At 46.2% G+C, this 144,179-nt stretch overlaps 4 protein-coding genes across 5 annotated transcripts; all 4 read right to left on the bottom strand.

The window, feature by feature from the left end:
- Positions 1-15,175: 15,175 nt before the first annotated feature.
- On the bottom strand, positions 15,176-17,838 carry LOC143962102 (E3 ubiquitin/ISG15 ligase TRIM25-like). Its single transcript, XM_077471428.1, has one exon. The coding sequence runs from the start codon at positions 17,791-17,793 to the stop codon at positions 16,225-16,227; it is 1,569 nt and encodes a 522-aa protein (XP_077327554.1). The 5' UTR covers positions 17,794-17,838; the 3' UTR covers positions 15,176-16,224.
- A 38,330-nt stretch (positions 17,839-56,168) lies between these two features.
- Positions 56,169-60,371, bottom strand: LOC143962101 (E3 ubiquitin/ISG15 ligase TRIM25-like). The gene has a single exon (XM_077471427.1). It carries the CDS (start codon positions 60,320-60,322, stop codon positions 58,745-58,747), a length of 1,578 nt encoding a protein of 525 aa, XP_077327553.1. The 5' UTR covers positions 60,323-60,371; the 3' UTR covers positions 56,169-58,744.
- Positions 60,372-75,437: 15,066 nt separating this feature from the next.
- Positions 75,438-77,219, bottom strand: LOC143962536 (E3 ubiquitin/ISG15 ligase TRIM25-like; the record flags this gene model as incomplete). The annotated part of the gene is made up of 1 exon (XM_077471808.1): positions 75,438-77,219. A coding segment is annotated over one exon (1,665 nt), but the record flags the coding sequence as incomplete, so codon positions are not given.
- Positions 77,220-94,573: 17,354 nt separating this feature from the next.
- Positions 94,574-118,744, bottom strand: LOC143964335 (thialysine N-epsilon-acetyltransferase-like). Of its 2 annotated transcripts, XM_077474029.1 has the most exons (6): positions 118,462-118,744; positions 100,295-100,346; positions 99,766-99,852; positions 97,085-97,186; positions 96,438-96,478; positions 94,574-94,993 (listed from the first exon to the last, which is right to left on the bottom strand). In XM_077474029.1, exons 1-6 carry the CDS (start codon positions 118,534-118,536, stop codon positions 94,793-94,795), a joined length of 558 nt encoding a protein of 185 aa, XP_077330155.1. In that variant the 5' UTR covers positions 118,537-118,744; the 3' UTR covers positions 94,574-94,792. The 2 variants fall into 2 exon arrangements, with proteins under 2 accessions (XP_077330155.1, XP_077330156.1); XM_077474030.1 differs by lacking the exon at positions 99,766-99,852.
- Between the last annotated feature and the right edge of the window lie 25,435 nt (positions 118,745-144,179).

The raw sequence follows: 144,179 nt of genomic DNA, 5'->3' as shown, positions 1-144,179 counted from the left end.
TTTTTTTTTTTTTTGGGGGGGGGGGGGTTTCTGACACATAATGCTCATATATCTTGGGGGGGGGGGCAGTTTGGTATGTTGGCTCTGGATGACCTTTCATTGCTCTGCAATGAACACACAATGGAGGAATAATGGGAACCGTCCCGGGGCATTCCACCTGTCACTGCCCATCCCCCTCTATTCCAGGACTGATTATAATCAGAAAAGCATTCCACACCTAGAGGAGTATAAATAAAAGACGTGGCGTATGAGGGGTCGTCCCACCATTCTGTGGGAATCGGGGCCAAACGGAATGTTATTAGGCCATTTGCTGTTCAGGTCGAATGTTATTTAGTCGCAAAAATAGAGTGGTTTTAGGAAATACTGCATTATGGCCACTAGATGGAACTGATGATTAACAAGTCCGGGGAAAATCTGATTGCCTCTCGGGGGATCAGGAAGGAGTTTTTTCCCTGCTTTAGCAAATCGGATAATGCTCTGCTGGGGTTTATCGCGTTCCTCTGGATCAACTGTGGGTATAGAATCAGGGATATGGGATTGTATGATATTATTGTTTTTTGTTTTTTTTTTGTGGTTGAACTGGATGGACTTGTGTCTTTTTTCAACCTGACCAACTATGTAACCCCCTGTCCATAGGGATGGATGGACCCTCGGATCAGGTCCGCCTGCAAAACTTATTTACAAAGCTCATCGGCTCCATCTAATGGCCATAATGTGGTATTTTTCTGATCCATTATATTCTCTATGAATGAATAACAGTCGACCAGGATGGAAAATACCTTAATGACATTCATGTTTGTCCCCATTTGGACAGAATGAATGTGATTTCATAGGATGGGTAGCTCTGCATTCATCAGCATTTATTATTATAAAAATTAGGAGGACGGAGTAAGGGACACACACACTGGCGTGGGATTTCGCCCCCCCCAAATGTTGCGCCCGGGGCCGCAGCCCCCTCTCACCCCCCACGCTGATTGGCTGCCTGACCCTGGGCACTGGGCTCCTCCCACACTGCAAGGGATAAATGCATGCAAAGTCTGGGGTGGTGCAGAGGAGGATGTATTATTTACCTGGCACCCCCTTCCAGGAGACTCCCACACTTCCTCTTATTAATAATAATAATAATAATAATAATATTAGTAATAATAATATAATAAAATAATAATAGTAGTAGTAATAATAAAAATAATAATATTACTAATAATAATAATAAGAATGAGAAGAAGAAGCAGAAAAAGAAGAAGAAGAATAGTATTATAATAATAGTAACAGTAATAAAAATAATAGTACTACTACTCCTAATAATAATAATATAGTAATAATAGTAATAATAATAATAATAATAATAATAAAATATAAAAATAATAATAATAATAATATTAATATAAATAATATATATATATATATATATATATATATATATATATATATATATATATATATATATATATATATATTACTAATAATAATGATAATAATAATAATAATAATAATAATAGTAATATTAGTAATAATAACAATAATAATAATAATAATAATAATAATAATAATAATATAATAATAATAATAATAGCATAGTGGATGTAATCCTGATGATCAGTGAAATACCATATATTGCACATAGTTGTTGCTCCGCCCACTTCCATGTATTTCTATGTCTTGTATTGAACTGCATGAAGTTATCATTTTAGTTGACAGTATGATGACATCTAGTGGCGGATTTGGGACACTGCAGCTTACTTTTTTTTTCAAATTCTTTTTATTGGGTTTTAAGTGTAGATACAAAACAGAGCTGGCTGTCGGTCATACCCAGGCCAGGCCGGTGTTCTGGCATATTCAGTCCGGCCATCATATAGAGTCCGCCCCGTACTGCGCATGCGCAGGACTTGCGCAGTACGGAGCAGAAGAAGCTTCGGAAAATCTCCGAAGATGAACGGCACCTGCGCCGTGAGTGGAGGTGGGCTCGCTTCGTTCGCCACGCTTTGGGCTCGGCCTCGCTGCGTTGGGCTCTTTTATATTCCAACTCTATGTCCACTTGGATGGTGGGGACAGAACCTAGACTCACGGTGCAGGCGCCGTTCATCTTCGGCTATTTTCGGAATCTGTGTGTGCTGTGTACTGCGCATGCGCAGTACATAGCGGACACTATCTGATGGGGGACTGTATATGATAGGACACCGGTCCACATACATCTCAATAAAACAGTCTAAAATAAAATCTTATTGGCACTAAAACAAGACTCCGCGCTCCATTATCTTCTGAGATTGTTGGAGTATTGTAGGGATCAGCTACTCACTGGTAGTATTCAGACACATAAAGTAGGTTTAGCTCCAGTTAAGGTAGACTGAAGGGTGTCACCATATGTATTACCTAAAGGGGGTCTTACCCAGGGGTCAAGTCCTGGGGAAAAAAGTGTGGGAACTCCCACCCAAGATCCACTCCACCACCAAAAAAAAATGATACGCTCATATGCACAAACGCTTCAAAAGTGGTATTTTTCATCCAATTTTCATATTGTGTGTATGAAGCTTAATGGTTAGTACATAAAAAACAAAACAATCCTCAATAAACATAAATACGGTAATTCTCTGAATAATCAGCACTCATTCAATTGTGCTTCCATGCAAATGTGAACATCATGTTCTGATCTTTATTGGGGATGTTATTTTGTATATAGAGTGTTTATGTGGTGAGTTTACACTTTTCATTGAACAGAGTTTGGATAGCACAGGGTTAAATGGAAAGGTCATAAATGAAGTGCACATTATCTGGACAGAATGCTTGGGGAGATAGTGATGTGTTCCTGCTTAGGAGATGTATGTTAGCTTGGGGGGGGGGGGTTGCAAACTCTGCAGGGGCTCCAACACACACTCGCTGCTATTCCAACCCTTCACATATTTCCACATAAACTTTCCTCCTGGCATTAAACTTTGCCAGGTATTGTGCTCAGCTTACCACCCCAAACTGATGTTCCTCCCTCAGCTCACCTCTCTCCCTGCATGTCCTGTGAGCAGAATAGCTGTGCTCCTCCTCTGGGTTCTCTCATCATATGGCACTGAAGATAGAGGAGGGGGGGATTCAGCGGGACACACAGAGCAAGTATGCAGAAGACTGGGGGAGGGGGAGCACATCACGACAGGTCTGACTAAATACAATCTCTTAGCAGCAGGGACCTGATCTACCCATCAGCTAGCTGTGATTGACAGGTGGATCGAAGCAGAAGCTGCCATGGGGCCCCGTACTGGCAATGCCTGAATAGTCAGGTGTACGGCACTTACCATTGCGAGCTGTGTCGGTGGCTGCTGGTGTAACACCTACCACACAGCTCACATACTTCAGAGTCTTGCAGGACACGGCTGCTAACGGGAACCGAGTTCCTGTTGTGGAAAAAGTACAAGAACTCCGTTCCCATGAGTTCCCACAGGACTTGAGCCCTGGTCTTACCATATGTATTACCTGAAGGGGGTCTTACCATATGTATTACCTGAAGGAGGTCTTACCATATGTATTACCTGAAGGGGGTCTTACCATATGTATTACCTGAAGGGGGTCTTACCATATGTATTACCTGAAGGAGGTCTTACCACATGTATTACCTGAAGGAGGTCTTACCACATGTATTACCTGAAGGGGGTCTTACCATATCTATTACCTGAAGGAGGTCTTACCACATGTATTACCTGAAGGGGGTCTTACCATATGTACTACCTGAAGGAGGTCTTACCATATGTATTACCTGAAGGAGGTCTTACCATATGTACTACCTGAAGGGGGTCTTACCATATGTACTACCTGAAGGGGGTCTTACCATATGTATTACCTGAAGGAGGTCTTACCATAAGTATTACCTGAAGGGGGTCTTACCATAAGTATTACCTGAAGGGGGTCTTACCATATGTATTACCTGAAGGAGGTCTTACCACATGTACTACCTGAAGGAGGTCTTACCACGTGTATTACCTGAAGGGGGTCTTACCACATGTATTACCTGAAGGGGGTCTTACCACATGTATTGCCTGAAGGGGGTCTTACCACATGTATTACCTGAAGGAGGTCTTACCATATGTATTACCTGAAGGGGGTCTTACCATGTGTATTACCTGAAGGAGGTCTTACCATGTGTATTACCTAAAGGGGGTCTTACCACATGTATTACCTGAAGGGGGTCTTACCATGTGTATTACCTGAAGGGGGTCTTACCACATGTATTACCTGAAGGGGGTCTTACCATGTGTCTGAAGGAGGTCTTACCATGTGTATTACCTAAAGGGGGTCTTACCATAAGAATTACCTGAAGGAGGTCTTACCATGTGTATTACCTGAAGGAGGTCTTACCACATGTATTACCTGAAGGGGGTCCTATCATATGTATTACCTAAAAGAGGTCTTACCATATGTATTACCTAAAAGAGGTCTTACCGTATGTATTACCTAAAGGGGGTCTTACCATGCCTATTACCTGACCCAATGTACTGATAAAAAAAAAAATCTAAATTTTCAGGCATTTTTTTTTTTTTTTTAGCTCTATCTATCTAAAAAAATAAATGATAAAAACATAATTTGGGTAGAGTGTTATCAGTACATCAGGTAATACACATGGTAAGACCCCCTCCATGTAATACATATGATAAGACCCCCTCCAGTCTACCTTTACTGGAGCTAAACCTACTTTATGGTCCCCAGTCGTAAAGATATAGTCTGTCCCAGTCTACCTGTTACTGAGCTGCTATCGATACCTAACGTCTTGGAATATCCCATACCCCATTGTCCCCCCCTGTTTCCAAGGTTCTATCAGAAAATAAACTTAAGAAAAAAAAAAAAAAACCCTAGACCGGTTTTTCTCAACTAGGGTTCCTCCAGAGGTTACTTCATTATTGGGAAATTTGTGCCTCTTGGATAAGTTCCCACTGATACCATTGATCTTTTTAACTATCTGTAAGGAGGTAATTCTTCCCAATGACCACAAGTGTAAGGACCATTCTTCCCACTGACCATCACACTAATGTATCATGAGTTGTAGATTTCTAATTTTTAGCAGGGGTTCCCCGAGACTGAAGAACTTTTTCAAGGGAAAAATGGGCACACCTCACCACATGTGGGCACACCCCACCACATGACATATGGGCACACCACACCACACCACATTACATTATGGGCGCACCTCACCACATGTGGGCACACCACACCACATGACATATGGGCACACCACACCAAATTACGTTATGAGCACACCACACTGCATATGGGCACACCACACTATATTACATTATGGGCGCACCACATGACATATGGACACACCACACCGCATGACATATGGGCACACCACACTGCATATGGGCACACCACACTATATTACATTATGGGCGCACCACATGACATATGGACACACCACACCGCATGACATATGGGCACACCACACTGCATATGGGCACACCACACCATATTACATTATGGGCACACCACACCAGATGACATATGGGCACACCTCACCACATGTGGGCACACCACACCATATCAAATTACATTATGGGCACACCACACTGCATATGGGCACACCACACCACATGACATATGGGCACACCACACCGCATGACATATGGGCACACCACACTGCATATGGGCCCACCACACCACATTATGGGCACACCACACTGCATATGGGCACAACACACCATATTACATTATGGGCACACCACACCACATGAAAAATGGGCACACCTCACCACATGTGGGCACACCACACCACATGACATATGGGCACACCACACTACATTACATTATGGGCACACCACATGAAAATGGGCACACCTCACCCCATGTGGGCACACCACACCACATGACATATGGGCACACCACACCAAATTACATTATGGGCACACCACACCAAATTACATTATGGGAACACCACACTGCATGTGGGCACACCTCAGCACATTACATGGCGGGCACACCACACCACATATGGGCACGCCACACCACATTACATTATGGGCACACCACATTACATATGGGCGCACCTCACTACATGTGGGCACACCTCACAACATGTGGGTAAACCACACCACATGACATATGTGCACAGCACACCACACAACATGACATATGGGCACACCGCACAACATATGGGCACACCACACCACATTATGGGCACACAACATGAAAAATGGGCACACCTGACCATATGTGGGCACACCACATGACATATGGGCACAACATACCAAATTACATTATGGGCACACCACACTGCATGTGGGCACACCTTAACACATTACATGGCGGGCACACCACACCACGGACACACTACACTGCATGTGGGCACACCACACCACATATGGGCACACCTCACCACATTACATTATGGGCTCACCACACCACATGACATGGAAGGAGCAGCCGTCTGCCCCATAGTACAATTATTTCAATACCCCCCCCTCAGGTCAGTATCTGTACAATCCTCCATTACTGACCTCATCTCAGCAGCATGGGAGACTTCCTTCCTTCCTTCCCTCTTCCCTCCCGGGCTCCTGCTGGGAGGATGACATCAGAGCCCCACCCCCAGACAGATGTCTACATCTCCGCCCCCCAGGATCTGTGTGTGCGGATCCTGTGATAGGAGGCAGAGCACTGACACCTGATACCAGGAAACTGAAAATGTGTGTGGGGGGCTTGGGGTATCATTGGGGTATCATTGAGGCATCATTGGGGTATCATTGATGTATCATTGAGGCATCATTGGGGTATTATTGAGGCATCGTTGGGGTATCATTGATGTATCATTGGGGTATCATTGAGGTATCATTGAGGTATCGTTGGGGTATCATTGATGTATCATTGGGGTATCATTGTGGCATCATTGAGGTACCATTGGGGTATCATTGAGGCATAATTGAGGTACCATTGGGGTATCATTGTGGCATCATTGAGGTACCATTGGGGTATCATTGTGGCATCATTGAGGTACCATTGGGGTATCATTGAGGCATCATTGAGGTACCATTGGGGTATCATTGGGGTATCATTGGGGTATCATTGGGGTATCATTGAGGCATCATTGAGGTATCATTGGGGTATCATTGGGGCATCATTTATGTATCATTGGGGTATCATTGAGGTATCATTGAGGCATCATTGAGGTATCATTGGGGTATCATTGAGGTATCATTGAGGCATCATTGAGGTATCATTGGGGTATCATTGAGGTATCATTGGGGCATCATTTATGTATCATTGGGGTATCATTGAGGTATCATTGGGGTATCATTGATGCATCATTGAGGTATCATTGGTAGCAGATGCACTTTTTTTTTACACTGCAAACATAGCAAAACCTGCCGTGATTTGGCGCACATTTTACAGACGTGTAAGAGGGGGATCTTTAGTGATTAATACCACTAGCGTACGTCTGCTAAAGGGCAACATGTTTCTACTTGCGTTGGGAAAGCGCATGGATTTGTGAGTATTCCTGACACCCCAATATAAACCCCATCCATATAAAACCCCCATATAAACCTCCCCATATAAACCCCGCCCATATAAACCCCGCCCATATAAACCTCCTCATATAAACCCCACCCATATAAACCTCCCAATATAACCCCCCCATATAAACCTCCCCATATAAACCCCACCCATATAATTTATTTGTGCTGGGGGTGGAGGGGGGTAGAGATTTGTGCTGGGAGGAGGTATTTCAGCAGAGCGTGGTGTTGTACTGGGAGGAGGGGCATTTTTGCTTAGGGGGTAATCATGCAGGTTAGTGCTCATTGTTTTTTTTGGGGGGGAGTGGTTTCTGACACATAATGCTCATATATCTTGGGGGGGGGGGGTCAGTTTGGTATGTTGGCTCTGGATGACCTTTCATTGCTCTGCAATGAACACACAATGGAGGAATAATGGGAACCGTTCCGGGGCATTCCACCTGTCACTGCCCACCCCCCTCTATTCCAGGACTGATTATAATCAGAAAAGCAGACCACACCTAGAGGAGTATAAATAAAAGACGTGGCGTATGAGGGGTCGTGCCTCCATTCTGTGGGAATCGGGGCCAAACGGAATGTTATTAGGCCATTTGCTGTCCAGGTCGAATGTTATTTATTCGCAAAAAAAAAAAGAGTGGTTATGGGAAATACTTCATTATGGCCACTAGATGGAGCTGATGATTAACAAGTCCGGGGAAAATCTGATTGCCTCTCGGGGGATCAGGAAGGAGTTTTTTCCCCTGCTTTAGCAAATCGGATCATGCTCTGCTGGGGTTTATCACCTTCCTCTGGATCAACTGTGGGTATAGAATCAGGGATATGGGATTGTATGATATTATTGTTTTTTTTTTGTTTTGTTTTTTTTGTTTTTTGTGGTTGAACTGGATGGACTTGTGTCTTTTTTAACCTGACTAATTATGTAACTATGTAACCCCCTGTCCATAGGGATGAATGGACCCTCTGATCAGGTCCGCCTGCAAAACGTATTTACAAAGCTCATCGGCTCCATCTAATGGCCACAATGTGGTATTTTTCTGATCCATTATATTCTCTATGAATGAATAACAGTCGACCAGGATGGAAAACACCTTAATGACATTCATGTTTGTCCCCATTTGGACAGAATGAATGTGATTTCATAGGATGGGTAGCTCTGCATTCATCAGCATTTATTATTATAAAAACTCATTGACACACATCACATCACCATTATAGTGTACAGCACCGTGTACCAGATTATCCATGGTACAGACAGCAGATTCCGTCTGATTGGCTGCCTGACCCTGGGCACTGGGCTCCTCCCACACTGCAAGGGATAAATGCATGCAAAGTCTGGGGTGGTGCAGAGGAGGATGTATTATTTACCTGACACCCCCTTCCAGGAGACTCCCACACTTCCTCTTATTAATAATAATAATAATAATATTAGTAATAATAATATAATAAAATAATAATAGTAGTAGTAATAATAAAAATAATAATATAACTAATAATAATAATAAGAAGAAGAAAAATGAGAAGAAGAAGCAGAAAAAAGAAGAAGAAGAATAGTATTATAATAGTAATAGTAATAAAAATAATAGTACTACTACTCCTAATAATAATACTATAGTAATTATAGTAATAATAATAATAGTAATATTAATATAATAACAATAATAATAATAATAATAATAATAATATAAATAATATTAGTAATAATAATAAAATATAAAAATAATAGTGGTAGTAGTAGTAATAAAAATAATAATAATAATAGTATTATATTAATAGTAGTAATAATAATAATTATAATAATAATAGTAATATGTATAATAATAATAATAATAATAATAATAATATAAATAATAATATATAGTAATAATAATAATATAATAATAATAATAATAATAATAATAATATTAGTAATAATAATAAAATATAAAAATAATAGTGGTAGTAGTAGTAATAAAAATAATAAAAATAATAATAATAATAATAATAATAGTATTATATTAATAGTAATAATAATCATAATAATTATTATAACAATAATAGTAATATTATTAATAATAATAATAATAATAATAATAAAATTAATAATAATAATAATAATAATAATAATAATATATAGTAATAATAATAATAATATTAGTAATAATAATAAAATATAAAAATAATAGTGGTAGTAGTAGTAATAAAAATAATAAAAATAATAATAATAACAATAATATTATATTAATAGTAGTAAAAATAATAATATTAATAATAATAACAATATAATAATAATAATAATAATAATAATAATAATAGCATAGTGGATGTAATCCTGATGATCAGTGAAATATCATATATTGCACATAGTTGTTGCTCCGCCCACTTCCATGTATTTCTATGTCTTGTATTGAAGTGCATCAAGTTATCATTTTAGTTAACAGTATGGTGACATCTAGTGGTGGATTTGGGACGCAACAGCTTACTTTTTTTTCTTTTTTTTTTTCAAATTCTTTTTATTGGGTTTTAAAGCGGTATAAACCCGCAAATTTTTTATTTTATTTTTTTAACACCTGCAAAGCAAAAGGCATAATGAGCTAGTATGCACCGCATACTAGCTCATTATGAAATACTAACCTTAGAACGAGGCCCCGACATCTGGCCCAATCCACGCCGAGGGAGCTGACATGCTCCCTCTGCGTTTCTTCCGGGTATCGCGGCTCCGGCGCTGTGAGTGGCCGGAGCCGCTATATCGTCACTCCCGCGCATGCGCGCGGGAGATTTCATTCCGGCCGGTCGGCCACTGCCGGATTTTCAGGCCGAGAATCCCCTTGTGCGCATGCGCCGCTGCAGTCAGCGGCACATACCGAAGGGAATATCTCCTAAACCGTACAGGTTTAGGAGATATTTTTTTTACCTACAGGTAAGCCTTATTATAGGCTTTCCTGTAGGTAAAAGTTAAAAAATTGAGTATACAACCACTTTAAGTGTAAATACAAAACAGAGATGGCTGTCGGTCATACCCAGGCCAGGCCGGTGTTCTGGTATATTCAGTCCAGCCATCATATAGAGTCCGCCCCGTACTGCGCATGCGCAGCACTTGCGCAGTACGGAGCAGAAGAAGCTTCGGAAAATCTCCGAAGATGAACGGCGCCTGCGCCGTGAGTGGAGGTGGTAGCCCCACCATCCAACTCTATGTCCACTTGGATGGTGGGGGCAGAACCTGGACTCACGGCGCAGGCGCCGTTCATCCTCGGCTATTTTCGGAATCTGTGTGTGCTGTGTACTGCGCATGCGCAGTACACAGCGGACACTATTCGATGGGGGACTGTATATAATAGGACACCGGTCCACATACATCTCAATAAAACAGCCTAATATAAAATCTTAACAGTAGTGCCGCTATTGGCACTAAAACAAGACTCCGCGCTCCATTATCTTCTGAGATTGTTGGAATATTGTAGGGATCAGCTACTCACTGGTAGTATTCAGACACATAAAGTAGGTTTAACTCCAGTTAAGGTAGACTGAAGGGTATCTTACCATATGTATTACCTAAAGGGGGTCTTACCCAGGGGTCAAGTCCTGGGGAAAAAAGTGTGGGAACTCCCACCCAAGATCCACTCCACCACCAAAAAAAACGATACGCTCATATGCACAAACGCTTCAAAAGTGGTATTTTTCATCCAATTTTCATATTGTGTGTATGAAGCTTAATGGTTAGTACATTAAAAACAAAACAATCCTCAATAAATACGGTAATTCTCTGAATAATCAGCATTCAGTCAATTGTGCTTCCATGCAAATGTGAAAATCATGTTCTGATCTTTATTGGGGATGTTATTTTGTATATAGAGTGTTTATGTGGTGAGTTTACACTTTTCATTGAACAGAGTTTGGATAACACAGGGTTAAACGGAAAGGTCATAAATGAAGTGCACATTATCTGGACAGAATGCTTGGGGAGATAGTGATGTGTTCCTGCTTAGGAGATGTATGTTAGCTTGGGGGGGGGGGGGGGTGCAAACTCTGCAGGGCTCCAACACACACTCGCTGCTGTTCCAACCCTTCACATATTTCCACATAAACTTTCCTCCTGGCATTAAACTTTGCCAGGTATTGTGCTCAGCTTACCACCCCAAACTGATGTTCCTCCCTCAGCTCACCTCTCTCCCTGCATGTCCTGTGAGCAGAATAGCTGTGCTCCTCCTCTGGGTTCTCTCATCATATGGCACTGAAGATAGAGGAGGGGGGGGATTCAGCGGGACACACAGAGCAAGTATGCAGAAGACTGGGGGAGGGGGAGCACATCACGACAGGTCTGACTAAATACAATCTCTTAGCAGCAGGGACCTGATCTACCCATCAGCTAGCTGTGATTGACAGGTGGATCGAAGCAGAAGCTGCCATGGGGCCCCGTACTGGCAATGCCTGAATAGTCAGGTGTACGGCACTTACCATTGCGAGCTGTGTCGGTGGCTGCTGGTGTAACACCTACCACACAGCTCACATACTTCAGAGTCTTGCAGGACACGGCTGCTAACGGGAACCAAGTTCCTGTTGTGGAAAAAGTACAAGAACTCCGTTCCCATGAGTTCCCACAGGACTTGAGCCCTGGTCTTACCATATGTATTACCTGAAGGGGGTCTTACCATATGTATTACCTGAAGGAGGTCTTACCATATGTATTACCTGAAGGGGGTCTTACCATATGTATTACCTGAAGGGGGTCTTACTTATATCTCCATACTTGGGAGTTGTAGAATGTGTTTTGTGGTGTAATTGTAAGTACATCTATGCTGCGTGTTCAAAATATCTTATTAATTGACTTTGTACGCTTTGTGTAAAATAAATGTAATTTTCTTTCTGCATTTTCCAAAAACATGTGGCAAAAAATGAAATTTTAAAAAGACTCACCATGCCTCTTTCCAAAATGTGTTGCTTTGTGGATGTTTCTCCTGTCCTGGCACTTCAGTAACTCAGAAAAGAGGATAGATAGCCGAAAAATGAGACACAACATTTATGGTCCTTGAAAGCCAGAAAGTGCTCATTGGATTTTGGGCCCCTCTATGTGTCTAAGCTGCGAAAAAGTCTCACACATATGATATCTCCATACTCAGAAGGGGTGGCAAAGTGTGTTTATGTTGTAATACTAAGTATACCTGTGCTGTGTGCTAGAAATAACCTTTTTAAAATGACAACTTTGTGAAAAAATGCTAATTGTATTTCATTTCTTAATTTTCCAAAAAATTGTGAGAGAAAGTACACATCATGCCTCTTACTAAATACCTTGGACTGTCTACTTTGCAAAAAAATTGTCATTTGGTGGATATTTGTACTGTGCTGAGGTTTTAGGGCCTCAGGAAATTAGATTGGCCGTCAGTACATCAGGACTGAACAATTTAAAAATATGAGGGTTCTTTAAAAAGTTTCCGCATTTTTTTTATACGTTTCGCAGACATCTTCACCACAGAGTGACAACTCTTAGCCCCTGTACACACGGTCGGAGATTTCGACAACCAAATCCATCGGATTTTGTCCGTCGGATTTTGCCCGTCGGATCTTGTCCGAAACTGTTGCATACACACGGTCGGACTAAGTTGTCGAAAAATGCGATCTTTCAGAACGTGATGACGTAATTTTGTTACGATGGGACTACATTCAGGCTAGTAGCCAATAGCTTTGATGTAGGAATTTGATCTGAGCATGCGTGGCACTTGGTCCGATCAAAATTCTCTACACATGATCGGAGTATGTCCGATCAAACCAGTTGGTCGGAAAATATTTCCAACAAGTTGGAAAATTGGGTCCGATGGATATTCTGACGGAATCAGTCCGATACATACCACACACAGTCGGATTATCCGACAACACGGTCCGATGGGACACATTCCAACAGATTCTCCGACCGTGTGTACAAGTGCTTTAGACCCCTTTCATGTGATCGGTCAGCCTGTCCGTTTTTCAGGTGGATCTTAGCGGACCACTCATTGACTTCCATAGGCAGGCGGTTGTCAGTGGATATGTGTCCGCTGACACCCGCCTGCCATACAATATGACAAGATCCGCTGAAACTAGACGGATTGGATCAGATGGGATCGGATGAAAATGGTCATGCTCTCTGTTTTAATCCGATCTCCCCATAGAGAACAGGGGGGCCCGTTCTTGCACAGTGAGCAGAAACAGACCTGTCATCTGCCTGCTCAGCAGGGATCCATGGAGCAATCTCCCGCTGAGCTAGCAGAGTCTTTCCAGTGTATCCTCCTCGTGTGAAAGGGGCCTTATACCTAACTGCAAGGTCAGCCAGCTTGCCAGACAGACCAATCACATGACACTCTCAGACATGACCAATGACTACTCCACCCCCCCCCCCCCCTCAGAATTTCTGTTGGATAGCAACATGGTCTAATGTCATATTTCTGGAGTTTCTCTGCCAATGTTACTGCGTTTATGGGTAACAGTGTTTTGGTATTATCCAGAGTTTGAATTGCATCTGTCATGAATCTGTTACATATCTGTTTCCTATTCCCAAAGATCACCCAGGCTGATCCTTGCAATTCCATGGTTCTAAAAGAGTTTCTTTCTGGTTGATACAACCAAGCATTTGCTTTCCTGGTGGCGGTCTGGGATGTTGTTTCTCAGCTCTTGGCTCCGGACCGTCTATTGCTATAACGCAAACTTGAAAGGGACCATGGCTGACAGGATGATTGATGACGGCGGGTGACAAAGATCAAAGGATCAACAGGCACCTAAGGATTGACATGGACAATGCTGCCCCTAGAGGCCAAAGTACAGCAGGACAGACAGTGATATAATCTGTTGAGAAGGACTGCCCCATAAATACTGTGATTTGTCAAAAGTCTAGATGGGATGGCACTGGGGTTGGGTTTGGATGGTGTATGTTTGAAGTATAAAAGGACTGAACAAGTCCAAGAGCTCTCTGTATCTTGAGCCACATGGCTCTCCACCATTTTGAGCCTGACGATACAAAGCCTCGGAGAGAGCTTTTCGATAAGTATCTTTGATATTCTGAAGTAGAAAAGATGTAGCTGGATAGCCGCACTCCGAATTATTCAACTTTATTTCAAAAATGTAATTAAAATCATAGCATCTAGGCTGGTAAACAGACTAACTGCACAGCCGCTGACATGTTTCACACCGAACACGGTGCTTAGTCATAGCTATCTTTGATATTCTGATATGATGCTTTTTGTTGGCATATGTTTGTAATATCTATTTAGTATTTTGTGTCAGCATTTCCTATTTTCTTGGGAAATAAATAAGACCTTGTTATTAAGCCGTGTGCTTTGTTTCATAGCTAACCTTGTATTATTTTTTTATATCAATAGTAACATGTGGTCAGAGTTTTAATAGACTAGCTAACTATAGGAATAGACATATTAATACATAGGTAAAATAATATTTATTATACCAATTACTTCAGTTTCCAACAAAAATATAAAAGTGCAGAAACTTTTTAAAGACCCCTCGTATATATCCCATAGTTTGTATACTCTATAAGTTTCACACAGACTAAATAATGTACCATAATATGGCCTTTTTTTTTATCAAAGAAATGTAGCAGAATACTTTTTGACCTAAATTTACGATGAAAGATTATTGATTTGCTAAACTTTATAACAGAAACAAAAAAAAAAAATCTGATTTAAATATCACCAATAGCTCTATCTGTTTTTTTTTTAAATTACACACACACACACATATATATATATATATATATATATATATATATATATACATATATATATATATATATAAAATAAATTTGGGTACAGTGTGTAAAAAAATTTCCTGGGCAGGAAGGGGGTGAAACATTTTGGTCTTGAAGTGGTTAAATGATGCAGTGGCATGCTGAAAACAAAAGAAACCTCCAAGAACAGACCAGTAGTGCCCTATAAGATTGGGCAGACTCATTCCTGATCATGTTTTCTGGCAGAGATTTCCCAGAATTCTGTCCTGTATGCAGGAGACATGCATTTCCAGGACTGTGAAAACGACCGACATTGATAGAAAGCGAGGAATAAAATAACCGTCACCGATTAGCACCCCTGTGATAGCTTTTGGCAGGTGACAGGTCCTCTTTATGGTCTATTACACCCTCCAATGTCTCTCCTGACCTCCAGAGGGCAGAGGAGAAGCTCTGAAACTGGAAGTGATGAAATCATTATCACTTCTGGATTAAGTCATCCCAGAGGAGATCGCAGAACTGTTGTTCCTCCATCTCCTCAGCATGATTACGTCTTGGACACTTACCACAATCCCGGGCTCCCGGGAGAACTGGGAGAGCCTGGAAAACCCTGCAGGCAGTGACGGGAGGAAGGATAGTCTGTTGCAAAAGTGAATGGACATTGTAAAGCCACCCAGATTACTTTTACAAAACAGCCGATCACCGGTTTCTGTGGCCACAACCTTAGTATAACCTCTTGTTTACAGGTCGTATATATACAGATGATGGTCAGCAAGGGGTAAAAGGACAACTGTCATGAGAGAATTATGGGGCTGCCTTTGCTATACTCTTCCTTTGAGAATGCTAGTTCCCTGGCTGTCATGTCTATGCTTTGGATTTGATAGTGCCCCAGTGTTTGAGCTGGAACAAGTACAAAGCCGGGTAACTAGCATTTTCATAAGGAGGCCCGCAATGACAGCCCTCATACTTTTCCCAGGAGTCACCACTTCTTCCAAGCATTGTCTGAACAAAGAAACCAATCCTACTGACTGTCCCTGCGATGTTACCAGACTCTGGGTGGAGTTCTCACATCTCCCGATTCCTCCCACTTATCTTTATACGTCCTCTCCATACATATATCCCAGCATGGAGGGGCTCAGTGAAGGTGGTGGTGAAGGTGTGGAGGTGTCGGATCGGGTCACACAGATCATAAAAGGAGATCCGCCCGGCCTCATAATCCAGATCTATCCTGACTCTGTTACTGGAGAGATTGGTGGGTAAGAGGATCTCTTTACTGTCATGTATCACACAATACTGATTACCTTCCCTGTCCAATACCCAGGACTTGTTATTATCTCCAATCCTGGACTCTTCTCCTCTCCTATCTATACTGGGGTAACACATTCCGACTCTCAAGCTCTTTGAACCCCTGACATCCACTTCCCAGTAATGTCTCCCCGAGGAGAAACTCCGACTGCTCATCACCTGAGGATCATCCTGAAATCTCTCTGGTGTTTGTGGGTGATTCTGTTTTCTATGTGACCTGGATACAGTTTTCCTGTCATCTGATATCTGTAGATATTTATGAGCTGTGTTTCCATCCAGTAATATGTCTGCAGCTCCCTGTATATAGGAGTATACATTTACCTTTGTTATTATATCAGATAAACCTGTGTGTAAGACCCCCGCCACATCCAGACCCCCTCCATCATGGAGGAGCTCCTCATGTCTCTCTCTGTCCTCATTATCTCCATCCTCAGTATCACACAAGTCACCTGTGTCTGATTCCTGTAAGACAGTCAGTGGATCCGTCACGTTACACAGCTCCTCAATGTGACGCAACTTCCTGGACAGCTCCTCCTTCTTTATTTCCAGATCCCGGATGGAGATGGAGATCCGCTCTGCCCTCCCAGAGATGTCCCTCAGGGCTCTCTTCTCCAGGTCTTCCAGACGTCTCCTGAGATCTCTAAACAGGGCAGTGACTCTCTCGGTGTCACCAGCGGCTTCTTCTTCTACTTTCCTCTGGTGTTCCTGCAGACTCTGGACTCTTTCCTCCATCTCCACTTTCTTTGTCAGAAGTTTCTGCAGAACATTCCTCAGCGTCTCCTTCTTCTTCTCAGAAGCCTTATCCAGCATCTCCATTTGGTGTCCTTGATGTTCTCCAGTCACACAAAACTTACAGACACAGGTCTCATCCTCAGTGCAGTAATACTCCAGGACCTTCTTATGGACGGAGCATTTCCGGCTCTCCATGGACAAGGTGGGGTCACATAAGACGTGTTCTGGGGACTTTTTGTGGACTCTCAGGTGTTTATCACACAAAGAAACCTCACAGAGCAGACAGGATCTAACAGCAGGTACAGGAGAGTCCACACAGTAAGTACAGAAGACCCCGGACTCCTCTTGATCTGGCTGAGGAGACAGGAAAGTCTCTGCTATGTTACGTAGTTTCATGTTCTTCTGCAGTGCAGGCCGATCCGGAAACTCCTCTCTACATTCAGGACAGGAATATCCTCCAGACCCCTCCTGTGTATCCAGCACACCATCAATACAGACCCGGCAGAAGTTGTGACCACATATCAGCATTACAGGATCCGTATAAATGTTCAGACAGACGGAACATTCCAACTCAGCTCTCAGATCACCAGACGCCATCGCTGACAGCAGAAGAGAAACGAAACTGAAAGTCTCTAGACTCGGTTACAACTCGTCTGCACAGGGCGAGGCTGAGCTCAGCTCTCAGGTTACTTATTCAGAATCTTTTCGATGTCAGAATAGGACACACACCCTTGATTGTTTATGAATAAACTCATAATTAATTTTAAAGACAAAAATACTTTTTAATGTTTTCTTTCTTAGCTTGGATTGTCGATAAACTACATGAATAAAATAAATGCTTAAGAAACAATATAATTTTTATTATTATTCAGGATTAATAGAGCTCCAACAAGGTGTGCCGTGATTTAAACTACAAAGGGAGACGATACAATAACAAAATAATGGAAGACAAGATAAATAGGAGGACCTGCTCACAGGGGCTTTCCATAGAGGAAGGACAAGAAGTACGGAAGGTAATACCTGTGTGTCAAGGATCATGGATGGAGGTCTCATGGGGTATATGGTTGGGGGAGGGTGGAAGATGCACAATGTATGGCAGTCTGTTGCATTTATCCAAAATCATCCAGCGCACTGACAAATTATTGTACAAACCCCAAAAGTTTCACACCCCCCCCCCTCTTTCCTGGCCTGCCAGTCTGCATGCTCGAATAAGGGTCTGGTATGGTTTTGGGCGGGACACCACAGCATTTTTTACATTTTGGTGTGGGGTTCCCTTCAAAATCCATACCTGACACAAAAGGGCTTGGTATGGATTGGGGGTTCTCCTGCCATGCTCTCAGTGAATAGTGCCGTGTGCAGGCCAAATGTGTACATTGGAAATGAGGTGCACTCTGGAGGTCAGTGGGTCAGGTAAGTTTTTGTGGCTTTTCCCCACCCTTACATAGAAGCATGACAGTGATTGACGGTGTGACGGGAATCACTATGGGTGAGGGGCTGGTGGAACCCAGAATCCCTTGGAGAGGTCGGGGAACCCTTGCTTCAGCTCCCCATGCACCTCCTATGTCTAAGTCACCCTGTGTCTATTAGGGGCACAGGATGACCAAGAAAATAAAGGACATTAAAGTGGTTGTAAACCCTTACAAACCACTTTGACCTACAGGTAAGCCTAGATTAAGGCTTACCTGTAGGTCCAAGCAATATCTCCTAAACCTATATGGTTTAGGAGATATTTGCCCGAAAACGGGCACCACTGTCTACGGTGCATGCGCCGTAGACAGCGACGCGCAGGCACACTGAGCGCGGCATTCTCAACGACGGAGCTGCCGCGCGTGTCGGCTCTCGTGCGCATGCGCGGGAGTGACATCATCGCGGCTTCGCCGAATGACAGCGACGGAGCTGCAAGACCCCACCAACAAGATGGATGCGGCGGACTACAGGGGACAGCGGTGACTTCGCTGGCTCCTGTGTCAGGTAAGTGACACATAATGGACTACTATGCGATGCATAGTAGTCCATTATGCTTTGCCTTTGCAGGGAATGAAAGAGGAAGTAAACTCATCAGGGTTTACTTCCTCTTTAAGGATGTGGCTTGGATTACTTAAAATGGAACAGTAATATTTAGCCACAATATCTCCCAGGAAATATGCAAATACTATTCCTGGTTTGTTTGATTCTGAACTATACATGTTAATTGAAAGAGCTGATCACCTTGGCCTCTGGAGCCGGACAGTCTGCTACTTCTGGGAGCTCCTGCTATTGTGTAAAGGTATCCTGGGTTTTGATATTTATGATAATGTGTGTTGTGTTTTCTGAGCTAATAGACAGTAAGTCTGCCCCGAAAAGGTCAGGCCTCTGAGTCACCTGGGCTGGTTAAATGATTACTTAAAGGGGTTGTAAACCCACTTTGAGGGAAAAAAAACGAACTCCAGCAAGACAAGGGCGTAATACTTACTTGAAATCGAAGCCCTCGCTGCAGTGCCCGTACACAGCACCGGCCGGCGACATCACTCCCGGGGGTTACTTCCATGTATCGCGGCTCTGGCGCTGTAATTGGCCAGAGACACTATGACAGCACTCCCGCACATGTGCGCGGTAACGGCATGTGCCGATGGCATAGGCACATGCAAATACAGGGGATATCTCCTAAACCATGCAGGTTTAGGAGATAGACTGGGTAGCTACAGGTAAGCCTTATTATAGGCTTACCTGTAGCACCAGGTGGTCTATAAGGGTTTACAACCACTTTAATTAGCTTGTGTTAATTTATGTTTTTGGTTACAGTTGTATTGTTAGGATAATATGATTAGAAGGTGGGAATGTTCTTCTCAAATGTATAAAAGCCTGTATTTCTTGTCCAATAAAGGATTTCACGTTTCAGTTTTGTAACTGAGTTAGTCTTGCCTGCTTCTTACAATTTATGGGCTGTGATATCTGATATCTGAATGTCCAGATTGTGTCCAGAGTGGAGTGCGATGGGGATCCGTTACGGATGGCACGGCACAGATTACAGGAACGGCCATAACAGAGACAATCCGCACAAACAGAAAACAATCTCATCACCTCCATCAGTATAAATGTGTATCTAATCCCTAGAACAAAAATGTAATATGGCGCAGCTTACCAATCCTTAAATACAGTGGTTACATTTGTTTTCTTTATTCATGCTTTCTTCCTTTATTCTTACCAGTTGGTCCTGCCAGTGACACACTTCCTATCTTAGGGTGGCAACGCTTACTCACTGTTCTATATCTATGGAGCATGTTTTATATCTAAGTACAAGGCCGGTTCCCACCATTTCATCCTCTTTCAGTTAGTAAAGTTGTTCATTCAATAGAAACATTTCCCATGTTTACCAATTGGCAAAACCACTTCCAGTAATATTTTATGAATATTTCAGGTCACACTCTATTTATAAATTATTGGCTGTGACAATGCCTCAGTATTCATATAAGAATGATGAATGATACCCATAATGATTGCAATATGTGTGTAATAGTTACTTTGTTACCTTTCACCAGGAGAATGTAACATTCCCTGACATTCAGTTCTAAGAGAAAAATAGCTCTAAGGCCGCGTACACACGCGGGGACTGTTCGCCCAAATTTGTCCGTCAAACAGTTTCGGCAAACAGTCCGCTCAAAATTAGCATGGACGGACATGGCCACACACGACGGACGAACAGTTTGCTGAAACCGTGCGCGATGACGTGAACGGCACGTACGACGGGACGAAAAATACGACGTCCTATACACTGCATTATAACTTTCGGCATGTAAATCCTTTCTGAGCATGCGCGGAACTTAGTTTGACGAACAAGCCTACACACGAGGGGACTGTTCGCTGAAACTTTGTTTCAGCGGACAGTTTTTCGGAATTTCCGAAAAACTTTGTTCAGCAGACTGTTCGCTGAAACTGTCCGCTGAAAGCCCACACACGAGCGGACTGTTTGCCGAAACACTGTTCAGCGGACAAAGTTGGGCGAACAGTCCCCGCGTGTGTACGCGGCCTAAGAACATTCCACCATGAGAGTTACCGTTCACCAATAGAGAGAACAGCCTGACACTATAGGATAAGAACATTCAACCAGCAGGGGAAATAATATGAGGGAGACGTCTGCACTGTGTACAGTAGGGATGAACACCCAAACTGACAAAAAGTTTGCGTGAACACCGTTAAAGTCTATGGGACCCGAACGTGAAAAATCAAAAGTGCTAATTTTAAAGGCTAATATGCAAGTTATTGTCATAAAACGTTTTTTTCTGGACTCGGGTCCTGCCCCAGGGCACATGTATCAAAGCAAAACAACATTTTAAAAAGGAAGTTATTCAGGAGCAGTGATTTTAATAATGCTTAAAGTGAAACACTAAAAGTGAAATATTCCTTGAAATTTTGTACCTGGGGGGTGTCTATAGTATGCCTGTAAAATGGCGCATGTTTCCCGTGTTTAGAACAGTCCGACAGCAAAATTACATTTCTAAAGGAACAAAAGTCATTTAAAACTGCTTTCAGCTGGAATGTAATGTCTGGTCCTGGCACTATAGCTGAAAATCATTGAGACAAACGGCATAACGCCCCCCCCCCCCCCCTCCAGCCCATTACCAGGCCTGGTATGGATATTAAGGGGAACCCCACACTCAAATAAAAAAAAAAGGCGTGGAGCCCCTAGGCCCTACTGTACATACTCTGAACAGCAGTATATAGACGGTCCCTGGGTTACAAACAAGAAAGGGACTGTGTAGGTTTGTTCTTAAGTTGAATCTGTTTGTAATTTGGAATAGGTACTTTTTTTAAGTGTAGCTCCAGCCAAAAAATCTATTTTTAAGCTTTTTGGATAACATAGGGAAGGGTTATCACCCCTGTAACATTTGTTTTTCTCTCTGTGCCCCCCTGTTCAGAAGGTTTCACCTTTCTGTCCCAATGACAATTGGATTTTGAAAATTTTGCGTTATTAGGTAAACAAGGATTGGTGATAAAGCATCAGTGGAGACACCTTTTAGTGTCTCCACAGTGTTGTGGCACCAACACCACTAAAGGCCCAATGTTTCTGCCCCTGTTTAACATGGGCAGAAACATTGGTGCCTTTAACTGTGGTGGTGGTGCCACAACACTGTTACTCTTTGCTCACGGTTACGCTTGGTGGCTGTTCGGCCCTGCTGTGAAATATTATATCAAGAATTGTAATTACATGCCCCTGTTAAACTGGTGCACAAAAAATGGGCCTTTGGTGGTGGTGGTGCCACAACACTGTAAGCCCTCACAGTTACTGTTGGTGGGTGCTGGAACGGGCCCTGGTGTGAAATATTAGATCAAAACCCAGCTCCTGGGAGAACCACCAACAACCAACCAGGTGGAAGTGCCATAGCCTAGACGGGCCCCCCAATTTCTAACAATATCATTAATCACTCACCCCCCAAAGACAGAAGTTCAAAAATGCTAATTTTTTTTTAGAAAATTTGTAACTGTCCCACAATACACCATAAACCCTGAATACTGGGCGGGAGGGAGGGAAAGTCTTCTTATCGCCGGAACTTTCCAGAATGAATACCCAGCAACCCTTCCGATGAACCACCATTGCAGCTCCACCCTGCGCATCTGACCATCAGCCTCCAATCAGGTAAGAACGCCCCTCACACACTAACCTACAGAGCTTTAAACCTGTTTCTCCTTTAGTCATGGCGACACTTCATCTATTTCCTCGTCTCCGGATCGCACTTTCTTCACACAGCAGATGGAGGTTCATTGGGCCTAACAACCATTCACACAAGATTCTCCATAGACTGTACAGAGGTCTCCCTCATATTTTCTCCCCTGCTGGCTGAATGTTCTTAGGCTTAGACATTAGGCTGTTTTCTCTATTATCTCTCATGGTTGAATGTTCTTTTCTCTTAGAACCCAATGTGCCCCGCAAAGGGCAACAAGGAAAACGATCACACACATATTACAAACATTACGGACAGGGCAGGACTTAGGGGTGGTGGGGGCCCCTGGGCTTAAGTCACTTTTGGGCCCTACCTTCTATACATTACCGTATTTATCGCGTATAACACGCGCCGGAGTATAACACGCACCCCAAGTGTAGGAGGGAATTTTAAGGAAAAAAACTTTTAGGAGGGAAGTTTAAGGAAAAAAACTTACATGTAAATGCCCATCAATGCAGCTTTATCAGTGTCCATCTGCAGCCTTGCCCATCCATCTGCAGCCTTATCCAGTGTCATTGCAGCCTTTTCAGTGTAGCCTTGTTCAAGCAGCCTTGTCATTGCAGTCTTGAAGTTTAAAAATGGCACTGCCGAGATATAGAGTCCTGTGTATCTTGGCGGCTCTTGGGTCCTCTCTGCGGCTCTTGGGTCCTCTCTGCGGCTCTCAGGTCCTCTTGGTGGCTCTCGGGTTCTCTCGGCGGCTCTCGGGTCCTCTCTGCGGCTCTCGGGTTCTCTCTGCGGCTCTCGGGTCCTCTCGGTGGCTCTCGGGTTCTCTCGGCGGCTCTCGGGTCCTCTCCGCGGCTCTCGGGTTCTCTTGGCGGCTCTCGGGTCCTCTCGGTGGCTCTCAGGTTCTCTCGGCGGCTCTCAGGTCCTCTCGTGGCTCTCGGGTTCTCTCGGCGCCTCTCGGGTCCTCTCTGCGGCTCTCGGGTTCTCTCGGCGGCTCTCGTGTCCTCTCGGTGGCTCTCGGGTTCTCTCGGCGGCTCTCGGGTCCTCTCTGCGGCTCTCGGGTCCTCTCTGCGGCTCTCGGGTTCTCTCGGCGGCTCTCGGGTCCTCTCTGCGGCTCTCGGGTTCTCTCGGCGGCTCTCGGGTCCTCTCTGTGGCTCTCGGGTTCTCTCTGCGGCTCTCGGGTCCTCTCGCAGTACTGAGCGGAGCCGAGATTAGCCGAGTGTACTTGGCTCAGCTCACAGTCACGCCCAGTCCCTGTGTTATGTCCATCATAGGGCGGGACTGGGCGTGACTGCGAGCCGAGCTGAGTACACTCCGATATGTATCTCGACGGTGCCCATGGGCTTGAGCCCAGTCAAGCCCAATGGTAAGTCTGGCCCTGATTATGGATATTATTCGTTATGCTTACATGAATATTGAGATATTTACAAAGTCTATTTTATTTTATAAATAGGCCCCTCACTGTTTTTGTAAAGGCCGATTGTCCCTGTACACCTCTCTATCCCATCATCTGATTTTACAATAATTTTGAATTTTACATGTAGCAGAATCTCTGACCTCTTCCAGTCTAATGGGAACCTTCAAGGCCAAAGACAGCTGACATCCTTCAATATGTGGTGGGTTGTGAGGCACAGTGGGTGCAAAGGTGGTAAAGGTCACTGGGCGCCAAACACTTCTTGGATGCAAAGAGGTTTTATTTCTTTAACAGTCCTTTTTATATTTTGCAAGGGAAAGAGGGTTAGGACCAGGACACCCTTAAGTAGTTGCGATTTCAAATGGCAGACACTGAGACTTCAATAGGATAACAGCCGTACAGGAAAAGGCCCCCAGCAAGGCGCCACTTCTGCACGTGCAGGATTTCTCATATGCTAACTCAAAGTAACAGTTCTCTCAGCTGTACTACAACTTCTCCTTGTAGTTCTTCAGCCCCTTGAGCTCCTGGTCTCTCACTGGACCCTCTGATTCACTAATCCCGTGAGCTCCTCAAGGCTTTTGCGGTGGTATCTCCCTCAAGCGTCACCTACGCTTAACTGCTGGGTCCTTAGCTTGGTCATTCAGAAACCTTCAAGCAGGGCTGCAGATATATATTTTTTTCCTGTGGGGGTTCAGCCTTGAGTACCCAGTTACCTACACAGTGAAGGGTTAGTGGGAAATAAAGAAAGATGGAACTTCCATAGTGAAGTAGGTTTATGATTCCATTAAAAACAGGTAAAAAGAGTTCAGAAACATCGCAAAAGGTTTTCCTTAGCAACTAACACTTGCACGTGTTTTGAAAAACGCCGTCAGCGTTCTGGGCTGCATTACAAACGATGGAAGCCATGTGTCACGTTCAATCCACCCAACATGTTTCATCAGCACGCTCTGACGTCATCAGGGGTCACATCTTTCTTTATTTCCCACTAAAAATTGGTTTCCTGCCGAGGGTATGGTATACATCTATCTGGAGCGCACCCACTGAAACATCCAAAGCCTGATGCCGATTGAATCCCATTTTTGACAACCAGTGGCGAGGCCACTAGGAATTCCGGTTGGGATTGTCGTTTGAGCCTATATGACTACCTGTAATGGGCAGTGATGTAAGTAACTGAGTTAAAATAAACAGAGTTACGTAATGCAGTTACTTTAGAGGGTAACAAGTAATCTAACTGATTACTCTTCCCCTCATGGTAACTCAGTTCCCATTACTTGGGCAGAGTTACCTCAATTACATCCACCGCCCAGGAGGCCCCGCCCTGGCCGCGCTGCCTGGCCGTTCGTTCCGCCACGGGGGAGGGGGGCTTTCGCCCAATGAACTGAGAAGAGGCTGAGACTAAGAGAGACTGTCTGGACCGCCCCATCCCGCTCCGCCTATCCAGAGAGAGAATGTAGGGAGGCGGGGCTGACACTGAAAAATGAAGTCAGCTGACCAGCTGACACCAATCGAGTGAAGGGGAGGGTCTCTCTCTCTCCCCATGAGGAAAGGCATCCCTGGAGGCATTCAAGTAAGCGACTGATGATTCGAATTGCAGTGCAATTGATCCATACCAAGTTCTCCACCACCTCTGCTTCTTACTGATCCCATCCCTACCCACCCACCATCACTTCTACAACAGAGGTAATGGGGGGGGGTGGGGTAGGGATGAGATCAGTGGTGTTGGAGAATGGGATCAGTCAGAGGCAGAGGTGGTAGTGGTGGGAGAGGATGGCACCACCACCGCAGCCACCCCCCCCCCAAGTACCACGCTGCCTGCCACCCCCCAGCACACCACTGCTGCCACCCCCTCAAGTACCACTGCTGCCACCCCCTCAAGAACCACCGCTGCCACCCCCTCAAGTACCACCACTGCCACCCCCTCAAGTACCACCACTGCCACCCCCTCGAGTACCACCACTGCCACCCCCTCGAGTACCACCGCTGCCACCCCCCTCAACATTTGGGTTCAAATAAATACCAAATGTTCTAAAATACTGTATATAGTGTTTTTATTCTTCAATCAGTTAATATAAACATCTTTGATATTAAAGATGTTATAGAATCTAATTGCATTATACAATATAAAAAATAAATAAAAAAAAGTCACAGTTACTTTGCTGAGTAACTAATTACTTTCCCAATGTAGTAATTGAGTTACTAACACAATTACTTTTTGGGAGAAGTAATTTGTAACTTAACTAATTACTTTTTTTAAAGTAAGATGACCAACACTGATAATGGGTGCCATGGGATTTCGTTGAGTAGGATGTGTGGCAGGTGTTGATGGTGGTGGAATTTTTAATTTAAGACCCAGAATACATCATAGATTATTTAATATCAAATTAACTTTATTGCATCACAGTTTTTGCACTTGGATACTATTTTGTTGCATTTTGTGCATAACTTGGGACATTATATACATAAGTTTATATTTTTCATTTTTTTTTTTTTTGTATTTAGAGATTGTTCTACTGCTTTTCAAGCATTTTGTGCACTTTACATCACAATATTCACAGAGAGCGCGGTTTAAAATAATTTTAATTTTTTACTTTTTTATTACTTTAAAGTGCCGGCCCACCTGGTGGTAGAAGAGGAAAGTACAACCAGGCTAAACTTAGGGAGAAGTCAATGGATCCCTAGCAATTAACTATAGTATTCACTGCTGACAAGGAATTGGGTGAGGAGCTCCCTGACCAAACCCCCGGGGGTGCTACATACATTTAATAAAATTATACATTTTTGTTCCAAGGTAAAACAAAAAAAAAAATAGAAGAATGATGCAGCAAAAAAAAAAAAGTGCTCCAATAGAACTCCCAATGAGACCATTTTTAGGACTAATTTTAAAGCTCATTTTAAGACCAGACAGGTCTGGAGATTTTGGTTGAGGTTTGGTGGGTCTCCATTCTGGGTGGTGAAGTCACAGATTTATTTTTTTATTTTTTCTTCTGTATTATATAAAGTTTTGCTCTTTTCTTCTCCCCCTGCTGGTCTCCCCCTCCCATTTTGCACCTCCAGTGGATGAACCAGTTTACTATTTTTAACAATCGCATTCCATTCCTTTTCAAAGTATGAAACACTCCTCAAACCGCAGATTTACTGGGTTATGGTTCATAGAATAATTTGTATCAATTATTTAATATTTTTTAATTCACGTATTATAGTTCTCTGTGACACAATTGTCATTTACTGTATAATAAAACAAGAAACTTTACTGTATTTTGTTATTCCTTCAAGGAAAAAAAAAAAAGTTCTTATATTTACAGGAGGTCATCTGTGTAAAAATTGGTCACTAGGGATGGGGGCTTCAGGGTCACTACAGTGCAGAGTTCACACAGAACCCCGCCTGTTTCCAGATTGTATTCCAATCAAACTGTTTGCCCACCTGAACCTCCTCCCGGAAGTAGCAGCAAGTCATTCATTTATTGGGAAGACCCCATGCCAAACCACCTTGTCCCAATGCTGATGAGGACAAAGGACTCTTCCCCTTAACCTTTTCCTGGTGGTTGTGAGAATCCGCAGATAGGGGCTTACAGGAATCTGAAAATAGTAAATAAAGACACACACATTGACAAGCTCATTCAAAAAACAAGTTCCGCAATGTGAATCCATCATCAATCTCCAGCAATGCAGCTCCATATCAGTCATGACGACCGATCCACCAACACGTCCGATCCCATCATTCGTTCACCGAGAATGAAAGGGATGCGGTCGGTGGGTTTTCTCTGTCACCACAGATGTCTCGAAACCATATAAATTGTTCCCACCTATATCTCCCTATCTTATTATTAAGAACAAATGAGGGGGCGACACTAATCTGGAGAAAATGTGGCCAGGTTGGCCATTTATAGTATAAACAAGTAGACAAATATAACATATAACACAATAGTCATAATCCAGTAACCGTAACATAAAGGCACCAAAGAACCAACATCAGGTCGCGTATCTGCGTTACTACTTAACAACACCAGTTCGGGACCAACACACTTCTCCACAGATACCTCCTTGTTATCACTTCCCAGTTAATCCAACATTAACTGGGATCCAACAGAGGACACCTTACCTTAGATGGGTCACACTATGAACTATTCCGAAAATGTTAAGAGCTCCAAAGACCCCAACCACCAAGGCCGCATGTGCAGCAGTAAAAACCAATCCATGAGGATGGGGATATTCCAAGGGATATCCGCGTACTTGGATTTACTCTCTGCCTACCAACCAGCTGCCCCACCTATTCTCTACAAACCATCCAATAACCGTAGGTGACCACTCACCTAACTATATTTAAATTTAACCCTGTGCCCTTTGCCTATTTTTTTTTTTGCCTCGGGCCTATCTGTATATCAAAGTTCTCTATCTACCCTGTGACATCTCTAAAAAAAAACTCCTCATTGGGGCTTCACGCCAAAAATATGTAAATTCAAGGGGACATGAAGGTATCACCTTCCCCCAGTATTTTCGATTTCTTTACCTACTTTCTGTTCAGTAGCAAACTGTATGTTCTCATTTATATCATTTTATTTTATTCTTCATCTGTATTGTGGTGTGGAGTTTGATTGATGTGCGGTGTCACCAGGAAGGACAGCCAAATAGCGGGCAGGACCAATGCCAAAGAGGTGTCAGTCCTCAGACAGATGATAAGAGGAAAAAGAGAGAGTAGCAGTCAGCAGGCTGGTGGCAGAGGCATAACTAAAACCTTTAGGGCCAGAAGAAACCGTGAAGGGCCCCCTGAGCCCCCTCCTTCCATCTGAGACCCAGGTTTCCAGTTCTTTGGAGGGAACCCATGGACATCCTCCCAGAATCAGTCTCCCGCATGCCTCCTGGGGCGCACATTGCAGCGCACTCTGTGACTTCTCTGTCCTTTCACCAGGGTCGCCATCAGGGGGGTACAGGCAGTACTCCGGTAAGGGGCCCGAGTGTCCTAAGGGGCCTGCTAGCCATGCACGCTCCCCGTTCAAAACATGACATTAGTCTGTCATGCACTGGCCGGGCCCGGGTGGCCGCCCGATATTGAGAAGGAGAGAGAAGCCTCCCCTGCCCACCCCATCACACGCTATAAAAGGAGAACGGAGCTTACTAGTGTGAGCCCACCGCCGACTTTCACGAGCAGACCCGGGCACGTCGTCAGGCAGGCTTCGACTTCGGTACTACAGTGTGCGAGGGCAGTTGGAGGGCCCCATGGAGGAAGAGGTCAGGGAGGAGGAGCCTGCAGCCCGGAGAGCCTGGTGGAGATGGGACACAGGGTCAGCTATCCCTCCTGGTACTGCTGGACAGGTGAGAGATGGGAGGACTGGTGCGTCCCAAGGTGTGTGTGACACTGCCCCCCCACCTGTCCTGCCCGCCACCTGTGACACTGCCCCACCTGTCCTGCTGTCCCCTACCTGTGACACTGCCCCCCACCTGTGACACTGCCCCCCACCTGTGACACTGCCCCCACCTGTCCTGCTGTCTCCCACCTGTGATACTGCCTCCCACCTGTGCTGCTGTTCCTTTACCTGTCTTGCTGTCCCCTACCTGTGACATTGCCCCCACCTATGACACTGCCCCCCACCTGTTCTGCTGTCCCTCACCTGTGACACTGCCCCCCACCTGTGTCACTGCCCTCACCTGTCCTGCTGTCCCCTACCTGTGACACTGCCTCCCACCTGTGCTGCTGCCCCTTACCTGTGACACTGCCCCCCACCTGTGACACTGCCCCCCACCTGTCCTTCTGTCCCCTACCTGTGACACTGCCCCCCCACCTGTCCTGCTGCCCCTTTACCTGTCCTGCTGTCCCCTACCTGTGACACTGCCTCCCACCTGTTCTGCTGTCCCTTTACCTGTCCTGCTGTCCCCTACCTGTGAAACTGCCCCACCTGTCCTGCTGCCCCTTTATCTGTCCTGCTTTCCCCTACCTGTGACACTGCCCCCCACCTGTCCTGCTGCCCCCTACATGTGACATTGCCCCCCACCTGTGACACTGCCCCCATCTGTCCTGCTGTCCCCTACCTGTGACATTGCCCCTCACCTGTGCTGCTGCCCCTTTACCTGTGCTGCTGTCCCCTACCTCTGACACTGCCCCCCACCTGTGACACTGCCCCCCCACCTGTGACACTGCCCCCACCTGTCCTGCTGCCCCCACACCTGTGACGCTGCCCCACTTCCATGACACTTCCCCTCCTGTCCTACTGCCCCCCACCTGTCCTGCTGACCTCCTCCCATGACACCTCCCCCTCCAGTTCCACTGTCCCCCACCTGTCCTGCTGCACTCCTTTCATCTGGCTGCCCCCCTTTTGTCATACTGCCCCCCTCCTGTGACATTTCCCCCTCCTGTCTCTCTGCCCCCCTCCTAACACACTGCCCCCCACCTGTCCCATTGCTCCCCTCCTGTCCCACTTCCCCCCTCCTGTGGTAGGAGGAGATGGGACTGGAGGAGGAATGGGATGGAGGAGATGGGACTGAAGTAGGAGTACATGGGATGGTGGAGATGGGACTGGAGGAGGAGGATGAGGATATGGGATGGAGAAGATGGGATTGCAGACAAAGGAGGATGACATGGAATGGCCAGTGGGAAAATTCAGTGGTACAGCCAGGGGGCAGACCCTGGGGAATGTTGGTGGTCAGGCCGGGAGGGGGGGCCCAGGCCTAAAGCTGTGTAAGGGGCTCAAAAATGTCTGATGGCTGCCCTGCCTTTCACAGTAAAGGTCCAATCACAGTGGCCCTTTACCATGCCTGTCAGTGTAGACTCTGGGCTGTATGAGAGAGAAGCTGTCAGCTCAGAGCCCTTTGGCCAGCAACCCCGCTGGGGCCCCTCATGACAGTTGCAGAACACAAAGGCCCGGTCGCAAGTGTGACCTTTGTGACCCTGGTAGTTCTGCCACTTGCAGGTGGTCAGATGATGAAAACTCATTTGTAAGAGTGATAACTAGTAAGCTGGCCATACATGGATGGAACCGGACAAATTTAGATGTATGTGTCAGGAAAGGCTGGTTGGGGACAGTGGTCCGTCACCTGTCTGTGCGCGCCTGCGGGTGCCTGGTGCACGCGATCGTGGTTGCGCGTGATCGCTGTGGTGCTGGTGCGCACGTTCGCGTGCGCACGCGCACGGTTACCGGCGCCAGGCAGGCTATTTAAACTCAGTTCTCCCTTCAGATCTTGCTGCTTGATCTACAGCGTTCCTGATACTATTACCTGAATCTGATCTGTTTGTGTATTGACCCGGCCTGACCTGTGACCTTCCCTGCCTTCTGCCTGCCTCTGACCTCCGGCTTGTCTACGACTCTGCACCTGTCTCATCCTCTGGTCCATCCGTGCTCATCCGTTACCGACCCGGCCTGTTGCACGTTCCTGCCTCTGCCTGCTGCATCTGTTCCTGTACTGACTGTCTGGTTTGACCCGGCTTGCCTGACTCTTCTGCCTGCCTGCCCCTGAGTGATCCACCTGTTCCTGTTGGTCTCCTGCTGTCTACTGGTTCCTGTCCGCTGCCACTGGGGCCTGCTTGTCCAGCTACAGTTCCTGAAGTCAGCCTGATCCATCCTCATTATATATATATATATTATATATAATGTGTGGGGATTATAAGTCATTTTTTTAGCAAAAAATAGATTTTTAAAAGTGTTAGAAAAGGGCGGGTCTTCCAGAGAGTAGTATCAGTTGCTGTAACACGGGATCTCTGTGTGAGTGCTCTTCCCCGGCAGCCACTGATTACCATTTGCGCTTACACGTGGGTGAGGAGTGTTTTGTTTTGCAGCGGCTTTTCTCCTGCCTGGGTGAAAGTGTTTAGAAGAGCCTCAGTGTGCCTTATAGTGTGCGCTACAGCACCATGTAACAGAGACTCAACAGTACAGCCAGCATCCTCCTTCTGCCTGTCCGCGTTGTGACTGTGACTCTCAAAGACTGCTCTCCGACGCGTTTCGTCACTCATCAGCAACGTTCATTAACCACTTCCAGTCCAAGGACGCCATATAACTGTACCGCTCTCCAGCCCTTCATAAACATGTGATCTCTTGCTACAGCTAATTATTTGCATAGTCCAGGTAGCAGGCAGAGGTGTGGTCTGTTCATGCAGCAGGCAGAGGCATGATGGCAGTAAGTTAGCAGCAGGCTGTGGGCCGCAATCAGGTAAGACCTGTGCACAGGGACACGTGGGTAGAGGCTTTGCCCACCCAAATCTCTATGGAGCCTCCAGACACCAGACGCTAATCCGGAAATGATGAAACCCAGAGAAAAAACAAAAAATTGTTTTCTCCATCCTGAAAAACAATTCTGTAGCCCATCACATATGTGAGACCCCTGTGTACTACAGTAGCAGTGCAGCAGATCAGTCCAAGCGGTATGTAAAAGCATAGTCCATAAAACAGGCCAGGGTCAGTTCACGTGCAAGCAGTCCAAGCGGTAGGCAAAAAGCATAGTCCATAAAACAGGCCAGGGTCAGTTCACGTGCAAGCAGTCCAAGCGGTAGGCAGAAGCATCGTCAAAAAACAGGCCAGGGTCAGTTCACGTGGAAGCAGTCCAAGCGGTAGGCAGAGGCATAGTCAAAACAACAGGCCAGGGTCAGTTCACGTGGAAGCAGTCCAAGCGGTAGACAGAGGCATAGTCAAAAAACAGGCCAGGGTCATTTCAAATGGAAGGCAATGGTGTGTTTATTTGAGGAAGCATGGAAAATGGTCAGCACAGACGATGAAAATGAGGAAATGGTTATAAATATGGGCTAATATTTTAGGGATGTGTGATACAGTCAGAAGCATTTACCAATGCAAAGGCCAGGTTGGGAGGGACACTGGAGACAATGGTAACTGGTATCTCTTCGAAATCCCCTTTTGCTGTACACGCAACATTTTGTTTGCCGTCTTTGGCCTGCTTCAGATGTTGGAATGTTGTACGAGAAATAGCGCTTATGAAGTCGGCTAACAGCATCAGAGCGAAGGTCTTCTGGGGGGAGGGGGGTCTTTGTTGATAGATGAGGGACGTGACAACTTCTTTGATTAATTTTAGGAAGGGGACGGGGCTTTCCGTTGATTTGGTGTAGACTATGTAGGAATTATAAATGGCCAAATGGATGAGATAAATTGCTACCTTCTTGTACAAGAAACGAGTAAGTTGGTTTTTGTGATTGCAATCTCTACATGGGGGGGAGGGGGGGGGTTCAATGATCAAATGATTCAGCCCTATTTGTCAATAAGGAGGTCTCAAAGTCGTCTTCTTTGAACCTCAATTGTAGTGTCATCATGGATGGTGGACATCATGTGCACGTTCCTGTTATCCTTCCACCTCAAGGCCAACACTTTGTTGCATCTCATTGTTGCTCTTTCCCCCCTCCGCAGCTTTTTGTTCACTATGGATTGTGGGAAGCCCTTCCTATTCTTTCTGGAGGTTCCGCAGGCCAGGGTTTTTGCGATGTATAAGTGTTTGAAAAGGGTGGTGTAGAAGTTGTCAAGGTATATGTGATATCCTTTGTTAGGAAGTAGGTCCCATACAATTTTTCCAGTTTTGCCCATGTAGGTCGGGCACTCAGGGGGGTGGAGCTGGGAATTTCTTCCTTTGTATATGCGGAACACATACAGATATCCCATGACTCTCTCACAAAGCTTGTAAAATTTGACTCTATATTGTTTTATTCCTAGCCGGCCTGAAAAGGGTACCAGGGACTCATCTACACATATATGCTGATCGGGGACATAGAGTTCTGCAAATCATTGGGAAAAAGAAATTTACGACTGGGCGAATTTTATAAAATGTATCATAATTTGGATGATTGCGGGGAGGGCACTAGGCGCCGCATGATATGAAGGAATCACATAATCATCTCGTATCGGGACCTGGACATTACGGCAGAATACATGGGCGTGTGGTAGATGGGGTTGGTGGACCAATAGGCATGTCCTTTATTTTTTTTTTTTGTAAGCCCCATGTTTATGGTGAGGCCCATAAACAATTTAAACTCCTCCAAATTCAAATCTCTCCACTCAAACAGACGGGCATATGATGATTGGGGGGATGTTGGCAATATACTGCAGGGCATATAAATTGGTCATGTCCACAATAGACTTGTGCAAAAGGAAAAAATGAGTTTCGTTTTGTTTCGTTTTAATTCGTTAATTCATTAATTTCGTTTAGTTATATTTGTTAACTTCCTTAAATAAGTTTTCGGATTTCGTTTAATTTTCTACCGAATTCGAAAAATCCGCCACATTCGAAAATATTTCAACCAAATTCGAAAATATTTCTACCGGATTCGAAATGATTTCAACATGATTCGACATTATTTCAACCACATTCGAAAATATTTTGTGACCCGACTTTAGGGCCATGTATCTCGGGGTCACTTGGTGCTAGAAACTCCAAATTTGGATATGTTGTAGTGCTAGTACTATTGTGTTTGTATACCAAATTTGGGGTTTCTAGCTATTAGTGACCCCGAGATATGTGGCCCCAAAATCGGGTCGCAAAATGTTATTCTCTGCTCTAATAACTAATAACATTTTGCGACCCGATTTTGGGGCCACATATCTCGGGGTCACTTATATTTGGTATGCAAACACAATAATACTAGCACTACAACATATCCAAATTTGGAGTTTCTAGCTCCATGTGACCCCGAGATACATGGCCCTAAAGTCGGGTCACAAAATATTTTCGAATGTGGTTGAAATAATGTCGAATCATGTTGAAATAATTTCTAATGCATTCGAAATTATTTCGAATCATGTCGAATTAATTCGTTATATTTCTTTCGTATTCGTTGTAATTTGTTATTATTTTATTCGGACATTCGGATGCATCCGAATGTCCGAAAGATGCAAAATTTGGCCGAATTTGGATTCGTTACGAAACGAATTGCACAAGCCTAGTCCACAATGAATTGCAGCAAAGTGTCGGGCAAAAACAGATAAAAGCAATCAATCTCTATGGAATTTTGGGTGTTGGCCTGCAGACCCGGCTGTGCTACTAGACAATAATAAATGTAAGGTCAGTCAGTGCAAAACAAGGCCTTATGTTTAAAATGTAAATAACACAGCTGCTGAACACTAAAGGCAAATATAACAAAAACCTCAAATAGACATAATAAACAAAGTAGTGCAGCGCTAAAAATACCCTCTAATCGTTATACATAAAGTCTCTCGAAAAAAATGAGAAGTATCATTGAAAAAGTTATTAAGGAAACTCTGATAGTAGTGGTCAACAGTGATAAATTCCTCTATGTTGATGAAGATGCATGCAGATATACTTAGCCGTCAACAGACTCGGTGCTCCCACCACCAGACAGCCAAACCGCTCACCTTAAAGTATAGACCTCTGACTGAACAGATAGGTCAAACAAACATTCGCCACTTCCAATGGTCACACACCAAGGTTCAGGTAGGCCAGATAGATGAAACTCGGCTTCTTGGATACTATGGCGCTGTCGTCAATGATAACTCGGATTCCCCAAATAAGGTATCATAAAATGAAAAAAAAAATATATATATAGTGCAGACCGTATAGATACAGTGGTGTGAAAAAGTGTTTGCCCCCTTCCTCATTTCCTGTTCCTTTGCATGTTCGTCACACTTAAGTGTTTCGGAACATCAAACCAATTTAAACAATAGTCAAGGACAACACAAGTAAACACAAAATGCAATTTGTAAATGAAGGTGTTTATTATTAAAGGTGAAAAAAAATCCAAACCATCATGGCCCTGTGTGAAAAAGTGATTGCCCCCCTTGTTAAAACATACTATAACTGTGGTTGTCCACACCTGAGTTCAATTTCTCTAGCCACACCCAGGCCTGATTATTGCCACACCTGTTCACAATCAAAGCATCACTTAAATAGGAGCTGCTTGACACAGTAAGGTCCACCAGAAGATCCTTAAAAGCTACACATCATGCCGAGACCCAAAGAAATTCAGGAACAATTGAGAAAGAAAGTAATTGAGATCTATCAGTCTGGAAAGGGTTATAAAGCCATTTCCAAATCTTTGGGAATCCAGCGAACCACAGTGAGAGCCATTATCCACAAATGGCGAAGACATGGAACAGTGGTGAACCTTCCCAGGAGTGGCCGGCCGCCCAAAATTACCCCAAGAGCGCAGCGACGACTCATCCAAGAGGTCACAAAAGACCCCACAACAACGTCCAAGGAACTGCAGGCCTCACTTGCCTCAGTTAAGGTCAGCGTTCATGCCTCCACCATCAGGAAAAGACTAGGCAAAAATGGCCTGCATGGCAGAGTTCCAAGGAGAAAACCACTGCTGAGCAAAAAGAACATCAAAGCTCGTCTCAATTTCTCCACAACACATCTTGATGATCCCCAAGACTTTTGGGACAACATTCTGTGGACCGATGAGACAAAAGTGGAACTCTTTGGAAGGTGTGTGTCCAAGTATATCTGGCGTAGAAGGAACACTGCATTTCATAAAAAGAACATTATACCAACAGTAAAATATGGTGGTGGTAATGTGATGGTCTGGGGCTGTTTTGCTGCTTCAGGACCTGGAAGACTTGCCATGATAAAAGGAACTATGAATTCTGCTGTCTACCAAGAGATCCTGAAGGAGAATGTCCGACCATCTGTTCGTGTACTCAAGCTGAAACCAACTTGGGTTCTGCAGCAGGACAATGATCCTAAACACACCAGCAAGTCCACCACCGAATGGCTGAAGAAAAACAAAATGAAGACTTTGGAGTGGCCTAGCCAAAGTCCTGACCTGAATCCTATTGAGATGTTGTGGTATGACCTTAAAAAGGCCGTTCATGCTCGAAAACCCTCTAATGTAACTGAATTAGGACAATTCTGCAAAGATGAGTGGGCCAAAATTCCTCCAGGACGCTGTAAAAGCCTCATTGCACGTTATCGCAAACGCTTGGTTGCAGTTGTTGCTGCTAAGGGTGGCCCAACCAGTTATTAGGTTTAGGGGGCAATCACTTTTTCACACAGGGCCATGATGGTTTGGATTTTTTTCACCTTTAATAATAAACACCTTCATTTACAAATTGCATTTTGTGTTTACTTGTGTTGTCCTTGACTATTGTTTAAATTGGTTTGATGTTCCGAAACACTTAAGTGTGACAAACATGCAAAGGAACAGGAAATGAGGAAGGGGGCAAACACTTTTTCACACCACTGTAACTAATGAACAGGTACTCACATACAGAGCACTAAACCTAGTGCTGGATTATAAACATGGACAAAATCGTTCCACCAACTAAAATGCAGTAAGGTGGTTGCAGTGACATTCCAGGGTCGAGCTCTGTTGACGGCTAAGGATATCTGCATGCATCTCCATCAACATAGAGGAATATATCACTGTTGACCACTACTATCAGAGTTTCCTTAATAACTTTTTATATGATACTTCTCATTTTTTCGAGAGACTTTATGTATAATGATTAGAGGGTATTTTTTAGCCCTGCACTACTTTGTTTATTATGTGCTACTAGACAGTTGGTGTGCTATTCTGATTCTGTTATCAGTGTAGAGTATCAGTTTAGTGTGAATATAGTGCAGTGTGAGTGTAGTGTGACCATTCCTTTTTACTTTAGTGTCAGTTTATTTTGTTAGTGCACTTTTATTGCAGTATATTGCAGTGCGTCAGTGAGCTTTTAGTGCAGTATATTGCAGTGCGTCAGTGAGCTTTTACTGCAGTATATTGCAGTGTGTCAGTGAACTTTTACTGCAGTATTTTGCAGTGCGTCAGTGAGCTTTTACTGCAGTATTTTGCAGTGCGTCAGTGAGCTTTTACTGCAGTATATTGCAGTGCATCAGTGAGATTTTACTGCAGTATATTGCAGTGCGTCAGTGAACTTTTACTGCAGTATATTGTAGTGCGTCAGTGAGCTTTTACTGCTGTATATTGCAGTGCGTCAGTGAACTTTTACTGCAGTATATTGCAGTGCGTCAGGGCACTTTTACTGTAGTATATTGTAGTGCGTTAGTGCAGGTTTACTGCATAATATTGTAGTGCATTAGGGTACTTTTACTGCAGTATAGTGAAGTGCGTTAGTGCACTTTTAGTGCAGCATATTGTAGGGCGTTAATGCACTTTTACTGCAGTATATTGAAGTGCATTAGTGCACTTTTACTGGATTATGTTTAAGTGTGTTAGTGCTTTTCTTGGTATAGGTTTCATGGGAACAATTAACATCAAAGGACCATTTTTCCGCACCTGATTAACAGGTGCATATCATTAGAATTTTTGACAGCAAGGCCTCAATATGGTTATAGCTCAGTATGGTTATGGTGTGAAGGCACCGCTGACACCCAAAGACCAATTTTTCCGCACCTGTTACTTCTGTCCAAAGTCTACAAACTACAAAGTCTACAAAACAGACACCAGAATTTATCCAAAAAATCTCTCATCTTGTTCTGAGTGCACCACATTGTGGCCTCATCATACAGACTGGCTCCCCAAGCCGTTGTTTATAAAATAAAGAAAGCTTGCAGGGAAAATTTAATTTCTTTGGCTTTATAAAGGTCATTATTGCTGCAGCAGGGTCTATACACAGTACAGGTGTGCCGCTATACAGGCAGACTAAGGGAACTATATTTAAAGACATTTTTCATTTTTATGGTTTCACTTTAACCACTTACCGCCTGCCATATAGCAAAATGATGGCGGCAAAGTGGTTGTGTTATCCTGACTGGACGTCATATGACGTGATCAGGATAACAGGCCATTGCGCACCCCCGGGGGCGCACACCACGCGATTGTTTTTGTGGCGTGTCAGTCTGACCCACCGCAACTCCAATCTAGATAAAGAGTCTGTGATGGAGACTCCTAACAACGTGATCAGCCATGTCCAATCATGGCTGGTCCCGATGTAAACAGGAAGAGCCGTTTATCAGCTTTTCCTCACTTATGTCTGACAGCCGATTGGTTGCTCCTCTGACGGGGGGTCATCCCCCCCACAAATGCCCACCCAGGACCACCAGGGATGCCATCAGGACCGCCAGGGATGCCCACCACTGGTGACCACCAGGTATGGCATCTCTGGTGGCCATGGGTGGCAATGTGTGCCCACACATGAAGCCAATGTGTGCCCTCACATAATGCCAATCAGTGACCACCAGCAATACCTGCCAGTGTCTCAATGGCAGCGATGCCCATCAGTGCCATCTATCAGTGTAAATCAATGTCCATCAGTGCCACCTATCAGTGCCCACCTATCAGTGCCTGTCAGTGCCACCTATCAGTGCCCATTATTGCCACCCGTAAGTACCCATCATTGCAGAATTTCAGTGCCCATCAGTGCCGCCTATTAGTGCCCATCAGTGCTGTAAATCAGTGCCGACTATCAGTGCCACCTCATCAGTGCCACCTCATCCAAGCTCATCAGTGCCAACTCATTGGTGCCACCTCATCCATGCTCATCAGTCCCCATCAATGAAGGAGAAACCATACTTATTTACAAAATTTTATAACAGAAACAAAGAAAAACTGTTTGTTTTTTTTTCAAAATGTTCAGCCTTTTTTATTTGTTTAGCCAAAAATAAAAACCCCAGAGGTGATCAAACGGCAGCACGGTGGTGTAGTGCTTAGCACTTTCACCTAGCAGCAATAGGGTTGCTGGTTCAAATCCTGACCACGGCACCATCTGCCTGGAGTTTGCATGTTCTCCCTGTGCCTGTGTGGGCTTACTCTGATTTCCTCCCTCACTGCAAAGACATGCTGGTAGGTTAATCAGATCCTGTCTATAAGAAAAAAAAATTGTCCCTAGTATGTGTATGTGTTCCTAAAGCGTGTTGAGATCCTACGGGCTAAATGACTGTGTTATATCAAGATGCAACTCAACTCAAACACCACCAAAAGAAATCTCTGGGAACAAAATGATAACATTTTTGTTTGGGTCCAGTGTAGCATGACCGTGCAATTTGTCAGTTAAACAGCGACAGCGCCGAAAGCTGGAAATTGGCCTGGGCAGGAAGGGGGGAAAGAGCCGATTAAGCATCAGTAAATCATTGCTCATTTAAAATTTTACAAACTTTTTTTTTAATTGATACATTTCCCCCAGGGCAGTACCCGGACCCCCCATAACCATTGTATGCCTAATGACTTGAATATGGAGGTTAATTCGGCCTAATAACCGTTCATTCAGCCTTTCACACAAGATTCTCCCTAGACTGTGCAGAGGTCTCCCTCATATTTTCTCCCCTGCTGGCTGAATGTTCTTAGGCATTAGACTGTTTTCTCTATTAGCTCTCATGGCTGAATGTTCTTAGGCATTAGACTGTTTTCTCTATTATCTCTCATGGCTGAATGTTCTTAGGCATTAGACTGTTTTCTCTATTATCTCTCATGGCTGAATGTTCTTAGCCCTTGTACACACGGTCGGACATTCCGACAACCAAATCCGTCGGATTTTGTCCGTCGGATTTTGTCCGAAACTGTTGTATACACACGGTCGGAAAAAGTTGTCGGAAAATCCGATCGTTCAGAACGTGATGACATAATTTCGTTACGACGGGACTACGTTCAGGCTAGTAGCCAATAGCTTTGGTGTAGGAATTTGATCTGAGCATACGTGGCACTTTGTCCGATCGGAATTCTCTACACATGATCGGAGTATGTCCGATCGGAGCATTTTGTCGGAAAATTTTACCAACAAGTTGGAAAACTTGGTCCGTCGGATACTCCAACGGAAACATTCCGATGGAGACCACACACAGTCGGAATATCCGACAAAACGCTCTGATCGGACACATTCCGTCGGAATCTCCGACCGTGTGTACAAGGGCTTAGGCTTAGACATTAGGCTGTTTTCTCTATTATCTCTCATGGCTGAATGTTCTTAGGCTTAGACATTAGGCTGTTTTCTCTATTATCTCTCATGGCTGAATGTTCTTAGGCTTAGACATTAGGCTGTTTTCTCTATTATCTCTCATGGCTGAATGTTCTTAGACATTAGGCTGTTTTCTCTATTATCTCTCATGGCTGAATGTTCTTAGACATTAGGCTGTTTTCTCTATTATCTCTCATGACTGAATGTTCTTTTCTCTTAGAACCCAATGTGCCCCGCAAAGGGCAACAAGGAAACGATCACACACATATTACAAACATTATGGTTGTTATTCATTATGCTTGCATGAATGTTTTTTTTTTTATATAAATAGGCCCCTCACTGTTTTTGTAAAGCCCGGTGGTCCCTGTACACCTCTCTACCCCATCATCTGATTTTACAATCATTTAGAATTTTACATTTAAGAAAAAAATGATTAATTTTCAAGGTAAAGAAAACCTAGAAGAATGATGCAGCAAAGAAAAAGAGTGATCCAATAGAACTCCCAATGAGACCATTTTTTTTGGGATTCCTTTTAAAAGGGAAGTGATTGGACAGGTCTCGAGATTTTGGTTGAGGTTTGGTGGGTCTCCATTCTGGGTGGTGAAGTTCTAGAATTTTTTTTTTCTTTTTTGTTCTGTATTATATAAAGCTTTGCTCTTTTCTTCTCCTCTGCTGGTCTCCCCCTCCCATTTTGCACCTCCGGTGGATGAACCAGTTTACTATTTTTAACAATCGCATTCAATTCCTTTTCAAAGTATGAAACACTCCTCAAACCACAGATTTTCTGGGTTATGGTTCATAGACTAAATGATATCAATTATTTTACATTTTTAAATGTATGTATTATAGCTCTCTATGGCACCATTGACTTTTACAATAAAACAAGAAATTTATTTTTTGTTATTCCTTCGAGGAATAAAATAAAGTTCTTGGATTTCCAGCGGGTCTTCTGTGTAAAATTTGGTCACTAGGGATGGGGAGTTTCATGGTCACTACAGTGCAGAGTTTACACAGAACCCCGCCTGTTTCCAGATTGTATTCCGACCAAACTGTTTGCCCACCTGAACCTTCTGCCAGAGCAGCAGCAAGTCATTCATTTATTGGGAAGATTCCATGTCAAAGCACCTTGTCCCCATGTTGATGAGTACAAAGGACTCTTCCCCATAACTTTGGTCCAGTGGTTGTGGGAATATGCAGATAGTGGCTTTTAAGAATCTAGAAACCGCCTTAAAAATACTAAATAACCACTTAAGAACCGAGCCTCTTTTTGAGATTTGTTGTTTACAAGGACCTGGTGGTAGTCTATGGTGGCCTTGGCTCGGTCCTACTTGCTGTTATGGAAGAGAACAGCCAGGAACTCCTCATTGAAGGCGGCCTGGTCATTGTAGGTGCTTATGTCTATGGAGTTCTCACATGTCTGTTTACACCCACTGCTCCATAGAGGAGAATGGAGGGTCTGATCAGGTCTGCCTGGAAAAAGACAGGTGGACCCGATCGGGCCGCTAGTGTGAAAGGGGCCTAAAGCCAGTCGCAGCAAAGCTAAAACTGGCTGACACCAAGCTGTCTTCTCCTAAACTGGCTTGAATGACTTATCAGCTGAAAGACAATAGATAGAACATAGGTTTCCAATCATCACTGATCCTGGTCCTAGCAGCTCTGCGGTATCAGTGGTCACAGTGTCCAATCCAGAAAAACGATCGCTTAGTGATACTGGCAAAAGGGGGTGAAAGGGTTAACTAGGGGCAATCAAGGGGTTAAAACCATTATTGGGTAGTATATCGAGGTACCTAGCGCTATAAAAACCTGGCGGTGAACCTAAAAAAATAACTAGCTACCTAGCGACACTAATGCAGCGATCAGAAAAATGATCGCTTAGTGACACTGGCAAAAGGGGGTGAAAGGGTTAACTCTAGGGGCAATCAGGGGGTTAAACCTTTATTGGGGGGTGGTAGGGGGCTACCCTGGACCTAACACTAACTGCCTTGACAGTTTTTACTGTTACAACTGACACTGAATGCAGTGATCAGTAAATAAATGATCACTGCAATCAGTGACACTGTGACTGGGGGGGAGGGGGATCGGGGGGCGATCGGGGGGGGGGATCGGGGGGGGGGTTTGTGTGCCTGTGTGTGCCTACATGTCAGTGTAGTGTTGGTGCACACTTACTTTCTGTCTTCTCCTCGTAGTCCGGTCAAAAAGACCGCCCCGAGGAGAATGACATCACTTCCTCCCTGCCTGTGTATACAATACACAGTGGGAGGAAGCTTCTCATTGGCCAGGAGCGATCGAGAGGGGATGGCCAGAAACCAACTGCCATCCCCTCATCCCGGATCGCTCCTGAAGCGAAACGGACCATCGTATTCAGCGGGAGGGGGTCTGATCGGACCCCCCACCCGCTGGAAGACAAGCACGTACATGTACGTGCTTGTGCCTGTACGTGCCATTGTAATGACGTACATTGGCAATACGGCGGTCCTTAAGTGGTTAAACAGCGACAGCGCCGAAAGCTGGAAATTGGCCTGGGCAGGAAGGGGGGAAAGTGCTGATTAAGCATCAGTAAATCACTGCTCATTTAAAAATGATCTTTTTTACAAATTATTTTTTTAATTGATACATGTCCTCCAGAGCAGTACCTGGACCCCCCATAACCATTGTATGCCTAATGACTTGAATATGGAGGTTAATTCGGCCTAATAACCGTTCATTCAGCCATTCACAAAAGATTCTCCCTAGACTGTGCAGAGGTCTCCCTCATATTTTCTCCCCTGCTGGCTGAATGTTCTTAGACATTAGACTGTTTTCTCTATTAGCTCTCATGGCTGAATGTTCTTAGGCATTAGACTGTTTTCTCTATTATCTCTCATGGCTGAATGTTCTTAGCCCTTGTACACACGGTCGGACATTCCGACAACCAAATCCGTCGGATTTTGTCCGTCGGATTTTGTCCGAAACTGTTGTATACACACTGTCGGACAAAGTTGTCGGAAAATCCGATCGTTCAGAACGTGATGACGTTATTTCGTTACGACGGGACTACGTTCAGGCTAGTAGCCAATAGCTTTGATGTAGGAATTTGATCTGCGCATGCGTTGCACTTTGTCCGATCGAATTCTCTACACATGATCGGAGTATGTCCGATCGGAGCATTTTGTTGGAAAATTTTACCAACAAGTTGGAAAACTTGGTCCGCCGGATGCTCCTATGGAAACAGTCCGATGGAGACCACACACATTCGGAATATCCGACAAAACGGTCCGATCGGACATATTCCGTCAGAATCTCCGACCGTGTGTACAAGGGCTTAGGCTTAGACATTAGGCTGTTTTCTCTATTATCTCTCATGGCTGAATGTTCTTAGACATTAGGCTGTTTTCTCTATTATCTCTCATGGCTGAATGTTCTTAGGCTTAGACATTAGGCTGTTTTCTCTATTATCTCTTATGACTGAATGTTCTTTTCTCTTAGAAACCAATGTGCCCCGCAAAGGGCAACAAGGAAACGATCACACACATATTACAAACATTATGGTTGTTATTCATTATGCTTGCATGAATGTTGAGATACTTACAAAGCCAATGTTTTTTTTTTTTTATAAATAGGCCCCTCACTGTTTTTGTAAAGCCCGATGGTCCCTGTACACCTCTCTACCCCATCATCTGATTTTACAATCATTTAGAATTTTACATTTAAGAAAAAAATGATTAATTTTCAAGGTAAAGAAAACCTAGAAGAATGATGCAGCAAAGAAAAAGAGTGATCCAATAGAACTCCCAATGGGACCATTTTTTGGGGATTCCTTTTAAAAGGGAAGTGATTGGACAGGTCTCGAGATTTTGGTTGAGGTTTGGTGGGTCTCCATTCTGGGTGGTGAAGTTCTATATTTTTTTTTTTTTTTTTGTTCTGTATTATATAAAGCTTTGCTCTTTTCTTCTCCTCTGCTGGTCTCCCCCTCCCATTTTGCACCTCCGGTGGATGAACCAGTTTACTATTTTTAACAATCGCATTCCATTCCTTTTCAAAGTATGAAACACTCCTCAAACCACAGATTTTCTGGGTTATGGTTCATAGACTAAATGATATCAATTATTTTACATTTTTAAATGTATGTATTATAGCTCTCTATGGCACCATTGACTTTTACAATAAAACAAGAAATTTATTTTTTGTTATTCCTTCGAGGAATAAAATAAAGTTCTTGGATTTCCAGCAGGTCTTCTGTGTAAAATTTGGTCACTAGGGATGGGGGGTTTCAGGGTCACTACAGTGAGGAGTTCACAAAGTTCCCCATTGACAATGTCATTTGTGACGAAACGCGTCTGGGAAGGCACGCAGTGACGGCACCACGCTATACGAGGGGAGGACGGGCTTCTGAATGCCGGACAGCTTTTTGAAAACAATTTTGTGTACTGTTTTTAATGGATGTTCTAAGTAAGTGCAATTGTCTATAGTATAATAAACTACCTGAGCGGTTTTACACTATGGGGGCATCCTCTTCTTTTTTGAGCCATTGTTAGTGTTATTCCCGATTACTGACCTTGGAAGATATTTGTGCGGTGTCGCCACATACTGAGTATAGCTGATCTGTTAGCGTCTGGTGCATGGAGGAAGACACAGATGACTTATTATTAAGGCTGCAATTTGATCTCTATCTGGTAAGCGCATCCACTTCTCGGTGACGGGCACTGGTTTGCAGTTTCGTGTGGATTCACCGTGGTGTCCATATAAGAACTTATATAGAGGACTCTGTCTTTCATTTTTGGCTTTTTAAAGCTATTTTTCTCTTTTTTATTATTTATCTCCTTTTTTTTGCTTAATTAATTGGTGTGAGACCAATATTATTTATTTATTTATGTATCATACATTTATTCATTTATTTGTGTGTTTATTAAGTATTCATATATTTCATATATTTCACATCGATGTTAAATAGGGGTTGTGGCGCAGCTTTCAAAATCTCTTCACACAGAACCCCGCCTGTTTCCAGATTGTATTCCGACCAAACTGTTTGCCCACCTGAACCGTCTGCCAGAGCAGCAGCAAGTCATTCATTTATTGGGAAGATGCCATGTCAAAGCACCTTGGTCCCCATGTTGATGAGGACAAAGGACTCTTCCCCATAACCTTGGTGCAGTGGTTGTGGGAATATGCAGATAAGGGCTTTTAAGAATCTAGAAACCGCCTTAAAAATACTAAATAACCACTTAAGAACCGAGCCTCTTTTTGAGATTTGTTGTTTACAAGAACCTGGTGGTAGTCTATGGTGGCCTTGGCTCGGTCCTACTTGCTGTTATAGAAGAGAACAGCCAGGAACTCCTCATTGAAGGCGGCCTGGTCATTGTAGGTGCTTATGTCTATGGAGTTCTCACATGTCCGTTTACACCCACCGCTCCATAGAGGAGAATGGAGGGTCTGATTAGGTCTGCCTGGAAAAAGACAGGTGGACCCGATCGGGCCGCTAGTGTGAAAGGGGCCTAAAGCCAGTCGCAGCAAAGCTAAAACTGGCTGACACCAAGCTGTCTTCTCCTAAACTGGCTTGAATGACTTATCAGCTGAAAGACAATAGATAGAACATAGGTTTTCAATCATCACTGATCCTGGTCCTAGCAGCTCTGCAGTATCAGTGGTCACAGTGTCCAATCCAGAAAAACGATCGCTTAGTGATACTGGCAAAAGGGGGTGAAAGGGTTAACTAGGGGCAATCAGGGGGTTAAAACCATTATTGGGTAGTATATCGAGGTACCTAGCGCTATAAAAACCTGGCGGTGAACCTAAAAAAATAACTAGCTACCTAGCGACACTAATGCAGCGATCAGAAAAATGATCGCTTAGTGACACTGGCAAAAGGGGGTGAAAGGGTTAACTCTAGGGGCAATCAGGGGGTTAAACCTTTATTGGGGGGTGGTAGGGGGCTACCCTGGACCTAACACTAACTGCCTTGACAGTTTTTACTGTTACAACTGACACTGAATGCAGTGATCAGTAAATAAATGATCACTGCAATCAGTGACACTGTGACTGGGGGGGAGGGGGATCGGGGGGCGATCGGGGGGGGGGATCGGGGGGGGGGTTTGTGTGCCTGTGTGTGCCTACATGTCAGTGTAGTGTTGGTGCACACTTACTTTCTGTCTTCTCCTCGTAGTCCGGTCAAAAAGACCGCCCGAGGAGAATGACATCACTTCCTCCCTGCCTGTGTATACAATACATAGTGGGAGGAAGCTTCTCATTGGCCAGGAGCGATCGAGAGGGGATGGCCAGAAACCAACGGCCATCCCCTCATCCCGGATCGCTCCTGAAGCGAAACGGACCGCCGTATTCAGCGGGAGGGGGTCTGATCGGACCCCCCACCCGCTGGAAGACAAGCACGTACATGTACGTGCTTGTGCCTGTACGTGCCATTGTAATGACGTACATTGGCAATACGGCGGTCCTTAAGTGGTTAAACAGCGACAGCGCCGAAAGCTGGAAATTGGCCTGGGCAGGAAGGGGGGAAAGTGCCGATTAAGCATCAGTAAATCACTGCTCATTTAAAAATGATCTTTTTTACAAATTATTTTTTTAATTGATACATGTCCCCCAGAGCAGTACCTGGACCCCCCATAACCATTGTATGCCTAATGACTTGAATATGGAGGTTAATTCGGCCTAATAACCGTTCATTCAGCCTTTCACAAAAGATTCTCCCTAGACTGTGCAGAGGTCTCCCTCATATTTTCTCCCCTGCTGGCTGAATGTTCTTAGGCATTAGACTGTTTTCTCTATTATCTCTCATGGCTGAATGTTCTTAGGCATTAGACTGTTTTCTCTATTATCTCTCATGGCTGAATGTTCTTAGCCCTTGTACACACGGTCGGACATTCCGACAACCAAATCCGTCGGATTTTGTCCGAAACTGTTGTATACACACTGTCGGACAAAGTTGTCGGAAAATCCGATCGTTCAGAACGTGATGACGTTATTTCGTTACGACGGGACTACGTTCAGGCTAGTAGCCAATAGCTTTGATGTAGGAATTTGATCTGCGCATGCGTTGCACTTTGTCCGATCGGAATTCTCTACACATGATCGGAGTATGTCCGATCGGAGCATTTTGTTGGAAAATTTTACCAACAAGTTGGAAAACTTGGTCCGCCGGATGCTCCGATGGAAACAGTCCGATGGAGACCACACACATTCGGAATATCCGACAAAACGGTCCGATCGGACATATTCCGTCAGAATCTCCGACCGTGTGTACAAGGGCTTAGGCTTAGACATTAGACTGTTTTCTCTATTATCTCTCACGACTGAACGTTCTTTTCTCTTAGAAACCAATGTGCCCCGCAAAGGGCAACAAGGAAACGATCACACACATATTACAAACATTATGGTTGTTATTCATTATGCTTGCATGAATGTTGAGATACTCACAAAGCCAATTTTTTTTTTTAATAAATAGGCCCCTCACTGTTTTTGTAAAGCCCGATGGTCCCTGTACACCTCTCTACCCCATCATCTGATTTTACAATCATTTTGAATTTTACATTTAAGAAAAAAATTATTCATTTTCAAGGTAAAGAAAACCTAGAAGAACGATGCAGCAAAGAAAAAGAGTGATCCAATAGAACTCCCAATGGGACCATTTTTTTGGGATTCCTTTTAAAAGGGAAGTGATTGGACAGGTCTCGAGATATTGGTTGAGGTTTGGTGGGTATCCATTCTGGGTGGTGAAGTTCTAGATTTTTATTTTTTATTTTTTGTTCTGTATTATATAAAGCTTTGCCCTTTTTCTTCTCCCCCTGCTGGTCTCCCCCTCCCATTTTGCACCTCCGGTGGATGAACCAGTTTACTATTTTTAACAATCGCATTCCATTCCTTTTCAAAGTATGAAACACTCCTCAAACCACAGATTTTCTGGGTTATGGTTCATAGACTAAATGATATCAATTATTTTACATTTTTAAAGCGGGAGTCCACCGGGACTCCGCGTTTTTTTTTTTTTTTTTAAAAGCCAGCAGCTACAAATACTGCAGCTGCTGACTTTTAAATAGTGACACTTACCTGTCCAGCGCGCCCGCGATGTCGGCACCCGAAGCCGATCGCTCGCTCGGCTGCCGGGTCCCGCCGCCATCTTGGGTATGGGAATCAGGAAATGGAGCCTTTCGGCTTCATTTCCCGGTTCCCTAATGCGCATGCGCGAGCCGCGCGGCGCAATCCGGACGGTCCCCGCTGCCTCTGGGAGCTGTGTGTTTCCCAGCAGGCAGCGGGGCACTTGCTGAAGGGGGCGGGTGCTTGCGGAACGGGGGCGTAACCTACGCTCGTTCCGCAGAGAGCTAGCCCGGAAGTGGGTGCAGTTACCTGGATTATCCAGGTAACTGCACCCCCCTCCCCCCTGAAAGGTGCCGATTGTGGCGCCGGAGGGGGGGGGGGATTCCGATGAGCGGAGGTCCATTTTAGGGTGGACCTCCGCTTTAAATGTATGTATTATAGCTCTCTATGGCACCATTGACTTTTACAATAAAACAAGACATTTTTTTTTTGTTATTCCTTCGAGGAATAAAATAAAGTTCTTGGATTTCCAGCGGGTCTTCTGTGTAAAATTTGGTCACTAGGGATGGGGGGTTTCAGGGTCACTACAGTGAGGAGTTCACAAAGTTCCCCATTGACAATGTCATTTGTGACGAAACGCGTCTGGGAAGGCACGCAGTGATGCCACCACGCTATACGAGGGGAGGACGGGCTTCTTGACTTTTTGAAAACAATTTTGTGTGCTGTTTTTAATGGATGTTCTAAGTAAGTGCAATTGTCTATAGTATAATAAACTACCTGAGCGGTTTTACACTATGGGGGCATCCTCTTCTTTTTTGAGCCATTGTTAGTATTATTCCCGATTACTGACCTTGGAAGATATTTGTGCGGTGTCGCCACATACTGAGTATAGCTGATCTGTTAGCGTCTGGTGCATGGAGGAAGACACAGATGACTTATTATTAAGGCTGCAATTTGATCTCTATCTGGTAAGCGCATCCACTTCTCGGTGACGGGCACTGGTTTGCAGTTTCGTGTGGATTCACCATGGTGTCCATATAAGAACTTATATAGAGGACTCTGTCTTTCATTTTTGGCTTTTTTAAGCTATTTTTCTCTTTTTTATTATTTATCTCCTTTTTTTTTGCTTAATTAATTGGTGTGAGGTCAATGTTATTTATTTATTTATGTATCATACATGTATTCATTTATTTGTGTGTTTATTAAGTATTCATATATTTTACATCGATGTGGTTGGTTAAATAGGGGTTGTGGCGCAGCTTTCAAAATCTCTTCACACAGAACCCCGCCTGTTTCCAGATTGTATTCCGACCAAACTGTTTGCCCACCTGAACCTTCTGCCAGAGCAGCAGCAAGTCATTCATTTATTGGGAAGATTCCATGTCAAAGCACCTTGGTCCCCATGTTGATGAGGACAAAGGACTCTTCCCCATAACCTTGGTCCAGCGGTTGTGGGAATATACAGATAGGGGCTTTTAAGAATCTAGAAGCCGCCTTAAAAATACTAAATAACCACTTAAGAAACGAGCCTCTTTTTGAGATTTGTTGTTTACAAGAACCTGGTGGTAGTCTATGGTGGCCTTGGCTCGGTCATGCTTGCTGTTATGGAAGAGAACAGCCAGGAACTCCTCATTGAAGGCAGCCTGGTCATTGTAGGTGCTTATGTCTATGGAGTTCTCACATGTCCGTTTACACCCACCGCTCCATAGAGGAGAATGGAGGGTCTGATCAGGTCTGCCTGGAAAAAGACAGGTGGACCCGATCGGGCCGCTAGTGTGAAAGGGGCCTAAAGCCAGTAGCAGCAAAGCTAAAGCTGGCTGACACTAGACTGTCTTCTCCTAAACTGGCTTGGGTGACTTATCAGCTGAAAGACAATAGATAGAACATAGGTTTCCAATCATCACTGATCCTGGTCCTAGCAGCTCTGCGGTATCAATGGTCACAGTGTCCACAATCGGCTCTCTAACTTGTGTTCATATAACTGCCCCATCCATCCACCTCGGAGACATTCCTAGCTGAGCTCCGCATCCGTGAGTGCTTATTTGTTGCTTTTACAGCTATCTTAATAAGGGTTTCTTAAAGAGGAAGTAAAGGCAAAAAAAAAAACACACCCTGTAAGGCAAAGGCATAATGAGCTAGTATGCATTGCATACTAGCTCATTATGAATAACTTACCTGAGAACGAAGCCCCCGAAGTGGTCCTCCGTCTTCCTCTTCTCCGCTGCCATGTATCCTGGAGCGTCTTCCGGGTCTCGCTGCTCCGGCGCTGTGATTCGCCGGAGCCACAATGACGTCACTCCCGCGCATGCACACGGGAGCCGCCACTCGCGGTATATCGCCGCGATCAGCGACCTGACCAGTGCGCCTGCGCGCTGCTGTCTATGGCGCATGCGCCGTAGACAGTGGTGGCTGTCTTTGGGTAAATATCTCCTAAACCGTGTAGGTTTAGGAGATATTTCTTGGACCTACAGGTAAGCCTTAATCTAGGCTTACCTGTAGGTCAAAGTGGTTTGTAAGGGCTTACAACCACTTTAAGATAGATGTAAAAGCAATAAATAAGCACTCACAGATGCGGAGCTAGGCTAGGCATGTCTCTGAGATGGAGACCCCTACTCATTCACCAAAAAAAGTTTAAAATAGAAATAAAAACACACACAGTTTTTGACAATTCCTTTATTATAAAACAAAACAAAAAAACAATGTCCCCCGATGTAGATCCATTGTCAATCACGATGCCCGCTGCCACTGCCAGTCCCGAAAAAAGGAGAAAAAAAGCTCTGCCCGTGACAAAGGCTAACCGCTGACTACCTGCTCTGCGATTGACAGTTTGAATATAGGGGCGGGGCCACCTGGCGACTTCACCTGGTAGCACCACCCCCCCGTGACGTCTACGACCCAGTATGCCGCAGTTGGTGACATCACATGGGGGCAGTGCCACCAGGTAATGTTTGCAGGTCGCCCCGCCCCTTACCTATTTAGTTGGCGGAGCAGTTAGTCGGCGTTTAGCCTTCATCCTGGGTGAAGCTGTTTGTTTTTTTGAGGGGGTCTGGCGGAGCAGCGGGCATCGTGATTGACGATGGATCTACAATGATTTTTTTTATTTTTTAATAAAGGGAGTCTCAAAAACAGTGTGTGTTTTTATTTCTTTTTGAGACGGGGGGGTTGGGATCTGGGGGCCATCTGCCCACAGACCCCCACAATCACAGCCCAGGGTTGTTGTGAAGAGGCCCTTGTGCTCATCAACACGGGGAAAAAGTGCTTTGAGGTGCCCCAAAGAACCCCTCCATGTTGAGGGCATTTCACCCAGTATGGTCCCTGCCTTTCTTGGTCTGCCAGGCTGCATGCTCTGATAAGGATCAATTTTTTTGACATGTTGTCGTGGGGTTCCCCTTAAAATCCATACATGACCTGAAAGGCCTAGTATGGACTGGGGGGGCACCCCCACGACATTTTTCTTTACATTTTTGTATTGCTGGCAATGGTATTGTATTGCCAGCAATTTAAATGAAATTCATTTTTCTTTATAAATGTCAGTTTTGCTGCAGCAGGTTCTATACACGGTACAGATGTGCTACTTTACAGGCAGACTAAAGGGGACCCCCAGACACTATATTTAAAGTAATTTTTCATTTTTATTGTTGTACTTAGCATCACTAAAATCACTACTCCTGTAAAAACAATCTTTTTTTATTTTATTTTTTTTATTTGCATTGACACGTGTCCCCCAGGGCAGTACCCACCATGCCCATTTTATGGCCAATAACTTGCATATAAGACCAAAAATGGGCAATTTGATGTTTCAAGTTTGAGTCCCATAGACTTTAAAAGAAGTGAACTTTTTACATGTTCGTGAGTTCTGGTGCAAACCAAACCGGGGAGTGTTCGGCCCAACTCTAATAACCAGTCCAAACATTGAAAATGTCTCACACGTGTGGTATCCTGATACCCAGGAGGAGTAGAAGAATGTGTTTTGGTGTAAAATTCTAAGTATGTCCATGCTGTATGTAAAAAAAAAAAATATATATCATATTAAACCTTGGGGTGTTTACTCTCCAAAATTGAATCATTTTGTGGGAGTTTTCCTTTCCTGGTGCTCCTGGGCCTCCAACAGTGTGATAGGTAGTCAGGAAATTAGAAATGCGTAATTTATGCCCCTAGAAAGTCATCAGATGCTCCTTGGATTTTGGACCCCTTTATGTGAAAAAGTCTCACACATGTGATATCCCCATGCTCGGGAGTCGTAGAATGTGTGTAATTCTAAATACATCCATGTTGTGTGTTAGAAATATCCTATTAATTTACATATTTGTGTAAAAAAAAAAAAAAAACTTGTGGCAAAAAATGACATTTTAAAAAGACTCGCCATGCCTTGTAGAAAATACCTTTCCAAAATGTGGTCATTTTGTGGGTGTTTCTCCTTTCTTAACACTTCAGTAACTCAAGAAAAATGATAGGTAGTCAAGAAATGAGATACAAAAGTTATGCTCCGTAAAAGCCTGAAGGTGCTCCTTGGATTTTGGGCCCCTATATGCAGATAGGATGTGAAAAATTCTCACACATGTGGTATCTCCCGTACTCGGGAGGAGTAGCAGAATGTGTTTTGGGGTGAAATTATAAGTATGGCTATGTTGCGTGTGAGAAATAACTTGTTAAAATGACAACTTTTGTGAGAAAACAAAACACATTTTATTTAATTTCATTTTCCAAAAAAAATTGTGACAGAAAAATTACAACTCGTCGTGCCTCTTACTAAATACCTTGGATGGTCTACTTTCCAAAAAGAGGTCATTTGGAGGGTATTTGCACTGTCCTGGCATTTTTGGGCCTCAAGCAATGAGATAGGCCTTCAGTACATCAGGACTGATCAATACGAGGGTTCTTCAAAAAGTTTACACATTTTTTATTTTTTTTTATATACGTTCCGCAGCCATCTTCACCACAGCGTGACAACTCTTAAACTAAACTGCAAGGTCAGCCGCCTGGCCAGACAGACCAGTCACATGACACTCTCAGACACAACCAATGACTGCTCCTCCCGCCCTCACCGTTTCCAAGGAAAAATATCAAAGTGCGGAAATTTTTTGAAGACCCTTCGTATATATATATATATATATATATATATATATATATATATATATATATATATATCTCCCATAGTCTGTAGACTCTATAACTTTCACACATGCTAAATAATATACTAATAATACTAATACTAAATAATATACTAAGACTAAATAATATACTACTACTACTACTACTACTAATAATAATAATAATAATAATAATAATCTAATAATATTCCGGCCTAATTTTTACCTTAGAAATTTAGCTAAATACATTTTGGCCTAAATTTATGAAGAAAGATTATTTATTTGCAATAACAGAAATCAAGTAAAAGTTTTTTGTTTTGTTTTTTTTAAACATTTTTTAGTCTTTTTTCGTTTACTTAGAGAAAAAATAGCAGCAGTGATTAAATATAACCGAAATAAATCTCTGTTTCCAAAAAAATTATATAAAATTAATTTGTGTACAGTGTTGCATGACAGAGTAATTGTCATTCAAAGTGGGAAAACTGAGAAATGTCCTGAGCAGGGAGAGGGTGAAACATTCTGGACTTGAAGGGGTTAAATGACGCAACAACATGATGTGAACAAAAGGAAACTCCAAGAACAGTCCATTATTGCCCCTATAACTCCATATTACACCTACATCACCCTCCACCATAATATAATAAAACATCACTTTACATTTCAATGTAGACTTTTGTATCAGCATTATGTGATAAAGCCGAGATAACATAAGACAAGCCAGGGAGAGTCCCAGCTAATGGTCAGCTATTATCATAGAACAGGAGATTGGGCAGACTCATTCCTGATCATGTTTTCTGCCAGAGATTTCCCAGAATCCTGTCCTGTATGAAGGAGACGTGTATTTCTCGGGACTGAAAACGGCCGACATTGATAGAAAATGAGAAAAAAAAAATAGCCGTCACCGATTAGCCCTCTTGTGGTAGCTTTCGGCAGGTGAAAGAGAGAGACCGGGGAAGTTCATATCCCCCAACTGTCCCGGATTTGGAGGGACCGTCCCGGATTTTGAGGGACTGTTCCTGGATTTGGAGTGACTGTCCCGGATTTTGAGGGACTGTTCCTGGATTTGGAGAGACTGTCCCGGATTTTGAGGGACTGTCCCGGATTTTGAGGGACTGTTGCTGGATTTGGAGTGACTGTCCCGGATTTTGAGGGACTGTCCCGGATTTTGAGTGACTGTCCTGGATTATGAGGGACTGTCCCTGATTTGGAGCAAAGTCCCTCTGTCTCTCTTTCCTCCTCATTCGTCCCTCATTTTGGTCTGATCTATGTGGTTGTATATATAAAATGCACTATTTATCTATCAAAAAGTGTTTCCCGGTGTTAAACCTTTCATCCGATTTCTAAATGGCTGCATTTGCAAATGTCAAACGCCAATATAAAAAGGAATAATAACTAAAAAAAAACACTTTTGTGTTTAACTATTTTTTTTTGGTATAATTCGCCTTTAAGGGGGCGTGGCAGGGGGTGTGTCCTATGTACTTTTGATAATAGGTGTCCCCCGTTCCCATCTCAAATTGTTGGGAGGTATGGAAGTCTATTAACCACTTCAAGACCGCAATACACACACATATATATATATATATATATATATATATATGACTAGATCTTCTCTGATCGCCTCTATGGCCTTGGAGGACTGGAGTGACGTCACTGCGCAAATAGCGTGTGACATAAAAAATTGCAATGATCGTCATTTTATTCCCTATAGTCTCTGTTAAAAAAATGTATAATTTTTGGGGTATATAATTAAGCAGAGGGGGATGTGGACATGCCACAGTTAAAATGCTTTGGAACACGGCGCGGCAAAAATTGTCCCCACTGTAATGTCTGCTGTAGGCGGCCCGTTCAAGTGAACAGGGGGGGGGGTTCCCCCAGCCGTGTGCACTGCATGCAGGTGCCGGGCGCTGCTGTGGGGTTTAAACAGGTTGTGAGGAGCTGATATAACACCTCCTTACTGCTTGTCAAATGCCCTCTGAAGAGCGATCCAGATATGGATTGCTCTTCAGAGGGCACCGCATGTGCTATTTAGGCCAAGGGTGCTCAATCTGTGGTGCTCCAGCTGTTGCGAAACTACAAGTCCCAGCATGCCTCTGCTCTGGGAGCCATGCTTGTACCTGTGAGCCTTGCAATGCCTGATGGGACTTGTGGTTCCACAACAGCTGGAGGGCCACAGTTTGAGCACCCATAATCTAGGTAATTGTACAGCACATATCTGGAGGTGGGCATGAAGAAAACGAGGACAAGGAGGAAAAGAAGCTGGCGTTGGATTGTAAAGTGAACCCGACATTCCCTAAAAAGTTTATAAAGTAACAAAAAGATGGTGAAGTTCAGGTTCCTTATCAAGACTAATTCATGTTTATTGGGCAGAAGTGGAGCAATCTTTGTTCAGAGGTTCCCGACAAATAAGTCCCGACTAGGGATGGCCTTGCGGTTCGCCCGGCAGTCGGCTCGCGGCGAATTTTGCGTGTTCGCGATTCGCCAAACCGGCGGACTTCTGGCGCTGTTCGTGTGGCAGACATATGCGTTTACATTGTGAAAGAACTTTGACCCATGATGACACATACATCATGGGGTACAGGACAGCCAATTGAGACATTTCAGCACATGGACAATTGGACATTCCCCCTAACTTATAAATAGACCTGATCTGGCGGCCATTTTACATTCTGCCTTTTGTCAGTGTAGGGAGAGGTTGCTGTGTGGAGCAGGGACAGTCTGTAGTGACACAAATCACTAGCTATTAGGTCCACAAAAGTCCTTTTAAGGACTGATATAGGTGTACAGTATATAGGGTTGTACATGTATAATATACTTTCTTTCAAATGTAGAAAGAATATTATACTTGACTGCTGACCGATTCTGCAGCTGTCTTTTATCAGTGTAGGGACTGAGGGACAGTCTGCAAATCACTAGCTACTAGGCCCACAAAGGTCCTTTTAAGGACTGGTATAGTGGTATAGGTGTACTATTTGGTGTACAGTATATAGGGGTGTAATACACGTATAAAATACTTGCACATATAGAAAGCATAGTATAGTGCATTTCCACTGTGCAGCATTGTGACTGCTGAGTGATTCTGCAGCGATACTACAAAGAGTGACAAACGCAATTTAAAAAAAAGTATTATAACTGGTGTGGTAGACCAGTGGCCCCCAAAAACGACAGATTGAAGCGGGGTGTTATATACCTTCTTCCACATACATACTGCACTTCTCTAGAGACTTTTGTCACAGGGTCATTTAAAAAATGACAGGCAGAGGAAGAGGCAGGCCCTTCCACAGGGGTGGTAAGGGTAGGGCAGGAGCAACAGGCTTGAGCCAAAGTGGGAAATTGCAGAAGGTGCGTTCGATTACGTCAAAGGACGCACCAGATTCGGTTGAGTGGCTCACTCAGCCTTACTCTTCAGCACCCTCCTCATCCTCTTGATCTGCACCCTCTTCTTCACTCTCTGCTGTGTGCACCCCCAAAGACACTACCACCAACAGTGCTCTCTATCATGGTGCTGGTGTCGGTGCCCTCTATCTCGGTGCTGGTGTCATTGCTCTCTATCTCGGTGCTGGTGTCAGTGCTCTCTATCACAGTGCTGGTGTCAGTGCTTTCTATCACGGGGGTGGTGTCAGTGCTCTCTATCATGGTGCTGGTGTCAGTGCTCTCTATCTCGGTGCTGGTGTCAGTGCTCTCTATCACGTGGTTGGTGTCAGTGCTCTCTATCTCGGTGCTGGTGTCAGTGCTCTCTATCTCGGTGCTGGTGTCAGTGCTCTCTATCTTGGTGCTGGTGTCAGTGCTCTCTATAATGGTGCTGGTGTCAGTGCTCAGTCTCTATCATGGTGCTGGTGTCAGTGCTCAGTCTCTATCACAGTGCTGGTTTCAGACAGTGAGGGAGATAGCAGCGGAGAAGCCAATCAACAGGCAGTGCCAGCACCCTGGCTGAGGATCAGCACTGGACTGGCACCTCCGGACCACCGCAGTGGAGCCCTGCATAGGTGGGGTTAAGGGCCTGGGCAGAGGGAGGGGCTCAAGCACAGGTTGGCACACTGGGACACTGGCACAGGACTGCTCTGCCCTGACTGTGGCACTGATCATCTCCTGCACCCCCTTCATAGCCTGCCCTGACCTTGCCTCTCCTCTATGGCCTTCATGCGCTCCTTAATTGTCAAAATTTCACAGATAAAAAAAGAATGCTTGTTGCTGTCGATCCCAGATTCACTTAATACTTTTGTTATGTCAGTGTCCATGTTGTGGGACTATGTGTGCACAGCTAGTATGTATTTTGTGGCTGAAAATATGACCTGTAGGTTTTTAAGGTTCGCCTGCCATTACAGTCAATCGGGTCCACCACAAACTTTGCGGTTCACAAACTTTTGGCCACGTTCGCGGTCCACGTTCACGAAATGTCCCGTCAGAAGTTAGTCCATCACTAGTCCCGACCACCTCTTCCATATCAGTCTGCCGGAGCATGTAATTGCCGGGAACTGCAGCACAAGGATTACTCCGCCTATGCCCAAAAATCATCAAATAGTCCCGGAAAACCTGGACATATGATTCAAAACCTGGAGTGTCTGGCGGCAATCCTACTGTGATGTCACCAGACTCTGGACATTCTCATATCACCTGATTCCCCCCACAGATCTTTATACAACCATCTCTTACAAATAACACAGCATGGAGGGGCTCAGTGAAGGTGGTGGTGAAGGTGTGGAGGTGTCGGATCGGGTCACACAGATCATAAAAGGAGATCCGCCCGGCCTCATAATCCAGATATATCCTGACTCTGTTACTGCAGGGATTGGTGGGTAAGGGGATCCAATCATTGTTATGTGTCGCCATATACTCATCATCTTCCCTGTCCAATCCCCAGGACTCGTTATTATCTCCAATGATTGATGCACATCCATCCCTCTCTATACTGGGGTAACACATCCCGACTCTCCATTGATGTGACCTCCCAACATCCATTTCCCAGTAATGTCTCCCTGAGGAGAAACTCTGACTGCTCATCACCTGAGAACAATACAGAAATCTCTCTGGTGTATCTGGGTAAGTCTGGTATACAGCTCCCATGGATACAGTTTTCCTGTCATCTGATATCTGTAGATAATTATCAGCTGTGTTTACATCCAGTAATATGTCTGCAGCTCCCTGTAAATAGAAGTATACATTTACCTCCATTATTATACGAGATAAACCTTTGTGTAAGACCCCCGCCACATCCAGACCCCCTCCATCATGGAGGAGCTCCTCATGTCTCTCTCTGTCCTCATTATCTCCATCCTCAGTATCACACAAGTCACCTGTGTCTGATTCCTGTAAGACAGTCAGTGGATCCGTCACGTTACACAGCTCCTCAATGTGACGCAACTTCCTGGACAGCTCCTCCTTCTTTATTTCCAGATCCCGGATGGAGATGGAGATCCGCTCTGCCCTCCCGGAGATGTCCCTCAGGACTCTCTTCTCCAGGTCTTCCAGACGTCTCCTGAGATCTCTAAACAGGGCAGTGACTCTCTCGGTGTCACCAGCTTCTTCTTCTTCTACTTTCCTCCGGTGTTCCTGCAGACTCTGGACTCTTTCCTCCGTCTCCTCTCTCTTTGTCAGAAGTTTCTGCAGAACATTCCTCAGTGTCTCCTTCTTCATCTCAGAAGCCTCATCCAGTGACTCCATCTCATGTCCTTTATGTCCTGTGTGTTCTCCAGCCACACAAAACGTACAGACACAGGTCTCATCCTCAGTGCAGTAATACTCCAGGATGTTCTTATGGACGGAGCATTTCCTGCTCTCCATGGACAAGGTGGGGTCACATAAGACGTGTTCTGGGGACTTTTTGTGGACACTCAGGTGTTTATCACACAGAGAAACCTCACAGTGCAGACAGGATCTAACAGCAGGTACAGGAGGGTCCACACAGTGAGTACTGAAGACCCCGGATTCCTTCCGATCTTGCTGAGCAGACAGGAAATTCTCCACTATGTTACGTAGTGTTATGTTCCTGTGGAGTGCAGGACGACTCCTGAACCTTTTTCTGCATACAGGACAGAAGAAAACTCCAGACCCCTCCTGTGTATCCAGCACATGATCAATACAGACCCGGCAGAAGTTGTGTCCACATGGCAGCATTAAAGGATCGGTATAAATGTTCAGACAGACGGAACATTCCAACTCAGCTCTCAGATCACCAGACGCCATCGCTGACAGCAGACGAGGAAATGAAATGAAAGTCTCTGGACTCGGTTACAACTCATCTGCACAGGGCGAGGCTGAGCTCAGCTCTCAGGTTACTTATTCAGAATCCTTTTCTTGTCAGAACAAGACACGCCCCATGATTGTTTATGATTATTCAAGATTAACAGAGTGCCAAAAAGGTTTGCCGTGATTTACACTACAAAGGGAGACGGTACAATGACAAAATATTACAAGACAAGAGAATTAGGAGGACCTACTCATGGGGGCTTTCCATATAAAAGGAAGGACAAGAAGTATGGAAGGTTGGATTATGGATGAGGGTCTCATGGGGTCTGTTGGACAATTCGATCGTGTGGGGGCTAGAGCGGACTTTTTCTTCCCCAAGTCCGGCAGACCTATAAATAAATCTTTTAAATCTCTCCACCGAAAGTCTGCCGGACCCAGTTCCTGTCGGGAGGTCCGCTCGTCTGTACGCTGGTCCGACGGACCAACTACAACGCAACCGGCAACTGCAGTACCTGCCCGCGAGAATGTTTCCAGCACGATCCTATCGCGCTGGTTCTTGGCTACAGGGTACTGTACACCAAGCCCTTAGGTCTGATATGGATTTTAAGGGTAACCCCCTACGCCGAAAAAACTGCGTGGGGTTCCCACCAAAATCCATACTAGACCCTTATCCAAGCACGCAGTCTGGCCGGTCAGAAAAGGTGGTGGGGACGAGAGAGCGCCCCCCCCCTCCTGAACCGTACCAGGCCGTATGCCTTCAACATGGGGGGTGGGTGCCTTGGGGAAGGGGGGCGCCCTGCGGTCCAACCACCCCAAAGCACCTTGTCCCCATGTTGATGAGGCCAAGGGCCTTTTCCCACCAACCCTGGTCGTTGGTTGTCAGGGTCTGCGGGTGGGGGGCTTATCAGAATCCAGGAGCCCCCTTTAATAAGAGGGCCCCCAGATCCCGGCCCCCCACCCTATGTGAATGAGTATGGGGTACATCCTACCCCTACCCCTACACAGGTTTTTAAAGTAGTATTAGACAGCTCCGGGGGTCTTCCGACTTCCGGGGTCTTCTTCAGACTTCTCCTCCGCGCTTTCCGTTTCTTCTCACTAGGCTCCTCCGCTATCTTCTGCTCTTTTGCCGCTCTTTTGCTAGTAGAGGAGCCCGGCTTTCTCCTTCCTCATGCTGTTTTTTTTTTCCGGATGAAATTTGTGTCTGATTTAGCTGCATTTCCATAGAAGGCAATGAGCCTGGAATTTGCATCTGAACCGCACCGCAGTGCTTACAAAAACACATGGAACTCTTTTTACATTTGTAACAAATTCACACTGCCGCTGCACAACAGATATGTGAACTGGCTCCATAGAAAGCCAGTTTGATTCACATGTCAGGCAAATCAGATGTGGTCCAATGTGAACAGAGCCTTAAAGTGATATTTAAAAAAAAAAAAAAACAACATTGCCTTTAATAACAAACATGTCAAACTTACCTGCACGTCTGTGATGGTTTTTGCACAGAGCAACCCCGATTCTCCTCTTCTTTGGTCCAACACTGGATCTCCATGCCTCTCCCTCCTGCCTAGTGCCCCCAGAGCAAGCAGCTTGCGATGGGGGCACCCAAGTAGGCTCACTCCCGAGCCCATGCTCTGCGTGTCCATTCATACACAGAGCTGCGGCTTGGCACTGTCCCTCATTGACTCACTGGCTGCAATCGAGAGCATCAGGAACCAATGGCTCCCACTGCTGTCTTAGCCAATAAGGAAGGAGAGTCCCCAGAGAGCCAAGGCTCTCATGCACATTGCTGGATCACGATGGGGCTTAGTTAAAAGGTAAAAGATTTTTTACCCTAATGTATAGAATACATTAAGGTAAAAAAACCTCCAGCTGGCTAAACACACACACAGGTAGATGTAAATCTTACATACAATCTGGTGTACTCGATTGGGTGGAAGCTTTGGCGCTTTTGTCACATTTTTAGATTTTCTAAAATAGACTGTAAGCTAGAACCCCTTTACACAGTCACCTTTCCCAATGTGCATACACATTGTGGTAGGGCGAACCCGTGTTACTATTTAAAATGGTGGTTTCCAGCAGATTTTGTAAGAAACAAGCACACTAATGTCACAGGTATGTGCTGGCTTCATATGACAGCCAGAGGTAGAGCTCAGAGCCCCACCCTCCAGAGGGAGTGAGTGTGTGACATTCCAGTGTCCATGCACAGACGCTGAACTTCAGCTCTGCATCTTATCTGTGCAGTTTCCCAGCTGCTTTGTCCCTCATGGACTCTCTCTCAGGCTCGGGCCTCGGTCTGTCCTGACCTGGACACCATGGTGCATATGAGAGGTGCTCATATGCTCCATGGTGTCCAGGTCAGGACAGACAGAGGCCCGAGCATAAGAGTGAGTCCATGTGGGACAAAGCAGCTGGGAAACTGCACAGATAAGACGCAGAGCTGAGGTTCACCATCTGTGCATGGACACTGGGATGTGTTTGAAGGTCAGGAGAACCAAAAGCTACTGGGTTGTGAATGTTCTCTGGTTTTGTTTAACTAATGGTCAGGAGGATCCAGAGGTACTGATCAGAGCAATAAAGCTGCCAAAAGAGCTAGGAGGCTGAATCTTATGTTTGGTTCGTATTGATGGTGAGAATCCCTTGCATGGGAAGACATACCTGTATGAACCTTTGATGTCCTTTTAATCAAATGTGGGCAGGAAAGCCCTGTAAACTATTTCTGGTAAACTCACTGTTTTGGTGCTGCCACCGAGCTACAAAACTGCCAATGCGTCACAACATATAGACACAGATTCAGGTTGCTGGCAATCAGTGATGATCCAAACACACCTGGGTTCGTTTTGAGAGGGTATCAACAAACATGAGAGGTCCTGGTGCTTAGTGGTGGGGGGGGGGGGGGGGGGAGGCAGGGGGTCCTGGTGCTTATTAGGGAGAGAAGGGGGGCCTGGTGCTTAGTAGGAGGTGATGAGGGGTTCTGGTGCTTAGTGGGGAGAGATGGGGTCTTGGTGCTTTGCGAGGAGAGATGGGGTCTTTATGCTTAGTGGGGAGAGATGGGAGGGGCCTGGTGCTTAGTAGGGAGAGATTGGGTCCTGGTGCTTAGTAGGGAGAGATTGGGTCCTGGTGCTTAGTTGGGTGAGATAGGGGGTCCTGGTGCTTAGTGGGGGATGGATGGTTCTGGTGCTTAGTAGGGAGAGATTGGGGTCCTAGTGCTTAGTGGGGGAGATGGGAGGTCATGGTGCTTAGTGGAGGAGATGGGGGTTCCTGGTGCTTATTGGGGAGGGGGGGTTGGGGGTCCTGGTGCTTAGTGGGGGGGGGGGGGCAGGAGATGGAGCTCCTGGTGCTTAGTAGGGAGAGATGGGGGCCCTGGTGCTTATTGGGGAGGGGGGGTTGGGGGTCCTGGTGCTTATTGGGGAGGGGGGGTTGGGGGTCCTGGTGCTTAGTAGTGAGATATGAGAGGTGCTGGTGTTTAGTAGAGAGAGCTAGGGGGTCCTGGTGCTTAGTAGGGGGAGATGAGGGGTCCTGGCACTTAGTAGGGAGAGATGTAGAGGTTCAGGTGGTTAGTTGGAAGCGCTAGGGGTCCTGGTGCATAGTGGGAGGGGGGTCATGCCACCAGGTGACATTGCCAGGTGACCCTGCCCCTTACCTATATAAGAACTGTCAATCATGGAGCAGGTAGTCATCGGTTAGCCTTCATCACTGCAGAAAGTTTTTTTTTTCTTTTTTTGGGCCCGGTAGTGGCGGCGGGCATCGTGATTGACAATAGATCGGGGGACATCGTTTTTTTTTTTTTTTTAATAAAGGGATTGTCAAAAACTGTGTGTGTTTTTATTTATTTTTTAAACTTTTTTTGGTGAATGAGTAGGGGTCTGCACCTCGGTGACATGCCCAGCCTAGTTACGTATCTGTGAGTGCTTCACGTCGCTTCATATTACTCTTACAAATGTGTTTTCATCATCTGACCACCAGCCTCCGGACTGCTGCTCTCTCGATTTCCTCCGACCGTCTGTCTGAAGACTGACACCTCTCTAGCAACCGTCCTGCCTGTTAGTTGGCTGTCATGCATGGCGACACCGTGCATCCACCGAACTCCGCACCACAGGTAACGTTTTACACAATACAGATGAAGAATAAAATAAAAAGAGATAGAATATACAGTAAAGTCTATGGGACACGAACATGAAAAATCAAAAGTGGCCTGGTATGGATTGGGGGACCCCCACGCGTTTCTTTTTTTCTTTATGTTTGTATTGTCGGCAATGGAATTGAATTTATGGCAATTTAAGAATTTTTTTCTTTAGAAATGTCAGTTTTGCTGCAGCAGGTTCTATACATGGTATAGATGTGGTTCTATACATGGTATAGATGTGCCACTTTACAGGCAGACTAAAAGGACCCCCAGGCACTATTTTTAAATACATTTTTCATTTTTATTGTTTCACAATGTCTAACAACTTCAATACCGGGCATTTTCACCCCATCCTGCACAGGCCAATTTTCAGCGCTGTCGCATTTTGAATGAAAATTTTGCGGCCATGCTACACTGTACCCATATGACATTTTTATAATTTTTTTCCCCACAAATAGCGCTTTCTTTTGGTGGTATTTAATCACCTCTGCGGTTTTTATGTCTTGCACTATAAACAAAAGAATAGTGACAAGTTTGAAAAAAACAAAAAAAAACACAATGTATTTTTAACTTTTTGCTATAATAAATATCCCAATTAAAAATAAATAAATAAATAAATAAATAAAAATAATTTCCTCAGTTTAGGCCAATGTGTATTCTTCTACATATTTTTGGTAAAAAAAAAATTGCAATAAACGAATATTGGTTTGCGCAAAAGTTAAAGCGTCTACAAAATAGGGGAAAGATTTATGGCATTTTTATTATTATTTTTTTTTTTACTAGTAATGGCTGTAATCTGTGATTTTTTTATCGTGACTGTGACATTGCGGCAGACACATCGGACACTTTTGACACTATTTTGGGATCATTCACATCTATACAGCTATCAATGCTATAAAATTATCCACTGATTACTGTATAAATGTCACTGGCAGGGAAATGGTTAATGCTAGGGGGGCGATCAAGGGGTTAAATGTGTTACCTAGGGAGTGATTTTAACTGTAGGGGGAGGGGACTTACAAGGGGAGGAGACCGATCAGGGTTTCTCTGTAGTGGGAAAATGCGATCGGTCTCCTCTATCCTGACAGGACATGGATTACACACACACAGATCCACATCCCGGCTCTGTTACCGGCAATCGCGGGAGCCTGGTGGACATCGGCTCCAGAGTGATGCAGCGCACGAGCACCCCTAGACGCCCGGGAAGCCCAGGATGTCATATGACACCCGCCCAGGATGGGAGATCCATCATGTGGACGTCATGTGACTATGGGCAGGGTAGAAAGTGGTTAAGCACCAATAAAATCACTGCTCCTTTAAAAACAATATTTAAAAAAATTGCATAGATACATGCCCCCCAGGGCAGTATCTGGACCCCCAAACCCTTTTTGTGTAACTTGCATATACGCCTTCAAAATGGGGACTTTTGATTTTTCAAGTTCAGGTCCCATAGACTTCAATAGAGTTTGCGGCTCTTTTTACATGTTCGGGAGTTCTGGTGCTAATCGAACTGAGGGGGTGTTCAGCCCAACTCTAATAATCAGTAAAAACACTGAAAAAGTCTCACACATGTGGAATCCTGATACCCAGGAGGAGTAGCAAGATGTGTTTTGGTGTGAATTTCTAAGTATGTCCATTGTTGTATGTAAAAAAAAAAAAAAAAAATCATATTAAATTGGCAACGTTCACTCTCCAAAATGTAGTCATTTTTTTGGCATCTTCCAGTCCTGGTGCTCCAGGGCCTCCAAAAAACCTAGAAAGCCTTAAGATGTTCCTTGGATTTTGGGCCCCTTTATATGGAAAGGCTGTGAAAAAGTCTCACATATGTGGTATCCCCATACTCGGGAGTCATTGAATGTGTTTTGAGGTGTAAGGCCGCGTACACACGCGCGGACTGTTCGCCCAACTTTGTCCGTCCAACAGTTTCGGCAAACAGTCCGCTCAAACTTAGCATGGACGGACATGGCCACACACGACGAACGAACAGTTTGCTGAAACCGTGCGCGATGACGTGAATGGCACGTACGACGGGCCGAAAAATACGACGTCCTATACACTGCATTATAGCTTTCGGCGTGAAAATCCTTTCTGAGCATGCGCGCAACTTTGTTTGACGAACAAGCCTACACACGAGCGGGCTGTTCGCTGAAACAAGGTTTCAGCGGACAGTTTTTCGGAATTTCCGAAAAACCTTGTCCGTCCAACTGTCCGCTGAAACTGTCCGCTGAAAGCCCACACACGAGCGGACTGTCCGCCCAAACACTGTTCAGCGGACAAAGTTGGGCGAACAGTCCGCCCGTGTGTACGCGGCCTTATACATTCATGTTGTGTGTTAGAAATATTTCATTAATTGATAAAATTTAACTCCTATCTTAATTATCTCATTATATATATATTATATATATATATACACACATTGTGTGTTGAATGATTGAAAAATTGTGAACAAATAAGAAAATCATATGCAATCTGAGAAATAATGTTGATGACAGTTAGCTTTGAACCAGTGTATGGACTTTACCATCTTATACATTGATAATTTTTTGACAATTACTTTGGAGAATTTATGTACTTTTCAGTAAGCTTATTACACAAACGCATATTCGTACAAATGTCATTACTTGGATGCAATTGTACAACTGTTATCTTTTTCTCGCAATGAAAATTCTATTGAGAGAAAAAAAAAAGATAAAATTTGTATTAAAAAATTATAATAATTAACCTATTGCATTTTCCAAAAACTTGTAGCAAAAAATGACATTTTTCAAAAGACTCACCATGACTCTTAGAAAATACCTTTCCAAAATGTGGTCATTTTGTGGGCGTTTCTCCTGTTCCGTCGCTTCAGTAACTCAAGAAATACGATAGCTGGTCAAAAAATTTGATACAAAATGTATGCTTCTTAAAATCTTGAAGGTGCTCTTTGGATTTTGGGCTCCTATATGCAGATAGGATGTGAAAAAATCTCACACATGTGGTATCCCCATACTAGCAGAATGTGTTTTGGTGTGAAATTCTAAGTACGTTCATTGTTGTATGTAAAAAATAAAAATAAAAAATCATCATATTAAATTGACAACGTTCACCTCGGGGTGTTCACTCTCTAAAATGTGGTCATTTTGTTGGTGTCTTCTTTTCCTGGTGCTCCAAGGACTCCAAAAAAACTAGAAAGCCTTAAGATGTTCCTTGGATTTTGGGCCCCTTTATGTGGAAAGGCTGTGAAAAAGTCTCACATATCTGGTAACCCCATACTCGGGAGTCATAGAATGTGTTGTGAGGTGTAATTCTAAATACATTCATGTTGTGTGTTAGAAATATTTCATTAATTGATCAAATTGAACTCCTATCTTTTTTTTTTTTAAATTGTAATTTTTATTGAGAGAATTTTTTTACAGAAAATGAAAAGATACAGAACTGACAATATTCAAAGAAAATCTGGTGCATACCTTATTGGAGAGACTGATATAACCTCACGGTGACTACAGATATACAGTAGCAATGGAAGGATAAAAATAGATAACTAAAAGAAAACAAAGCAAAATAAAATGCAGAAAGGAAATAAACAACAGAAAAGTATTACGTAAAACCTTATGAAAATAAAAGGCTGAGAGACAACACATATGTCTCAATGCAGGGGTTGGGGTCTTGAGCAGATGCTTCAATAACGTGACTAATATCTAACAAAAGAGGGCTACATACCACTATAAATTTCCACAGGAGGTAAGGTAAGCTTCAAATGGCCGTTGGGCCAGCAGAAACAGACTTGAAGTACCGACAAGATACAAAACATCGGGGAGCGAGAAGGTCAGGGAACACTAGGGGACGGACACCGACTGGGTGGCTAGGGGTACCAAGGGCACCTGTGGGAGCCCAAAAATCGAGGCATCCCAGGGGGCCCAGATCACGCCAAACCGGTCAATCCCATCCTCCACCATAGCCGTCAAATGTTCCATCCTGCGTATGTCCCCGACGGTTTGTATCAGCTGAGTCTGGGTTGGGGGCTAAGTAGACAACCAATTAGAGGGGATAGCTCTTTTAGCAGCAAGCAGCACATAGGAAGCTAAGTTATTAGCTGCCTTCCCCAACTCCGGGAAGGGAAGGCCTAGGAGAAGGTGGACAGGATCCAATGGAATGGGGGTGTCAAAAATTTGCTGGAGCATGTGAGATACCATGGACCAGAAAGGAGTAATTAGAGCGCATTGCCAAAAGATATGATAATGCGTACCCTTGGTCCTCCCACACCTCCAGCACATGGGAGAAAGAGAGGCGTCATACCGATGAATAACCTCGGGGGTCCTATACCAGAACAGTAGGACTTTATATGCTGTCTCTCTCTGTGCTACACATCTGGAAATTTTAGAGGTGGAGGACCAAATTCTGGACCATTGCGGGAGAGTGATTTGTCGATTAAGGAGCTGCGTCCATTTGTCCATGTAGGAGTGGGATAGGGCAGTGAGAGAGGACCTCTGCTGGAGTATATGGTAAATACTAGAGATAAGCTTTGCTTGGTAGGGGCCCTCGGAGCAGAGCAGCTCAAAAGGCGTCGGTGTGGAGAGGGAGAGAGAGGGGGAAAGAGTTGAAAAGTAGTGAGTTATCTGGAGGTATGAATACCGCATGTGGTTTGGGAGTTGACTGTCGGTTTGGAGGGCCGAAAAGGGCTTAAGTTTACGCGTGACAGGGTGAACGAAGTGGCGGAGTTGGAACAACCCCTCTTTAGCCCAGGGAAACATACGAACATGCGATAGACTGTCAGGAACTAAAGGATTAAACAGCACATTAGAGAGGGGGGGACAGGGTGATGACAATGCAAATTTGGAAGAGCAGGAACGCCACAGTCTAAGCGTGAACAACATGGGACCCAGGCATAGATCCAGAAGCCCGGGGTCCCTCATTGTCCCCGGCGACCACGCCAAGGAGCAAGGATGGGTCGGATATAGAGAACCCATCTCAATCTCCGTCCAGCGATTCGGAGGTCTCAGGCAAGACCAAGACACTATCAGGCGCAAATGAGATGCCAGATAGTATTTGTAGACGTCCGGTGCACCCATGCCCCCCTGATCTTTGGGGGCAAAAACCACCAAACCAGCCACTCTATGGGCCCTGCCGTTCCAAATAAATTTCAAGAACCAGCGCTTAAGCAACTTAATCTGTGACATCGGGATGGGGACAGGCAAGGTTTCAAAATAATATAACAGTTTTGGCATGATGGACATTTTCAGCACGTTAATTCGGCCTATCCAGGACAGGGGAAGGGAGGTCCATCGAGATAACATACTGTTGATAGACTTAAACAGAGGGATGTAATTGGTCGGGTAAAGGGCGGAGTAGGAAGTCGTTAGCTGAACCCCAAGATATTTGAGGAACGATGTGCACCATCGGTAGGGGAATGTATTTTGTAGACGCAGGAGTTCCTCCGGGGGAACATGGAGGGGGAGGGCCTCCGTCTTTGCCGTGTTGACCTTATAGCCCAACAGGGAACTAAATTGAGTGAGTAGGGCATGAAGGGAAGGGAGGGAAATGTGGGGACTGGTTAGAGTAAGGAGGACGTCATCCGCAAATAAAGATAATTTATACTCCCTTTGCCGCATGGGCACCCCCTTGATATCAGGGTGAGATCTGATAGCCTCTGCCAGGGGCTCTAGGCAGAGTATGAAGAGGAGCGGGGAGAGAGGGCAGCCCTGTCTCGTCCCATTTGTCATAGGGAATGAGTGGGAGGTGAAGGACACTAATCGGACCTGGGAAGAGGGGTTGGAGTATAGGGATTGTAGCGCGGAGAGAAAGGGTCCCCGCAAGCCAAATCTAGTGAGGGTCGTGAACATGTAGGGCCAGCTTAACCGGTCAAACGCCTTTTGGGCGTCCAGACTGAGAATCAGGGCGGGGCGACGAACCCTGTTCAGCATGTCAATTAGGTCTATAGTTCGCCGGGTGTTGTCACCCGCATGCCTGGTTGGAACGAAGCCCACCTGGTCTCTGTCTATGAGCTTCGTCAGGAATTGGGACAAACGGTTTGCAAGGATTTTTGTAAATAGTTTGTAGTCTGAATTTAAAAGGGCTATAGGTCTGTAGTTGTCTGGTAGGGTCGGGTCCTTGTCCTGTTTAGGAATGACCGTGATGAAGGAGTGAAGAAAATGTTGGTGAGGTGACTTACCTAGAAGCAGCGAGTTATACAGGGTCACTAGATGAGGCGACAGGATGGGGAGGAAATGTTTGTAATAGGAGTATGGGAGGCCATCCGGACCTGGGGCTTTGTGGGAGGGGAGAGCCTTAACAGTGTTATCCACCTCATCCTCTGTAACGGGTGCGTTTAGGATATGCAGATCCGAATCTGACAACTGGGGGAGCTTCAGGCCCGACATGAACTCCTCAAAAGCAGCCAAATCAAAAGTTGGATGTTGTGCGGGGGTTAGGCAATTATAGAGTTTGTTATAGAAGTCGCCAAACACCTGGGTCATTGTCTGGGGGCAGAAAGTGGGGGACCCGTCAGGGAGTTTGATGTGGTCGGGGAAGGCGTGATAAGGCCTAGGGTTAAGTCTAGAAACCAACATCCTGTGTGGCTTATTCGAGTACTCATAGAACTTCTGTTTAGCCCACAGGATTGATTTGTCTACGTGAGACATGTCTAGGGATTTAATACGGTTCCGCAGGCCTGTGACCGTGCGCAGCCGATCCACCGTGGGGGAGCGCAACAGAGCCCTTTCTGCTCTGTGAAGTTCTAGGAGCAAAGAAGTTTTCAAGAGAGCTGCATCTTTTTTCCTTCGAGAACCGAGAGCAATACATTGCCCCCGGAAGAAGGCCTTGTGGGCCTCCCAGAGGGTGGATGGGCTGGGCACGGAGCCCTTGTTCAGGAGAAAATATTCGGTCAGGGCCGGTTCGAGTTTAGCATTGGTTTCAGGGTGCTTGAGCAGGGACTCGTTGAGTCTCCAGTGACATTTCTTGGGGAAAGCAGCAGATAGGCATAAATCTAGAGTCAAGGGGGCATGGTCCGACCAGGTTATCGCACCCAGGTCAGAGGACACTGCGTGAGATATCAAGGGGGCCGTAATAAAAAAATAATCCAAGCGAGAGAACATCTTGTGAGGAGGGGAGTAAAATGAGTATTGCCTACCCGAGGGATGTTTCAGCCGCCAAGCGTCGAACAAGTGGTGTGTACGAATAAGTTTCCTAAAGGAGGTAGCCAGGGTGTGAGAGGCCGGCGGAGGAGTGAGATTAAATAGAGATCGTCTGTCCCGGGCGGGAGAGAGCACAGCATTAAAGTCCCCCCCTAGAACTGTAAAGGGAGTAGAAAGCTTATGCAGACGTGCCAAGGCATCTGTGAGAAATTTCACCTGGCCTGAATTGGGGGCGTAGACGTTCATGATCGTCATAGGATTAGAGAGATACGATCCCTGCAAAATAATATAACGACCATGAGGATCCACTTGAGAGGACCTAACCTGGAAAGGACATGAGTTTTTTATTAAAATTGCTACTCCAGCCTTCCCCGAGGGGTCCGATGCCACATAAGACACCAGAAAATGTTTAGATGCGAATCTAAATGAGCCTCCGGCCCGGAAGTGCGTCTCTTGGACTAATATCACATCCGCGCCGGAGGCCCTAAACTCCCTCAAGGCCAGCCATCGCTTCCTGACGGAATTCAGGCCCTTTACGTTATAGGAGACCAGTTTCAAAGCCATGTCGCGTCGGGGCTGTCAGGCCAGTGAACATGCAGGTCAAAGGGCGGAGGCCCAGACACAACACGGCTCAAAAGGGGGCCAGGGAGGGGCCCCAACCCGCCTATCAGCACATTATAATTAAAACAGATATTGCTTACAATAGAGTTAGTTGCAACATGGAATGAAACACCCAAAGACATATATAGACATAAAATGCACATAACAGTTATCGGCAAATGGATCAGAGGAAAAACCCCAATAAAAGCAATAAAATCAGAGAAATAAATGAAAAAAAAAAAAATAAGAATAAAAAATTAAAAATTAAAAATAAAAACCAAAACACCAAGAAGACATCAGAGCAATAATATGAAAAAAGGAAAACACATATCAGTCCCCAAAAAAGGGGGTACGCGTGCAGGCCCAAAAAGGGGGCCACTGAACATAGTGATGCGGAGCAACCATAAGGCCAGGACGGCCTAAAAAAAACAAGAAAAATCAGCAAAAAAAAACCTGAGAGAGTCAAACCCCTCAGGGGTCCTTGGCCGCAGCCCAAGGACTTGGTGGGGAGCATGGCAGTTCCCAACATGGAAGGGGGTCCGTGACGTCCCGCCCCGACGATCCAGAGAGGTCGGTGGCGTAGTAAGGGCTCCTCATGTCCTCCGTAACAAAGTCAGTAGCCGAGGGAAGCAAACATAAACTGAAGTATAAAACAGAACCGTAGAAAAAACAGCCCAACTGGGATCTCTGAACTAGCGGTGGATCCGCGCAGGGCCGAAAGCCAACTGTAGAGGCATACCTCACTCCACGGGGGAGACCGTCAAGAAGGTCGCAACCCCCCGCGTGAGGCAACAAAAAGAAAAAAAAAGTAATGAAGTGGGCAAATCCCGAGGGGACCCCGACAGGTCTTCAGGTGGGGGGTCTGGAGCGTTGAGAGCGTTGGGGTGTGGAGTAGGCCCTTGATCCTCTTCCTCTCACCGGGGTCCAGATCCTGGGAGGAAGAGAGCTGTGTCTCGGGGTATGAACTCCTATCTTAATTATCTCATCTATACACATTGTATGTATAATGATTGAAGAATTGTGAAAAAATAAGCAAGTCATATGCAATCTGAAAAATAATGTTGACGACCAGTTATGTTATATCAAAGCTTTGAACCAGTGTATGGACTTTACTATCTTATACATTACATTGATAATTGTTTGACAATTACTTTGGAGAATTGAGGTACTTTTCAGTAAGCTTATTACACATATTCCTACAAATGTCATTACTTGGATACAATTGTACAACTATTATTATCTTTTTCTTGTAATGAAAAAAAAAAAAAAAAAGATAACATTTGTTTATAAACAAATTATAATAATTAACCTTCTGCATTTTCCAAAAACTTGTGGCAAAAAATGACATTTTCAAAAGACTCACAATGTCTCTTAGAAAATACCTTTCCAAAATGTGGTCATTTTATGGGTGTTTCTCCTGTCCTGTCGCTTCAATAACTATATGATAGGTGGTCAAAAAATTTGATACAAAATTCATGCTTCTTAAAAACATGAATTTAGTATTTTTACCTTGTTACGCAAAAAATAAAAACCACAGAGGTGATCAAATACCATAGTGACAGTTCCACCACTAGATCGTTCTTACAGGCAACGGGAGGGGACGGGAGGGGACACCCCCCCTCCCGCCGCCCTCCGGTGCTTCTCCGGGCTCTCCCGTGCCATCGGGGACCCCTGAGAAAGAATTGGCTGCCGCCGGATGTCGATCATAGAGATTTACGGTGACCATATGGTCACCAGTCATCTCTATGACCGCTGGAGGCCCGGGTACAACGTTATGACGTCACGTCCGGGATGCTCTTGTAAACAAAGGCGTGATCGTGGCTGGTAAGCATGGGATCATAATTTTTTTTTTTTTTAGCTGATGCTTTCCAGCCTGGAGGAGAGATGTGGGGTCTTATTGACCCCACATCTCTCCATAAAGAGGACCTGTCACACACCATTCCTATTACTAGGGATGTTTACATTCCTTGCAATAGGAATAAATGTGATCAAAAAAATAAAATAAAAGATAAAGTGTAAAAATTAAAGTAAAATAAGCAATATATATTTTTTTTTTAAAGCGCCTCTATCCCCAGTAGCTTGTGCACAGAAGAAGTGAGCGCATATGTAAGCACTGTTCAAACCACACATGTGAGGTATCGCCACGTGAGGGAGAGCAATAATTCTAGCTCTAGACCTCCTCTGTAACGCTAAACTGGTAAACAGTAAAAAAAAATTAAAGCATCACCTATGGAGATTCTTAAGTACCGAAGTTTGGCGACATTCCATGAGTGTGTGCGCAATTTTAAAACATGACATGTTAGGTATCTATTTACTCTGCGTAACTTCACCTTTCACATTATACAAACAAAATTGGGTTAACTTTACTGTTTTGTTATTTTTTTAATTCATGAAACAGTATTTTTTTTTAAAAAACACGTTTGAAAAATTGTTGCGCAAATACAGTGCGACATAAAAAGTTGCAATGACCGCCATTTTATTCCCTAGGGTGTCTGCTAAAAAAAAAAACATATATAATGTTTGGGGGTTCTGAGTAATTTTCTAGTAAAAAAATATGATTTTTACATGTAGGAGCGGAGTGCAAGAATAGGCTCTTTATGGAAGTGGTTAAACAGGTGGTGAGGGGCCTCTTCTCTTCTCTTCTCACTGCCTGTCAAATGCCGTTTGAAGAGCAATCTGAATGTGGATTGCTGTACAGCCATTCCAGTGATTTCTGTCAGGTCAGCAGGGAACTGGGGACAGGAACGGGACTATTAATGTTTACTTCAGGGCTCGGCTGAGTAACCTCGTTGTCTGCAGCAATGAAAAAATAACTGGGTCCCATCTGCTCAGTTGGGGGAAGGAACGGGACATGAGTGGTCAACCTGTGGCCTTCCAGCTGTTGCGTAACTACATCATTCCATCATGCCTCTGGGTGTCATGCTTGTACTTGTCAGTCTTGCAATACCTCATGGGACTTGTAGGTCTGTAACAGCTGTAGGGCCACAGGTTGAGCCCCCATGATTAAAGCGAATGTACAGCACATTACTGGAGGCGGGCATGAAGAAAAAACGAGGACAAGGAGGAAAAGGAGCTGGATTTGGATTTTAACGTGAACCCGACAGTGCCTAAAAGTTTCTAAAGTAACAAAAGATGGTGAAGTTCAGGCTCCTTATCAGGACTAATTCATGTTTATTGGGCAGCAGTAAAGCAATCTTTGTGCAGCGGTTCCGACAAATAAATTAGAGTCTCGGCCTCCTTCTCCATATCAGTCTACAGGAGCATGTAATAGCCAAGAACAAGGATTACTCCGCCTGTGCCCGAAAATCATCAAATAGTCCCGGGAAAACCTGCACACATGATTCAAAACCTGGAGTGTCCGGGTGAATCTCAGTCAGGTGGCAATCCTGCTGTGATGTCACCAGACTCTGGGCGGAGTTCTCATATCACCCGATTCCCTCCCACAGATCTTTAGACAACCCTTTCCTACATAAAACACAGCATGGAGGGGCTCAGTGAAGGTGGTGGTGAAGGTGTGGAGGTGTCGGATCGGGTCACACAGATCATAAAAGGAGATCCGCCCGGCCTCATAATCCAGATATATCCTGACTCTGTTACTGGAGATGTTGGTGGGTAAGGTCATCCAATCAATGTAATCTTTTACCGAATACTCATCACCTTCCCTGTCCAATCCCCAGGACTTCTTATTATCTCCAATGAATGATGAACATCCATCCCTCTCTATACTGGGGTAACACATCCCGACTCTCCATTCATGTGACCCCCCAACATCCAGTTCCCAGTAATGTCTCCCTGAGGAGAAACTCTGACTGCTCATCACCTGAGCACAATACTGAAATCTCTCTGGTGTATCTGGGTAAGTCTGGTATACAGCTGCCATGGATACAGTTTTCCTGTCATCTGATATCTGTAGATAATTACTAGCTGTGTTTCCATCCAGTAATATGTCTGCATCTCCCTGTATATAGAAGTATACATTTACCTCTGTTATTATATCAGATAAACCTGTGTGTAAGACCCCCGCCACATCCAGACCCCCTCCATCATGGAGGAGCTCCTCATGTCTCTCTCTGTCCTCATTATCTCCATCCTCAGTATCACACAAGTCACCTGTGTCTGATTCCTGTAAGACAGTCAGTGGATCCGTCATGTTACACAGCTCCTCAATGTGACGCAACTTCCTGGACAGCTCCTCCTTCTTTATTTCCAGATCCCGGATGGAGATGGAGATCCGCTCTGCCCTCCTGGAGATGTCCTTCAGGACTCTCTTCTCCAGGTCTTCCAGACGTCTCCTGATATCTCTAAACAGGGCAGTGACTCTCTCGGTGTCACCAGCGGCTTCTTCTTCTACTTTCCTCCGGTGTTCCTGCAGACTCTGGACTCTTTCCTCCGTCTCCTCTCTCTTTGTCAGAAGTTTCTGCAGAACATTCCTCAGTGTCTTCTTCTTCTTCTCAGAAGCCTCATCCAGTGACTCCATCTTGTGTCCTGTGTGTTCTCCAGTCATACAAAACTTGCAGACACAGGTCTCATCCTCAGTGCAGTAATACTCCAGGATCTTCTTATGGACGGGGCATTTCCTGCTCTCCATGGACAAGGTGGGGTCACATAAGACGTGTTCTGGGGACTTTTTGTGGACACTCAGGTGTTTATCACACAGAGAAACCTCACAGTGCAGACAGGATCTAACAGCAGGTACAGGAGAGTCCACACAGTGAGTACAGAAGACCCCGGACTCCTCTTGATCTGGCTGAGCAGACAGGAAAGTCTCTGCTATGTTACGTAGTGTTATGTTCCTGTGCAGTGCAGGACGACTCCTGAAACTTTTTCTGCATACAGGACAGGAATATCCTCCAGACCCCCCCTGTGTATCCACCACACCATCAATACAGACCCGGCAGAAGTTGTGACCACATCTCAGGGTTACAGGATCCGTATAAATGTCCAGACAGACGGAACATTCCAGCTTGGCTCTCAGATCACCAGACGCCAGAAGAGACACGAAGATGACAGCAGAAGTGAAAGGAAATGAAAGTCTCTGGAATGCCAAACTCAGTTGAACCGGTTACAACTGGTCTGCACAGGGCGAGGCTGAGCTCAATTGTTTTGTTAATAAACCTTTCAACCTTTAACCACTTAAGGGCCGAGCCTTTTTTTTTTTAGATTTGTTGTTTACAAATTAAAAACATTTTTTTTGCTAGAAAATTACTTAGAAGCCCCAAGCATTATACATATTTTTTTTTCTAACACCCTAGAGAATAAAATGGCGGTTGTTGCAATACTTTCTATCACACCATATTTGCACAGCGGTCATACAAGTGCAGTTTTTTGGGAAAAAAAAGACACTTTTTTTGAATAAAAAAAATAAAGACAACAGTAAAATTAGCCCAATTTTTTTTTTTATATCGTGAAAGATAGTGTTACGCGGAGGAAATTGATACCCAATATATCACGCTTCAACATTGCGCCCGCTTGTGGAATGGCGACAAACTTTTACCCTTAAAAATCTCTATAGGCGACGTTTAAAAAATTCTACAGGTTGCATGTTTTGAGTTAAAGAGGAGGACTAGGGCTAGAATTATCACGCTCATTCTACCGATCGTTATGATACCTCACATGTGTGGTTTGAACACAGTTTTCAAATGCAGGCGCTACTGTATGCGTTAGCTTCTGTGCGCAAGCTCGGCGGGACGGGGAGCGTTTAAAAATTATTTAATTTTTCTTATCTATTTTACCTTTTATTTTTACACCGTAAAAAAAAAAAGTGTCACTTTTATTGCTATTACAAGGAATGTAAACATCCCCTGTAATAGAAAAAAAAAGCATGGCAGGACCTCTTATATATGAGATCTGGGGGGTCAAAAAGACCTCACTTCTCATATTTCCACTAAAATGCAATAAAAAAAAAAATATTGTCATTTAAAAAAAAAAAAAAAAAAAAAAAAAAAAGGCCCTTTAAGAGCTATGGGCCGAAGTGACGTTTTGATGTTGTTTGCATCCTGCAATGTTATGGAGACGGGCATATTCCCCTCACTCGTCTCCATGCCCAGCAAGGGGTAACATCTGATCGCCTCCGCCGCTGCCAACTGCTCACTTAACCACTTTTAGCCCCGGACCATTTTGCTGGCTTAAGACCAGAGCACTTTTTGCGATTCGGCACTGCGTCCCTTTAACTGACAATTGTGCGGTCGTGCAACGGGACAACAGGAAGTGAGATGAAAAAAGACGGACGGCAAAAAAAAATTATACAGGGGTGATAACCCTTCCCTATGTTTTCCAAAAAGCTTAAAAATTGATTTTTTGACTGGAGCTACACTTTAAAAATGTACCAGTTGAAAATTACAAACAGATTCTACTTAACACAACAAACCTACACAGTCCCTGTCTTGTTTGCACCGCCTGTATACTGCTGTTCTGGAGTATATAAGGCCTGGGGGCCACACATATTTCCTTTTTTTTTTGGGTACAAGACCCAAAGGGGCTGGTAATGGGCAGGGGGGGCTACCCATGCCATTTTTCTCAATGATTTTGATCAATATTGCCGGAACCAGATATTACATTAAAACCGCAAGCAGTTTTAAATGACTTTGTTTCCGTTAGAAATGTCATTTTGTGCAGGAAACACGTGGCACTTCACAGGCATACTATAGACACCCCCCAGGCATGTTATTTAACCACTTGGGATCCGCGCTATTGCAAAATGACGGCAACAGCGCGGACCCACATTTCCAGGACTACGTCTATTGATGTCGTCCCGGATACGAGCGGCCTGCGCGCCCCCTGAGGGGCGCGCGCGGCGTGCTCTGTGATCGGCGAGTCCGTGAGACTCGCCTGATCACCGATCCGTGTAAGGGGTCGATCCCGACCCCTTATCACGTGATCAGCTGTCAGCCAATGACAGCTGATCATGTGATAAAACGGAGCCGGTAATCGGCTAGTATTCCTCCTCGCGCTGACAGCGCGAGGAGAAAAAAAAAAAGCCGATCGCCGGCGGCCGTGTTCGGGACATCAGTCCCGATCACGGCCAGCAATTCAAGCGGAAACCTGCCCCCTGCCAGTGCCCACCTGCCACCCGCAGTGCCATCCTGAAATAAAGTAAGTGCCCCCCTGTCAGTGCCACCCAGCAGTGCCCATAGTGCCCACAGTGCCACCCAGCAGTGCCCACAGTGCCACCCAGCAGTGCCCACAGTGCCACCCAGCAGTGCCACCCAGCAGTGCCACCCACAGTGCCACCCAGCAGTGCCACCCACAGTGCCACCCAAAATCTGCCTCAAAGGTGCTGCACCCCAGTGCCGCCCATCAGTGCCCAGCAGTGCCGCCCATCAGTGCCCAGCAGTGCCGCCCATCAGTGCCCAGCAGTGCCACCTATCAGAGCCACCTATCAGTGCCACCTATCAGTGCCCATCAGTCCCATCTATCTGTGGTACCTATCAGTGCCCATCCGTGCCACCCATCCGTGCCACTTATCCGTGCCACCCATCCGTGCCATCTTATCTGTGCCCATCTTTGCCCATCAGTGCCGCCTTATCTGTGCCCATCGGTGCCGCCTTATCTGTGCCTATTAGTGCCGCCTTAACTATGCCTATCAGTGCCCACCAGTGCAGCCTATCAGTGCCCACCAATGCAGCCCATCAGTGCCCACCAATGCAGCCCATCAGTGCCCACCAATGCAGCCTATCAGTGCCGCCTAATCAGCGCACTTCAATGAAGGAGAAAAATGACCCGTTTGCAAAATTTTATAACAAACTATTAAAACATGATTTTATTTTTATTTTTTTGCATCTTTTTTTGTTTGTTTAGCAAAAAATAAAACTCCCAGCTGTAACTAAATACCACCAAAAGAAAGCTCTATTTGTGGGAAAAAAATGATAAAAATTTCATTTGGGTACAGTGTTGTATGACCGCGCAATTGTCACTCAAAGTGCATCAGCGCTGAAAGCTGAAAATTGGTCTGGGACTGAGGGGGGTTTAAGTGCCCAGTAAGCAAGTGGTTAAAGGAATATTTTTTCACTTTAAGCATCATTACAATCAGTGCTCCCAAAAAAACGGCCGTTTTAAAAAAAAAAAAAAAAATGTTGGCATTGACCCATGTCCCCTGGGGCAGGAGCCGGGTCCCCAAATATCTTAGGACAGTATCTTGCATATTAGCCATTAAAATTAGCACTTTTCATTTCAAAAGTTTGAGTCCCATAGACTTCAATGGGGTTCTAAAATTCGCACAAATTTTCAGTCCGTTCGAAAGTTCTGGTGCAAACCGAACTCGGGGGGGGGGGGGGGGGGGGTGGCGTGTTCGGCTCATCCCCAGTCCACAGGCAAAAGGTGGACATGGTGGTCAGTCCTCAGGCAGGGCATCATTTCCTCTGTTTAGTGATGTTGCCCGTGATATCCAGCAACGGCATGCAGAGGAGGTGGTTGACTGGCTTACTAAACAGTCCTCATCCTCCGTCACCCAAGCAGAAACTAGAGCGCAGTCCACTGCAGCTGCCAGAGTCAGCGGACTTATTTGAACACAGCATCAGCCACTTGCTTCTTGATGATGCCCAGCCATTACTTTATTCTTATGTTGGTTCTGAGGTTGAGAAAGGCAGGAACATGAACGTACAGAGAGGGGAGAACACTGGTAAACAACAAATTGGCAGTCATGTTCCCCCAGCTGCAGTGTATTTTCAAGTTGCCTCCAGTGATGATGAGGATGGTGGGGATAACGATGATGAGATCACTGACATAACTTGGGTCCTGGATAGAGCAGAGAAGGAAAGTGAGGGTGAGGAACAACCCCCAACAAGGCAGGATGATCTCCAGAGGCAGCCATCATGGAAAAGTAGAGAGAAGCCACCCCTTTCCATCACATTGTGGAGCAGTCATCTCCCTGCCCACTTCCCACAGCTCAGCTGTCTGGGCCTTTTTATCACATGTTCAGCCGATCACACTGTTGCAATTCGAAATCTCTGCCGAAAAATGAGATCAAGTGGCAAGAACACCAGCCATTTGGGTACCACATACTTGACAAGGCATTTGACCTCCCACCACTCAGCCCCTTGGCAAGAGCACCTGAAAGCCACACAAAAGGGATGCGATTCTGCTCCTCCTCAATCCTCACCTTTCAGGTCTACCCCCACTATATCTCATGACTTCTCAGCAGCCTCCACTGACAAGGATGATGATATAGCAAAGGGTATCACAGGTCCTTGCAGCATATCTTCCAGCAGCACACTACCAGCTGTAGAGTATAGCAGGCAAATATCTCTGCCCCAGCTGCTTCATAAAAAAAAAAAAGAAATGTAGTCCCTGCCACCCACATGTTCAGTGCCTAAATTCCAGCTTGTCTAAATTGCTGGCTTTACAACTCGTGCCTTTCCATCTGGTGGATTCTTCCCCCAAACGTGAATTTGCAGAATGTGCTGTACCACAATGGCAGGCTCCCAGTTGCTATTTATTTGCACGTAAATCCATTCCAGCTCTGTACTATCACATGGAAGGCAATGTTGTGGCATCGCTGGGCAGTTAGCAGCAAGGTCCAGTGGTGGCTGGTGGGGGAGGGGGGCGCAAACATACTGAAAAATGAAACGGTTAGTAATGCAGAAATACGAACAAAACAATAGTGTGGCGCTCAATAGTGAACAAATAAACATACATTTATCAAAAAGGTGTGTGGTAAATGAACAACCAATCTAACTATATAGTGCTGATATTAAGTACAAAAATATAAAAACGAAAGCATCAAAAAATAATTCAAAGTGAGTATTCAAAATTAATATGAGTGAACATCCTAAAGTACTCCATCTTGAAAAAAGTAGTAAACAAATAAAAAAATGTGTAATGCTGCATATACACGAGCGGAATTTCCGTCTGAAAAATCTTGGAATTCCGCTCAAGCTTGGCTTGCATACACACGGGTCACACAAGTTCGCTGCACTTTCGACCGTCAAGAACGCGGTGACGTACAACACTACGACGAGCGGAGAAAATAAAGTTCGATGCCTCCGAGCATGAGTCGAATTGTTTCCGAGCGTGCGTAGGAATTTTGCGCGTCAGAATTGCTACAGGCGATCGGAAATTTCCAATCAAAAAACTTTTTACGACCGAAAACATGCTCTCAATCTTTTGCTGGCGGGAATTCGGCCAGCAAAAGTCTGATGGAGCGTAAACACGGACAATATTTCTGATCAAAAGCTATCATTGGTCTTTTGCTGGCCGAATTTCCGAGCGTGTGTACGCGGCATTAGTCTATCTTGTGCTGTTCAAGATGATGAGACTTGATGCACTAACGCATTTTATCCTATTGGACATTATCTAGGGACGAAGCGCTCCGGTTGACGCTTGTGGAATCGTTTCTTATTGCCTATACATATTAAGATACAAAGATTGTTTTTATTGAATTTGCTGTAAGTGTAAACATCCCTTTTATTGATCAAATATATCATACAGAGTCACAATATGTGCGGTTATCTGTTTTTCATGCATGACATGAATCACTGCAATATTTGATGCGATTCACCGCACACTTTGGAGTTCATTTTCTGATGCTGGGACACCTTCCTCAATACCAGGTGGAGCCTACTCTCTGATCATCGTTCCCCTTGTGGTGGACCCCATTGAGGATACTCCCTCACGATTTCCCGTTTGACCCACGTACTGTATGGTATGTGTGTCCACCGTTCCTGGTAAGCGTGCCAACCTCATAATTTTTCCATTGCACCGTTAAGATCAAGCCTCATCATCTTGAGCAGCACAAGAAAGACTCTTACACATTTGTTTATTACTTTTTTTCAAGATGGACTACTTTAATGCCGCGTACACACGTAGCCAACTATCCGGCGGACTTAGTCTGAAGGACTTCCCGCTGGACTGTCCGCCAGACTTTCTGAACGAGCTACTTGCCCACACACTGCACTTATTCAGCGGACTAATGCGGCGTACTAAGTCCACCGGACTATCCGCCGTACTTTTAAAATGAACGGACTCGCCCACACACGTGGAGGAAAGTCCGCTCATTTTGAGCGCATCTCCAGGTAGCTGGGGCCAGCGAAGGAGGCGTCGCTGGCTCCGTCACCTGGTATGGACTTAAAGGGGAACCCCTACGCCGAAAAATCGGCGTGGGGGTCCCCCCTAGGTCCGCATCAGACCCTTAACCCTTATCCGAGCACGCTACCTGGCCGGCCAGGAAAGGGGGTGGGGACGGGCGAGCGCCCCCCCCCTCCTGAGCAGTGCCAGGCCGTGTGCCCTCACCATGGGCCCCCCCACCCCAAAGCACCTTGTCCCCATGTTGATGAGGACAAGGGCCTCTTCCCGACAACCCTGGCCATTGGTTGTTGGCGTCTGCGGGCGGGGGACTTATCGAAATCCGTGAGCCCCCTTTAATAAGGGGGCCCCCGGATACCGGCCCCCCCACCCTATATGAATGAGTATGGGGTACAATGTACCCCTACCCATTCACCTGTAAAAAAAAAAAGTAAAAAAAAAAACACAACACACAAGGGTTAAAATAGTTTATTGCACAGCTCCGGGGGTCTTCTGTCTGTCTTCGGGGGTCTTCTCGCCAGACTCCTCCGCTATCTTCTGCTAGCTCTTTTGCTAGCAGAGGAGCCCGGCTTTCTTCGCCGCCGCCCTCTTCTTCCGACTTCGGGGGTCCTGTCCCCCTCTCTGGTTCTTCTTGCTGGGCCACCGCGCCTTCTTCTAGCTCTTTTACAGGCGGTGGCCCGGTCTTCTGTCGCCACTGTCACCGTCTTCTGTTCTCTTCTTCTCTTCAGATGTTGCCTCGTCGATGTCTCCACTCACAATGACGGGGACGCAGCACGCGGGGACTTATATAGGGACATCACCGGATGATGTCCCCGCCTATTATGATATCACAGTCCCAGCATCCTCTAGGACTGTGACATCATAATGGGCGGGGACATCATCCAGTGATGTCCCTATATAAGTCACTGCACGCCGCGTGTCCTGTCATTGTGAGCGGAGAGAGCGACGAAGCAATATCTGAAGAGAAGAGAAGAACAGAAGATGGCGACAGAAGACCGGGCCGACGCCTGTAAAAGAGCTAGAAGAAGGCACGGTGGCCCAACAAGACCCCCGAAGTCGGAAGAAGAGGGCATCGAAGAAGAAAGCCGGGCTCCTCTGCTAGCAGAAGATAGCGGAGGAGTCCGGCAAGAAGACCCCCGAAGACGGAAGACCCCCAGAGCTGTGCAATAAACTATTTTAACCCTTGTGTGTTGTGCTTTTTTTTGTACATTTTTTCCACAGGTGAATGGGTAGGGGTACATTGTACCCCATACTCATTCACATAGGGTGGGGGGCCAGTATCCAGGGGCCCCCTTATTAAAGGGGGCTCCCGGATTCCGATAAGCCCCCCGCCTGCAGACCCAGACAACCAACGGCCAGGGTTGTCGGGAAGAGGCCCTTGTCCTCATCAACATGGGGACAAGGTGCACTGACCCCCCTTCCCCAAGGCACCCCCCATGTTGAGGGCACGCGGCCTGGCATGGCTCAGGAGAGGGGGCAGGCTCGTTCGTCCCCACCCCCTTTCCTCGCCGGCCGGGTAGCGTGCTCGGACAAGGGTCTGATGTGGACCTAGGGGGGACCCCCACGCCAATTTTTCGGCATAGGGGTTCCCCTTTAAGTCCACACCAGGTGACGGGGCCAGTGACGCCTCCTTCGCTGGCCCCGACTACCTGGAGACGCGCTCAAAATTAGCAGACTTTTCTCCGGGCGGGAAAAGTCCGTTCATTTCAAAAGTATGGCGGACTGGCACACACACGGCCGGATTGCCTGCCGAAATGCGAGTCCGGCGGAAAGATTGGAGTGCAAAACTACTTTCTAAGTCCGCTGTACTTTTGGGTAAAAAATAATTCCGCCGGAGGCTACACACGGGCGGATTTTCCGGCGTACTTGAGTTTGCCGGACTTTTCCACCGGATTGTTTGATCGTGTGTACGCCGCATTAGACGTTCACTCATTCATTTTGTATACTCACTTTGAATAATTTTTTGATGTTTCCATTTTTATATATTTTTACTTAATATAAGCACTTTATAGTTAGATTGGTTGTTCATTTTCCAAAAACCTTTTTTAATAAATGTATGTTTATTTGTTCACTATTGAGTGCCACACTACTGTTTTGTTTATATTTTTGCACTATATGTCTAGTGGTGTGTTGGCAGGTTACCAATTCTCTATGTGCAATTTTTCTTCTTTTCTCCATGTAAGTAATGCAGGACTGTAAAAAGCCATTTAGCAGGCGATTATGTATCATTACTGCTAGATAAAACTGTGCCCATCATATGCAGCCTCACTGTGCCAGTTAATTGAAGCCTCAATGTGCCCATCAATTGCAGCCTCACTGTGCCCATCAATTGCAGCCCCACCGTGCCAGTTAATTGCAGCCCCACCATGCCAGTTAATTGCAGCCCCACCGTGCCCGTCAATTGCAGCCCCGCCGTGCCCGTCAATTGCAGCCTCTCCGTGCCCAACAATTGCAGCCTCTCCATGCCCATCAATTGCAGCCCCACTGCCCGTCGAAGTAGGCCAATCACATCCACATTTTGAGTAAAATAAAACCACTTAACATAAGGTGTCCTCATTAGAGCCCCCCCTTTTACATCATGTGTCCCAATCAGAGTCCCCCTTTACAACAGATGTCCCCCATCAGCATCCCCCTATATATCAGGTGTTTATGACAGGTTCATCCAGCTCAGAGGTGTTTTGTTTGTTTGCATTGACTGTATATCAAAGTTCTCTACCTCCCTGCAGGATTTCTAGAAATTTCCTCATCAGGTCCTCACTCAAAAAATAGGTAAAGTCAAGGTGATGATTTACTTCCTCTTCATATTTCCTGTTGATCAGAAGAAAACCGTATGTTCCAAATTATCTCTATTTTATTCTTCAACTGAATTGTAAAAACTAGTGGTACTCTGAAATGGAAAAAAAAATTAAAAAAAAATCGGTGCCAAAGTTGAAATCAAAAATTCAGGACGCAGGACAGGTTTAATTTTTTTATTAACGTGGCTGGCGTATTTGCATTGCCGTCAATGGCACCCGATTTTGCCTTGAATTCAACGGGATGCTATTTTGCATTGATGCCAATAGGGGGGGGCGTAATTGCCATAAAGTCAATGGGATTTCATTTTGCATTTAAGCAAATAGGGAGCATTTTTACATTAATGCCAATGGGATGCGAATTTGCATTGAAGTCAGTGGGACGCGATTTTGCATTGAAGGGATGTGATTTTCAATTAATTGAATAAAACGTAGCGTGCCATTATCGGCACACTTTTTTTTTCTATCGGATAACCCAACTTTCGCTCAGTAATTTTTGGCAGCTGGTATATTGGTGCTTGCCTATTAAAAACTATAGCTGTGGTATGGAGTTTGGTGGACATGCGTTGTCACCAGGGATGACACTCAACTAACAGGCAGGACAGTTGTTAGAGAGGTGCAAGTCCTAAAAAAATAAAAAAAATGGTCAGAGGAAACAAAGTAGCAATCGGCAGGTTGGGGGTCAGATGGTACAAACCCATTTGTAAGAGTAAAGAGCCATACTTGGATCAAACTGGTGGAATATTGGTCCATGTATGGACACTATTAATCAATTTCTGTACAACCGCCCTGTCCCCCCTCGATCAGTGCTGCAGGCTATAGCTTGCAATGCTGATCAGTGTATTCTGATATCCTCAACACTGTCAGAATACAATAGTTCAGCCCCCCCCAAAAAAAAATGGTCTGGTGCCACTCAAAATCCATACCCGACCGCTATGGGAGTGTGCAACCTGGCAGGCCAGGAAAGGAGAGAAGAGCGTGCACTCCCCCTCCCCCACTTCTGAACCATATCAGGCCACATGTCCTGAACATAAGGAGTACAAGAAGGGAGCCCCCCCCCCCATCCCCAGTGGTGTATTTTTGTTTTGTACTGCCCTATGCAAGACTAAAATTGGGAGCCCCCCAATCAAAATTTGTCCCACCCCAGCCACAGTACACTGTTCTTGGCTTAGGGTTTCATGAGGAAGCTGCAGCCGTTCACAGTAAACAGCTGCGGCTTCTTCTTCAGACCCCGAGACGCGATTTGTCCAAGTGCCACATATGTCGTCGTTGGGGCAGAGGATGGTGTCAGCGGGACTTAGGATGGGGTCAGCAGGGCAGAGGATGAGGCGGCACTGATGAAGCTGCACTGATATATGGCTCTTATAGGTGGCACAGATGGGCAATAGGTGGCACTGATAGGTAGTGCTGATGAGGAGGAACTGATGGACATGGTTGGGACTGCACTGATTATCAGGACATGGATGATCAGTGCCGATGTCCTTTATACACTGGCCGGTTACCGGCTCTCTCCTCTCCTCATGCTGTGTGAGGAAAGGAATGCGGATAACCAGCAAGTGTGTTAACATTGTAATCAGCTGTGATTGGATACAGTTGGTCATGTGGTAAAGATCTGCTTTCATTGGTTCTTTACTCTGATATGTGAACAACTGTGTCTGAAGAAAACAGCGATCACGGAGCGATCCAGGTGCATGCCACAATGGACGGGTGGGAGGCACGGTTCTGGGAGGACAGCAAAAGATGCCGTCCCAGAACTGGACAACCACGCTGTAGCCATCTTTCCACATTTCTTTAGCAGTTTCACACTTACATACTGTATATGTGTGATTTGATCATCCTCCACGCCAAGAGAATGTGCTCTGAGCTTTTTGGTCTCTTTCTCTAGCCACTCATCTGAAGGGTGTTCTGGCCGACTTCATTTATACATTGCCACATACCTTCTCTTATTAGCAGAATTGGATTTTCATCTTGAATTTCCAAAACTGGTAGTTCTGATTTGCCAGATGAAAACAATGTTGCAGCTGTGTTACTGCCCATTTTCTTTTATTCTGTTGCAGTATCTTGCACTTATCTGCTGTAGCGGGCTAATACCGTGCTATTCCAAGGTGTCTGGGCTAGGCCTAGACAAATAACCTGTTAGAAATTCTGTATATAGGTCTACAGAACAGACCACATGGCCTTTGCTGCTTAACTGCAGACAGGAAACCTGACCTTTATTCAGGGAAAAGACAGAGCATACCATAAATGCAGCTACAAAACATATAAATATTGCCATCTACTGGTTGAAGGATATATCTCTACTGAATACTGATATTAATGATTGTCTCTAGTGTCTGAAACACCTCCCACTCCAGTCCACAATGCCCATTCTCAGCCTGATGTCAGATGTACAGGATATTGTGAGAAGATAACACAGAGACAGATTTCAGTTGTATTACCTTATTTCACATTAGTGTGCCTTGTCTATAGACCCTCGGGGCCCCTCACCAAGTTGAAACCCACAATGTATGAATAAAAGACATAATAGACTCCAGGAAAAAATTGAAATGTTTGAAAGGGAGGAGCCTGCTTCACCAACTGGGTGTCAAGTATCCAATTTTAGGTGGAGAGCTCCTTTAGCCCATGGGTGGGAATACAACAGCTGTCATTAGGGGCAACAGATATAAACCCCACCTCCTCAATAACATCCAAAGGATTGCCAGCAGAGGGAGAAGAAGATATGAACCCCGGCACCTCCATACCATCCAGGGGGTGGTCAGCAGAGGGAGCAGTAGATATAAACCTTGCCTCCTTTATACTATTCAGGAGAAGGTCAGCAAAATGTGCAGTAGATAGACCCCATCTCCACAACATCCAAGGAATCCTCTATAGCTAGTGATGGACGAACTTCCGATGGGAAGTTTTGCAAACACGAACGTGACCAAAAGTGCGGTTCGCGGCGGACCCCATTGACTTTAATGGCAGGCGAACCTTAAAAACCTCCAGGTCATATATTCAGCCACAAAATACTTACTAGCTGTGCACACATAGTCCCATCACATGGCCACTGACATAACAAAAGTATTAAGTGAATCTGGGATCGACAACAAGCAGCATTCTTTATCTGTGAAATTTTGTCAATTCAGGAGCGCATGAAGGCCATGGAGGGGAGGCAAGGTCAGGCTAGGATATGAAGGGAGTGCAGGAGATGATCAGTGCCAGAGTCAGGGCAGCGCAGTCCTGTGCCAGTGTCCCAATGTGCCAACCTGTGCTTGAGCCCCTCCCTCTGCCCGGCCCTTACCCCCACCTATGCAGGGCTCCACGCGGTGGTCCGGTGGTGCAAGTCCAGTATTGATCCTCAGCCATGATGCTGGCACTGCCTGCTGATTGGCTTCTCCGCTGTCATCTCCCTCACTGTCTGAAACCAGCACCGCGATAGAGACTGAGCACTGACACCAGCACCGAGATAGAGAGCACTGACACCAGCAACTCGCTGCGGGACCCAAATATATGACACCGCTCAACCTCTTCAAACAGGAGGATACGGGCATATAGTACAGTGGGATTTTTTTGTACAAGGAAGTGAACCAAAAAAGGTAGAAAAAATGTCCGTGTACTAGATTAAATAAATCATTTATAGAGTTACGCATAGACATGGTCTACTGGTCACATGTGTTGAATTCCTCCAAGATCCATGCCTCATTCATTTTTATAAATGTCAGGTAGTCAACACTGTCGTGAGCTAGGCAAGTGCGCTTATCGGTCACGATCCTCCCTGCTGCGCTGAACGTCCTTTTGGACAGGACACTGGACGAGGGGCAAGCCAACAGTTCCATTGCAAATTGGGCAAGCTCTGGCCAGAGGTCAAGCCTGCCCACCCAGTAGTCCAGGGGTTCATCACTCCTCAGAGCGTCCACATCGGCCGTTAACCCGATGTAGTCAGACACCTGTTGGTCTAGGCGTTCCCTGATGCTGGATGCAGATGAGACCTGTCGATGGGTCAGCTTGTAATGGAAATTTGTAGGTTCTGTATATAATTGTATTCTATTTTATATGTATTGCACGATGCCCTCGCTGTGCACGCTCTGTGCTGCCCTCTGTGCTGCCCTCGCTGTGCACTAACAATGTTTTCAGTACATGTTTTGCATTCTTTCAATCTTGATTAGAATTAGCCTGCCTATGTAACGCCCCTTGTTACCATAAACGTACAATTGTAATATTAATGTGATACCTACGTAATCATGTGTATAAAAGCCTTCAAATGCGTCATAATAAAGGAGAACGGTTATTTGGAAACATGCCGAGCGTATCTTTTGTGTCTGTTCCCTACTGCAGTAGTTATTAATTTGGAACCACTAATCAATATGAGGATAGGAGTTGCCTATCATCAAAATATCCATTTCAGGCTGAAAGAATGATCTCATATCAGAAGTCACCAACACATCTTCAAACCGCACTCTTCTTGCAGGCTCTGTTGGATTAGTACCCGCAACTCCTTCTCTGGGAGTGGGAATTGCTCCTCTGCCAGCGCACGCAAAATGCAGAATGCAGCATTTCTCGAAGCAAGGCCTGGAAGTGCTGCATTCTGACAGCCCTCTGTGACGGTGGTAACATTTCCGCCATTTTGAGTTTGTACCAGGGGTCCAAGTACATTGCCACCCAGTACTGGCCCTTGACCCTTATGCTTTTCATACGGGGGTCCCTGTTAAAACACTGGAGCATGAAGGCCCCCATTTGCACTAAACTGGAAGCGGTGTGGTGGCCTGGCTCCTGCTCATCATCCAGGATAATGTCGTCCTCCTCGTTCTCCTCTCCCCATCCACAGACAACAACCGGGATCCCAGAAAGGTTTAAAGCATGCTCTTCTTGCTCCTCCTCATCCACCCCGGCACCATCCTCCTCTTCAGACTCCTGTTGTTGACTTGTCTCAGATAGAGTAGCCCCCCCCTAGGAATTCATCCAGCATTGCGACTTCCTCATCTTCCTGCTCCTGCACGGCTTGATCAATGACATGACGCAATGCATGCTCCATAAAGAAGGCATAAGGTATGATGTCACTGATGGCGCCATGGCTGCGACTGACCAGTTTGGTGATCTCATCAAATGGCCGAAGTCTGCATGCGTCGCGCATGAGCAGCCACTGGCACAGTGAAAAAAAACCCAAGCTCCCCAGAACCTGTTCTGCCGCAGAGTTCGTACAAGTAGTCATTAAAGTGGTTGTAAACCCTTACAAACCACTTTGACCTACAGGTAAGCCTAGATTAAGGCTTACCTGTAGGTCCAAGCAATATCTCCTAAACCTATATGGTTTAGGAGATATTTGCCCTCAAACGGGCACCGCTGTCTACGGCGCATGCGCCGTAGACAGCAGCGCGCAGGCGCACTGAACGCGGCAGTTCCAAAAATGGAGCCGCCGCATTTGTCGACTCCCGTGCGCATGCGCGGGAGTGACGTCATCGCGGCTTCGCCGAATGACAGCAGCGGAGCTGCGAGACGCCACCAGCAAGATGGATGCGGCGGACTACATGGGACAGCGCGACTTCGCTGGCTCCTGTGTCAGGTAAGTGACACATAATGGGCTACTATGCGATGCATAGTAGTCCATTATGCTTTACCTTTGCAGGGAAAAAAAGAGGAAGTAAACTCATCAGGGTTTACTTCCTCTTTAACCGTACGTTTCTGCTGGAGCAGCCTATCAAGCATATAGAAGGTTGAGTTCCATCGCGTCAGGCAAATAAGAAGTCTGACCGGCAGATTGTGTCACCACTGAATGTCAGCAAGGCGAGCCATGGCCGTGTAAGATCTTCTGAAATGGGCCGAGATTTTCCTTGCCTGCCGCAAGATGTCTTGGACCCCAGGGTATTTGACTTTGAAGCGTTGCACGACCAAGTTTAAGACGTGTGCCATGCATGGCACGTGTGTAATATTGCCCCGTTTCAATACACTAAGCAGACTGGCACCGTTGTCACACACCACTTTACCAACTGTCAAATTGAGCGGTGTTAGCCACTGATCTGCCTGTGAACGCAAAGCTGAAAGGAGTGCAGGGCCAGTGTGGCTCTTGGCTTCCAGGTACAACAGACGCAGCACAGCATGGCAACGTCTCACCTGGCATGTCAAATAGGTTCTGGGGAGCTTGGGTGGTGCAGAGGAAGAGACGCTAGCAGCGGAAAAGGAGGAGTCAGCCGAGGAGGAGAGGGAGAATGGAGTAGGAGGAGGAGGAGAAGAAGAGCCAGGCCTGTATGAAATCCGTGGCGGTAAAACCAAATCTACACGGGTGCCACGGGTTACATGCTTGACGGCCGTCAGAAGGTTCACCCAGTGGGCAGTAAAAGTTATATACCTTCCCTGCCCGTGTTTGCTAGACCACGTGTCTGTGGTCAGATGTATCTTGGCACCGACACTGTGTACCAGAGATACATTCACTTGCCGCTGAACATGGCCATATAGCTCTGGGATGCCCTTCTGTGAGAAATACTTCCTTCCTGGGAACTTCCATTGTGGTGTTCCAATGGCCACAAATTTTCGAAAGGCCTCTGAGTCCACCAGTTTATATGGCAGTAGTTGGCGGGCTATCAGTTCTGACAAGCCAGCCGTCAACCGTTGGGCAAGAGCTCATGTGCCTTCTTAAGGTGGTTGTCCCTAAGTGAGTGTTGGGCTTATTGCGACTTATGCGTCGACTGCAAAGGCTGCAGATGGCAACACTATTGTCATCAGCGGACATGTTAAAAAAAGCCCACACTGCGGAGCCATGTGCCGCCATCCCAGGAGCACCAGATGTGACTGTACATGATTGATGCCTGGCTCCTGATACATTAGCAGTCTGATTTGTCCCTCCTGTGCAATTTAAGTTCCGCCTGCTTCTCCTCCCTATCTGCTGGTCCACATCTCCCTCTGAACTCCCCTCCTCTTCCTCTCTTGTGGGCACCCACGTGACATCACTAGACACGTCATCGACTTCACCTTCCCCACCGCTATAATTAGAGATCTTGGAGTAGGCAGCAACACCGGGGACAAACCTCCTCCTTGGGCCGATCTGGGTACTGTCGTCAGACTGCTGAGTGGCGGTTGTTGCTACCTCCTCTTCCTGATCAAATGCCAAGAGTGGCTGCGCATCGGCAATGTCTTGTGATGGATCGAAAATAACTCCTGTGACTCAAGCGGATGGTATATGGTGGTAGTGGTGGTGTTGGTGATAGTGTCTTTGGGGGTGCACACAGCAGAAGAAGAGGGTGCAGATCGAGAGGATGAGGAGAGTGCAGAAGAGTAAGGCTGAGTGAGCCACTCAACCAAGTCTGGTGCGTCCTTTGACGTAATCGAACGCACCTTCTGCAATTTGCCACTTTGGCTCAAGCCTGTTGCTCCTGCCCTACCATCCCTGCGGAAGGGCCTGCTTCTTCCTCTGCCTGTCATTTTTTAAATGACCCTGTGACAGAAGTCTCTAGAGAAGTGCAGTATATGTGGAAGAATCTGTTTTGGGGGGGCCACTGGTCTATCACACCAGTCATAATACTTTTTTTAATTGCGTTTGTCACTCTTTGTAGTATCGCTGCAGAATCGCTCAGCAGTCACAATGCTGCACAGTGGAAATGCACTATACTATGCTTTCTATATGTGCAAGTATTTTATACATGTATTACAGCCCTATATACTGCACACCAAAGTACCATAGTACACCTATACCAGTCCTTAAAAGGACCGTTGTGGACCGAATAGTAGCTAGCGAACTGCAGACTGTCCCTGCTCCAAACACAAAACTGTCCCTCAGTCCCTACACTGATAAAAGACAGCTGCAGAATCGGTCAGCACTCAGCAGCACACTATAATATGTTTCTATATTTGAAAGAAAGTATATTATACGTGTACAGCCCTATATACTGTACACCTATACCAGTCCTTAAAAGGACCTTTGTGGACCTAGTAGCTAGTGATTTGCAGACTGTCCCTAATCTGAAAACCAAACTGTCCCTCCCTACACTGATGAAAGACAGCAGAATCAGGCAGCACTCAGCAGTGCACCATAATATACTTTTAGATTTGAAAGAAAGTATATTATAATTGTATTACAAAACTATATACTGTACACCTATACCAGTCTTTAAAAGGACTTTTGTGGCCCTAATAGTAATGGCTAATTATCTAGCTAGTGATTAGACTGACTGTCCCTGCTCCACACAGCGTCCTTTCCCTACACTGAAAAGTGACAGAATGTAAAATGGCCACCAGATCAGGTCTATTTATAAAGGTAGGGGGGGTATGTCCATGTGCTGATATTTGTCTCAATTGGCTGTCCTGTAACCCATGGGTCAAATTTCTTCACAATGTAAACAAATATGGCCGCCGCGAACAGCGACAAAAGTCCGCCGGTTTGGCAAATCGCGAACGAGCAAAATTCGCCGTGAACCGCAAGGCTACCTCTATTTATAGCATCCAGGAGATGGCCAGCAGAGGGGGCAATAAGAATTCCAGAAGGATAGTGGGGGGTTGAGAGGGGACATCAGAAGCATAATGAGATATCCTTCAACCTGCCAAAGCAGTGATAGCACAGCGGGCGGAGTTGGGAACACCTTTATGTACTGGAGTGAAAGCCATTAAAAAGTCTATAGGCGAAAAACATTTTAATAAAGTGAAATTTTATCAAAAATGTATCAAAAAGTTTTATATAAAAACATTAAGGAACGTCCTGGGGGGGGGGGGGGGTGGATCAGCTCCCATTGTAGTGGCGTCATGAGGTAGGTGGAGACGTGAACACCATACAAGAGACGTTCCTAACAAATTAGGAAGACAGTTTTGGGTATAGTACCGCTTAAAATTCCTTGTGGGGGAAACAAGAGCTGCAGCTGCATCATAACAGCCCGGGGCCTCCAGCCTGTTCAGCATTCTTAGAAACCATCCGCTGTAGGTCATCCGGGAAGAACCAGATCATGCGCCACCCTTCCTCTTCGGACATGTTGCGACCCCCACGGGACTGGTAGAAGGAGATGGCCGACTGGTTCCAGTCCAGGACAGAAAGCTGGAGACGGGCGCAACCCAGAGACAGGCACAGCTGAGGAGAGATGAGAAACACAGTGAGGACCGGCACAGCCACCATTATAACATCAGCTGAATTCATAATGGCCAGAAAATAGAAACCCTCCTTCAAGGAATTATCCTCTTACAACAACATCACACCAAGTGGAGGGTCTCATGGCCACCGAGTGTAGTATCATATGACAGTCTCAGCTGTGCTGTTTGTGTATAAACCTCACTATATTCTAAGATCATGAAGATTTAGGGTTTCCACTTATAATGTGGACAGGCCTAACACTAAACTACTAAAAGTGGGTTTATCCACGGCACCATCTTCTTCAGGTCATTCTGGCCGCTGTCTGGGGTGCAGTACACTTATGTGACCCATTATGCACTACTTGTTCAACAAAGATGCAGATTTCAGTGGCCCACACACCAGTTGTTGCTACCTCAGGTGGCTGCAGATCTTAACATTGCTATGAAAAACACATTGTGAGAATGGGGAAAAGAAAAAACAAAAAAAGGATCAGAAGAATTTTTAGAGATTGTCTACATTAAATTGATATAACATTTTCAGTGCTGGATACTAACAACCACTACCACCCAACCACCACCAACTACAAAACCTACAACAACACTTATCCAACAACAATATCCACCTAAGCACCCAGCCAACAACACCAACAACATACACCTACCCAAGACTCACCAAGCAACAACAACCACGACACCATCCACACCAATAACAGACCCCCCCCCCCCCCCAACAGCCACATAACCCAACACCACCAACATCCACAACACCCATCTGTGACAGACTCTGGACACCCTGTTCGATGTCTCCACCAAGAAACTGCAAGACGAGACCCTCAAATCTGGCTATATAGTTACCCCAATAACTAGGCAATACCAGTTTTGGAGCAAGCAGAATAGCAACTGTTTATTTAAACTAGTAAACAGGCTTTTATACACGTGAGAAGGACATTCTCCCCCCTGATAAGATTACCCTGAGGATACAAACTGCATACAATAATTACAGACATATACTATAAACATTATGTTAATTAGCTACCTGGATGACTCAAAAGGTCTGACCTTACATCCACCCACATCAATAAAACCACCACCCCAACAACTACACCACCCAACAACAACAACATCCACACCACCACCCAGCAACAACACCCATACCAACAAGTGAGTGAACACCTGCGGGCACAGCTGATTCAACAATATATATCTGTGGTCTTTAAGAATGGCACACAGTGCCTGTGAATGATAATTTATACTGGCTTCTTCTAGGTTATAGTAGGTCCGGTACTATGAAAATCACCTGTCTCTATGTAACCCTTTGGCTATCAATAACAGAATAGTTAGGACTAGGAGCAAACACCTGTGTGAGCAGCTATTTCTATATTGGAACACTAAATATTACCCACTTTGTGTGTATAAAGCCCAAAATATAGATGGAGTGTACTCACTTCTGCTGTAGCCGTCAGTAGCTTGGAGCCAATTCCTTTACCTGAATAAGACAAGAGAGGTCAGTAAAGGGGGGAGACACACCATGTTTGTATTTATTTATACAAGAGGAAGGTACCTATAAGGATACAGCTATCAGAACTGCACACAGGTCCCCTGAAGAGGAGCCCCATCATGACTATAGTTCCACACAGCTTTTCTATAATCACATGACTATTTCCTGTCCACACTTAAAAAAAAAAAAAAAAAAGAAGGAAACCACACACACACTTTAAATTTTACTTCAGACCCTTGATGTAGATAAATTAAGACACCTACATCATGGCGGAGCAAAATATAGAATCCATGGGAACTTGAAGAGGACCTGCCTGCCCGTCTACCATTTTTACATTCCACTTTGTGGTGACTGTAGGGCAGGGATATGCAATTAGCGGACCTCCAGCTGATGCAAAACTACAAGTCCCATCATGCCTCTGCGCGTCATGCTTGTGGTTGTTCCTATGCCTCATGGGACTTGTAGTTCTGCAACAGCTGGAGGTCCGCTAATTGCATATCCCTGCTGTAGGGGATAAATCTGGGTGGGTAACCATGTGATCTGGTTGGCTCACCTCCCCCCCCCCCCCCCAGTCATAGATCCAGTATACTCCACCTCTGTACTGTGGCATGACGAAGAGGTCTTCCAGGTACAGCGCTCGGCCTTTAAACGTGTTGTAGATGTAATGAGACAGGGCGTAACCCACCAGCCGCGGGCCTGAAAACATAAGAAAAATGAATAGACCCAGTTTATATTTCATAGCCTGTGAATGTGGATCTGGAAAAAAAAAAAAAAAAAAAAAAGTTGACAGGTTGAGTATATTGGCAGAAGAGGCTTTATAAAAAAAAATTTTTTTTATAATAATAATAATAATAATAATAATAATAATAATAATAATATATATATCTCATTGTGTGCATATATACAAATAATTAGTGTAGCGCTAAACAGAAATCAGCCATGTACTCAAACAGCGACTTAAAAATGATAAAAAACAAGTGAAGTGAAAACCGTGAAGGCAAAAAAGACGTTCAAGGCAAGAATAATCGGTGTACATAGAAGGCAGGTACATATATGTACATGAAAACATCCCTATAGGGTGTCACCCACGAAACTATATGTACATAAATACAACCATAAAGTCCCAAACTTATATGTAGCGGCTAATAACCCTCAATAGGGCGGCCTTGACTTTTGAGCTTACTGGTTACCTCCGCTTGGATTGTTCTTCCAAGTCTAGGGGTTCCCAGGGTTAGTATCCAACAACTTTGGATGCTGACACCATAAAAGTCCTTTAGAAAGGTTTTCATTTGCAGGGGTAACATCCAACAAACACAGTCTCATATGGGAACAGAGGGCAAGGGTGAATAAACTCAGGCACCTTGAACTGCTAATCACCAGAAAGTCTCTAATACGACCCAGACAGTAGCCACTCGCAGCTGGGCGCTCCTAGGCTGAGCAAATCTCTAGCCAGAGATTATGGCAGTCAGCACTTTAATCCAGAATTCACATAGCCTTTGACCTTGAATAAAGCTTTCAACCGAAAACGAATGGGAACCCTTTCCTCAGTACCTGGAATGTTCTCCGTCTCCTTGGCAGTACTGGAAAAGCAGGGATTTGTTGTTAGTGTCCTTGACAACCCAGCAACCAGGCACTTCTTGGGATGCCAGATTGTTGGCCCTCCTACGAAGAGTCCTCCCCGATCGCTTACACGAGCTGCGGTGCCCCTCCAAGCTGAGAGCACACCCGGACGCCTTGAATCCTCCTTCAGTTACTGCACTTCGGACTAGCCGGTTCCGAGACTCGGGAACAAATGGATTCTTACCCCAGACCATACGGGTCTAATGGGGCTAGTCAAACTGACCATGTTGCGGGGCGGCACACGCTCCCGTGACCGGGACCCCTCACAGGGCTACCCCGGTCCAGCTCCAGGCAGCTATGGCCTCACGAACGAACGAACCTTGAACACGTGACTTCAACATCTTAAGTACCCTTCCCCAGACTCCTCAACGGGGCCCGGCACACCCACTGATTGGCTCTAAAATGTTCAACCAGGCCTGGTTCTGGGCCTGTCAAGTGCACCTAACTGTACACATGGCCAGGCAGAACTCTAACACAGCCCAGCTAAACTGATGCCAAAGTTAAACCTACAGGGACTGATAGTCACCGCTCTTTGCTCACGGAAGGCTGAGAACTGAGTAATCAGCAGTCTTTGATCACTCTGTCGTTGATCTTAGAAACAGCTGGGGATAGAGGCAACATTGGCTTTATTCTCCCTCCACCTAGGCAAGTATAATTTACAAAAAAAAATTAAAATTATTCTCTCCTAATAAGAACCCTCCCTCCCAAGCAAAGATTACCACTGTAAAATATCTTCCTCCCTCAAATATCCACCAAAAATTAAACCTCCCTCCTCTAAACCGACCCCCAAAGCAAAAATATCTCTTGCAGTCAATACCTTCTCCCCCAGCAAAGATTCCCAATTATGAAGAAAATCTCCCTTCATCCAATCAAACTCCCCTCCCAGAAGCAAATCCCTGCAATTAACCACCCCCTGTAAACAAGAAACTCCCCCCTTCTCCAAAAGAAAATCCATCCCCTTTCCTTAACCTCCCAAAAAAAGAAACTCCCCCCCAGGCTGGAATTCTCACTTCCTCCTTCCCAAAACAGAAAATGAATGCCTCCCCACTTACCAGACCTCAGATTCAGCATGGCACAGAAGTAGGAAAAATTCTGCATCCCCCCCAGTCTCCCTTCGGCTGCATCATGTGATACCTCGAGGAGGAGTCTAGGAGTTCCCTTACCATCCACTGTCAATTGCCGGCATCTGAGACCTCGCAGTCATTTCATGTTTTTCAGGGGGACCCCTTATTAAACTGAGGGGATGGGGCACAATAGAAGGGGGCTGGCTGCAGCACGCTGAAACTCTGATTGCTTCTACTGTGCTGAAGCTAAACAGCAGGGACACTGTCTGGGCATTTTGCCAGGATACTCTGGGGGGTTTGAACACCCCTGACTCCCCCCCCCCCCTTATCTACGCCCCTGATTTTCATATGAGTGCAACTTTGTATCAGTAAAATCTTCTTACGGATGCAGAAATGAGGGGAAAGCTGCCCTCTACTGGACAGAAGCGTGTGCCGTTCTTCCCCAGAACTGTATGGTAATACAATTGTTATACTGTACATTATATAAAAATAATACTACAATACAAAGATACTCCCACAATGGTGAGATTTTCCTGCAGTCGGCTGTGTCTCTGCCCCTACAACAGTGATGAGATTTATCCCTCATGATACCTTCTGCTCTTTTCTGTTCGTCATCTTCCTCGACCACCAGACAGTGGAATAGAGGGGAGGGTTCCTCGAAGCCGTCACGGCGCAGCCCTGTGGGAGGGAAAAAAAAAATGGCAATGGCCAATGACTGATTTATGTCTATGCAAAGTACACAGGAGTGGCACTTGCATATGAAATATACCATTGGGGTAAAATATTGAAGATCCTGGTAAGGGGAACGGGGAGTGTCAGGATCATAGAGAGGTATGATTGTAAAGGGATAGGGTGGTACAGGTAGAGGGTACAGCACAGCGGTTATTCCTTGGATGCAAAATGGCATCCAGGATAAATCTTAACCAACCCCCCTTCCATATTTTCCCTGAAATTGTACAACTGAAGCTGTTATTGGATGATCTGATTATCCCAAATATCTGCAGGAAAACCCCCCATTATATTTTATTTTATTATATCCAATAGAGAATATTCCTCCCCCTCCATGTACCCCAAACTGGATGTCACCAACCACAGATACAGAGACTGCAGCCCAACCTACCTTCTGCTGTATTAATCACACGATCCGACATCTTCTCATATTCCGCCAAGTCCTGCAAAATAGAGATAAGATAAGATAAGCACAACACAGCACCCCTACTGACTGCACTGATCATTGCTACTGATAATTACACTCGGCATACAGGACAAGAGAAGTGGTACTGTGCAGAGTCCATACATACAGAATGAGTACAGATACCGAGAATCACACTAGGCATACAGACACAGCAGGAGTACAGACCCGGGAACTAATTGCTGGGATGGTGGGAACCCCTCATAGTGGGCACAGCAGGTGTACAGACCTGGGAACTAATTGCTGGGATGGTGGGAACCCCTCAGTGGGCACAGCAGGTGTACAGACCTGGGAACTCACAGGGATTGTTGGAAACCCCTCATAATGGGCACCACGTGTAGACTCGGGAACTCCGCACAGATTGTGGGAACCCCCTCATAATGGACACAGTGGTTGTACAGACCTGGGAACCCAGCACAGGGATGGTGGGAACCCCTCATAATGGGCACAGCGGGTGTACAGATCCAGGAACACAATACAGAGATGGAGTGGTTGGAGGATAAAAAGGAGGGGCAAAAGAGAGAAGAAGAAGAAAAAAAATGGGGTTTGGTTACCTTAAGTAGGGATGAGCCGAACACCCCCCGGTTCGGTTCGCACCAGAACTTTCGAACGGACCCCGCGTTCGTAACGAACGTTAGAACCCCATTGAAGTCTATGGGACTCGAACGTTCGAAATGGAAAGTGCTAATTTTAACGGCTGATATGCAAGATACTGTCCTAAAAAGGGTTTGGGGACCTGACTCCTGCCTCAGGGGACATGGGTCACTGCAAAAAAAAGTTTTAAAAGCAGCCGTTTTGGCGGGAACACTGATTTTAATGACGATTAAAGTGAAAAAAAAAAATGAAATATTCCTTTAAATATGGTGCCTGGGGGGGTGTCTGTAGTATGCCTGTGAAGTGCCACGTCTTTCCCGTGTTTAGAACAGTCCCTGCACAAAATGACATTAAACGGAAATAACACCATTTAAAACTGCTTGCGGTTTTAATGTTATATCTGGTTCCTGCAATATGGTTGAAAATCATTCAGAAAAATGGCATGGGTAGCCCTCCCTGCCCATTACCAGCCTATTTGGGTCTTGTACGCATATTAAGGGGAACCCCGTACCCATATTAAAAAAGGAAATGTGTGTGGCCCCCAGGCCCTATATACTCAGAACAGCAGTATACAGGCGGTGCAAACAAGACAGGGACTGTGTAGGTTTGTTGTGTTAAGTTGAATCTGTTTGTAATTTTCAACTGGTACATTTTTAAAGTGTAGCTCCAGTCAAAAAAAACTATTTTTAAGCTTTTTGGAAAACATAGGGAAGGGTTATCACCCCTGTATAATTTGTTTTGTCGTCCATCTTTTTTCATCTCACTTGCTGTTGTCTCCTTCAGTTTGCAAGTAGGAGATGTTTGTAAATTGGATGTTTGAAAGTAGGGGCCTGCCCTATATGCTCTGCAGAAATGGCGGAACAAGGTGTTGGTTTTGCCACAACATTGTAAGCCCTCAAAGTGACTCTTGGTGGGCGCTGGAGCGCCCTGCTGTGAACGATTATATCAAGAATTGTAATTACATGCCATTGTTGAACAGTGGTAGAAAAATTGACCTTTGGTGGTTGTGGTGCTGGTGCCACAACACTATAAGTCCTCACCGTTACTCTGGGTGGGCACAGGAAGGGGCCCTCCTGTGAAATATTATATCAAGAATTGTAATTACATGTCCCTGTTAAACAGGGGCAGAAAAATTGGGCCTTAGGCACTGGTGCCATCACACTGCAACCTCTGCCATATACTCTAGTTTTATTGCAGGAATTAGCCCTGCTGCAAAGCATTGCATCAAAAATTGTACTTAAACGCCCCTGTTAAACAGGGGCAGAAAAATTGGGCTGCTGGCATCACCCAGAACCAAAAATGTTCTTCCAACATATCAGCGGAGGAGGAAGAGGATAGACAATCAACATAACAGGACAGTCACTCAGCATCAGCATAGGCAGTCTTGAAGGGATGTGGTATTTCAAAAAAAATTATTCGGTTACATCAGCTTCAGGTGCTTGGTAGCTGTGGGTGATCCAAGACTGATTCATCTTGATGAAGGTCAGTCAATCAACTGATTCGGTGGACAGGCGCACCCTGTGATCGGTAACGAAGCCACCAGCAGCACTGAAGGTGCGTTCCGAAAGAACGCTGGATGCAGGACAGGCCAGTAGCTCAATTGCATACTGTGCAAGCTCTGGCCAGTGATCCATCCTCAAGACCCAGTAAGCCAGAGGATTTTCAGTGGGAAAGGTGTCCAAGTCTGATCTTGCCCCTAGGTATTCCTGCACCATGTAAATCAGACGCTGGCGATGGGTGCTGGAACCAATCATACCTTGGGGCTGCGGACTAAAAAATTGTCTGAAAGCATCAGTCAGACGGCCACCTTCTCCACCGCTCCTTCTGACCGATGCCTCAGCAACACGTTGTCCAGGACCAGGAGTTTGTGACCTCCCAGTCTCTGGGAACGCGTTGCACAGAGCTTTCTGCAAGGCCTCCCGGAGATGTCTCATCCTCTGCTCCCTCTGCGATGGTAAGATAAGGTCAGCAACCTTACCCTTGTACCATGGATCAAGGAGAGTGGCCAGCCAGTAATGGTCCCTCTCCTTGATCCGAAGAATACGAGGATCCTTCCGCAGGCTTTGCAGGATCAGGGAGGCCATGCAGCGTAGGTTAGCTGAGGCATTCGGTCCGGAGTCCTCTGGGTCACTAAGGACAACATGATCCGCAGCTACCTCCTCCCAGCCACGTACAAGTCCACGTGTTTCTTGGGACTGTAAATCATCCCTATAAGACTGCTGCTGCTGCTGCTGATGCTGAGTGCCAGCCTCCACCTCCATGCTGACACAATCATCCTCCTCCTCCTCCTCTTCCTCCTCCTCACCCTCTTCCTGTGTGATGGGTGGCACAGCAGGAACACTGTCTGGATAAAGGGGGCCTTGAGAGGCAAGGAAGTCCTCCTCTTCCTGCCTCTGTTCTGCCTCAAGTGCCCTGTCCATTATTCCACGCAGCGTATGCTCCAAGAGGTGGACAAGAGGTACAGTGTCACTGATGCATGCACTGTCACTGCTCACCATCCTTGTGGCCTCCTCAAACGGTGACAGGACAGTGCATGCATCCCTGATCATGCCCCACTGGCGTGGTGAGAAAAAACCAAGCTCCCCTGACCCTGTCCTGGTGCCGTAGTCGCACAGGTACTCATTGATGGCCCTCTGCTGCGTGTGCAGCCGCTGCAGCATGGCCAATGTTGAGTTCCATCTGGTGGGCATGTCACATATAAGGCGGTTCTTGGGCAGGTTCAACTCCTTTTGGAGCTCAGCCAGCCGAGCACAGGCATTAAATGATCGGCGGAAATGCACACAGACTCTCCTGGCCTGTTTCAGGACATCCTGTAAGCCGGGGTACCTGCCCAAGAACCGCTGCACCACCAGGTTAAGGACGTGAGCTACACAGGGCACATGGGTCAGTTGTCCCTGTCGGAGGGCGGAGAGGAGGTTGGTGCCATTGTCGCAAACCACCATTCCTGGCTTAAGCTGGCGTGGCGTCAACCACCTCTCGGCCTGCCCCTGCAGAGCTGACAAAATATCTGCCCCAGTGTGGCTCCTGTCCCCCAAACAAACCAGCGCAAGCACGGCATGGCATCGTTTTGCCTGCGTACTTGCGTAGCCCCTGCAACGCCTACGGAGCACCGCTGGTTCTGAGGACAGAGCACTGGAAGAGGCCATGGAGGAAGAAGAAGAGGAGGGGGTGGAGGAGAGAGGTGTGTCACAACCAATAGTAGCATTTTGGAGGCGTGGTGGCGGAACAACCTCCAACACTACTGCACCTTGTCCTGCATCCTTCCCAGCAGCCAGAAGAGTGACCCAATGGGCCGTGAAAGACAGGTAACGTCCCTGTCCATGCCTGCTGGACCATGAGTCAGCGGTAATATGCACCTTACCGCTGACCGCCCTGTCCAGCGAGGCAAGGACATTGCCTTCCACATGCCGGTAGAGAGCCGGAATCGCCTTCCGTGAGAAAAAGTGGCGTTTGGGGACCTGCCACTGAGAAACCGCACATTGTACAAACTCACGGAAGGGGGCCGAGTCTACCAACTGAAAAGGCAGCAGTTGAAGTGCTAGCAATTTAGCCAAGCTAGCATTCAACCGCTGGGCATGTGGATGGCTGGGAGTAAATTTCTTCCGCCGGTCCAGCAGCTGGGGCAGGGACATTTGCCTGCTATAATCGGACGTGGATGTACCACTAGCAGAGTTCCCGGAAGCACTTGGCTGTGACACACCTAATTCTACACCTTCATTCCTCTCAGAGCAGGTTTCAGAGAGGACTGAAGGTCTAGTGGGGTTGGAGATGCCAGCTGATGAGGAGCAAGGAGAGGTCCGCTTTGTTCTTTGGTGTGGGTCTTTGAGGTATGCTTGCCAACGAGCTGCATGGCAGGTCAACATATGTCTGGTCAAGCATGTGGTGCCCAAGCGGCTGATGTTTTGGCCACGTGAGATACGCTTGAGACATATGTTGCAAATAGCAGCGGTGCGATCTGATGCACTCGTCTCAAAAAAGGCCCACACCAAAGAACTTTTAGAATAACGCGCAGAGGAAGCGCTCAGCGCAGGCGGAGCTCTGCGTTGTGATTCAGTCGGTGTGCTGCCCCTAAGCTGGCCCCCGGAGGGCATCCTGCCTCGTTGGACATGTGCCTCCTCCTCCTCCTCCTCCTCCCTCCTTCCAGGCACCCACGTGGAGTCAGTGCCCTCATCATCCCCTCCCTCTTCATCGCTGTAGCAAACCTGGCAGTATGCTGCAGCTTGTGGAACATGACTGCCAGATTGCTGTGCTTCTTGAGCATTCTCTCTGCGCTCACGCTACTGCCTTCCTCTAGCTGAGTGTCATCATCAGAGCCCACCAAACACTGGGCATCCTCCTGGAGCATGTACCTAACACTGTGCTCAAAGAGTTCAGGAGACTCCTCAGGAGGACGTGGTGGGTCTAGGGAAGGAGTCACTGATGATGACATTGAGAGGAGGGACGACGATGTGTTGGCAGCTGCTTTTCTACTACCCTGAGACTGGGTGAGAGGATGAGGAGGATGAAGAGGGCTTGGTCATCCACTCTACCAAGTCTTTGGCATGTTGCGGTTCAACATGTCCAGCTGCAGAAAAGGACAAGCATGTCCCATGGCCACGTGCTGATGACAATGCACCGCGTCCACGACCAGCACTGTTGTCTCTAGACACGGAGCCTGCTTGCCCTCTTTTATCGGCTCGCGCCTGTCTGCCTCTCCTTGCTGGCCTTCCAGACATGGTAATGGCCTGAAGGGAGTTGGGTAAAACAGTAGTTGGGTAGTTTATATTGTGCTGGAGGCACACAACACCCACTAACTCCTGCAGATGCCTTTTTTATAGAACAGCAAAGTTAAAGGGGTATATACAGATGTATGCTGTGCTGGAAGCACACACAACTTCCAATAACTCCTGCAGATGACAATCGGGCTCAAATAGAGAACAGCTATGTAGGTGTATATAGTGGCATGTACTGGGTACAGAGCACGCAGACAGCACGCACTAACACTTCTGACTGCAAGCTCTATTATTAAAGCTAGATCACTAGCTATATAGGTGAGGTGAATATAGTGGTGTATACTGCGGTCAGGGCACAGACAGTAACCACTACACAAGAGCAAGATAGTAAATCAGCCAAAAACGATTGGTGTGTAACTGTGTTGAAGGTACACAGAACACCCACTGCTTCAGACGCCAACACACTGCACGAGGCTGCCTTAATGGCGGCCTTATATAGTGTGGGGTGTGCACTACACAGCCTGAGCTATGATTGGCCACAGGCAGGATGCCTGTGGCCAACCATGGCTCTCCTCGCTGCTGGCGCTGCGATTGGCCAAGCATGCGGGGTCACAGTGCATGCTTGGCCAATCGTGAGACAGCAATGCATTGAGCCATCGCAGTGCATTGTGGGCCACACGAATTTTGCCGCGAACGGCCCAAACGTTCGGAATTCGGCGAACGCACGAACGACCGATGTTCGAGTCGAACATGCGTTCGACTCGAACACGAAGCTCATCCCTAACCTTAAGTCCTAAGGTTTTGCCTTTAGCAAATAAGTTTGAGGTCCTGTCAGATGAGGACGATGAATGGGACTCATTGATTACTGCATTCTTCATGGATGATGAGTGCCAGGCTGCAATGAAGCGGGCTGGTTCTCAAGGGAGAGGGAGTAGTCAGGCTAAGAAGCAGCCACCTCAACTACCCTAATGGCAGTTCCCACTCCGTTAAAAGTGGCAACCATTAAAGAACAGTAAACCCTGATGAGTTTACTTCCTCTTTGATTCCCTGCAAAGGTAAAGCATAATGGACTACCATGCATCGCATAGTAGCCCATTATGTGTCAGTTACCTGACACAGGAGCCAGCGAAGTCACCGTTGTCCCCTGCAGTTCCAAGCGTCCATCTTCTTGGTGGGTCTCGCTGCTCCGGCGCATGCGCACGGGAGCCGACACTCACGGCATATAGCCACGATCTGCGGCTTACCCAGTGCGCCGTAGACAGCGGTGGCTGTCTTCAGGTAAATATCTCCTAAACCGTATAGGTTTAGGAGATATTTCTTGGACCTTCAAGACTTAATCTAGGCTTACCTGTAGGTCAAAGTGGTTTGTAAGGGTTTACAACCACTTTAATGTTGCCAGCTGAAGATTAGTAAGCACTCGTCATATGGCCCTATTTTTGCTCAGCGAGTTTGATGCTGACATTTTGTTCTTTCTCAAGAGACCCATCTGGGTCTGGCCAACATACATCTGGCAAAGAAGGAGTGGAGACGTGGTCCCTCTTTTTAGTCTCTTGCGGCCGAGCCTTACGGGGGGGGGGGGGGGTGTTGCGGTTCTTTTTTTGTTATGGTAGCAGGTAATTGAGGGGTAGAGATTGGGAGATGCATGGTCTTGGACGTCTCTGTGAGGGGGCAGGACCTGCGCCTGATTAACATCTATGGTTCCCAGACGAAGTGGGACAGCAAATGCCTCTTTACAAAGATTAAGCCTTTTCTCTTTACAGCCCAGCAGGTTATCTTTGGCAGTGATTTCAACACCATTACTAGTTCTAAAGACAGGAGAGGTTTCAGAAATAGGCTGTCAGAGCCCAGCTTTTTTCTCAAGCAGGTCTGGTAGATGCGCACATTAAGCGCTGCCCAGGCAGCATGGGGTCCATTTTTGAGCAAGGTGGTAGTCAGTGTAGGATAGTTTTTTTTTTTTTAAAGGGAGACTCTGCTTTTTCGGCACCTGTGTGTTTTGGTCAGTGGAGTTTTCCGATCACTGTATTCTGTGACTCTGAATGCTTCAGACATGCCACCTGTGGGGGGGTGTATCTGGAGATTGAATTCGGCCCTCCTGGAAGACGAGTGCGCAAGACACTCCTTTGAGGATTTTTTTCCCCAAGCAGAAGTAACTATCCTAGACCAAGTAAGTCTGAATGGTGTGAGCTTCTAAAACAGGGGACTGTTGTGCTTTTCAAGGCCATAGGAAGAAAGCAGCAGCAAGATAAGTATATCACCTACCAGCATTTTCGGAGGAATCTTGACAGCCTTGTTTTGAACGGAGAAGATTCTGGGGCGATCTCTGAGGTGAAGCTCCTCCTTAGAAGACATCAATATGACCGGCGTGTCTCTTTGGTTCAGGAGAGGAATTACGGGAAATACCATTCGCTTGACCCTTGCCAGAAATTTAAACAGTAGCAGTTAAGATGGTCAGTAGTGATGGCCGAACGGTTCGCCCGGCGGTCGTTTCGCAGCGAATTTCGGCCGTTCGCGGTCCGCTCGACTATTGGCGTTGTTCGCCCCGGCGGACTTACGTGTTTAATGTGTAAAAGAACTTTGACCTATGATGACACATCCATCATGGGGTACAGGACAGCCAATTGAGACATGACAGCACATGGACACTTGGACATTCCCCCTAACTTATAAATACACCCGATCCGGCGGCCATTTTACATTCTTTCTTCTGTCACTATAGGGAAAGGTTGCTGTTTGGAGCAGGGACAGATAAAACGCTAGCTATTTGGTACACAAAAGTTCTTTTAAGGACTGGTATAGGTGTTGGGTGTATATAGGTTTGCTGTGCTACTGATTCTTGCAGCAGCCTGAGTGTCTTTTTTCAGTTTAGAGAAAGGGACAGAGCGCTGTGTCTGCTGCTATTTTAGGGACAGCCAGATTAGTCATCATCATCATCATCATCAGCTGTTACTATCAGGTCCACAAAAGAGCTATTCGAGTGACCAGTAATTGTTCCAGTCTCCTCTTTTTTGCCAGTTTGTATAGGGACGGGAAGGAAGCAGTGTGTCAGGCAGTGAGGGTCAGTTTAAAGACTTGCTGTTACTATTAGTTCCACAAAGGTTCTTTTCAGGACTGGTATCAGTGGTACGGTAATAGGCTTGTACACGTATAATATTCTCTTTCTTCCAAATATAGAAAGAATATTATACTTGACTGCTGCCCTTCTGCTGCAGTCTGCTAATCATTCACAACTCACTTGTTCCACAAAGCTCTTTATCAGGACTGGTAACTTGGTCTGTGTAGGGTGCTACAGTACATAGGGTTGAGTGCGGTACAGTCTGCTGTTCTGTAAGGACCGCTATCGGTCCACAATACATAGGTTTGAGGTGCACCACTGCTGACCGCTGCCCTATACTGCAGCAGTCCTTCAGCAGTATAGGGACTGACGTACAGTCTGCTAATCAGTCACACACACAACCTACTTGGTCCACAAAGGTCCTTATAAGGACTGGTAACTTGGTGTAGGGTGCTACAGTACATAGGGTTGAGTGCGGTACAGTCTGCTGTTCTGTAAGGACCGCTATCGGTCCACAATACATAGGGTTGAGGTGCACCACTGCTGACCGCTGCCCTATACTGCAGCAGTCCTTCAGCAGTATAGGGACTGACGTACAGTCTGCTAATCAGTCACACACACAACCTACTTGGTCCACAAAGTTCCTTATAAGGACTGGTAACTTGGTGTAGGGTGCTACAGTACATAGGGTTGAGTGCGGTACAATCTGCTGTTCTGTAAGGGCCGCTATCGGTCCACAATACATAGGGTTGAGGTGTACCACTGCTGACCGCTGCCCTATACTGCAGCAGTCCTTCATCGGTATAGGGACTAAGAGTTTTGTCACAGGGTGATTTAAAAAGTGACAGGCAGAGGAAGAGGCAGGCCCTTCCGCAGGGGTGGTAGGGGTAGGGCAGGAGCACCAGCCTTGAGCCAAAGTGGGAAGTTGCAGAAGGTGCGTTCAATTACTTTAAAGGACGCACCAGACTTGGTTGAGTGGCTCACTCAGCCTTACTCTTCTGCACCCTCCTCATCCTCTCGATCTGCACCCTCTTCTTCACTCTCTGCTATGTGCACCCCCAAAGACACTACCACCAACAACACCCCCACCACCACCACCACATACCTTCCGCTTGAGTCACAGGAATTATTTTCCGATCCATATCAAGACGACATTTCTGATGCGCAGCCACTCTTGGTATTGGATCAGGAAGAGGAGGTAGCAACAACCGCTACTCAGCAGTCTGACGACAGTACCCAGATCAGCCCAAGGAGGAGGATGGTCCCCGGTGTTGCTGCCTACTCCGAGATCTCTACTTATAGCGGTGGGGAAGGTGACGTTGATGATGACGTGTCTAGTGATGTCACCTGGGTGCCCACAAGAGAGAAAGAGGAGGGGAGTTCAGAGGGAGATATGGACCAGCAGATAGGGAGGAGAAGCAGGAATAACTTACATTGCACAGGAGGGACAAAGCAGACTGCAAATGTATCAGGAGCGAGTCATCGACCATGTACGGTCACATCTCGCGCTCCCAGGACACCGGCACATGGCTCCGCAGTGTGGGCTTTTTTTAACGTGTCCGCTGCTGACAATAGCGTTGCCATCTGCAATCTTTGCAGTCAACGCATTAGTCGCGGTAAGCCCAACACTCACCTAGGGACGACCGCCTTAAGAAGGCACATGGGCATCCATCACCGAGCCGAGTGGGAGCAACGTAACACACAAAGCCACACTGCAGGCTCTCACCGTCCAGCCTCGTCTTCTACTTCTTCTTCTCCTCTCTCCTCACAATTGTCCTCCACTCCACCTTCCATCACGCCAAGCTCACAGTTTCCTGCAAAAAGGCAGGCTTCCGTGGGCCTAATGTTCGAGCATAAAAAAAATGATGATGCCGGATAACCCTCTTGCCCAACGATTGACGGCTGGCTTGTCAGAACTCATAGCCCGCCAACTACTGCCATATAAACTGGTGGACTCGGAGGCCTTTCGCAAATTTGTGGCCATTGGAACTCCACAATGGAAGGTCCCAGGAAGGAAGTATTTCTCAGAAGGGCATCCCAGAGCTATATGGCCATGTTCAGCGGCAAGTGAATGCATCTCTGGCACACAGTGTCGGTGCCAAGATACATCTGACCACAGACACGTGGTCTAGCAAACACGGGCAGGGAAGGTATATCACTTTTACTGCCCACTGGGTGAACCTTCTGACGGCCGTCAAGCATGTAACCCGTGGCACCAGCGTAGATTTGGTTTTACCGCCACAGATTGCATGCAGGCCTGACTCTTCTTCTCCTCCTCCTCCTCCTCCTCCTCCTCCTCCTACTCCATCCTCCTCCCTCTCCTCCTCAGCTGCCTCCTCCTTTTCCCCTGCGAGCGTCTCTTCCGCTGCACCGCCCAAGCTCCCCAGAACCTATTCCACATGCCAGGTGAGACGTTGCCATGCCGTGCTGCGTCTGTTGTGCCTGGAAGCCAAGAGCCACACTGGCCCTGCACTCCTTTCAGCTTTGCGTTCACAGGCAGATCAGTGGCTAACACCGCTCAATTTGACAGTTGGTAAAGTGGTGTGTGACAACGGTGCCAATCTGCTTAGCGCATTGAAACAGGGCAAAATCACGCACGTGCCATGCATGGCACACATCTTAAACTTGGTCGTGCAGCGATTCCTTGTCAAATACCCTGGGGTCCAGGACATCTTGCGGCAGGCAAGGAAAATCTCGGCCCATTTCAGAAGATCTTACACAGCCATGGCTCGCCTTGCTGACATTCAGCGGCGACACCATCTGCCGGTCAGACGTCTTATTTGCGATTGCCCGACACGATGGAACTCAACCTTCTATATGCTTGATAGGCTGCTCCAGCAGAAACGTGCAGTTAACATCTACCTGTATGAACTCTGCGAAAGAAACGGTTCTGGGGAGCTGGGTTTTTTTTCACCGCGCCAGTGGCTGCTCATGCGCGACGCATGCAGACTTCTGCGGCCATTTGAGGAGATCACCAAACTGGTCAGTCGCAGCCATGGCGCCATCAGTGACATGGTACCTTATGCCTTCTTTATGGAGCGTGCATTGCGTCGCGTCATTGATCAAGCTGTGGAGGAGCAGGAGCGGGAAGATGAGGAAGTCGCAATGCTGGATGAATTCCCAGGGGGGGCTACTCTATCTGAGACAAGTCAAGTCAACAACAGGAGTCTGATGAGGAGTCAGAGGAGGATGGTGCCGGGGCGGATGAGGAGGAGGAGCAAGAAGAGCATGCTTTAAACCTTTCTGGGATCCCTGTTGTGCATGGAATGGGAGAGGAGAATGAAGAGGACGACATTATCCTGGATGATGAGCAGGAGCCAGGCCACCACACTGCTTCCACTTTAGTGCAAATGGGGGCCTTCATGCTCCAGTGTTTTAATAGGGACCCCCGTATAAAAAGCATAAGGGTCAAGGACCAGTACTGGGTGGCAACGTACTTAGACCCCCGGTACAAACACAAAATGGCGGAAATGTTACCGCCATCGCAGAGGGCTGTCAGAATGCAGCACTTCCAGGCCTTGCTTCGAGAAATGCTGCATTCTGCTTTTGCATGCGCTGGCAGAGGTGCAATTCCCACTCCCAGAGAAGGATTTGAGGGTACCAATTCAACAGCGCCTGCAAGAAGAGGCCGGTTTGAAGATGTGTTGGTGACTTCGGATATGAGGTCATTCTTTCAGCCGACCCATCGACAGGTGTCATCCGGATCCAGCATCAGGGAACGCCTAGACCATCAGGTGTCCGACTACATTGGGTTAACGGCCGATGTGGACGCTCTGAGGAGTGATGAACCCCTGGACTACTGGGTGGGCAGGCTTGACCTCGGGGCCAGAGCTTGCCCAATTTGCAATCGAACTGTTGGCTTGCCCCTCATCCAGTGTCCTGTCCAAAAAGGACGTTCAGCGCAGCAGGGGGGATAGTGACCGATAAGCGTACTCGCCTAGCTCGACAGTGTTAACTACCTCACATTTCTAAAAATGAATGAGGCATGGATCTCGGAGGAATTCAACACATGTGACCAGTAGACCATGTATATGTCTATAAACATTTTTTTTAATCAAGCACACAGACCTTCTTTCTTCATTTGGCTCACTTCCTTGTCCCAAAAAAGCACACCGTACTATATGCCCCTACCCTCCTCTTTGAAGAGGTTGAGCGGTGTCATATTTCTACTGGGGCTGCTTATGAGGGGATCACACCATCCCTTTGCTGTGCTGACTTACTCCTGGGCCTGCTTATTATGAGGGGATCACACCATCCCTGTGCTGTGCCGAGTTTCTCCTGGGCCTGCTTATTATGAGGGGATCACACCATCCCTGTGCTGTGCTGACTTCCTCCTGGGGGTTCTTATTATGAGGGGAATCACACCATCCCTGTGCTGTGCTGACACTGCTGAGTTTCTCCTGGGCCTGCTTATTATGAGGGGATCACACCATCCCTGTGCTGTGCTGACTTACTCCTGGGCCTGCTTATTATGAGGGGATCACACCATCCCTGTGCTGTGCTGAGTTTCTCCTGGGCCTGCTTATTATGAGGGGATCACACCATCCCTGTGCTGTGCTGACTTACTCCTGGGCCTGCTTATTATGAGGGGATCACACCATCCCTGTGCTGTGCTGACACTGCTGAGTTTCTCCTGGGCCTGCTTATGAGGGGATTACACCATCCCTGTGCTGTGCTGACTTACTCCTGGGCCTGCTTATTATGAGGGAATCACACCATCCCTGTGCTGTGCTGACTTACTCCTGGGCCTGCTTATTATGAGGGGATCACACCATCCCTGTGCTGTGCTGACTTCCTCCTGGGGGTTCTTATGAGGGGATCACACCATCCCTGTGCTGTGCTGACTTCCTCCTGGGGCTGCTTACGGTGCTGCTGTCAGTGCTCTCTGTCACAGTGCTGCTGTCAGTGCTGTATGTCACGCTGCTGATGTCAGTGCTGTATGTCACGCTGCTGATGTCAGTGCTGTATGTCACGCTGCTGATGTCAGTGCTGTATGTCACGCTGCTGATGTCAGTGCTGTATGTCACGCTGCTGATGTCAGTGCTCTCTATCACGGTGTTGCTGTCAATGCTGTATGTCACGGTGCTGGTGTTAATGCTTTATGTCACGCTGCTGATGTCAGTGCCCTCTATCACGGTGCTGCTGTCAGATGACTCTATCACGGTGCAGGCGTCATTGCTGTATGTCACGCTGCTGGTGATCATCTCCTGCACCCTCTTTGCCTACCCTGGTCCCTGACCTTCCCTCTCCTCCATTGCCTTCATGCGCTCCACAGTCCTGAATTGTCAGAACAATTTCCCATATAAAAAAAAAAAAAAAAAAAAGAATGCTTGTAGTTATCGATCCCAAATTCACCTCATACATGTGTTATGTCATTGGCCATGTGGTGGGACTATGTTTGCCCAGCTAATAATTATCTTGTGGCTGCAAATTTGACCTAAAGGTTTGCGAAGTTCGCCTCCCATTGAAGTCAATGGGGCCCGCTGCGAACGGTCGGCCTCGTTTGCGGTCCGCGTTCGCGAAACGTCCCGTCGGAAGTTCGTCCATCACTAATGGTCAGTGGCCTGAAGGACAGTACAGGCTCTCTGAAGAAGTCTAGGTCAGGGATCCTGGAGGTGGTCGGGTCATACTATGCCGATCTCCTGGAATGAAGGAACCTTAAATCGGCCAAGGATGTTGGGTTTTTTGGACTCTACACCAGGTCTGGAGAGTAATGTTCCTTTGATGAATTTGACAGATGAAATCACTGCAGATGAGGTAGTTTAGGCTATTGATAAACTGGTCATCAAGAAAACGCCAGGGCCAGATGGTTTCACAGCCAAATTTTATAAATGTTTTAAGACAATCCTGGCTCCCTACCTTGCAGAGATTTTTAATTTTTTTTTCAGGAGGGTTCTCTCCCTCCATGAGGCAATCTGCAGTGATCCTTCTGTCAAAGGGTAAAGATCCTTCGATGATTGGGAATTGGCGCCCCATTAGCCTTCTCAATGTCGATAGAAAGATACTGGCAAAGATTTTTTTCTGGCAATTATCGCCAGTGGCAAGCAGTTTATTATCCCACCACCAGCACTGTTCGGTCCAAGGTAGAAGCACTTTCTCAGCAGTGTTAGCTGTCCGGGAGGCTGTGGAGTGTTGTAGGGCTGCTGGTTGGGGTAAATTTTTGCTGACATTGGATCAGGCTAAGGCCTTTGATAGGGTTAATCATGAGTACTTGTGGCTCCTTCTTGGCAAATATGGCTTGGAGGGGGGTTTCATTGATTGGCTCAAGATTTTATACAAAGGGGCTGAAAGCTTTCCTCTGGTTTATGGTTGGGTCAGGCAGCACCTTTGTGGTCAGCTCGGGTGTGTTTCATTGGTGTCCATTGGGTCCTCTGCTATATCCGTTTGCAATCGACCCCTTCATTAGAAGGCTAGAGAGTGGACCATTGTGTGGGGTACCTATGGGCATCGCATGTGAGCCTCCTTTGAAGGTTGCGGCCTATGCTGATGTTTCTCTTTTTGTCTCTGGGACTGAGGCATCAGGTTCAAAGGTCAAGCAGGACATGTGAGAAGCTTTCTGGACGGGCGTGGAAGGAGAGAGCTTTGTTCTCCCGGATGACTTCCCAGAGCCCCAACAAAAAAAAATGAGTTCTAGGCATTGAATTTGGCCCAGGTGACTACAGTCAAGCAAATTTGGTGAACAGGCTCAAGAATGCAGATGCCAGGGTGGCAAGCTGGAAAGGTTGGCAGCTTTCCTTGAAGAAAAAAGGTTGATCTGATCAAGACTTACCCGATTACGATTTTTCTGTATGTCAGTTTTGATTAAGTTTTGCAAGTTTCTCTCTATACCAGGGTATATCGTTGTTTCTTCCAGCTGTTATGGGGGAACAAAATAAACCTTGTCAAAAGGAATGTGACTTGCCTTCCTAGGCATCAAAATTGCAAAAAGAATGTCTGCAACTTGATTGCTTCTTCTTGAATCTTTATTGAGCACAAACAGCAGTGCGACATCAAAGCACTAACATGTTTTCGGGAAAAGCCTTCCTCATAGCATGAAGGTTTACAATAAAAATCAAGTTTATATAGGAAAAAGTATCAATTCCTCCAAAAAAAAAAAAAAAAAAAAAAAAAAAAAAAGGGGCGGTACAATCCAATTTAAAAGCAATTAATTAAAATCGTGTGAGGTTGGTAGAACCAGAGAAAAAAGGGGGGAGGGAAAGACCAATCTGGAATGGCAAGAATTGTATGTATGGTCTCTGGCCAACCAACCTCAATGTTTTGCATCTTGTTGTGTGCTCATATTTGCAAAATATTATATGAAGCTATATCCAAGCAAAATATTATATGAAGCTATATCCAAGCAAAATATTATATGAAGCTATATCCAAGCTCAAAGTTCAAATCTCCAAATATTTCTCCGGCGGGGAGTGGGTGAAAAGGGCAAATGTGGTAATGTAGACAAAAACTCACCCAAGCTCTACCGCATGTTGATAGGATGATGAGCTGAATAGGTGGTCAAGCCATTGTGTCCTATACATCAAAAATTGCAAAAAGAATGTCGGCATCTCGATCAACATCTAAAGCACTAATGTTTCAGCAAAAGCCTTACCGCTACGAAGATGTATGTGTGTGGACCTGTTGGGGGGGGGGGGGGGGGAGTTTGTAATACCATGCTTTCTCCTGCAAAAGCGTCCCTGGTTGCTAGGATACTAGTCCAGTGACCCTCCATTCACTGTCTCTGGCGGCATCGGCGCCGGTGGTTGGGTGGGAGAGAGCACACAGACAGATAGTGCAGTGTGACCCAGCTGCAGGACATTAGCCCTGCTGCAGCAGGGAAAGGGGGGGGGGGTGGGAGGTGCGTGGTGTTTGGGGGTGGCTGAAATAGGAGGGGCCCCCCGACAGAGAGAGGAGAAGGGGGGTGCCCCCCCCCCGACAGAGAGAGGAGAAGGGGGGGCTGGCTTGGTGCTGGGGAAGAGAGCGCACAGTGAGCTGCAGCATTCAGCGAGGGTGAGGGGACCGGACCCGACTCACCACTGTCACCATTCACCAGTGGCAGTGAAACTGCCAAAAATCATTAGCCCTACTGGAGCAGGGGAAGGGGGGGGGGGGCGTTCTGCTGGCAGGAGAGAGTGCACTTCCCACACTGGCTGGAGCATATGCTGCTGTGTCCGGGTTTCAGGAGAAGAGAAACCTGTGCACAGCTGTCAAAATCCAGACTGTCTGGGTGATTCCCGTACAGGAGGCAACCCTAGTATCCACCACACCTCCCGCTGAAGTAGGGTATGGTGTGCATCTCTCTCTCTCTCTCTCCCCCCCCCCCCCCCCCCAACAGATCTTCTCACCTGTTTCAGACCACAAAAAGAAAAAGACTCCAGATTACCACCATGGACTGTTCTAAAATGTTTAGATACATTTGAAATATTTTTTGCATTGCTATTTAGAGTGTCATTGTAGAACAGGGATGGTGGGAACCCCTCATAATGGGCACAGCGGGGGTACAGACCCAGGAACTCAGCACAGGGATGTTGAGAACTTCTCATAATGGGCACAGCAGGTGTACAGACCCAATAACTCAGCCCAGTGCTGGTGGGAACCCATCATAATAGGCACAGCGGGTGTACAGACCTGGGAGCACAGGATGGTGGGAACTCCTCATAAATGGGTACATCAGGTGTACAGACCCAATACCTCAGCCCAGTGATGGTGGGAACCCATCATAATGGGAATAGCAGGTATAAGGACCTAGGAACTTCGTGCAGGGATGGTGGGAACCCCTCATAATGGGCACAACTCATCACAGGAATGGTGAAAAACCCCTCATAATGGGCACAGCAGGTGTACAGCCCCGGGAACTCAGCACAATGATGGTTGGAACACCTCATAATGGGCACAGCAGGTGTACAGACCTGGGAACTCAGCATAGGGATGTTGAGAACCTCTCATAATGGGCACAGCAGGTGTACAGACTCAATAACTCAGCCCAGTGCTGGTGGAAACCCATCATAATGGGCACAGCAGGTGTAGGGACCTGGGAACTTAGTGTAGGGATGGTGGGAACCCCTCATAATGGGCACAGCAGGTGTGCAGACCAGGGAACTCAGCACAGGGATGGTGGGAACCCCTCATAATGGGCACAGCTCAGCACAGGAATAGGGATGAGCTCAGGCGTGTTTGCATGGAACACGTGCAGAGCCTGCCAGGAAGTTGGCGCAGCGCTGCGCTAATCACAGGCAATGAGACATTGCCCCGATGTGCGGCTGCAGAGATCGGGCAATGTCTCATTGCCTGTGATTAGCGCAGCGCTGTGCCGACTTCCTGGCGGGCTCTGCACGTGTTCCATGCAAACACGCCTGAGCTCATCCCTACACAGGAATAGTGAAAATCCCTCTTTTTTTTTTTTTTTTTTTTTTTTTTTTTTTTAACCACTACTATTCCTTTATATCGGCTTTTGGAATTTACAAATGCTGCAATTTAGAAATCGGATGAAAGATTTAGCGCTGGAAAACACTTTTTGATAGATAAAAAGTGCATTTTATATACATCTATATCGATCAGACCGAAATGAGGGACAAATGAGGAGGAAAGAGGGACATTGCTCCAAATCAGGGACAGTCCCTCCAAATCCGGGACAGTTGGGAGCTATGCTTGTAGTCATTCATAGGGAACTGTAAATGAATGATGCCGCTGTGTGGGTGAAGCCCCAGACAACCGTGCGGATTTCAAATATTTCTATAGGAATATAATTCCGATCGTCTCACCTGGATCATCTGCATGATCTCTTCGCAATCTCCCGGCTCCGCCGCTCGCACCCTGTATCTGGCCATCACTCCCATACAATGTGTGCAGGTACACTCGCTAATCCCCTCCTCTGCCAACCAAGCCTCGCTGCCTTCTGTGGCCAGAGTTCATAGAGCCAGCAGGAGTCTCACTCCTCCTGTCACGTTCCTGTGTCTGATGACCGCATTGAGATTCAGCACCTTTTTGGCATCTGCCTGATCTGCTATCACAGCATAGAGAAGAGTGTGAAAGAGGAAACCTTGGGTCCAGTGATCTAAACTCAGCCCCTCCCCCCCATGGAGAATTTAATCTCTTGTTGGCAATTCACAGCTGAGGAATCTGCTGCCAATAAAGCAGCTGGAGATTCCATTCATCTATACCAGACCCCTATCCTATATCAGCGTTTCTAGTCCTCAAGGTGCCCCAATATTATGTCCCTCAGATAAAACGGCTGTGGTAATTACTAAGGCAGTGAAACTGATCAAATCCCCTGCGCAAAATAATGGAGAGCCTGAAAACATGACCTGTTGGGGCACCTTGAGGACTGGAGTTGAGAAACTCTGTCCTATATGATGACCTGATTCAGATGTTTTTGTTGGACCCCACAAAAAAAATAAAAAATAAAATAGCGTGGGGTTTCCCCCCCCCCAAAAAAAACACACCAGACCCTTATCTGAGCATGCAGTCCAGGAAAGGAAAGGGGGGAAGCGTGTGCATCCCCCCTACTGAACCATACCAGGGCACATTTCCTCAACATGAGGGGTACCTTGGAAAAGGGACCCCCCCGGTAATGCACTCTGTCCCTATGTTGATGAGGACAAGGGCCTCTTCCCCATAACCCTGGCCTGGTGGTTGTGGGCGTCTGCAGACAGGGGGGGTGTTTCAGAATCTGGAACCTACTTTAGCAGGAAGGGACCCCCAGATAGTGATCCCCAATGTGAATATAAGTGTAAATAAGGACAGGTAGTTTTTGACAAATTCTTTAAAGGGGTTGTAAATAGGGATGGCCGAACATCCATTGTCCGGTCGTTTGGTGAACATCAGAACAAACTGGTCGTTCGACCGTTTGTTCGCCCCCCCCCCGAACCGACCACAATGCATTGCGGCACTGAAAAGTGCATTGCAAGCCTTGATTGGCTGAAGCAGTGAAAGCTTCAGTCAGTCGTCCGAGAGCATCATCAGTAGGATTACTATTTGCGACAACATATCATCAGTAGGATTACTATTTGCGATAACACATCATCAGTAGGATTACTATTTGCGACAACACATCATCAGTAGGATTACTATTTGCGACAACACATCATCAGTAGGATTACTATTTGCGACAACACATCATCAGTAGGGTAAAACTAACCAGTGCCCTACAGAGCACTGTCATGACGCGCACACACGATCGGAAATTCGGCCAGCAAAAAGACCGATGAGAGCTTTTCATCAGAAAATGCGACCGTGTGTATGCTCCATCGGAATTTACCTGTCCGAATTTCCGCCAGCCAAAAATTGGTAGCATGTGTATGCAATTCCAACACGCAAAAACTCACGCATGCTCAGATTCAACTACAAGATGGAAGCTATTGGCAATGGCTACTGGCTATTGAAATTCCTTTTTCTAGGCCCCTCATACGTGTTGTACTTCACCGCGTTCTTGACGGTGGAAATTTGGTGTGAGCGTGTGTATGCAAGACAGCTTGAGCGAAATCCAGTCGGAAATTCCATCGGGAAAACCAACAGAGCTTTTTCCGACGAGAATTCTGATCGTGTGTAAGAGTCATGATTATCCAATCTTGACTCATTCTCGCCCCACAGTATAAAAGTATTCTTTCAATGGCAGCCATTTTCAGTGTGATTTTGGCGTGGAGAGAGATAGAACAGGGCTCTGTTCAGTGCTGTTAGTTAGTTAGTGTGCTATACTGTGATATTTTGCTTCAATTGTTAGTGTAGAATATTAGTTTAGTGTCAGTCTAGGGATAGTGTGAGTGTAGTGAGGAGGACCATCATTCATCTTTGCGTAGTGTGCAGCTAGAGTAGGGACAGCTCAGATAGTTTCAGCACAGTGTAGTGAGAGCGTGTCAGTAATCTTTACATTAGTGTAAAGCTAGAGTAGGGACAGTTCAGATAGAGTCAGTGTAGTGACGGTTGAACACGTCTATTTGATTGTGTTACTGACAGTTTAACGCCATTTACTTCTCTGTGCGTTACTGACAGTTTAACGCCATATTCTTTTGCGTGCGTTACTTCCAGTTTAACACCATATAGTTCTCTGTGCATTACTGCCAGTTTAATGTCATATTGTATTGTGTGCATTACTGCCAGTTTAACTCCATATAGTTTTATGCGTTACCGCCAGTTTAATGCCATATAGTTTTGTGTGCGTTACTGCCAGTTTAACACCATATAGTTTTGCGTGCGCTACTGCCAGTTTAACGCCATATAGTTTTGTATGTTACTGCCAGTTTAACGCCATATAGTTCTGTGTGCATTACTGCCAGTTTAACACCATATCATTTTGTGCGTTACTGCCAGTTTAACTCCATATAGTTTTGTGCGTTACCACCAGTTTATCGCCATATAGTTCTGTGTGCATTACTGCCAGTTTAATGTCATATTGTATTACGTGCGTTACTGCCAGGTTAACGCCATATAGTTTTGTGAGTTACCGCCAGTTTAACGCCATATAGCTCTGTGTGCGTTACTGCCAGTTTAATGTCATATTGTATTGCGTGCGTTACTGCCAGTTTAACGCCATATAGTTTTGTGCGTTACCGCCAGTTTAACGCCATATAGTTCTGTGTGCGTTACTGCCAGTTTAATGCCATATTGTTTGTGTGCGTTACTGCCAGTTTAACGCCATATAGTTTTGCAAGCCCTACTGCCAGTTTAACGCCATATAGTTTTGTATGTTACTGCCAGTTTAACGCCATATAGTTGTGTTCGTTACTGCCAGTTTAACTCCATATCACTATAACGCCATATAGTTTTACGTGCATTACTGCCAGTTTAACGCCATATAGTTGTGTGCGTTATTGCCAGTTTAACGCCATACAGTTGTGTGCGTTACTGCCAGTTTAACTCCATATCATTTTGTGTGCGTTACTGCCAGTTTAACACCATATAGTTTTGTGCTTCACTGTACATTTGGCGCATTATATTGCAGTATATTATAGTGTATCTCCGGAGTGTGTCTGTGTAGTGTGAGTACTCAAATTAAAGTGCACCAAACACCTCTTTACATTGAATAAAGTGCATCTACATACAGATTTCAACAATTTCTTTACATTTGCTTATAGTCACCGCCCCCCTCTCTCCCAGTAAGGTCTGGGAGGACAACAAGGAGAGGCAGACATTCCCTTGGCACTGTAAGGGGACCAGCAACAAATGTGTCCACAGGCAAAGGTGGACGTGGGGGTCAGTCCTCAGGCAGGGCATAATTTCCTCTGTTTAGTGAGGCACAGAGTGGAAAAGGACTGAAAGGGATTATAATGGAGGTCCGGGCATGACAGTGTGAAGAATGAGTCATTCAAGCGTTTAATATGTGGTTGGTAGTCTGCGTGTGAGAAGGGGAGGGCTTAAGGAACTTTGTAGGAAAGGGAGTGGCTTTATTTAAGAAGTGGGAGGGGCCACGGGAGCAGTCAGAGAAGGAAGTCACAGGAGGAGGCAGTTTTTATCACTGCTCCTCCACTTAGCAGCATGGCCGACATTGATTCCCTGTTGGCGAAATTGTGGGCAGCGACTCGTGGGGTAGACTGGTTAGCCAGGCAAGTGGGGAGCTTGGTGGAGGACTAGGCCGGTGGTTTCAGCATGGCGGTTGAGACCCCTTGCACGCGGAGGTCGCGGCCTCCAGCGCGTTTTTCGCCTGGGCCGTTGGCACGGCTTGTAAGGCATACAAGGAGCCTGTGAGAGGAGCGCTCTTTACCGACAGCAAAACGGCCGGTATCTGGAGCTTCTGAGGGGGGGGCCACGGGTCGGAATGGCGCCGCTTCCCTGCCAGTGACTGTGAGGCAGCAGCGTGGGTCGGATCAGCGGGACAGGGGGGAGCAGGGGGGGTGACAATGGAGGGGAGAGACAGCAGGATGAGCGGTGGAGGTGAGCGGGGCACAGTGCGCATGTCGGGGGGCCCACGAGGAGGGAGGAGCCTGGATGTCAGAGGGGGACTGCAGCAGATGGGATCAGCCAGGTCCAGGGCGACTCCAAGCGAAGCGCATGTGAGGGAATCCACGGCTGGAGGGAGTCAGCCCTTACAGGAGCAGGAGACAACGACCTCTGGGAATAATTCCCCGGGGGGCTGACGGCTCCACCTGTACTGGAGTACAGCGATTGATCCAAAGGGGAAATGTCGGATGAGGAGGAACTAAAAGCACCAGCAGTCCCAAGCAGCACAGGGTCGGTGGGGCGTACGCCCAGACGGCCAGGTAAGTCGAATGATACTATGTCTTTGTCTACTGCTTTAAGTGACTTGTTGAGGGTGGTAACGGCTGGTTCAGGGGGGTCTGCGAGTGGGGCACCGGCACGGCAGCCGGTGACTAAGGGGCTGGGCGGTCTCGGGTCAGATACGCAACTGAGAGAGTTATTGGTGGGATTAAAGGCACTGGTGGGGAAGTTTGAACAGGGGCAGGTTCAGGCCCCTCGGGTTGCCCCTTGGACAGGTGGGGCAGGGGGCTGTGGAAGGCAACACAGGGGCGGCAGGAACGGTGGGTGCTGGAGTGGGTGAACATGCTCCAGGTAAAGGGGAAAAAGCTAGTGGTAAGGGCAGATGTACTGAGGATCGCGGATAAAGCAAAGTGTGAGGTATACGTGTGCTTCGAGGGCCCACTGGGTGCACACTTGAAACAGGAGGTGCGGGACAAGATCAACAAGGGTGAGTATGTGGAGATTTCAATCTGGATAGGGTGAAGCCGAATGACTCCAAGAAGGAGGACGAGGAAAAAGAGGAGGTATTGGCTGATTTCCGAGAACTTTTGCGAACTGGCTCCAGGCGTTTGCCATCATGGCTAGCGTGATAGGGGAAAAGAACCCAGAGCAATGCTCGGCTTATTTTGTTATATGGACGCGATCCGGGAGGCCCACAGGGTGTATGGTGGGTCTTCTTGGTTACGGTATGACCAGCAGTTTCGTCAGCATAGAGCAGTCAGGCCATCCCTCCGGTGGGATCACAAAGACATAAGCCTCTGGATGCGGCTAATGTCTTTTGCGAGGGCCCCGTCACAGTTTCTTCGGGGGGGGGGGGGGGGGCTAGGAGTACTCATGCCTCAGGACTTTCTGCCAGGAAAAAATTGGGGGTTTGCTGGCAGTACAATGAGGGTGCCTGCAGATTTGGGGGCTCCTGCAAATTTAAGCACGAGTGCTCAGGTTGCGGGGGTACCCACCCACTGTCCCGGTGTTATAAGAAGTGGAAGCGTTCCGGAGAGTATGCTCAGAAAAGGGATGACGCCAGTGAAATGGGAAAGGACGCAACCTTTTCTAAGTAGGTATCTGGCAAGGAGACGGCAAAACTGTTGGAGGATGGTTTTAGGGTGGGTTTTCCAATTCCGTGTTCTTTGTCAGTGGTACCACCGCCAGCAAAGAATCTGAGGTCTGCGTTAGAACACGTGGGGGTGGTGGGGGAGAAGCTGGCGGAGGAGGTGTCTTTGGGCCGCATGGGGGGGGGGCGTTTGACAAAATTCCTATACCAGATTGGTGGTTTCGCCATTGGGAGTGGTGCCTAAGAAGGAACCAAACAAGTTCCGACTTATCCACCATTTGTCTTTCCCGAAGGCATGCACTGTCTTGTACACGTCTTTTGATGCAGCAATTCGGTGGGTCAGGAAATACGGACAGGGAGCATTGATGGCGAAGTCGGATATTGAGTTGGCTTTCCGTTTGCTTCCGGTGCACCCGGATAGTTTTCGGGTTGTTGGGTTGTTGTTGGCAGGAGCGGTTCTATGTGGACAAATGTTCGAAGCGTTTATCTTCTTTCTGGAGTGGGTGATTAGGGATGTGTCAGGTCTGGATTCCGTCATCCATTATTTGGATGATTTCCTGTGCATTGGCCCCCCTGCCTCCGCTGTGTGTGCGATTCTACTATCAACGTTGCAGCACATCACGGGCAGGTTTGGCATGCCTTTGGCAGCGGAAAAGACTGAGGGCCCGACGACGGAACTCAGTTTTTTGGGCACAGTCATTGACGCACTTGCGATGGAGTGCAGACTGCCCAGTGAGAAGTTGGAGGATTTGCAGAGTGAAATTCGGGGGATCCAAGGACTGCGGAAAGTTCAGTTGAGGGTGCTGCACTCACTATTGGGTAAGTTGAATTTTGCCTGTAGAATAATCCCAATGGGGAGAATGTTCTGTCGACGGCTGTCGGCAGCCACAGCGGGGGGTGAAGGCTCCTAAGCACTTTGTTAGGCTTAACAAAGAGCACCGGGAGGTGTGGCTAGAGTTTCTGGAATCGGACAACTGTAGGTCAGTGTGGATGTCAGGTCCGATAAGTAATTTTGACATGGAATTAGCTACGGATGCGGCGGGTTCCATGGGCTACGGGCCTTCCTTCAGGGGCAGTGGAGTGTGGAGCCATGGCCGCAGTCCTGGGTTGATGCTGGTTTTGCTCGGAACCTGGTGCTATTGGAGCTGTTTCCAGTAGTGTTGGCTATGGAACTATGGGGGGCGGCGTGCTGGAAACCTGAGGTTGAGGCTGAATTGCGAAACATGGGGGTGGTCCAAGTGGTCAACCGCATGTTGGCGTCGTCGCCGCCTATGATACGGCTTTTGCGACGGTTGGTTTTGAGGTTAAACATTTTCATTTATGCAGTTCACATTCCGGATGTGGACAATAATTTGGCTGACGCTCTGTCTCGCTTTCAGTGGGACAGGTTCGGGGAGCTGGCCTCGGGCGCGGAGAGGGACGGCATTCCTTGCCCGGTGTGGATTTGGGAGCTGGCATTGGAGTCTTCGCGGGATGGATTCGCCAGTCTGTAAGCGGAGCTACGTGGGCGTATTACCTTAAGGTGTGGAAAGAATGGTCATTACTGGTGCAGGAGGCCGGGATTGGGAAGGACAGGTCAGAGGTAAGGTTGCTAGTGCTGTACTTTGTATCCCGGCACATAGAAAATGGGGGGTATCGGTTTCTGTCTTAGAGAGGAAGATGGCAGGGCTGTCCTTCCTGTTTAAGTTGATGGGGGGAGTGGGCGAGGATGCAACAAAGGATTTCTGGGTAAGGCAGGCGTTAAAAGGTTTTGAGAAAGGGCACAGGAGAGTGGATTCCAGGCGGCGCCCGGTCATGTTTGCCAATCTGCGGTCTATCTGTGGGTTGCTGGATGCGGTGTGTACCTCTCAATACGGGGTGCTACTGTTTAAGGCTGCCTTTTCGTTAGCGTTTTACGGGGCGTTCCGGATAGGGGAATTAGTGAGCCCATCACGGGTTGCAGCTGGAGGGATCTTGGAGAGGGAGATACATTTGGAATAGGATAGGGTGTGTTGTAGGCTGCGTAGGTCAAAGACGGATCAACAGGGCAAGGGCATGGATATTTGGCTGTTTGCATTGCCAGGTCCTGAAGTCTGACCGGTAGGGGCGGTAAGGGAAGGTCAGAACGGTTGGGGGTGGGCTATTTCTGAAGCACGAGGATGGGTCCTACTTATCTAGGTTACAGTTTATTTCAGTGTTCAGGAAATGCCTGACGAGGGCAGGTTTGGACGGGTCACGGTATGCCTCGCACTTCTTCCGCATAGGGGCAGCTAAGGAAGCTGCCAGGTGTGGGTTGGACGAAGTGGCTGTGTGTCGGATTGGTAGGTGGGAATCAAGGAGATTCCATTCCTATATTAGGCCCCATATGGTGATCGACTAAAAAAAAAATGGGGGGGGGGTGTTAGTAGCAGAGGTGAGTTGGGTGTGTGTTATGACGGAGTTGTCAGTGCGCTGATGGCTGGATATGTTTTGCTATTTTTATGTTATCATCTCGTTTCAGATGGCCAGGGTTGTCGGGAAGAGGCCCTTGTCCTCATCAACATGGGGACAAGGTGCTTTGGGGTGGGGGGCCCCCCCTTCCCCAAGGCACCCCCCATGTTGAGGGCACGTGGCCTGGTAAGGCTCAGGTGGGGGGCGCTCGCTCGTCCCCACCCCCTTTCCTGGCTGGCCAGGTAGCGTGCTCAGATAAGGGTCTGATATGGACCTAGGGGGGGACCCCCACGCCGATTTTTCGGCGTAGGGATTCTCCTTTAAGTCCATACCAGGTGACGGGGCCAGCGACGTGTCCTTCGCTGGTCCCGGCTACCTGGGGACGTGCTCAAAATGAGCGGACTTTCCTCCGTGTGTGTGGGCGAGTCCGTTCATTTCAAAAGTACGGCGGATAGTCCGGCGGACTTAGTACGCCATATTAGTCCGCTGCAAAAGTACCGTGTGTGGGCAAGTAGCTCGTTCGGAAAGTCCGGCTGAAAGTCCGCCAGACAAGGTCTGCCGGATAGTCTGCTACGTGTGTATGCCACATTAGGCATTCTTATGTGTGCTGGGGGGCCAGGAAAGGAGATGCTAGGCCAGATGGAAGGAAGCTAGGTATCTCTAGAGATGCGTATGTGCAGTGGTTGGGTTCGCCGGGGATGATGTGGGAGAGAGTGGTCAGGGATGTGTCGCGCTATGCCAGTCTGGATAAACCTCCGGACGTTTTGGTATTGCATGCAGGGGGCAATGACCTGGGGCTACGCCCGGTCAGGGATCTGATCGCTCGCATCGAGTCGGACTTCTTGCAATTGCGAGTGACTTTCCCTGATACAGTGTTGCTGTGGTCGGACATTGTGGCGCGGACAGTTCGGAGATGGGCCAGGTCGGTGGCGAGTATCCAGAAGACACAGATTCAGTGGGGCGGTTTGTGGTCAAAAATGGAGGCTTGGTGATCAGGCATCAAGAACTGGAGAAAAATGTTGAGCTTTACTTAAGGAAGGATGGGGGTTCATGTTTCGGACGTGGGGATTGACCTCTGGACAATGGGTATACAGCTGCTGAGAGGTAACGACTCGGTATAGCAGGGGCAGACTGAAGTGGGTAAGGAGGATACTTTTTTGGGGGGATATTTATTATACCAAAAATTTAAAAATATTGTTGTTTTTTTTCCAAATTGTTGGTCTTTGGAAAATTATTTTTATTCAACATTTTTAAGAACAGTACAGACAGTACAAAAAGATCCCAGCAACCTCTCCCCCTCCTCCCCCCACTGTGCAACATTTCATAAAGTGCAGGAGTATAATCCTTGAAGGTGTTTTATCCTAACAAATAAAACAGAGGAGAAAAGGGCAAATCTTTATATAATACAGAAACAATGAACCTGAGAATTATTTTAAAATCAGATTATGGGATAGAGAGGTGTACGGGAACCAGAAGACCAGTGTTGGCCCGTCCATTAGGGGCTCCCGAGCGCCGACCCTCACTCCCCACCACCCCCTATATGCATAATGGATAGATTCATCAACATGGGGGCTACCCCTAAGCACCCTCCCCATGTTGAGGGCATGTGGCCTGGTACGGTTCAGGAGGGGGGGGGGGCGCTCTCTCTTCCCCCCCTCTTTTCCTGCAACCTGCCAGGTTGGATAAAGGGTCTGATATGTATTTTGGAGGGACCCCTACACCATTTTTTTTAATTTTTGGCACAGGGTTCCTCTTAATATCCATACCAGACCTGAAGGGCCTGGTATGGAATTTGGGGGGACCCCCACGCAATTTTTTTTTTTTTTTACATTTTGGTTTGGGGTTCCCCTTAATATTCATACCAGACCCAAAGTTCCTGGTAATGGACATGGGGGGAGGGGGGCATGCCATTTTTTTCAATGACTTTTATCTGTATTGCCGGGACCTGACAATTCATTATAGCCGCTAATACTTTTAAATTACTTTTTTTCCTTTAGAAATGTCATTTTGCTCTCGGACTGTTGTAAACACGAGAAACATGTGCCCCTTTACAGGCATACTATAGACACCCCCCAGGTTTGAAATTTAAAGGAATATTACACTTTTATTGTTTCACTTTAATCATTATTAAAATCAATGCTCCCGAAAAAACGGCTGTTTTTAAAACTTTTTTTTTGCATTGATACATGTCCCCTGGGGCAGGACCCGGGTCCCCAAGCACTTTTTTATGACAATAACTTGCATATAAGCCTTTAAAATTAGCACTTTTGATTATTCATGTTCGTGTCCCATACACTTTAACTGTGTTGGTGTGTTCGAACAAATGTTTTGCCTGTTTGCATGTTCTGCTGCGAACCGAACCAGGGGGGGGGGGGGGTGTTCGGCTCATCCCTAGTGCACATCATTACTTCTTATCGATTGGTTACAGCACATCATCTCCTCACTGCCTGCACACCATGGACTGGGGAGGCAAGGGGACCCATCAATAGACAGAAAACACCTAAGGATCCTAGGACTCCTGGGATCAGTGGCATTGCTGGGGGAGGGGGTTGATGGAATCAGTGGCAGTGGTGGGAGGAGGGAATTAGTTAGGAAGCAGTACAGTGTGGGGAATTCTGAATCATGCAGAGCAAAGTTGGAAATCTTTGGCAAGTATGTAGTGGGGGGCACGGCAATAGGGCAGAGCTGGGCCGCATTAGTAACAGCACTTCACACTGAGATATTGGGACACAGCACGGGACTAAATCTTCAAGGGGCAAGGGAATATAAACCGGGATAGAGGGCAAGTATGAGGCAGCTGCTTTGGGCCCCACAACAATGACAGGGCCCAGGGCAACTGCCCCTTTTGCCCTGCCTTAAAGACGGCCCTGCATCCACCATACAGTTAGTAAACACAAACAGGGAACACATTTAACCCCTTGATCGTCCCTGATGTTAACCCCTTCCCTGCCAGTGCCATTAGTACAATGCTAGTGCATATTTTTAGCACTGATCACTGTAATAATGTCACTGGTTCTCAAAAAAAGTGTGTCCGATTTGTCAGCTGCAATGTCGCAGCCCCGCTAAAAATCGCAGATCACCACCATTATTAGTAAAAAATAAATAAATAATAAAAATGCCATAAATCTTTCTCCAATTTTGTAGAAGCGATAACTTTTGTGCAAACCAATCACTATACACCTATTGGGGGGGCTGGTGTTGTGGTTTTACCAAACTGGCCTAAATTTATGAAGAAATAATTTTTTTTTACATATTTTTATTGGGTATGTTTTATAGCAGAAAATAAAAAATGTTGTTTTATTTTTTTTCAAAATTGTCGGCCTTTTTTGTTTTTTTTTTATAGCGCAAAAAATAAAAACCGCAGAGATGACTGGGTGTCTGGGTACAACATCTCACGACCGCGCAAATGTCAGGTAAATCGCTGCAAAAATTGGCCTGGTCAGAAAGTCAGTAAATCTTTCCGGCGGGCTGAAGTGGTTAACCTGACATATCCGGCATTCATAAAACATCAATGGCTACTTAAAGCGGACCTGTCAGTCTGGAAGATACATTTCGCTGTTATGAAACAATCTAGCTGCAACAGTAACAAATAGTTCTTCCAATATATATTAAAGTGTATCTAAACCAGGGGTCTCAAACTGGCGGCCCTCCAGCTGTTGCGGAACTACAAGTCCCATCATGCCTCTGTCTATGGGGAGTCATGCTTGTAACCCTCAGCCTTGCAATGCCTCATGGGAATTGTAGTTCTGTAACAGCTGGAGGGCCACCAGTTTGAGTCCCCTGATCTAAACCCAAGAAGAAAAACTTAGCTAAGAGCTAGGGAGGAGGTGGAATCCTTATGGGTAGAGCTCCACAGGGATGAAGCTAAGCCCTTGTACACACGGTCGGAGATTCCGATGGAATGTGTCCGATCGGACCGCTTTGTCGGATAATCCGACTGTGTGTGGGCTCCATCGGACTGTTTCCGTCGGAATATCCGACGGACAAAGTTTTAGAGCTGGGCTATAAAACTTTCCGACAACATGATCCGATCGGATTTTGTCCGATCATGTGTAGAGAATTCCGATCGGACAAAGTGCCACGCATGCTCAGATCAAATTCCTACATCAAAGCTATTGGCTACTAGCCTGAACGTAGTCCCGTCGTAATGAAATAACGTCATCACGTTCTGAACGATCGGATTTTCCGACACCTTTGTCCGACCGTGTGTATGCAACAGTTTCGGACAAAATCCGTCGGAAAAAATCTGACGGATTTGGTTGTCAGGAATGTCCGACCGTGTGTACAAGGGCTAAGGGTAAAATAATACTGGGAGTATGTTATAGCCCCCCTATACTGAGGGAGGAGGGGAAGACAGACCTCCTATCACAATTTTGATAAGCAGCAAGGATGGGAAGTGTTATCATAATGGGGGATGTTATTTATCCAGACACAGACTGGGCGGAGGGAACCGCGCGTTCATCTAAGGCTCGCCAGTTCCTAAATGTCTTGCAGGACAATTTCATGGGTCAGATGTTAGACGTACCAACTAGAAATAAAGTGTTACTAGATCTACTGATTACCAACAATACAAACCTGATCACGGATGTGGAAATACGGGTCAATTTAGGAAACAACGATCACAGGCCAATTAGCTTCAGTATAAATCACACAATTTCGCAATCTCAGACCATGCCGCCACCGCCATCGCCCTAAAACTCAATTCACCCAAACCTACTACCTTTAATTGGTGACTTAACGCTGCCCTGTTAACTGACCAAACCATAAAAGACAATATCCATGAGTCCATTAAAACACACTTTGAAACCAACTCAGGCTCAGATACCAGCCCCCTAAACAACTGGGAAGCTCACAAGAGTGTAATGAGGGGTCAACTCATAAAATGGGGCGCAGGGAGAAAAATGGGAAAGAGATGGGGAAATCACAAAATTATTAAACAAAATAGCCAAACTTGAAACTCAACACAAACAATCCCTCACCGCCAAACTAGAAGAGGAACTAACACAGTGCAGGAATTCCCTCAAACAGATATTAGACCTCAAAACCAAGAGATCGCTTTTCTTCAAAAAAAAAGCATCTTCTATGAACACGGAGATAAAAGTGGGAAACAACCAGCCAAGGCCACGTCTGTTTACTTGGGGATATGTGGGAAATAGAGTAATAGGTAAGATGCATTATACCATTCAACGAAATGAGTGCTTATTAGCGCAAAGGCCTATAGTGGGTTTTTCCACGACAGCACCCATATATGGATCGAAATTTGTCTGGTTCGATCCATGTATGGCCGGCTTAATAGTTATCACTTTTACAAATGGGTTTGTGTCATCTGACCACCTGCTTGCTGGCTGCTACTCTCTTCTTTTTCCACTGACCCTCTGTCTGAGGACTTATGCCCTGTACACACGGTCGGACTTTCCGACGGATCGGAGTGTGTTGTCGGAAACTCCGACCGTGTGTGGGCTCCAACTGACTTTTTCCATCGGAATTTCCGACACACAGAGTTTGAGATCTGGATCTAAAATTTTCCGACAACAAAATCCGATCGCGTGAATTCCGATTGTGTGTAGACAATTTCCGACGCACAAAGTGTCACGCATGCTCAGAATAAATTACGAGACGGAAGCTGTTGGCTACTGGCTATTGAACTTCCTCTTTATAGTCCCATCGTACGCGTTGTACGCAGGGGCGGACTGACCATTCGGGCTCTCGGGCACTGCCCGAGGGCCCCATGCCACTAAGGGGCCCCATCAGGGTTGCCAGCCTCAATAAAAGCAGGGACAGTATGTAAAAATCTGTGTTTTTTTAAAAAATCCCAAGATTATAGTTGCTCCGCCTCTCCAGTACCTTTTTAGTGCGTGTATGTGTATTCTGTGTGTGTGTGTGTATTGTGTGTCTGTGTGTGTATACTGTATGTGTGTGTATGTGTGTATACTGTGTGGCCCCATAATCTCCTATTGCCCAGGGGTCCCATAATCTTCTCCTATTGCACAGGGACCCCATAATCTCCTATTGCCCGGGGGCCCCATGAATTGTCAGTCCACCCCTGGTTGTACGTCACCGCGTTCTTGATGATTGGAATTTCCGACAACTTTGTGCGAACGTGTGTATGCAAGACAAGTTTGAGCCAACATCCGTCGGAAAAAATACAATGGATTTTGTTGTCGGAATGTCCGATCGTGTGTACAGGGCATACGAGCTCTTTAGCGTCTCTCCTGCCTGTTAGTCGGCTGTCCTCCACACCACAGGTAAGGTTTTACACAATACAGAAGAAGAATAAAATGAACGGAGATAAATCGGAACACACAGTTTGCCGCTGATCAACAGAAGATAGTGAAAAAGGAATAGAAAATACGAGAGGAAGGTAAGGTCTTCATGTCACCTTGAATTTACATATTTTTCAAGAACCTTTAGGGTAGATAAAGAACGTTGGTATGAATGCAACAAACAAAACACCCCTGAGCTGGACAAACCGGTTCATGAACAGTTTCCCTGTACAGGATAGATAGAGGTGTTGTCCCATTTCTGACTAAAGCCCAACTCCAACCGAAACCTCCATTTTTGTTTTGGATGGAGAAGCTTGGAGCCTCTGTCAGATTTTTCCCTACTCAATCCAAAAAAAGTAAGTTATAAATATAGACACTGTCACACTTACCCCTAACGCAGGTGGTCATACACTATAGCTGGCTGCTGTGTTCTTTACCTATAGCAGCCCCCTTTCCCATAAGGCAAGTAGGCCTACTGATACACGGTTGACCCCAAGGTCTTATACACAATGCTATAGTGCCTGATCACCATGTCAGGGCATGTGTGAACAGGGCTGGTGCAAGGATTTTCGACACCCTACGCGAAACCTCATTTTGCTGCCCCATTGGCTCCACCCCTGACCCCACCCCCTTTGCCCTGCCCATGTGACAGGAGGCGGCGCTATACAGGAAGCATCGGCTCTGCTTCCTCTAGCGATGGTTCCAGGGCTGCGCCTCTAATTACACTACCTGTCGGACGGAGCAGCTGCCGGAAACTGAGTTGGTTACATGCTGAAGCCTGCAGAGCATGCAGACGCGGAGGGAAATCAGCGGCCGGGCGCCCTTAGACAGCAGTGCACCCTAGGCGGCTGCCCAGTTTGCCTAGTGGTAGCACCGGCCCTGTGTGTGAACTGAGCAAAGCGAACAGGTACTCGCGGTTGGCAGAAAATCAGAGTGCTTCTATGACAGTCCAGGCTAAAGGCAGGCAGAGTTCAGAGAATAGTCATTATCCGGTCTGTGGTCATACACAGGGAAATCCAATCGGGCAGAGCAGGGCTGACAAAGAGGGGGGACTTGATCAGATATTACATATGTAATCACTCTCTATCACAAGCATGAGACTGCAGGCTTGGCCGGCTTAAAGTTATTGTAAAGGTTCATTTAACCACTTGCCGACCGCCGCACGCCGATGTACGTCGGCAGAATGGCACGGGCAGGCATAAGGGCTTACATGTACGTCCTTGCCTGCCCGCCGGTCGGGGGCCCGATCGGGCCCCCGCCCGGTGCTTGCGGCGGTCGGTATTCGTTCGGGAGCGATCCCGGACGAGGGGACGGCCATTCATTCATGGCCACCCCCTCTCGATCGCTCCCGGCGAATGAAAATGTCCGGTGACATCACTTCCTCTCCTGTAATGTAAACACAGGAGAGGAAGTGATGTATTCTCTCCTCCGTGTCGGTAGTTTTCGTTCCGGCACCGAGGAGAGAGGTTCGGTGAGTTGCACCAACACACCCCACATACAGTAGAACATGCCAGGCACACTCACACCCCCCCTTTACCCCCGATCACCCCCCAATTACCCCTGCCCCCCCAGTCACAGTGACACCAATTGCTTTTTTTTTTTTTGCATTGGTGTCATTTGTGACTGTAGTAACTGTTAGGGCAGTTAGGGTTAGCCCCCTTTAGTTCTAATGTGCCCCCCTAACCCCCCCAATAAAGGTTTAACCCCGTGATCACCCCCTGTCGCCAGTGTCACTAAGGCTGGGTTCACATTGCAGCGGTTTATGAGAACGAATGTGATTCGCACCGCACTGCAGTGCAAATCACATCCGATCTCTGTGCGATTCGAGTTCAGCCATACAGATAGTATGGCTGAATTCGTGTCGCACCCGCCGCACCCGCCGCAAATTCGCACGGGACCCTTTTTTTGGCCCGCAGCAGAATCGGATCGCATGGGTGTTCACACCATGCGATCCGAGTTTGCAGATCGCACTGCGATATGCGAACTGATCTGGGGGTGTCATTAACATTTCACTGACACTCCCAGCAGTTCGCATAGGGCAGTGTGAACTGCCGCCGGGAGGCATGTGATGCGGGAACCCGCCGCGGATTCATGGCGTTCCCGCATCGCTCCAGTGTGAACCCAGCCTAATAAGCGATAGTTTTTCTGATCGCTGTATTAGTGTCACAGGTGACGCTTGTTAGGCAGGTAGGTATTTAGGTTCGCCGCAGCTTTTTATAGCGCCAGGGACCCCCATATACTACCGCATAAAGCCCCCTGATTGCCCCCTAGTTAACCCTTTCACCAGTGATCACCATATAACTGTTACAGGTGACGCTGGTTGGTTAGTTATTTTTTTATAGTTTCAGGGCACCCGCCATTTATTACCTAATAAAGGTTTAACCCCCTGATCACCCGGCGGGTGTCATTTGTGACTGTAATAACTGTTAGGGCAGTTAGGGTTAGCCCCCTTTAGTTCTAAGGTACCCCCCTAACCCCCCCAATAAAGGTTTAACCCCCGTGATCACCCCCCGTCGCCAGTGTCACTAAGGCTGGGTTCACATTGCAGCGGTTTATGAGAACGGATGTGATTCGCACCGCACTGCAGTGCAAATCACATCCGATCTCTGTGCGATTCGAGTTCAGCCATACAGATAGTATGGCTGAATTCGTGTCGCACCCACCGCACCCGCCGCAAACTCGCACGGGACCCTTTTTTGGTCCGCAGCAGAATCGGATCGCATGGGTGTTCACACCATGCGATCCGAGTTTGCAGATCGCACTGCGATATGCGAACTGATCTGGGGGTGTCATTAACATTTCACTGACACTCCCAGCAGTTCGCATAGGGCAGTGTGAACTGCCGCCGGGAGGCATGTGATGCGGGAACCCGCCGCGGATTCGTGGCGTTCCCACATCGCTCCAGTGTGAACCCAGCCTAATAAGCGATCGTTTTTCTGATCGCTGTATTAGTGTCACAGGTGACGCTTGTTAGGCAGGTAGGTATTTAGGTTCGCCGCAGCTTTTTATAGCGCCAGGGACCCCCATATACTACCGCATAAAGCCCCCTGATTGCCCCCTAGTTAACCCTTTCACCAGTGATCACCATATAACTGTTACAGGTGACGCTGGTTGGTTAGTTATTTTTTTATAGTTTCAGGGCACCCGCCATTTATTACCTAGTCTCACTAGTGTACCCCTAAATTTAGGGGTGTCTACTTTCCAAAATGGGGTCATTTGGGGGGGGGTTTGTGCCATCTTGGCATTTTATGGCCTTCAAAACTGTAACGCCCTTAGAAAGCCTGAAGGCGGTGCTTGGTTTTCGGGGCCCCGTACGCGGCTAGGCTCCCAAAAAGTCCCACATATGTGGTATCCCCGTACTCAGGAGAAGCAGCAGAATTTATTTTGGGGTGTCATTTCACATATGCCCATGGCATGCGTGAGCAATATATCATTTAGTGACAACTTTGTGAAAAAAAAAAAAAAAAAAATGAAAGTTTGTAATTTTCCCGCAACTTGTGGCAAAATATAAAATATTCCATGGACTCAAAATGCCTCTCAGCAAATAGCTTGGGGTATCTACTTTCTAAAATGGGGTCATTTGTGGGGGTTTTGTGCCATCTTGGCATTTTATGGCCTTCAAAACTGTAATAGGTAGTGAGAAGTGAAATCAAAAAATTACGCCCTTAGAAAGCCTGAAGGCGGTGCTTGGTTTTCGGGGCCCCGTACGCGGCTAGGCTCCCAAAAAGTCCCACATATGTGGTATCCCCGTACTCAGGAGAAGCAGCAGAATTTATTTTGGGGTGTCATTTCACATATGCCCATAGCATGTGTGAGCAATATATCATTTAGTGACAACTTTGTGTAAAAAAAAAAAAAAAATTTGTTTTTGTCATTATTCAATCGCTTGAGGCAAAAAAATAAAATATTCAATGGGCTCAACATGCCACTTATCAATTTCCTTAGGGTGTCTACTTTCCAAAATGGGGTCATTTGGGGGGGTTTTGTACTGCCCTGCCATTTTAGCACCTCAAGAAATGAGATAGGCAGTCGTGAACTAAAAGCTGCGTAAATTCCAGAAAACGTACCTTAGTTTGTAGATGTGACAACTTTTGCGCAAACCAATAAATATACAATTATTGACTTTTTTTTTACCAAAGACATGTGGCTGAATACATTTTGGCCTAAATGTATGACTAAAATTGAGTTTATTGGATTTTTCTAATAACAAAAAGTAGAAAATATCATTTTTTTTCAAAATTTGCGGTCTTTTTACGTTTATATCGCAAAAAATAAAAATCGCAGAGGCAATCAAATACCATCAAAAGAAAGCTCTATTTGTGGGAAGAAAAGGACGCAAATTTTGTTTGGGTACAACATTGCATGACCGCGCAATTACCAGTTAAAGCAGCGCAGTGCCAAATTGTAAAAAGACCTCTGGTCATTTACCAGCAAAATGGTCCGGTCTGAAGGTGGTTAAACAAAAAATTTTATGCTTACCTGCTCTGTGCAAGGGTTTTGGAGAGCAGTCCCGATTCTCCTTTTCTGGGGTCCCCTGTGATGTCAAACCAAAAATATAATTATTTGGGATTTTAATCATGCCTCCGATAGTGAAAATCAGCATCAACAAACCAAACTTAATAAAAAAACGTACACAGTGATTTATCACCAAACTTCATTTTAAAACTTGCACAAAGGACAGTCATACAGTAGAGGTGGAAAACATTAAAACAAATACAAGGGAAAGGACTCCAGGGAGGTCAATGCTTGGCGCACGCGTTTCGTGCGATAACCTGCTTCATTGGGATGCTTCAAGTCTCAAGGATATCTGCAGTGACTTTGATAAACAATGTAGTGCAAGAACTACAAACAAAAACAGCATTTCCAAAAAAAACTAAATGTGCAACACATACAAAGTACAATATATTTCTAAAGACATCAGTTGCATTTGGTCTTTCCAATATAGAAAGGGCCACAGCCACATTTGAGAAAATACATCACCCCAACAGTCCCACAATTAACAAAATGTTTTAATTGAAATGTAATCTAATTGGGTAAATTCATGATTTTACTTTCCTCAATAAAACAAAACTATGGATACTTGCTTCATCTAAACATGCCTCTAGATAAAAGACCAACAAGGGTCAGTCCCTCTGTTGCTGGAAAAGTGACTAGAGACCAACAGATTGGTTTCTTTGGAAGGTAATACGGGGTGTCTCAACAACAAAAGGTTGGGTTGTATGATCACCAACCGGAGGATGCCAGTGCCTGCTTTTAATCTTTTCACTTTGATTGATATATTTGACAATAGGATGCATTTTTTGAGGGGACAGCTGTGTCCTCCCTTTGAAAGGGCAATAAGAAGTTATGACCCAGCTGGTATGTACAGTATTGTGTTTCTTAGGTTTTATAGGGTCCCTAGAGGAGCTCCTTATTATTAGAGGAGACGATAATGTGCGCTTTGTATGTATTATCATTTTTGATTGGACACAGCTGATCACATGGTAAAGAGGCTCTTTACCAAAATCTGAGATACGGTGTGTCAGACTGACACACCACACCACCAGTCGTCGTGCTGCATGCCCACTTATCCTGCTGGACGTCATATGACACTCAGTCAGGATACCGTATTTATCGGCGTATAACACGCGCTGGTGTATAACACGCACCCCAAGTTTAGGAGGGAATTTTAAGGAAAAAAACTTTTAGGAGGGAAGTTTAAGGGGAAAAAAAACCTTACATTTATATGCCCATCAGTGTCATCTGCAGCCTTGTCCACCATTGCAGCCTTGTCCACCATTGCAGCCTTATGCAGCCTTGTCCACCATTGCAGCCTTATGCAGCCTTGTCCACCATTGTAGCCTTATGCAGCCTTGTCCACCATTGCAGTCTTGTCCCCCATTGCAGCCTTATGCAGTCTTGTCCCCCATTGCAGCCGTGTCTATTTTATTTTCTATTTGTTTTTTATTTTTTTTAAATGCCGCCGCCGAGATACAGAGCCGGATGTGTATCTCGGCGGCGTGCGGTAGTTCTCCGCGGGCCTCCGGCACCTTCGGCTCTTCTCGCCAGCTTTCAGCCGCCTTCGGCTCTTCTCACCAGCTTTCGGCCATTCTCGGCAGCTTTCGGCCGCCGAGAAGAGCCGAAGGCGGCCGAAAGCTGCCAAGAACTGCCGAAGATGGCCGAAAGCCGCCGATAATGGCCGAAGGCGGCCGAAAGTCGCCTTGAAGAGCCGGGAAAAAAAAGCCGCCCAGAGGGTCAGAATTTCGGGGGATCGGCGTATAACATGCACCCACGATTTTCCCCTGCTTTTAAGGGGAAAAAAGTGCGTGTTATAGGCCGATATATACGGTAATTGAACCACTTTCCAGCTATCAGTCTGCTATATGGCAGGCGGGAAGTGGTTAAGATAAAAGGACTTTCACCTTTCAAGTGGAGCTATGTTTAAAACTGTTATAAGCAAACTCTGCCTTAGGAAGATAATCCACCCAGTCATCCTGAGGATAACTAAGAAAATATTGACTGTACTGCTGCAAAGTTTGATTAGTCCTCACAGTCTGACCATTAGACTGAAGATGAAAAACAGCGGATAGGGGGCGCGGGAACGCTGACCAAGATGGCCACTTAGGAGAAGAGCTCCACTCTACATCCAGGGGTTAACATATCTAAAGCACCTCCAATTGCCTCTCCCATGCTTACCAGCAGCCTCCCAACCCGCTGCACCCGAAGGTATGTCTTGGCGCCGTAGGGAGCAGCCACACAACCACAAACTATGGGAATCATCCCGGAGGCTTCCCCAAGATGGCAACAGGTTCCTGCAGCTGCCATCCATGGCTGGTCCTCTAGTGTCCACCACTCGTCCATTGCTAAATTTCGACACTCTTGAGGGTAACAGCTACAGCTTACAAGGGGGCTCTGGCTCTTCTTCCCCTACCCTAGGGAACCCTGCAAAATCTAAGCTCAGGAGGGACCCAGGAGGTGACAGTGATGGGGAAGCACTATCTGAGATGAGAGGTGGACACCACCAGCAGCACTTGGACACAGCCTTCTTAGATTCCATTGCCTCCTTCCACACATCAGGGCAGCCTGTCTCTGACACCACACTAAAATAAATGCCCCTTCCCCTGAGGGCTTCTCTACAATCTGACCTACTATCTTGATTAAATCAATACAACACATGGATCTAAATTCTGCAGGTTCGGAAGGCACGGGACGAATTTTTATCCATGTATGGGTAGGGTCCTGACAGGGCAGTTGTACAGAAGTTGATTGGTAGATTGACTTCTGTACAACTGCCCTGTCAGATGTTCACTGGTCGTTCAGCAATGCCAGCTTTAGCTGATCAGTGTATTACATTAATGGGTAAAGCCTGGTACATCCTATGAGTAATAGGATCAGTTCAAATACCGACCACGACACCATCTGCCTGGAGTTTGCATGTTCTCCCTGTGCCTGTGTAGGTTTCCTCCCATGCATCAAAGATATGCTGGTAGGTTAATTAAATCCTGTTGAAAAATTGGCCAAATATGTGTGTGTGTTGGGACCCCTTGGGGTAAGGACCGTGCTATACCACAGATGGACACCGGCATCAAAAGCACCCTGAGGGAATTTAGTTCGCATAGGTAGTGTTATACCAGTCATTCATTCAAGAAGAAATTGTGGTGGAGAAAATTCTTGACTCTGGGATCCTTAAGCGCAAATTACAATATCTAGTTCAATGGGAAGGACATGTGTCAGAAACAAATTCTTGGGAACCTGATGAAAGCCATGCCCCTAAGTAAACAAGGGAATGACACCAGAAGTTTTCTCACAAACCTGACCCTACCACACCCAGGGGCCATCCTGGAAGGAGGAGAGTACTGTCAGGACTGGGATCTGAACCCATGACCTTTGCTTCATCTGGTAGTAGCTCATCTTGCTGAGCCACCTGGAATGCTGGACAGTGCCAGATTACTTATGCCACGTACACACGACTGGACTTTTCAGCAGACTGGAATCCGTCGGACAATTTGATCGCGTGTGGGCTCCAGCGGACTTTCTCTTCCCAAAAGTCTGGTGGACCTAGAAATAAAACTTGCTTCAAATCTTTGCGACGGACTCAAGTCCGGTTGAAATCTGGTTGTCTGTGTGCTAGTCCGACAGACTAAAACCGACGCTAGGGCAGCTATTGGCTACTGGCTATGAACTTCATTATTCTACATCATCACGTTCGAATCCGTCAGACTTTTGGAGTGATCGTGTGTGGCCAAGTCCATCCGTTTGAAAGTCCGGCGGACCTCAGCTGCAAAGTCCGTCGGATTGTCCACCGGACCAAGTCCATCGAAAAGTCCGGTCGTGTGTATAAGGCTGTGTATAAGGCATTAGAGAAATTTTCTTTCTGTCTTGTTTCTGGTTGAACCTTGAACTCCTTGCTCATCCGCATGAACCTTCTAATTAAGCCATACCTTTGCACTTCTTGTTTGCCAGATTATTGTGCTCTACAGCCATTATCTTGCTCTTGTTACTCCTCTTATCATCTGTATCTTTGCTACCACTTGTTAGCAACCTTTAATTTGTTCCTCTACTATGCTTCTGCTTGATCCCTACCTGCAACCACTTGTTACAAACCTTGGCTTGTTTACTGACTACGCTTCTGCTTGACCCCTACCTGTTATATCTGCTACTGGACCTTGGCTTGCTCATCTCCTGGCTGGTTGATCCTGAAGATTGAGACCTGGTACTAACATGCAACAAAACCCATCTCCACCATCAGGAGCTCTGGTAAATGCCAGTTAGTTCTTAGATCCTGAAGCTCAGGTGAGCCCACATCATCCGCCAGGGAGACCTGCCTGTGTACTTTTTCTGCTGGTATATCTACTGCTATATCTACTGGTCTTCAAGCTTGACCCCTGATCATGACACTTGGCTTCATTGAAACAAATAAACATAATGAACAAGAAATTATTTTTGCTTTTCTATATGTAGTCTGTGGACAACCCAAACTAAGAAAAAAATAAGATAAAAGAGTAAATTGACACAATCGTGGAGCTTGTCTTAATTTACATGACAAGGTTTTTAAAGAATAAAACCAAGAGACCAGATCAGCCTTGGCCTGTGCAGAAAAGATGTAACTAGTTCAACTGCATTGCACTGTCATTTCTTTTCTCTATTGCTGTCAGCGAAGGCATCTGCTGAGCAGAGATGTTCCGTCTGTCTGACCATTTATACAGATCCTGTAACCCTGAGATGTGGTCACAACTTCTGCCGGGAATGCATTGATCGTGTGCTGGATACACAGGAGGGGTCTGGAGGTTATTTCTGTCCCAAATGCAGAGAGGAGTTTCTGGATTGTCCTGCACTGCAGGGAAACAAAACAGTGAGGAACATACCACAGCCAAGTCAGGAGGAGTCTGGGGTCTTCTGTACTTACTGCGTGGACTCTCCTGTACCTGCTGTTAGATCCTGTATGCACTGTGAAGCCTATCTATGTGGAAAAACACCTGAGAGTCCACAAAAAGGCAACAGATCACATCCTATCTGAACCCACCACTTCTTTACAGAAATGCTCCACTAACTAACTAACGAACTATTAAAATATTACTGCATTAATGATGGCAACTGTATCTTCCAGTTTGGATGGGGAACATCAAGAACACCAGGTGGAAATACTGGATGAGGCTTCTGAGAAGAAGAAAGAGACACCAAGGAATGTTTTGCTGTGTCTTCTGACAAAGAGAGAGGAGACGGAGGAAAGAGTCCAGAGTCTGCAGGAACACAGGAGGAAAGTAGAAGAAGAAGCCGCTGGTGACACCGAGAGAGTCACTGCCCTGTTTAGAGATCTCAGGAGACGTCTGGAAGACCCGGAGAAGAGAGTCCTGAGGGACATCTCCGGGAGGGCAGAGCGGATCTCCATCTCCATCCGGGATCTGGAAATAAAGAAGGAGGAGCTGTCCAGGAAGTTGCGTCACATTGAGGAGCTGTGTAACGTGACGGATCCACTGACTGTCTTACAGGAATCAGACACAGGTGACTTGTGTGATACTGAGGATGGAGATAATGAGGACAGAGAGAGACATGAGGAGCTCCTCCATGATGGAGGGGGTCTGGATGTGGCGGGGGTCTTACACACAGGTTTATCTGATATAATAACAGAGGTAAATGTATACTTCTATATACAGGGAGCTGCAGACATATTACTGGATGGAAACACAGCTAATAATTATCTACAGATATCAGATGACAGGAAAACTGTATCCATCTTAGATAGAAGCCATAATCACCCCAAAACACCAGAGAGATTTCAGTGTCCTCAGGTGTTGAGCAGTCGGAGTTTCTGCTCAGGACAACATTACTGGGAAGTGGATGTCGGGGGATCAAATGAATGGAGAATCGGGATGTGTTACCCCAGTATAGAGAGGGTAGGATGGAAGTCACTGCTTGGGGAAAATAACAAGTCCTGGGGTTTGTACAGGTCTCGTAATCAGTATTGGGTGATACATGACAGTTATGAAATCATATTACCAGGGATGGGACAAAGTCCTTTAACATCTGAGGCAAAAGGACATAACTCGGACACACCTGTGAGCTGTAAACTACCTCGGCCGCATACGTTGCAGGCCCTGCCCTGTCCATGTTCTCATACTTCTGAAACTTCTAAGGAGAGCACATATTCTGCATACCCCTCCACCCAGTCCTGCCTCTTTTCTTACAATCTCTCCACTAACAAAGTCAGGATATATCTGGATTATGAGGCAGGGCAGATCTCCTTTTATGGCCCAACTGGACACCTCCACACTTTCACCACCACCTTCACTGAGTCCCTCCATGCTGTCTTGTGTGTATGGGAAGGTTGTATAAATATATGTGGAGTGTATAAGAAGATTTGCGAGCTCTTCCCAAAGTTTGGTGATGTCACGGGGATGGGCAATGGGATTGGTTTGTTATTTGCACACTGCTTGGAGGAAGTGGTGACTCCTGGGAGAAGTATGCGGGGTGTCATTGCAGACCTCCTTCTGAAACTTCTAGTTACTTGGCCGTGTCTAATTTAAGAACTTTATGAGATACAAATTTAGGTTTTATTATATTAGATGTAGATTGAGGTTTAATATAGAATTAGAGGTGCAATATTCGCTTAAGGGTTTGCATTTGTTGCAGCAAATCCTGCTTTTGGGTAAGCCAGCCCCCTCACTGTAAATGGAGGATCAAAGCAGCCATAGTGTTAATGTATTGATGACAAAACGCATGGGGAGAGATTGGGATTTGTTAGGAATCTGTGCTTTACTTTTGTATCTTTTGAGGGTTTTTTGGGGGAAAGGGGTATTTGGGTTTTGTATTTCTTTGGGGGGGGGGGGGGGGTTGGGTTTAATTTTGTTTTAATGAAACCTTTTCAAGATTGAGACACTCAAAGTACAGTATTTACTAGTTATCCGCCATCTTGGAGTTTCCTTTTGTTCAAAAAACTTTGCAGCATCAATAAAAGAATAAAAAAAACTAAATACAAAAACAGTGTACATGCACCTAATCCATCAAGATCATTCACGTTCCCCACACCTCCATCCTCGTAGATAAATTAAAAGTTAGGCATATACCGGTTAGGACTACTATCCCTTAT

Source organism: Lithobates pipiens, unplaced genomic scaffold, assembly GCF_037356315.1.
Source record: "Lithobates pipiens isolate NorthernLeopardFrog02 unplaced genomic scaffold, aLitPip1_a1.2 Scaffold_8, whole genome shotgun sequence".
Taxonomy (NCBI): Eukaryota; Metazoa; Chordata; class Amphibia; order Anura; family Ranidae; genus Lithobates; species Lithobates pipiens.
Note: the sequence above shows the minus strand (reverse complement) of the source record. Positions and strands in the feature narration are given on the sequence as shown.

What these genes read in the sequence shown, in the direction of transcription:
- LOC143962102 (XM_077471428.1), bottom strand. Translation starts at nt 17,793, where the DNA reads ATGGCGTCTGGTGATCTGAGAGCTGAGTTGGAATGTTCCGTCTGTCTG.
- LOC143962101 (XM_077471427.1), bottom strand. Translation starts at nt 60,322, where the DNA reads ATGGCGTCTGGTGATCTGAGAGCTGAGTTGGAATGTTCCGTCTGTCTG.
- LOC143964335 (XM_077474029.1), bottom strand. Translation starts at nt 118,536, where the DNA reads ATGGGAGTGATGGCCAGATACAGGGTGCGAGCGGCGGAGCCGGGAGAT. An exon ending in CGAACAGAAAAGAGCAGAAG is followed by an intron (nt 97,187 to 99,765) that starts GTATCATGAGGG and finishes TTATGTTTTCAG; the next exon opens with GCCCGCGGCTGGTGGGTTAC. An exon ending in TACTGACGGCTACAGCAGAA is followed by an intron (nt 94,994 to 96,437) that starts GTGAGTACACTC and finishes ATCTCTCCTCAG; the next exon opens with CTGTGCCTGTCTCTGGGTTG.